General features: G+C 35.1%; 1 protein-coding gene across 2 annotated transcripts; it reads right to left on the reverse strand.

Moving 5' to 3' along the window:
- Window positions 1-16,015: 16,015 nt before the first annotated feature.
- On the reverse strand, window positions 16,016-115,245 carry CDH9 (cadherin 9). 2 transcript variants are annotated; one of them, XM_023920025.2, is made up of 12 exons: window positions 114,911-115,245; window positions 85,697-86,012; window positions 63,478-63,772; window positions 41,192-41,311; window positions 38,685-38,852; window positions 34,725-34,912; window positions 33,167-33,420; window positions 31,761-31,897; window positions 30,255-30,376; window positions 20,012-20,129; window positions 19,678-19,929; window positions 16,017-16,962 (listed from the first exon to the last, which is right to left on the reverse strand). In XM_023920025.2, the coding sequence occupies exons 2-12, from the start codon at window positions 85,925-85,927 to the stop codon at window positions 16,475-16,477; spliced, it is 2,373 nt and encodes a 790-aa protein (XP_023775793.2). In that variant the 5' UTR covers window positions 85,928-86,012; window positions 114,911-115,245; the 3' UTR covers window positions 16,017-16,474. The 2 variants fall into 2 exon arrangements, with proteins under 2 accessions (XP_086755014.1, XP_023775793.2); XM_086898888.1 differs by lacking the exon at window positions 114,911-115,245 and having other exon boundaries at window positions 16,016-16,962; window positions 85,697-85,978.
- Between the last annotated feature and the right edge of the window lie 28,934 nt (window positions 115,246-144,179).

Raw genomic sequence — 144,179 nt, forward strand, 5'->3', positions numbered from 1 at the left:
ACCCCATGTAGGAGCAGGTTTGCTGGCAAGACTTGTGAGCCTGTGGGGAATAATGTTGAAGAAATCTAATCCTGCAGGACTGCACCTTGGGTAAGGAACCCACACTGGAGCAGTTTGTGAAGAGCTGCAGCCCATGGGAAGGACTCACGTTGGAGAAGTTCACAGAGGACAGTCTCTTGTAGGAGGGGAGTAGGGGAAGAGTGTGAAGAGGAAGTAGGGTGGATCTGACACTTCTATTCCTATAAAGTTTTCAGTTGTGTTCTAAACTTCTGTCCAACCAGGTGTGTATATTGATTAACTGTGCAGAGCACGTATGGAGACTTCAACTAGCTTTGAACCAGACAAATGCAGTGTGAAGCCTTTCACAGCATTGGGATGCAGAGTTACAGGAAATATATTTTTGGGCGGTCTCAGCTTCCTCCACCTCTACTGGGAAGGTAGCCATCTGTTAAATGCTCTTTTACAGAACTGAATAGAGATCATAGTTGTCTTCTAAAAGACAGGTAATGGCAGCTTTTATGTATGTCTGTGCATATAAATACATACATAGACACAGACACATATATCTTTATATCTTTATAAATAAATAAACAAGCTCTACTAGGGAATTTTCCAGGCTTCAAGTCCAGGTCATGTTTCTACATGCTGAGAATTGGCATATCTATAGCTTCTATCTCTTGTTATAACCAAAAAAATATTTGCAAAGGGAGAGCGGACGTGAGATAGGTCGGACAGGGTAAATTAAATGGAAATGTTTCATTTGTATATTTGAAATTCTATCAGTACTAGTCAAAAGATAACCAACAAAAAACAAGCCAAAACTAAGATCCATGAAATGGAGAGGGTTATTTGAAGGGAGTACAGTTTAACAAGCCTATTTTTTTAGAGTACCTGTTTAAAAAAAAAAGCTCAGATTCTTCTCTCAGAACAATTTCTATATTTTTTTCAAATACTGTTTCAAGTAAGTCACAAAAAATCCTCAGATTGAGGATTTTTATTTTTTGCAAGGCCCTTGATTTCATACCCCCAAATGATTAAAACAGAATATTTAGTAACTTCATGTCACATCATATTAATTCACGGCAGAATCCTGCAGTAATGTGACTTCTTTTCTTGTATTTTTTAGTGCTTATGCAAACCTTCTTGGAGAGATGATTCCTACAGCTGAGGTATACTGCAATTAGTATGCTATAGATAGAGAAGTGCACAATATGCACAGTATATCATTTGTCAATGGTAACCGAAAGAATTGGTTCTTACCCTGTAAGAATTATTGAATAAAAGTATCTGGTATGTCAGATCCATCTCAGAGAATCAAGAGTGAGAAAATTTAAAATTCTGTGCTCAGTGCTTTATCTGCAGAGTATGCAGCAGATAATTTATGTAGAAAATACTAAGTAATAACAGTATAAGAAAATATGAAAAAAGTTCTTCTTTTATGAAGCTAGTTATGGTGTATATGAAATGGAAAGGTAGAGAGGGTCCTTTGGGATGATACTATATAAATAACAATTAAATCACTGTATTGTGATGAATATACACTAGGTGATACAATATAATTTCTACAGGCATTCTTAGTGGCATGAGTCTCCCTTTCTTCCAGACCAATAAGCAATTTTTGTAATCACAAAATGCTGATCATTTTGTTTTAATGATCAAAAGATCATCTTTAAGATCATCTTGTTTCAATCCCCCTGCCATGGGGTGGGAGACCTTCCACTGGACCAGGCTTCTCAGAGCACCATTCAAGCTGGCCTTGTACACTGTCAGAGATGGGGCACCCACAACTCCCCTGGGCAACCTGTTCCAATGCCTCATCACCCTCACAGTAAATATATAAATCTTATAGAGATATCTGAAATAATCTTCTTTTTTACATTAATTAATTTGCCTGTGTTTTATTAAAGAAGGTAGAAGAAACTGTTCCCAAGAAAATAACAGTAATCTCTGTTGCATTCCTATTAGCAGCAGTTGCAGTAAAAATTGTGCTGTTATTATTTTTATGTTTTATTTTTACTGTGCAATCTACAAGGCTAGTACAGATATTTTGATATTCTTTTTTTTCTTTAGAGTACCTTTGACAATAAATTTTAAATTCTTTTATTAAAAGAAAGAAATTCTGCATTTGCCAGTTGTAGACACAATGGGAAAGAGGACATTACTTTCTCAGAAACATGGTACTCATGGCTCTTGTTTAGCAAAATCATTAATTTGGTAAACATGAGCAACATATTTATGCCAGATTAATACTTTTAGATAAAACATAGGAGAATTTAATATACACAGGGGCATTCAAAACTGTGTATTTATTCTGAAAAAATGCTCCCAGATATTTATATGTTTCTAAAAACATTTGGATTTCAGGTTTGGTGAAATCTCAACTTACTGATGCTGTTCAGCATAATGGTAAAATATGCCTCAACAGAAATTTGAAAATATAAACAAAAGTGGTTTTCTATTTTCTTTTTTTTTTTATTCTTAGAGCAAACATGTTAAGTCAAGAAAAACACCTAAAAATAAAGTGTAACATTGATGTCATTATCTAGTTATACAGCTGTCAGCAATACTGGTCATAGTTGTATCAAAATATCAGAAAAGTTGCTGCCACTTAACTAGCCCAGAAAATTAGATCCTATTTTGCTGTGTATATTTATGTTAGTCATTTTTAATGTGCTACTTAACAGCAGAAGCAGCAACATAGTAAGTCTTTTATGCATGGTTTCAGAAGTGTAGCAGGTTTTCTTTCATCTTTCTCACAATTTTTTTTTCTTCTAGCAATAATAATATTAATGATAGTTAAAAAACCCTTAGTGTTGTGATTGATGTCAGTAAATGAAGACTGTACCCCTCAGCTGTAAGAAGTAATTGAAGTTTTCACAGTATCTGAGAACATTCCCATGGTGCTTTACCAATAAACCAGAATTTCCTGTATGCTACCCTCTCACTTAGTGCATGAAAGAACATGCTTGAGGGTGAGACCAAAGGCATTTTTTGACACATCAGTTCTAAAATTTCCTAGCCTTTTAAAAGTAAATACAAAACTATATAGAAAATATCTGTAAGTTCACTGTAATTATGAGATCAGGTCGCAATTGTTTTCCTTATTTAATGTTTCCTGCCTGTTATGTTTTGCATTGTGGTTCACAAATGGGTAATAAACAGTTAATATATTTAACTTCAATTTTATAGTATATGGCTTTTGTGACCTTAAGTTCTTCATATTGACATAAAACATCTGGCTTTGGAGAGTAATGCGAGATTTTTTTCCCAGAATCTCCCACCAGTATATCCTGTAAACTACAAAATCTAATTTACAAGTCTCTCAAAAAGACAAATTAAATAGCCTGTCTTCCTATGACTTATTTCTGACCCACCTTTCCTCCATAGCTACATCTCCCTGAAAAATACAAATAGCTTGCACCATTTTTCTCTCCAGCCCCTTTTTTTCTTATTTCTTTTTTTTCTTACTTTTTTTTTTTCTTAATTTATCTGTTAACAATATCGTGCTTATACTCTTGATTCTGGACATGACAAGAAAGGTCAAGAAGAAAGCAAAGCAACATGGGAGAAACTTCTTTATTATCCTCTCTCATTCTTTCTCATGGTGTTGTGTGTGTAATAGTAACATGAGATTCTCCCATCTTGAACTTCTGGGTATTTTAGGGTATGAAATCTTTTGTTGTTCATCACAGATCTTAGATGTATTTTCTTACCCTGGGGCAAATTATTTGTCCAAATTGAATAAGTGTACTGCTGTGGCTTCTACAGAAACCACTTTCCCTGAGTAGTTAATGTCCTCTATTCTCTGCTAATGAAGAGTGCTAACCTGATTTCAGTATTTGGCATTGTTGATAATCCCATCTTCCTTAATTATATCCATATCAATCCTAGTTACCCTACCATTTTTGTCCTACTTCTTTGTGTGGAAAAACCTGCTTATAACATAACAAAGTTAGACTTATGATCTCCCACTGTACATTCCAGCTATACAGACATCCTCCTATTTCCTTGTCTACACTTAAGCAAGTTCCCATTATTGTTTTACAATAAGAAATTCTGAGTGTTTTGTTACGTGTTTTAAGGACATGAGTACCAGGTTACAAGTTTAACTGTTGGCATTAGAATTATTGCTAAGACATGAGATCACAAAAAAATTGCCATCTTTTTGAGAGAATATTCAAATAATGTAAAAAGAGCTATATAAAAAGTTGTTACTTAATTTTTCAAAAACTTGAAAAAAGTCCCTATGATTTTATCATATCTGTATTTATACAATTATTGTGAACCAAGACACTGCTTTTTATTTTTGTCTAGGGGCACTGAGTTGCTGTGATAGGTTAAAATTAGTGGTCATATGGACTTCTAGAATAAATGTTCTGGCAGTTACATTTATTATAGCATAGGTTTAACAGTTTCTGACTCATAAAATTCTATCAGTATTACAAAATCAGCAGGACTCTGGAGGAATTCTTGCTGAACCAATAAGGACTAAGAGTTTTATTGTTTCATCCTTGAATCTACAGTCCTTTCCTGGTGTACTGGGAGATGTTATCTTTCTAAGTGGAGAATTAAATTTAACTTTCTCTAATAGGATAGTTTGTCAAAACCTATATTACATAAAGATTTGAAGGGCGTTGTCCACATGATGTGTATGCAGATGGACATGACTGATTTCTAAGGAGAATGCAGACACATTTTAGAGAAAAATCTAGGTGTAGCTTCACTTTACAAAAGCAGATTTAATAATTTATTTTTGTTTTGTTTAATTTTTTTAAATTTCAGAAGAGTCAACAAATTATGTAGCACAATTTAACAAAATCTCAACTACATTTTATATTATATTATTTATATCATATTATATTTATTTCATTCCATTAACACATGTCTCCTAATACTGGATTCCCTCTCTCATCATTAAGTCCAACTATGAGACTGAAGCGAACAAAATCTGTCCTGACCACCTGTGGAAAAGAGAAGTTTTATGCAAAAAAAATATAAAAACTAAAAATTATATATATAAAATATAAGTTTTATATATGAAATTTATATAGCAAATGAACAAATCAACACCCCATGTCTACAGAAAGAGATGTGTCTAGAGAAGCATAAAGACTGACTGCAGAGGAACTGTTTGGAATTTGAGAGTTCTGATTTCTGACCATGATGTAATCACACTCTGAATCTAAACATGTGGTCCTTTTGCCTAGGCTGCATGGTGCTATGTAGCAGACTCTTTGGCTAGTATCCTCATTTTCACACAAGCTGCTCCAGGTGGGCAGAACAGCCCTGCCAAGGGCAACTACATCCTTTTCCATGGAGCTGGGGAACTGGCAGAGTGGAATGTCAGACCCTGCCAAATGTCTCTGAGGAGCTCAGCAGGCACAGTGGGTTCTGCAGTGTATTTCTGAAGTTGTCTGCCTATCTAAATATTCATTCAACTGGAAAGCTGTATTGGGATACAATATCACAGATCTGAGTATGGATTCTGGTAAGAAGTATGTGTCAAAAAAAAAGATTTTTTTGATAATGCAGAAGGATAGGGGAAAGCAGGATTCTTGACTAGAGACTAGATTAAAAGAGAGAAACATATTCAAATAGCCTAAATACATAAAATTTAGCTTAAAGTTGGTGTATGAGGCCTTGCTTGTGTTTTTTTCTCCACTGTGATTTAACCCCAGCTGTCAAATGAGCCTCACACAAGTCACTGTCTACATCACCTCTCCCTCTGGATGGGAGGATAGGAATGGTAAAAGGTAGAAAACTCATGGGTTGAGAAGAAGACAATTTAACAGGGAAAGCAAAATATGTACACACTAACAAAGCAAAATTCATTGCTTCCCATGGGCAGGCAGGTGATCAGCTATTCCCAGGAGATCAGGATCCCATCATGTGTAACAGTTGCTTGGGAAGACAAACACCATCAATCCAAGTATCTCTCTCTTACTTCTTCTTCACCCAGCTTCGTACGCTGAGTATGATGTCATATGGCAGGTCAATTGATGGAATTGACAATGTCAAGTTTCTGAGCACTTGCTTTTCTTTAAACACAAGTTTTTCTAGAAATCAAATTCTTATTCAGTGATGTCCCGTGGCAGATAATTTTTCTAAAGTTTTTTTCCCTCAGTGGCTCAAGACTGTGACCATCACTTTGACCAACAACGCGATTGCAACAATCAACTCTTCTTCTTGGATGGTCAGATCTTTCCACTATTATCAGTCATCTCTTCCATATATATTTTCTTAAGTAATATCTTTATTTATCTATCTAAATATCCATATTTAGATAATAATAACCAAAATTGCTGCATACCTCCTTTGCATTGCAAACAAATTCTTCTAATATAAGCATATATATATATATGTATATGTATATTTATCAACACTGATCATTCAGTGTCATTTCACTCTAACCTGCCCTAAGAGGTGAATTAACAAGAACTTGAGACACCTTCACCTTCCAGAGAGGGTTACAACATCCCTCACAAAATAGGCTTCAAAGTCAAGGATTTGACCTCAAACATTTTCTTGCCAACATAAGCCAACAACAACAAAATTGTGAAATTTTTCTCCCAGCATTCAGCGTGGGAAGCTCCATGACGAACTAATCCATGTTCCTAAGTGTGTTTTTCAGGTTCTGCTTTATTTTCACTCTTTTCACCATCCTCCCCAGAGGCACAGACTGTGATTCAGGGCAGTGAGCCCTGGGTCTGTTTCTCTGAATGCAGAAGCCCACTCCTTCTCATTATTAGGGTTAACAGTTTTGTCTGTGAGTAATATTTTTGGTAGTCTTCTGGGTGGCAGAAGTGACATAGAAACAGAAGAAACCTATGCCCACTAGGTTTTTCCTACAGCAAACAATGAAACACTCTTCTTTTTTTTATTTCATGCTTTTGTTCTCTATATATCTCAGTATATATATATATATATATCTCAGTATAAAATGGCAGTACAGCAAATAATTTCAGTGCTTTATTATACAAAAAATGTGAAAGAATAAAGGAAAAGTCCACATGGGAATGATAATATTTATATATGAATGTTGTGTATAAAATGTGTTTATGCTACTGAGATTTAAATTTTCATATCTGACATATTGGTGATTTGTTTTTCTTTGATTACATCCCGAGAAGCAGCACGAGAAATGTATGCTGTTAACAGCTGATACATTGAATGTCATGTTTAATGTTTTTCAAACATAATCAAAATATTTAATATTTTCTTGTGGTTTCTTCTGTATAATGCTGAAATTAAAGCAAATGAAACATCATATTTTTTTTAATATTCCTTAGGAGTGCAAGAGAACCTATAAATGACACATACTGAGCTGATTCAAGCATATTGCTGTATTAGCATAGACATTTCTTTTTGAAAACATACGCATAAACATCGCAGCAGGGTTGTAAGTTTGACATTCCCATGCCCCAGAGGCTTTATGCTTATGTACCAGTGCTTAGAAATGGAGAACCTTTTCTTTCTTTTTTCTTTTAAAAAAGATAATGTTGACCAGTAAAGACAATTTAATTTGGATGTATAGAAGAGTTTGTCAGTGGAGAAGCTCTGCAGGAAGATCTGCATCTCAATACTATGAAATAAAAAATAAAAAGAATCTATGTACAATTATTTAATAATGCGGATGATACTCTGTAAAAGGGTAATATTTTCTTACTCTCTCAGTCTGTGTCCATTCCTTATGTCCTAGCACAATGGTTCTCTACTGAAATACTATTTGCCCTTTTCATAGTAAATTTAAATTGTGAGGAGGAAATGAACATCTATATTTTTCTTGGGGAGATAATACTATAAGGCAAGAAATATCTGTGCTTTGATATTGAATTTCCATATAGTCCATCTTATATCCCTAACCATAATATTGAATATCCTGTGTTTCTGAAGTGTCTTGTAGACCACGTCTGGTATTTATTTTTCCCTCTGCTCTTCTCAAATTTTAATTGTACAATTCTACCGTGGAAAATTGCTGGGGCGTAAGGACACTTCTGGTTTCACTTGTTTAAATTATTTTAATCATCCTATAGTTTGTAAGCAGGCCAAGTTATTTCTTAACCTATGTGATATCAGAAGAAACCTTTTGACAATTTTTTTTATACCCCAAAATCTTCTTCCTTCTGTTTCACTTTTCACTCTGAAGTTTTAATTGCAGAACTATGGGTGATGCATGAGCAAAAAGAGCACAGCTTGACTTCTGTGCTGCATTTGAGGCACAACTAAGAATGAAAACAGTATTTCTACTAGAATACTGAGTAAATATGATCTTGGACACACTGTGGGTTAATAAATTTTGAATCCCCATTTTTGTTGAACTGTTTACTAGGCTAGAACTGTATTGCCTGGTAGCAATCACAAAATATAAAACACTCTTAGAAGGAGAAATTGTACTTGAAATTATTACTACACAAAGTCCATAAGAAAATCCCAAGCTAGTTTAAAAATTAAGTCTTTTTTGAGAATTATTCATCTTTTGAATAAAAATAATGCATTTTTTATGATTGATGGTTGAAATGTTTGGAAGCAACCACTGTCGATGCAATGAGAAACAATACTAATTCACAAATTTAGCCTTTTCTAGTTTTGTGGTTCTCCCTATTACTAAAACCAAGAGCCTAATACAGACTTAAACAGATTTCTGGGTAGCCAGTTTGTATTCTTTACCACAGACCATATTTCTGACAGTCCACTCTTGGTCCCTTGATCAGTCTCTTTGCATTCTGTAGCTCTTGTTTTTAAAATATGCTCAAAATGTTTGATTTTGATTTTTGTTCCCTAATTTCCCTTATCTTTCATATTCCCACACATTTATCCTTTTTCATGCTATCATTTTGATACATATGTCTCTCTTTTATGACATATACTGATTGTTTCCCAGGTTGTAACTTGAAATCTGTGATCCACAGCAATTAGTAAAAAACTTGTATGTTAATAGTTGTTCTTTGTCCTGGTCCTTCTCCAAGCATGATTATTGTATTAAAGTAAAAAAAAAAAAAATAGATTCCAGGAAAAAAGATGGACAAAAAATGTGCAGTAAGCCCTAAAGACTGCAGAAATATGCCCCTATGAGAAGGGATTCATAAGTCTGAAAACATGTCTGGTTTTATTAAGGACTCTAATATAGTTAGCTAATATTATAGTTAATATAGTTAGGCAAAAGATACTGCCTCTTTCCTCAGGCTTTCACTCTATTGCAAAAGTGTAAATGTATGAATTAAATTGGATTACATCACTATTGGAAACATGTATGTATCAATGATGTAATGCAAATCTCTTTTTCATTTCATTTTGAAGGGCTTTTCATAAAATCAAGAGAAAGACCTTTAACAGCTGGGGTTTTTTCACCTCTAAAAAATTACAGTGTTTATAATACTTTGTAATGAGTTTAGTGTTAGTAAGTACAGCAGCACGCCACTGACTCGGGAAGAAAAATGCAGTGGGTGAAATCTGGCCCTTACTGCTATTGCTGTGCAAAAGCTGGCTGTAAAACAGTGCAGGGTTGGCTGAACATCAGTGACAACAAATATTCTGGCACTACTGTGCAGGATGGCTGAAGGCACTCATCCATGGCACAGAAGAAAACACACTGGCATTGCTTTGGAAAAGATCAAACTTCCCCTTTGGTCAGTAAGTTGCAGATGGCAGCATATGTGTTAGCAGGTGGGGAAGCTGTTTACTCTCTTTGGCTCTCACTCTGGTTCCCTTTGGATGTTGCTGTGTTGCCTGGTGCCCATTCTGTATCCTAATTTGAGCATTAGTTGAAACAAAGCCCTTCATTTACACAGTGGATGGGGTTGAAAAGCCTCTTCATGTCTTGTTTCTCTCTGCATCCCTGCCGAGTGCTGTTCAGGCTTGTTCCTAAAGACTTGTCATTAAATTACAAATCTGGAATTGCTGGAGAAAAATTATTTTTTTTTTCAGCAATCAAAAATAATGTCTCATCAAGAAATCAAATGAAAAGGCATGGAAGGAGTCCTTAGGAATAAAGCCCAATCAGTTCTGAAGGAGTGGAGACCAGCTGGTGTTGGGTACTACAAACCCATATTCTTCCACTGTCCCTGCCTGCTGTACCACTGTACTTCTGATTACCTATCTGTAATCTGCTTGAAGTGAGAAATTAAGAATAAAGCTACTTCCTTTTCAAATCTGAGCATATTCCTGCAGTCTTTAAGGATTACAGCACATTTCTTTATCTATCATTTTTCCTTTGTACCTGAAATTAAAAACCTCTTTCATTCACTTACCTGCACAAGGCAAGCCCAGGAAAGCAACTGAACTTGTCCTCTTGAAACTGTCTTGGGTTTGTCTCCAAAACACATACTTGTTCAAAGAACAACTTAGTCTGAGACTAATCTTTGATTCACAGTCACATGGAAGGTTTTCCTGTTTTAAGATGTCTGAAATTTGTGGAGCAGTGAATCTAATTAAAAAAAAAAAAAAAAGCTTCTTATTTTTATCAGTGAAAGTACATAAATTAATGTCTCCTAAATCGTTAGCTCCCCTCAAGGAAGTATGGCCTGTCGAGAGTAGAGCAGGTATTGCTTCTGTCTTCAATATTGTCCTGCTGGGTGTTTTGGGGAAACTGGTGCACAAATAAGAGCTTTTCCCACCTGTGAAACAGTGATAATGACACTGACCTTCTTTTTAAGAAAGCTTTAAAAACTAGGGATAAAAGCATTATATAAGGAGTAAGTATTATTATCGTTGCCCCTAGCAACTAGCTGCATGCTTCCTGACAGCTGAAAGAGCAAGTCTCAAGTGAAAATATCCCAGCCCTAAATTTCTTCTCACTGTTTTTACTCATGAAACTCTTTCCTTCGTTCTTCCACTGCTATGTTCCAGAAATCCACTTACATGATTAAGTGGCTGGGGTGGTCATTCTGCCTCCAGCTGCTGGAGAGAAGAGACGGCTGTAATGATCCTGGACAGGTTTTGGGATACTGTGTTCCTCCAGAGATATCCTTGCACTACTCGAGCAGATCATAAACTGTTTGTAATCTGGGCTAAGTGTCTACCTGTAACTTGAAAAGTAAAATGAAGGACAGAACTATAAGCAGTGAACAATGTTATCGTTTTACTCCCACCAAAATCAAGATCTGTGTTTGTGCAGGCATACTTTATACAGCCTGTCATCCTCCTGTGAGAAATGATGGAAGAAATGCTTGCCATGCTGACTCTAAAACCAAATGCTTTTAAAATTATAGAGTTCATTCCAAGCTTGATAAAGGTATATTAATATGTGTTATGACAGGAGATGTGTCAAATTCCATGAAAAAAATGAACAAATCAGGAATGTGCTCGTATTTTAAGTTGCAGGACTGTTATGAAAATGTATTTCCTGCTAAAACAGTGCACAAGAAAAAGACATTGGAGTTGTGACAAGACACTGTCACTTTTTCGGCTCTTACTGGTGATCTGAAATTTTTCTAAAAAGTGTTCTAATGAATTTTGCTGGAGTGGGAGAAAGGTGCTTTGCATTGAATGGAGATGATGTGGGGTGGGAAATAAAAGGAAAGAAGTACATGTTCCTGGATTTCCTGTGTTGCAGGGTGCCCTGTGACAGCCAGTGGGCTGATTGCAAGCAGAGACACTCACTTCCCCTGTAGAAATAACGTCAACATGATTTCTTTGGAACACAAGAACGTTGATATTCACAACAGTCTTTTCTGCATTTAGCTCCTGTGAGATTTTAATGAAGATGAAAAATCCCAAATTTGGAAGTGATTTTTAAGTAGAGTTCAGGCCAGATCTCTCCTCATTTGAATTATGATTCATGAACTGAAACTGAACCAAAGTGTAAAATATATACTTTCTAACAAAAGGATGCTAAGACAGAATAAAACAGTCTGTGAAATCAGAGTATTTTATATTCTCTGGTTTGCACTTAGTTGAATTCATCTTGTCTTCTGCCATAGATATTTTCTTTTTAGGTGAAAATCTCTGATGAGGTGTGGTACCTAAAGGCTGTTATTGGCAAACCTTTTAGATAACAAAGTGGGGATTTTTTTTTTTTAATATATGTACACATATACACTCATGCAGGCATATAGAACAAAATAAATCAGATGCCTATGAAATAATATCCATGCCTGTTCCTGAAAAATTCTTCATGAATTCCTCACTTCCCCATTCATCTTCCCATGAATGTGATATCCTCATTCTGTTTTTTTAGTTTTGTTTCTGAAACTTCTCGTTTGTCTACAAAATCAATTGTAAAACATAATATGTAACAATACTCCAATGTGCAATGACCCAGACACCTATATGCACTGTCTGCCTGCTCAGCACAAGTGAGAAATGCTTAGCACAAGTGAGAAATGAAATGTAAAATGTAAATGTAATTTTAAAATATTACTTTCACTATAAATTAGACCACTATCAGTTGAAATGCCTTTGGTAGAACCAAAGGTGTTAATGTCTCTTGTCATCAATGCTTAAGATGTTTCACATACCATTTTATTGGCCTGTGTGTGACTATTCTGTTCTAAAAACAGTTATTTAATGAAAGGACTAAAAATTTTAGGCATTTTCATGTATGATGGTGGTTTCATTTAGGCTGCTTAACCTGGCATAATGAGGAGCCTGTTTTGGCATTTCACTGAAAAATGTAGCCTTCTATGAGAGATCATCTCCAGCATCATTTTGTGCTAAGACTACTTATCAAAGTGTGTTTTTAAGTCTATGAGAATAGCACAAAAGTCAGCTTAAGTGAAAATAAGTAGAAAATACATGGATATTACAAAACAAGACCTCCATCAAGCTGGAATAGTTTTATGTTTGTCTTCTTTTTTTCCCCTTGGAACATTCACTTGACATTTTTCTGTGTTCATTTTTACTCCTTTTTCCCAGCTTATTTGTTCTTAACCCTGGAGAGAGCCCATTCAAAATCGATTTAAGTCTGTTCAGAATGATCACTAAATCTAACAGTATTTCCTTGGGAGTTACTAAATTTATCTTGGTCCTTAGCAATCACAAGTAGGTTTTCTGCTAGAGATTGAGTTAGGCTTGTAAATTTTAAGTTTTCCCAAATGCTTCTTCTCCTTTGCAGTGAACCACAACTGAGTGGTTCTGAGTGGCAGAGAAGAGATCCTTGGTGAGATTAACACCATAAAAATTACTCTTCTCCTTTCTCTTGAGCCTCTTCTATGGTACCAAGGCTTTGAACTCCCCAGTGAGAGATGTCTGACATATTAGTCAGTCCCATGGATACAGAACTTCGGTCAACAAGCCCAGTTGACTTCACAGAGGTTGAAGATATGCATAAATATGAAATACCCAGTGCTTTAGTGCCTCAGTTCTCTTACAGAGGGAGGAAAACCTGCAGAAGCAACACTGGAAGGAAATCTGACCTCTCATCTCTCTCTTTGCAGTTTGATGCTTAAACAGTATGGCATATCCCCCTGTCAGTCAGCACTTCTGCCCATTATTGTACCTATTTTTTTTGCCTATCCAGCTGAATCCTGGTCCCTAGTGGTTTATTTTCCTTGTTCATTCTGTAAATTGTATACATCAGTGTCACTCACCTTAAAATATCAAAGGAAGTTAACAATTTAATCAATATCATTTTGTATGGGACAACCCAAAGGCATTTTCTGTGCCAGTTAGCTCCTTCCACCACACTAGGATAGGAATATTCATGCTGCATCCAGCATGAATGGTCCAAATGTGGACCTTTAAAACCATCAATACCCATCAAACTCTAATAGGCCTCTCATAATTTTGTTTTCCTCCTCCCTGTCTTTGGGAATCCACTTTTTCAACTACTGTGGTTCATTGTAAGAATGCTTAAAATTCCCCATAATTTTGTGAAATTACTTGTTTTACTGTGTCAACTATATGAATTTCTGTGATTTGTAAATCCATGTAGGTTATTTTTTAAACACATATTGCTTTAAGAATTACAGGGTTCTTGACTATTAGTGAACTAACAGGAAAGCATGGGAAAATCGCATTCTCTTGCTGAAAACAAAGGCTCTTTCTCTTTAGTGTCTATGACTTGGGATGAGAAAACCTAGGGTGAGAGAAGGGAAGTACCTTTTCTTTGTCAGTTTTCTGCTTTTCTTTGTCAGTTTTCTGGACTTTATGCTCTTTCCAAATTACCACAGGGGTACTGTGACATGATGATACTGAGCAGATGTCTTTCTACCAGAGCATTCTGTGAGGTGACTTCTATTACACTTCTTTCTGTTTTCTGTCACTGAAGAAAAAAAAAAAAATCATCTCTTCTGTACAACTTCTATAAGTCAGAAAAGTTTGTCCTATATTTTCTTTCTGTTTCAGTTTTCATTGAGTTTCACTCTTCCCCTCTCCCCCAGTCATTTCTCTTCAGGCACATGGGTTTTTATTGTCCCTTTACTTTTTCTTCAATCCCGTCTTGAGGCAATGCCTTAAAGTTATGGAAATTGAATTCGAAGATTAATGGATTCCTGTGTACTTTCACTTTGCCAGCAACAGGTTGAGAACATACACTTCATAAGTCTTTTGTTTTCACCTCCAAAAGACACAAAACAGAAATATGCATTCTTATGCTGTCAAGTTATGCACTCATGCCCTGTAACTGCATCACATCCGTGCAAATACCCGTCACATATTTGCAGGTTATTTTAACATTTTTTTGACCCTAAAGTTGTTTTGTTTGCAGCATAGTGTCACAGACCTGATGTGCATCTCACAGCAAGCTATTCACGTGCTTGCTTGGAACCAAATCACACAGACATTCCTTCCCCCAAAAAAAGGAGTTCAGTGCGAGGAAACTTGAGATACATCCATGGGGCCAGCATAAGAGTATGGTAGAAGGACTAAATAAAAAACAATAAAGAAATATTTTTGATAAATAATCCGAAAGTCAACATGGTATGAAGATAATTAGTAGGCAGGAGTGTGTTCTTACGTCTGACTGAAGGGTCTCTGAGGCTGCAGCCTCATTACTATTTTTATGGTAAGAGATGAGTGCCTCAATAGTACACATAATATTGTCAATGTGTATCTTAAGTTTCTTTATGGAAAGATCTGAAAAATGGTTAATTAATATAGAGAAAACCTTGAAATATTTTGGACATCTGTAAGTGTTGGTTTTCCTTAAAGTCAATATTAAAAATGGAAGTGCTATGGATAATGTACTTCCTATAGTGAAAAACGTATCTTCTTTTCCATAAATTTGAGGTTTTATATTTTTCTTTTTTTAAACAAATGAGGATAAACCCTTCAACTCTGTAAGATCATGTGATCTACTTATATTCCTTTCATTCTGTGTTGTTAAAAAATTGTGTATTGCATAAAGGCATATCCAGCAAATATATTTTAAACAAAAATATATACTTGATAAATGTCATTAAGGCTTTAGGAAATATGCAAATGTACACACTTCTTTGAAGGACTAGAACAGTAACATCTTTAATAAAATACTATTTAGACCTTGTTTTTATTTCTTGGCTCCCTTTAATTTAAAAGAAACTATTAGTAATATGCCTGATTTTTCTAATTGTCTCAAAGCTCCAAAACAAGATTAGTATGTAATAACCTTCCTTTCTTTATTGATGTTAGCTTAATTATTCAATTTCTTTGAAGGTATATTACAAATTGTTTTCACATTTACCACAATTAACTTTAATAGCTCCTTAGATCCCCAGGCAACTATCTATTAAGTCCTCTCAGTGGTCATCTGTTCACTTAAGAAGGTATGTGTGACTGAGTTTCATCGCGAAACTGTATTATTGTGCCATATAGCAATACACATTGCAAACCTGAGTGCATTTATTTATAATCACCTTTTCATAATAGTTTCTTCTGTTTTCTACACTGCATTCCCATTGTAGAGCACTATCTCCATATCGTTCTTGCGCAGTACATTGCAACCACTAATCTGATATAGGAAGATGCATTCAAAAATGAAGTATTGCACAATACCAAGTTTCATTTGCTCAGAAAGATTGGGCAGTTCTTTATGATATACAAAGTACGTGAGTAGGTAGTGTTTTTATAAACTCTAATTTATTTAATAAAAATACAAAAATATAAATATACAGATATAAAAATATCAGGATGAATCCACACACAGACATTCTTTAACTCAATAAATATGGCAGTAATATTAATCTTTTTAAAGTATATTTTTGAGATTAAGTTACAATGCAGATGCACACTATCCAACATAGTAGGAAAGATAAAGCAAAGCAATTTAAAAATATGGAGTTTCCATGTCATTATTAAAGGCGCAAAAAGCCTTTTATTTTCTTTTCATTCCCTATAAAACCATTTCATTGGAGGTTTCTAGGCAGAGAGGGTGAGTTTGTTTTTAAATCTCAGTCGTTCATGTTCATTCACGTTGACTTATTGATTAAGCAAACCCTTACTAAGACAACACCTATTTTTTGTAAAGTTTTTATTCCCAAGTAAGAGAGTAGGCCACTTTATTTATCTAGGAACATAGACATGAATTCCACTAACACGGACCAGGTCACAGATTACTTTCTCAGTCTCGATCACTGTCCTCTCCACCATACATATCTGCTAGTTTTTTAAATCGAGGTCCCCAGTCACTGAGGTAATCATAGTCTTGGTTGCCTTCTGTGGTAAGTGATTCCAGGGAGCTGAGTGAATTTGCTATGGAATCATTTCCTTCGTAGGCATATGTTGCTAATGAATCATAAGGAGGGGCAGCTGGGTCTAAGTCATTTTCCTTTAACCTTCTATGAATAAAATCTTGGACATCAATGTTTTCCCAAAGAGGTGCAGTCCGCCTTATCTGAAATATTGTTTCTGGGATAACATCTCTTCTCATCTTACTTTCCTCCCTTGCTTCTGGATTTCTCAGTGTACCAATGTCAAAGGCCTGGGTGTCTTCCTCCCCGCCTCCTTCATCATTGTAGGTCACAATATTGTCCCGAACATCATCCTTTGAGATGATCAAGGGTTCCTTCTTCCTCTGTCTCTTGAGAGCCGTAAACAAAACAACTAATACTAAAAGGAAATAAAAAATTAATTAAGAAATGGATAGTTAAAAAATAAATAAATGAGCCAAAATTTTACATCGTCTTTTGACCTGGAAATGTTTTAAGGCTGGAATGGGATTTTTAGTAGGGATATAGTGATAAAATCTATATCCAGCTTGATCCCTTAATAAGGGAAAGTATTCATGATTTGATAACAGTCAAAAACTTACTATTTTTTTAAACCTATGGGAGAATTGATCAAAATATTTTATATTTTAAAGAAATTTACAACTAAGCTGAAGTTGAAAAGGAAACAATATCATAAAGTATTATCTTACTGAGGTTTGACTTTTTTTTAAATTTTGTAAGTACCATCTTTCTGGCAGTTGCAAAGGGTCCTTTGATCAAATGTAGTTGAATCTCCTCGGCAAAAGTTATTCACACTCTTGAAAGCTAGTGATTTATGTATTCACAAGTGTATTATTCACTTCTGAATATGGGATCTACAGGTCCCTCTGAAAAGAAGAATCTGAGGACCTTAAGCTACCAATATTATTGACAAAACTACTTTTGCTTCAATGACTGCAAAAATTGAAATCCAGTCTTTGTTACTAAATGCTGCTTTTGAAAAAAACATGACCCCCCCTTTAGTTTATGAAGTGCTAGTTGAAAAACTCTTCTGAAGAGGTAAGGACTTATACAAAAATGAAGCTCTATAAGGGGAGATAAAAGAATGAAGTTAGGATTTGTAAATACATTCTGGTGTCTAAATGCTTTAATTTCAGTAGCAATTCAATGCTTAAGTGCATTTAAAAACCTGACTCTCTCTCCAGTAGCTGCAGTAAATAAGAGAAGCCATCTGTCAATGAGACATAACAGTGGTTACTGAACCATAAATTACAACAGTGCTGAATAGTTTTTTTGAGTCTTAGGAGCTAAGATTTTGCTCTGAATCACCTGAGTACTGGTGAATAAAAGATAAGATAGGACATGCTGCAGGTAGGGAGAGGCGGACAGAGATCTTCCACATGCCATGATATTATCTTGTGCATATAATGGGTATTCCATTCTGGTTTATTTGGGTTTTCTTCCTTGTACCTGTACAGAGGCCCTTCTTTTCATAATGCTAGATGAGAAACTACACACTTTAGTAAGTTTAAGAACCCCACATAGGAGAAAAGGGCATATCACTGAAAGGTTATTATGAAGTGCCTTTCACAGCCTGGTACTTAATATGTCTCACCTATGGTGACTGGGCATGTTGACATCAGTCTACTATTATAACACACTATACCTTGTTGAAAAATTAAATAAGATGCTGAGTATCACACTAGCTGCAGACTAAAAATTCTCTTTAGAGTCTTCACAACAACCTGTTTCTTTGACTTCATGAATGTCAGTAGTGCTAAGTAGAGCAGGGACTACCTTGGGTCCTAGAGTGGTCATACTTGTTCTGCACACCAATGGTCCCTGATCCTCCTCTGAGTCTCATGTGCTATTGCTGTGGCCCTAAGGCACATTTTGAGTTTTGATAAGCTCAAAATTTAGTACAGACTTGTTCAATCTGTACTGAAGCACTGCAGCCAATCAGAGCAATGTTTTCATTGTGAATAAGTAAGGACATATGCTTCATGCTCCATTTTTTTCATGCTCTGTGTTGGGGTGTGCAGGGTGGCTTTAAAGAAGCAGAGCTTGTTGGCACAGTGTTAAGAACTATGCAAGGTGAAGATCCAGGTCTGGCAGTGTCTGAACCGTAATTTTCTCCTGAAAGTGGTGTCCTTCCAGTTCTGCCTCTCAGACTATGCCTGGGCAATATCCTGGGGAACCCAGGGGTGTTGATGCTCAGACCAGGCCAGCAACAACTGCCTGAACCTAATCAGTTTATCTATCAGTTTGTCAGATCTCAAGTATTCTCGCTCCCTTAAATCCAGTACAGATATACTTCGTAGGTACTGGTTTCTTCCAATACCCACAGGAAAGATTAGGAGGATCACAGAGTTATCCTGAATCCAGAGTAAAAGCTGCAAAAATAAAAAAATCCCCTTATAATTATATAAACTGATACCTGTAACTTCTCACTGACCCCTTGGCAAACTGTGTTTGCTACAACAGGTGGGAGAGGAAAGAGGTTTTCTGCAGAGTTTTATTGGAAAGTAACAGTGATGGCACTTGTCTTGTAATACATGCAAGTTGAAATTTTTTTGTTCTAAACACCAGATAATGAGCCAGCATTTATTCTACTTCTTTCGTATGTCACGACATCTTTCTAATGCTTCTATCTTCCAAACACTCATCTGACTTCAGTGCTCACGCTTATTTAATCAGCTGCTCTCACTATCACTTGCAAGAAATTGAATATTCTATCCTATGCTTTTGAAGTGTTTTTTGAACAGAAAAAAACCAAATCTTTCATCATTAAATAGTTAATATAATTCATAACATTTAATCATTGTAAAACTTAGCACTCAGCTTCAGAAACATGATTTTGAAGTTCTTGATCTAAATTAAGATCTGATTATGGCACGAACATTATTCAAATGAGCATGGTAACTAAAACTGACCCTGTATTTTCAATTGCATTTAATCTAACTAGCATAGTCTCACTCTTCTCACACAATCATCTAAAAAGTAATGATGATATTTTTCTGCAGGGTCATGTGAGTAATGGTTTTAAGATTATCAGGGCTCTCAAAGTGACTTGATCTTTGCTTGGCAAAGTAAACACCTCATCAGAGGTACTTACCTAGCAGGATAATGATGCAGAGGAGAATGGCCACCAGTGCCCCGGTGCTGAGGCCGGCAGGGAGGAGCAAGGCCTCGGCGCTGCAGGACTGCATGTTCCCCCGGCTGTCACAGGCACACACCCGGATGGTCAGCGTGCCCGTGCTGCTCTGGATCGGGTAGTCGTTGTCAAATATTACGATCGGCAGAAGGTAGGTACTCGTCTTACTACGGCTGTATCCGTTTCTTCTAGTCATAATTCCTGCAGTGTTATCTAGGATGGAAACACTGAATCAATAAATGTTTCTGAATTTTTATGTGATATTGGGGAGGGGGGTGTTAGGGTCAGCAGTTACCTTTGTTGTCTACGACAGAGAAGTTTGGGTGAACAGCAAATTCTGGCACCAACTCAAAGAAAAATTTGTGTCCTCGAGGAGGCTGATCTTTGTCAATTGCACTCACAGTCTGTATGAGCTATAAAGAAAAGAGTATTTCATGCTCTTTTAGAAATCTTATGTTTCAATTCTCTGCTTTTCATGTCCAGTAAAAACCCAATGAATCTCTATCTGAAGACAAAAACTGATGTCCTAAGCCAAATGTTTCCCACATACACACAGTAGAGGTTACAGTAAACAACTTGGTTTATGGTTTAAATACATAACAAAGGATGAAAAAGGGTCCAGTCCTCACTGTAGAACAGTCATGTGCTTTGATTTGTACTCAGTATCTTGCTGTGATGCAGAAACATTTGCCCTTCTGAATAAGCCATAAACCTCCCGTGGCTCCATGTAGCAATGATGGAGAGTACTGTGTAAACCGGTTGTTAAGTGGGTCTAATTCTCAGTCCACCTCATCTGCTCCTGGCGATAAATTGGAGTACTGCACTGGCAGGATTCTCGATTCTCCTGGGGTAATAAAAAGAGAAGCTCTGCTCCCTCCTAAATTGAAACTTCTGGCTGTGGAGCTTAATAGCTGCCCTAACAAGGCCACTCAAGCCCAGCTGGGAAGGAGTGATAATAGTGCCAGAATAGCATCAGAGGAGAGTGGACTGAAAAAAGAGAGGCTTCAGCAGTACCTCTGGATTCCACAAGCTTTCCTGTTGCATCAAAACGTGCAAATGTGTGTACTCAGGTTTACGTAGACACACATAAATGCTAACAAATTGACTCATTTTGTATCTATCTGCCGCTAGACTGACAGAGAGCAGTTACAAAACAGCTGCAGAACTGAGGAAGGAATAGTTACCTGGGATCATCTGTGATTTATGAATTGACATGCAATATTTAACACCATGCCTCACTGCATGAGTCATAGTAACTCCAGAAAGCTCTGTGAATGGCTGTTCTGTCCTTTGCCCTTCCTGGTGGATGTCACACTAGAGAGCAAACCACCGTCCACCTTGGCTTACAAGGACAGGTTTGCACTCAATCACAAGGTGACAAAACTGGTGGCATAAGAGTAGGAGTACATCTCAACTTGCTGCAACTCAGGATGATGTTATATCAGGTGGAGGATGGTATAAGTCAGTACAGGTGAATTTCTATGGCACCTAAACTTAAAGCCAGAATGTGTTCAGCAGTCAGACATTGTTATTTCAAAGCCAAGAGGGAGCCAATGAATGTTTTGAGTTTTCAGGTGTTTCCAGTGCTCAGGGTGTCTTGAAATTCCACAGATATCAAAGCTACTTGTTGTAAAAGACTTTCTTTTTCTCTTATTTCCAAACAAGGTGTGGCTTGATTTCTTCCAGAAATACAGTAATTGACAAGTAGCACTAATATGATCTGTAAACTTTGTGCCAATCAGATAAGGAATTCCTTTTTCTTATATACTGTCTCTGAACAGTATATGAGTATATGAGTATATTGAGTGGGACTTGAGGACACAGTTAAATTTTGGAAGGTATTTGGAAGGTATTCTCACAGAATGGATCACTGTATTAGGCAAAAAAAATTATAGGGCTGCAAAATATACTAAAGTGCTTTTTGTTGTATTGTTCCGAAAGAGGCTGCTGCTGCTACTGTACTGCATTGTGAATATTTGACCCATTTTTTCTAGTTAGCTTTGGGATACTTTGATTACAGTTAATGATATTGAATTATTTTAAAAAATGGAATTTAAAATTTAAAAAAAATATTAATTTTTTAAAAAGAATGGAATTTATCCATTTTAAAACCCTCAAACAACCCAAAACAAAAAAAAAAACAACAAACAAAACTTAAAACACAGCACAGATTCAGTTGAAGGGTCTGAGTTTAGCTCATTCACTTCCCAGCACCTCCTTCTAAAACAAGCACAAAATATTTTTTATAATTTCTTTTTATTTTTGAGTTATGTTTAGGAATTTGAAAGGTAATTTGTGAACATCAGCCTTGCACAAAGCAATGTGACTATCCTCAGAGCAGGATTATGGAGTTTTTCTAAGTGTAATTAGAATAATAACTACATGTATAAATCTCTTAACTTTTTAGGCATTTAATGATCATTGATCTTACAATTTTTAATTTTTTTAAAATTTTTAGCTGTTTCACAAGATTAGTCAAATCCTTGTTTATGGTGAAGTATCCCGTGTAGTATTAGTGTGTTTCTAAAACACAGTTTATGTCAATAACTTTCCAATGTTCAATTCTTTTTTCTTTCCTGTTATCTGCCTCTGGGAGTGTTAGTACAGAAAGCAAGACTGGGATTTGGTTTAATTTTAGTTTTCCACAGCTTAAAAATATTGCTAAAAAAACCCAAAACATTTTGAGTGGGGTAAGATACCAAATTTAAAAGAGAAAATTTGCCTATCATAGTAGCACAAGTTTGAAAAGATGGAAGAAATAGAAAAGTACCTGGGAGAAGAGAGAATTAATGTGACAACATTTGTGCAGTTTACAATTACTTGTTGAAGAACTCAAGGAAAAAATATCCTGCTGTAATAACTATCAGAAATTGTAGCTGAGTATCTCAGGTCTTTTTTGAGATGTAATCAGTGGGTGTTTGTAAGATTTGATTCACTTCATGTGCAAATCACACGGAGAAGTACAATTGCACCAGGCACAGAGAAACCTAATTGCAACAAATAATTATTGTTGAGGGTAAGGCTGAAGAAGAAAGAAACCCAGCCTTATTACCTGATCTAAATACTGGCAACATAAATTGAGAACCAGCTGTTTGCCTACTAGAAAAAATGGGAGATTAAAAGAACAATGAAAAACCATGATTGCAGGTGAATTGTTCCAAATGATGAGCAGGTGAAAGGAAATTAGAAATTTTATCTAATTAAGGATTTTTTTTTTCAGTTATACAGCTGTAAATAAAATACAATGATATCAGTAATAATCACCACGGAAATGAAAACGATCTGGCTATTTTTAAATATTTATATGAAAAAAGTTAGCACTCCTTTGTGTACATTTTATGATTTCATTTTGGAAATATAATCACCCATTTTGATGCACTTATGGACACTGAGTTATGGTCACTCTTCATCAGGGCTTCAGAGCAATATCTCTGATGCTGTAAGATTATGATGGAAGAGTTATTTCAAGAAAATTACTTTTACTCAAATACATTTCAAGCATATTAAGCTTAGAGAAGATAAAACCATTCTAATTGTTTTCTTTCTTTCATACTTTCCCACGTGAACGAGTAGAATTTAGAAAATACAGCAGTATTGTCATTATTTTGAGGACTGCAAATGCATGTGCCTAAGCAATTGTGTGTATTTTAAAAAACAGTGTCATACTCTAGAGTGGATCTTAACAGGTTAACTGAAGTTTTTAAGGGTCATTTTCCTTTGAGGGTTATGAAAATTTAAACATAAACACTGACATGAAGTTTTCTCTTGTATAATCAGGACAAGGTGCTTGTAGCAGTTTGACAATGTTAAATGAGTAGCAAGAAGAATTATTCCCAATGGAAACATTTCTTAATGATCTTGGGACTAATGCTCTTCAGCCATGCTCTTTGCCAGTGCTCTGACAATGACTGGTGTCTTGGGACATATGTTCTTTAATATCTTTATAAATGATGTAGGCAGCGAGATCAAGTGCACTCTCAGCAAGTTTGCAGATGACACAAGTCTGAGTGTGTAGTTGACAACAGAGGGAAGGGGTTCTGTCCAGAGAAACCTGGGAAATCTTGAGAAGTAGATTTATGAGAATCTCACAAAGTTCAACAAGTCCAAAGTGCTGTACCTGGGCCAGGACAATCCTAGACAAGAGCACGAAGTTGAAGAGGATGTCATTGAGAGCAGCCTTGCAGAGAAGAACCTGAGGGTTCTGGTGGATGAAAAGCAGGACATGAGCCTACAATGTGCACTTAGAGCCCAGAATGCCAACCATATCCTGGGTTACAACAAAAGTGGAGTGGCCAACAGGTCAAAGGAAGCAATTCTACCTCTCTGCTCTTCCTTTGTGAGATTCCACCTGGAGTACTGCATTCAGATCTGCATAATAGAGATGTGGGCCTATTGGACTGAGTCCAGAGTAGGGGAACAAAGATGGTTAGCGGTATGGAGCACCTGTCCTATAAAAATAGGCTGAGAGAGTTGGAGTTGTTCAGCATGGAGAAGAGAGGCTCTAGAGAGATCTTACTGTCTCATCCTCCAGTACTTTAAGAGGGCTTATAGAAGAGAGGAAGATTGACTTCTTACACAGGCAGATGGGGAATAGGACAAGGGGGAATGGTTTTTAACTAAAAGGGGAAAGATTTAGATTAGATGTTAGAAAGGATTTCTTCACTCAAAGGACAGTGAGGCACTAAAACAAGTTACCCACAGAGACACTGTAAATGATCCATCTCTGGAAATATTCCTAGCCAGGATGGAAGGAGCCCTGAGAAACCCAACCAGTCTAGTGGATCCTGTTCCTGGCCATGGCCAAGGGGTTTGGAACTAGTTGGTCTTTAAGGTCCTTTTCAAGCCAAATCTTTGTATGATTTCATGATTCTATTTATTTCTTTCATGATGAAGAGAGAGATTCTGCTAAAGGGTTTGGCCGTATTTCCCACTGAAATAATTTTTTTTCAAGCATGGAAACAGTTCAATTATAATCCTGTTTCATGTCGTTTGGGTTTTTTTGTCCTGGATGACAGCATCAGATTTTAGGGCCATGACTTGCACCAGTCAAAACTGTGATTGTAGTTTATGTTCAGGCTATTTTATAGTTATTTGTACTCATGTCTGAAAAAGTGGTTGGGGGTGAGCAGACTGCCTAGGAACAGATTCCTTATACGTATCTCATACATCCTTAGGCAAAGGCTGCTATTCAAGTTGTTTTAAAGACAGCAAGCAAGTAGAAGCCAGGAGGGGGAATTCTGAAATAGGAAGGGTCGCTGTGTACTTCAGAGCATGCTGTTAGTGTTCCTGAGGTTGCGTTTGTATGCACAGAGAGATGAACAAGTAGAAGGCTTTGGTTGTAAGGTCAGCCTTGGGACTGCCTTTAAAAGAAATATAGGAACCATTAAAGCAAATGCTAAGCTTTATCAGCACCATCTGGACACTTTTAAGATGGGCTTTTCAGTGTGTGCTGGCTTGGCATGTTAGGCAAAGAAATGGCTGTTGCACCTTGGCTCCAGGGTACACTCTTTAAAAACTACAGCCACATGCTTGGAAAGGTTTCCTTGGAGAAACATGGACAAGATGAGGTCCACGGGTGGGCACATACAATATATTTTCAGGTTAAACATTTCAAAGAGGCAAACAGAACGTTTGCAAAGAATTCTTCTGCTAGTTCTTTTCAGAACAGTAATATATTGGTGGTTGTTATTTTATTTTTAAATATTTTTCTTTTTCAAAATTCCTTCTTTCAAAATTCACTATAAATGGTGAAAAATAATGTCACTTTCACCAAAATTTAAAGATGGCCAGTACTGTATATTACCTGTCTGAAGTTTTAATACAACTCAATTATCATACAGCATAAAAATTATACTTCCAAAGACCACTGGAGAAAGATATTGTTAAGGTAGAGATACAGTAATAACTTCTGAATTTTGTTGTTTCTGTGTGTAACAGAAGAGAGGAACAGGCCTTTAATCCACTTAAATCATTTGGGTTTTCATTTTTGTTATATCATGCTTGTAATAACCAGTTAAACCTGGTTATTGTACAACGGAAAAATAAACTTTAAAAATATCACTAAGCATTTGAGAGAGGAATGTCTGGGAAATGTTAACATTTGTGCCTAATATTTTTTAGAAGAGATAAAAAAGTCTGGATCTCAAAGCACCGGCTTTCTTGAAAGTTTTGAACTTGTTTGGTGCTGCAAATGTTTCTCTAGGAATCTGGAAAGATCTCACCACTTTGTCTGCAATAAACTATGAGGAAAAAAATCCTGTGAAAGAAACTATTTTTGGCAATCATGAGAACAGTTATAACAGCAAATGTTATGGGGAAATGGTGGAAGAACAGCTTTGTTTCTCCTATCCTTTCTTCCTCTTGACCTTTTCCTCCCTGTGTGATCTGGTAGTGTCAATCACTAACTAACCCTGAATGCATTACTAAGAGCGAGTGTAAATATTTGTGGGACGAAGATTATGGAAAAGATGTGATGATATGGCCCAGAGGAGTGTTTCAAAATCAATCCAGCTCTCAGTGGATGTCCATTTTGTCATTATGTGGCTCGAGTCACAAGATCACACTTGTACAGACACAGTTCTAGGCTATACACCTGTAAGGTGCTAGCTGCAGAAAACAGCCTCCATCACACGTCTACAAGCTTGAATAGATGCCTGCCACTTAATGAAACTTCAGAAATGCAAAGCAGTTGGTTTGCAGACCTTGGCTTTGTTCCACAAATGTGTTGGCACTTTTAAGCAGGACTGAATGTTTATCAAAAGTTGGAAAACTGTCAGTTCCACTCTTACTTAAAAAACAGACTGCTACCGTGGGTCTCTCACTAAAATAGGCCAAAAGGTGTCTACCTAGTGAAGCAGTTACAATGTATAAAAAGTCATGACTGATAATTAGCAATGCACACTTGAGAAAAAGTGATGTCTCTCTGCTCTATTTTAAAAAGTGAGGGAGAGTAAGGAGAGTAATGAAAAGAAAAATCAGCCAGGTATCTGAAGGAGGAAACAAACTTTATGCATTCTGATATCTGAAAGCCTGTGAATGGCAGGAAAGAATATATCATCAGAGGGGAAAAATAGTGACTGAGGTTGTTTTCTTGATGGGTGTTGAAATTAGTTAAATTGTTGCCAACAGTAAGCTATGCAATAAACTGTGGAGCTAAATTTTTACCAAAAAATTTTCAGTTAAATCAGTCTCCTTCCCAAGTATATCCTCCTGGTTTCCATGGAGAATACTCATCCTCTAATCCAGCTAAAAAGACCCAGTTAGTTCCTGTGACAAGGCCATGAGAGAACTTGTACCAAATCCTGCCCCACAACAGTCCCTGGGGCATTGGGATTAGGGGTTTCTAAATTGCATGAGAGGAAGGCTGCTTCCTACTTTTCTTTAGCCTGTGTACTAGCTAATGGAATGAGATTCTTAGGGTGACAAATGTGTTTCAGCCTAATGAACACAGATTTTTATTAATCTTTTTGTGATAAGGTTTCTCTCCAGTCATACCATTGTTGTTTGGAGACAAAAGAGTAGGAGAAACTCTGTAGGATTTTCTTTCCTCTGACTCTCCTAAGGCTATCTGAAAAACACAATGAGTGAAGCCTCTAATATCTGTTGATGGTGAGAATGAGTAATGTTGCTTGGTGGCAGAGAACAATCTTTGATCATTCTGATGCTTTCTAATTCATCTGAGACTTAGAAAGCAATGTGACTAACAACTGGTCCTGTTAAAAAAAAAATAAATAAATTAACTATATATATTTATCTTCTCAGTCTGATTCTTTTGTTATGGTACCAGATGTAGAATCAGTGGTGTGATGTGTCAAGAAGCAATAATGTTTATAATAAAAAAGCTGGTTTAGGTGATGTCTAAAATAGGTTGGAGTAGTACTAAATGAACATGTTTCTGTTTTTCTTATATTTTTCAGGGACTGCTAGACATGAGCAATACAGGTTGTCTGGAACTTAGCATCCTTGGCCAAAACATTCAAGTTCGTATTTCTATATTAATTGCTATTTTTAAGCACTCTTCTGTGTTGAAGGCAGTCAATTATCTTCTGAAATACTAAGTAAATTATGTGTAAATGTCCAGATATGAATTCAGGTGCCTCTCCTGAGGACCCCAACTGTTAACAAATAGAAAACCAAATCTAATCTCTCATTTTTTCTGTAGCTACCCTTGGTGCACACTCCTTCTAGCATTTTTGGGGGTTGTTCCAATGAGGGAAAATAATTGCTGAAATTACATTGATAAATTAGATGTACGGGAGGTCTGAAAAACAACATGCCTATCTATCTATCATCTATCTATCTATCTATCTATCTAGTCTCTGTCATATCTGTTGTTAGGTAATCACAGAATTTATGAGAAAGGTAAGTGAAATTTCAGACATCCATGGATATTTCATCAAGTATTCTAGACGAGATGGAAATAGGATTAAGGAAATTGACAGCCAGCATGCCTGGATTGAACTTCTTCAAATATATGAGAAATCCTGTGTTTTCTGGTTGGAAAAATTGCATAAGATTAATTGCAATTAGAACTTAATTTCTAAGCGTTGTTTTTGTTGTGCAACTAAAATACATGACATACTTTTCTGCCAGTCATCACACTGAGATTTTAAGATTTATTTACCTCAATTTTGTCTTGTACAATGAGCCATTGTTACACTAACAGAATTTAGGTCCTATGGCAGGTGTTTGAACTTAATGGCTAGAATAATCTGAATTAATTCAATATGAAAAAAGCAGCTTATAAGTCATAAACTAAAACTGTATGGGTCTAATAGCCAAAAGCTTGGATAATTTTTGCTCCTTCTGAAAGGCTTGAGCTGTATTCTTAAGTGGCAATTTATGTCACTGGATGATGTGATCATAAACCTTAGTTGTTGTGAAAAAAACTCTATTTCATTTTTCTGATATGATAATTCCTTCCACTGTTTTAATTTAATTCATCAGTGCCTTTGATGTGCATATTCATCTATTTATATAGTGTACATGAAAAATAGTAAAACTTTCCTTAAAAAATAATGAAAAAATTGTCAAATACCACTTCAAAGGGAAGTGATTTTTTTTAATCAAAGTATTCTCTGCCATTCTAACCCATTTTGTTTGAATTCTGATATTTTGTGTAATGAATGAAAAATAGAATTGGAAAAAGTCTCCCAACAATCTATTGTATCCTCTTTTTCTCCCTTTTTTTTTTTTCTTTTTCTGTTAAACAATTCATAAAACATTACTTGAATTTCAGCTAATATACTACATGTTCTTGCTCTGCATAGAGTTCTGCTGTACCTGAAAACCTAAACTCATCTCAGGTGCCATCCATGATACATTCGGTGAAGCCTCTGTGATTTAAACATTGGGCAGAAAATCAAGTAAAACATGATCATGGTTCCTGATGCATATCCATATGACCCATCTTTGTAAAATCTTTGAATATCACATCGTCACTGTACTCCAAAGAAAAAGAAAATATTATGCATTCTGATCCTTTCCACATATTTTTGGTGAAGACAGCCAGATTTGTCTGGATGATGACAGCCTAAAGCTAGTGGGACATGAGAATAGATTAAGCTGTTCTTAGGACTTCATCCTGGCTTCTCTCTCCTATACTAGGAACCCACTCATGTTTCTGCTAGTGAAAATAATGTTCTCAAGATTTTTCTTCCAGTCAAAAATGAATCCATCTAGAGAAGAGGCTCATGCATGGCCTCAAGTGTATTTTGGAGAGATATTCTTTAAGTACCATATCTTCTACTAAATCCAGTTATTTTGTAAATACTTTCAGAATTAAAAATCTTTTTTCACAGGATTTAAAATTGAGAGACTGACTGAGATTGCTAGCATAAATAGATGTATAATAAATAGATGATATATAATGGCAGCAATATTAAGACACTTCTGTAATATGCTGGCTCTGAGCTCTGTTGGTTCATCTACTTACTCAAATCCAGATCATCACTTTGTTTTATCTTCAATTTTTCTTTCTCTTCTTTTTGATTTTTACAGAATTGCTGAGGTAGTTTAGAAAGAGATATACATGACCTTTGACCATACTCAACGCAATACCAAACTGAGTTTTAACTTACAATAGAAATGGTCGCATTGCCCTTTTTTTTTGAAAAAGTTTGGTTTTTACATTTTCTTTACTGAAACATAGTAAAGATTTTCCTGGTTCATGTACTTGAAGGTGTGGCTACATTAACCAAGCCAATGATAAAAATCCAGAAATAAATGGAATTAATGAACAGTGTAAAGCGTTTTGTAACATTACGCAAACCTCTTTCTGAAAAATATTTTCTGATATTAGAAATGGAAAAACACCTTAAAGTATCATTTTTTATTATATACTACAATATAGTACTAGGATATTATCCTTCTACTTTTATGTCTTTTTTTTGAATAAACTTGTATTTTCTGTAGAAGATAAGAGATTAAGAGAATGGGTTAGTCTGCTGCTGTTCAACCTAAGATATTGTGAAGTCTTCATGATGGTGCTGCAGGATAGTTTCCTTACAAGTTCTTTGGAAATATAAGTATTGGTTTACCTGTCCTGCTTTTGCATTTTCACAAACAAATGTTTCATAGTAGTTGGCAAACTCTGGTGCATGATCATTTATGTCTAAAATCCGTATGAAGACAGGTATCTGGCTACTTTGTTTAGGATTATCTGAAAAAGAAATATATTTATAATACAAGACAATGTGATATATATATATATGAAGATAATCCAGTACATTTTTTCTGATAGATTAAAAATGTTCAATTTTTATAATTATACTAACAATGAATAATTATATTTAATTATATGATTACGTACATTACATATACATAAAATTCCTATTTATAATTGAAAAAATTTTCTATTTTATATATATATATGCATGTATAAATAATATGAAGTATGCTTAAATTGATTTGCATTAAAAAGAGATCACTGGGTTGTTATGGCGTTGTATTCTATGTATCAGTTCAGCAAAGGATTTCCTGCAAAACTTGTTCCATGAGCTGGAGCTGTTAAGAACATTTATCTTTTTAAATCAATAAAGCAGTAAAACAGTGTCAGTCTAAAACACCACCACCAAAACCACATACAAACACAAACCCACGAAAAACCCAAACCAAAAGTTGTTCTTTCTCCCCCAACTGTAAAAAACAAAACAATAAAATGACATATGCAGGATATGATCATCAACTACTCTTCACAAACCTCCAAACTCAAGGTATTGCCAGAGAGAATTCTCACACTTTCCATATTAAAGATGTAGAACAAGTTTGACCAAAAAACGACAATCATTTAAGAGGAAAAGATAAAAGATATAAATCTTTCTGAAAATGGCGGTATGATTCATCTCTCCATATTACCCAACTCCCAGATTCTTAAGCACAATGACTCCAGGGGAATCTATAGGAGAATAAAGGAAGGGAGAAAAGTTTTTCCCTAAAATCAGTGTCTGTTTCCCCCTTTGATGACTGTCACCTCAGAACAAAGAGACACCCATACCTAAAAGTATCTAACAGAATAATAAAGAATCCAGGTGAAAGATTTAGGGACAGGGTTTACTTCAGACATGGAGGGCAAAGAATTTCCCTAGCCTTGGCTTTAAACAAAGCCATTATCTGAAATAGGTTAAATCAGTTGAGGTAAAGAGTAATTTGTTCCCAATTATAGAGGTTATTGTGACAACATATTTGTATGTCAGGGACTTTTTTTGCCATTTTCCCCAAGGATATTCCTGAAGACTTAGCTTGGGATAGAGCCAATGAATCACACCTGCACCAAATTATCTGATGTGAATTCTCAGGGAATCATTTAACTTGTCTAATGTATACTGTACATAGTTTTGATGAACCTGAGAGTTCCTAAATATCTTTTTAAAATGGGCAAAATGTATATAAAAAATTGGAGTTTTATATGTGTGTTTAAAGATGTCTATCAATAATATAAGGATAAGAGCAAAACTTATGAGACAAGATAAGTCATAGAAACTGTAGAATTTAGTTCTTTTCTTAGTTCAAATATTCTTTTGAGATAAGTCTTATCTTCAACTTACTGATTTCAGTTGCTATGACAGTGATGTTGTGCCAGGGAGTTTCTTCTCGGTCAAGTGGCTTTGAGAGGAATAAGGATCCATTTCCTGAATAGATGTTGAATATTCTGTCAAGGTCAGTGTGTCGATCTACAGAGTATCTGTCAAGATACAGTAAAACTGAGCATCACTATCTTGTGTTGCAGCCTCCAGCTCACAGCCACCTCTAAAAATTTTCTAATTTTAACTGTACTTAATCAATAATGTTTTCTTTATGATTAACCTAAGCTTTCCCACAGCTACCTACCTGCATGCTACTAATACTTAGAAACAATTTTAAGACTGTGAGGAGGATGAAGAGCAAATTATTATGTGGGCGGTTTTCAGATTGATAATTGAAATTTCATTTTAGCTCATAAAGTGAATCCTAGAACACTACATAAAAGTGAACTTTTTTAGGTAAGATTTTTTGCAAATTAATTATTTCTTAGAGAACTGTGTCACCAAAAGGCACATATTGCAGACACAAGGAAGTACCAATTTTTAAAATTTATTTTTGAGGTGTGACACAAACCACAAAACTCAACAGAAAAATCTTTCAATTAGTTGTTCTCTAAGATGAATGTCCTAAAATCTTGTTTTATGATAATTGCTTTTGGTTTGTTCTTATGCAACAAGGAAAAAACTTATTTTACAGCTGTTTTTTAATCAGCCTAGTAGTTGGCAGTCATTATCAGCTTAAATGGAAATTTTATACATATTTTACTTAAAAAGATTTTATTTTCTTCCTCCTCTCACACCTCCTACCTCAAAGCATACTGCTGCAGGACATAGAAGGCTTGTTCAGAAATGCAGAGATCAATTTTCATAATCACTTGCATGGTAAATACACAAATTTAACTGCTGTGTTTGTCACTGCAGATAATAATAGCAGATTGGTAACAATTACAGCAATTTCACAGCACTGAACTCTTACTTCTAATTGTTATGACTTTCTTGCAATCATTTCTTATTCAATACACTGTGATCATTAAATAGTTAGGCTATGGAACGTGGATGTTATGTACAGAACTCTGACTGTTATCAAGCATCAGGGAGCACAGAAATACACCATTTTGAGTGTTTTACATGGTATAAAAGAATAATTTTATGAACAGCTTGGTGGAACTACTAGAGCATGCTGACAATTAAATGCTGACATCTTTCTTTTTACCTGGTGCCTATAGACTGTTCTTCAAAAGCATTGTCTGCATCGCTCATCGAGTTAATTGTATTTGACTTCACAAGCTCACAATTTCTCTTTGACACTTTTCAACAACCTCCATGTGCTTAATTACCCAAACAGCTTCTAAATACCTTGCACTCTCATCACTTTCTGTGCATGAGACTTGACCCATATCTAAAGAATTTTATATTGTGCAATGGCTTACTTTATTGCATTCTTTGCTACATCTGGATCTTGGGCAACAACCTGCCCAATAATGCTTCCTTCCTTGGCATCTTCATCAACCTCTATTAAATACCAGGGTCTGCTGAACACTGGAGGTTCATCAATGTCTTCAACAGAAATTTTGACTAAAGCTGTGTCTTTGAATGGCCCCAGCTGAAGAAAACGAGGATCAGGATGAGCGTTGGTTGCTTCTACTCTTAGGGTATATAACACCTTGTTTTCAAAATCCAGATGCTGAGGAGCAAATAATAAAGAAAATCACATTACTTTACAAAAAAAATGCAAGTATTACAATGCCAAGTGAGAAGGTGAAACATCTTTAGGAGCAAAAGCTCTAAGTTTGAATCCATCTTGGGCAAGATGGAGTATATTAGGTCTTATTCTGGGCATTAAAAAAACAAGGATTAAAGGATTATTACAGGATAGCAAGGCAGTTATGATCCCTCTGTCTACTAATTGTTCAGGATCCTGAAAAAAAAGACAAACCAGGAGGCTTTGGCCTATATAAAAATAGAAAGAAAGAAACAGGGAAATTATACTCAGTCCACAAAAAGGAGTTATGTAAAGTCTTATTTGTCTCATCTCACTGGCAGTAAAAAGAGCAATTATTCCAGTTCTTAAATGCTTTCTGTCCTATTTATCTTCTTTTTACTTTCTTTTACCCATTACCATCTTTCCTTTTTGGCACTAGGAGCAATGCAGACTTGTCCCTGGTCTCCGTGCTCCTCAGTAAAAAGAAAATCTGTGAAGCTTGATTTTCAATCTGTGTGACATTTACATCATGCATATCCATATATGCCTATGTAGGTGGACGTTCATACATACATATACATAAACAAGTATATGTGTTTCCAAATATGTCTAGAGATCAGGATTTTATTTATAGGTAGTTATCAATTAATGTTACTGATATATTTAATAACACTAGAATCAAAAAGAGTTGTTTAACAGGCTGAATTCTGAGAAGCAACCAATAAATCTGTCAGACATGGTATTTTGAATTAAATTTCTGCAAATGTCTTTGCTCTTTGGAGTTCTGCTGACATCATATGTAACAACTGAAGTATCACCAAGACTGGACTTAAACCAAGACAGATTTTAGGTACTGGAGATCACTGGCTGCTGAATAGATTAGAGAGGGAGAGTTTAGCCTTGGACGTGCAAATTCATCAAACTCCAGGTAAGCCTCCCACTCTTGTTAGTCTTACCACAGCAATCAGCTGATAAACCCCACTGTGAACTGAGCCCCTCCAAGTTTTCACAGCCCTAATTTGAAAGTATTGTGTGTGAGACTCTATATTGAACAGACAGCAGCCACTGAAATATTGCTTTATGTGAAGTGACATGCCAGTAAATTTCCCTTGAGACTTGAAAATAACAGATACCTGCTGAAGAAAGAGAAGAACAAAACTAATACAACAGCTCCTTGGCAGCCTGACCCCTTGTGAGATCTACCCTCCCTTCCCTTGGAAAAAGAAAAATAACTGTAACACCTGAAGAGCTAAGTACATATAAAAGAGAGAGAGAAAAAAATAAACCTTTTTGACAGTTATAATCCCTTCCTGTGTGTCCTTGTCAGTGATGATATCAAACATGTCTGATCCATCCCCATTGGAGATGCTATATTCAATCTCTGCATTTTCTCCCACATCGGGGTCATTGGCTTTAATTCTGCCAAGCGGAGTCCCAGGGGGAGCAGATTCAGGAGAGCTGAACTGGTAGGAGCCTGGAAGAGCAAAATCAAGCATTTATTGTTCTGAGAATTTTTTAATTTTTTTTAATTTTTTTTAATTCTGAACAAAAAATCACCTTCAATTTCATGTAGATTTTTTAAGTAGCTTGAAGTTCAAAACACTGTAAGAAAAATGCTGCTAGTATCACACTAAACTTTAAAATAGGATTCAAAACTGATTGACAAACTGTCACAAATATTCAAGTTATTCTTCAAAGTCATCTAATATTGTGCCTTTTTTTCTTTTTTTTTTCTTCAGTTTTAAGGGACAATGGTGATAAACAATAAGATAGTAGTTCTTACCCCAATTATTAGCGCTATATATATGTTTTTTCCTCTAGAATCATTCCTAGATATATTTATAAATTGGAAAGTATTTTGTTTTGTTCTCTGAAAGTACAAGAATTGTAGAAATCAGTGAGGACTTTAGAAAAAGACTAAAATAGAATAACTTTTTTTTTAAATTATTTTGAAATAAATTCAAATAAGTGTTGTGTTTGAAAACATTTAATCTGTTATTGATATTACATACTAAAGTGTCATGGTAAAGAGCATTCGGATGCATGTTCATGTTTATTGCTTTGTTGTTTTTAAAATCAGAGTCTTCTAGAAAGCAATCTGATTACGTAGACACTCTTGTTTGTGTGTATGAAAAGCGAATTCATATGTTTTTTCTGACAACATTTGTAATAAAAAAAAATCTAATTTTAAAGACATGTTGTAGCAGAAAAACTATTGATCAGATGATTTCTTGACCAGTAAGAAGCAGACATTGAAGATGTTTCATTACTAGTAAGACAAAAAAAAAAAAAAAAATCTAATTCAGTATTTTCTATTATTTACTGCAAAGAAAATGTAAAAAAAAATAATCTGAAGGGTTCGTATTTTGCACGTAACATGCCAGAATCTGATGTTTCTTTTGATCTGTTTTTTCATGTAAATTCATATTACTTTACTGAGTGAAGTTGTAGCATTGGACAAATACCTTAAGAATCTGACAAAATTAGCACCTAATATAATGTACAACCTTTATTCAAAGGATCCAATAAGAGCACATATAAATTGTATTGATTTGTAATAAAGAACATTCAACTCTCTTTGTCAAAACAACTCTATTTCCTGTATTTACACGTCCTTTGCCTTTTAAGACACCTAAAGGATCCTGAATGTTCCGTTTAATACAAGGTATAAATCAAAATTCAGAGTTCAGAATGAGTTTCGGACCCCAGTTGTAAAGACTAAGTACAAAAGAATGTTACTGAAAATAACTTATATTTATATAGATGTGTAGCAAAATGAAAGCTAATGCTTGATGCTAAATTGTGATTGCTGTTATAAATTCAAGGCTGTAAGTGAAAACTCAGCAGTAGCCTGTTTGACTGTGATCCACACAGACTAAAATGCATATTGTTGCCTCAAACCAGTCTGCAAATGGATGAAAGGTAGGATTCCTGGCAGCTGAACCATGAGTTTCAAGCCTTGAACCCTTGACAAATTCAAGGGCTTGGCAGCTGAGCCAGACCTGCCATAAGAACAGATTCAATCATGGTACTTATTACTCCTTCCAGGTAAATACCTCCCTTCAGTGCTTTTCTGTTTGAAAGCATTCCAATTTTTATGGTGTTGTGTGAATGCTACACATTTTCAGCATGTGAGATGGGTATTTGGTTTTAGAGTACAATAGAATTCAAAATGTGTAAGGCTTTTATTGTAGTACCATTTAAATTCCATTTAGGCCTATGTCTTCTAATTTTCCATGACTACTTTCAGGAAACAAAAACCAGAAAATGCTTCTTCTTGATGCAGTCTGAACAACCACTACTTCACAGTGCCATTTTTACTTTCTCCAGTCCCTCTAAGAAATTAATTTTTGGCTCTTAAATACCTTGATATTAACTGGCATTGCTTGCAACTGCTATTCACCCTCTACTTTCGGCAACAATTTTACTTATTTAAAAATAATTTACAATTTTACAAATTTACTTATGTTGCCTCACATAAGAGAAAATAGAAAACAAATATGTTTGTAAAAAGCATACTTCTAGAACAGATCATTTTTTTAAGGTGTGCCCCTCTTAATAACTACTTAAGAAGAAATCAAATCTACCTGATATTTCTCTTTCTTTGATTTCCTAGAAAGTATTAAAACCAGCCTGCAGGAGAGAAAGAAAATTAGAGGGAAGGGTGACCTTCCTTCAGCAAAACTGAAATTGCAGCACTGGAAGATCCCACAGCAGGCCTTCTGTAGGCCACACAATGTGTTTCAGTGATGTTCAAAGTAGAGCACCACAGAGAATATTGTATGAGGCATCAAATTTTGTAAATTTCTCTAAAAAGTACCCATCCCAAAGTTTATTGAAATAATCAGAAAAAATTCCATAGACTTGAGGCTTCAGTTAATTTTGAAAGAACATTATGAGGAACACAGGCTAAGGGAACTGGAAAACTTAAATTAATTGTAGTTGTATACATTCTTCATCCTTAATTTTATCTTTTTTTCTTTATTTTATTCAACAGTGAGGCTTACCATGCAATGTGCCACCATAAATTAGAGTTTAGGTTTTCCAGATTTCCTATTTGCCAAAATATAATGTTGCATCATGCTGTACATGTTTAAAAAGTATCCCCTCATCAAGTTGAACAGGAAGTTCAGTTAAAAATTGCTGTTTGAATTTATTGCACAAAGGTGACTCTCATCAAGTGAACTCAGAAAGTGAACCAAAATTATCTTTTCTTTATGAAGGTTGCAGTACTTCCCCTCCCCTCTCTTCTTTCAAAGCAGTGTGTTATCAGAGATTGAGATTAAAACAGCAATTTATAATTCCAAGGATCCATTCTTCCATGCTGCCAGTTTTCCCATATTTTTTTTTTTAAAAATCTGCATTAGGTTGAACAGTTTGTACTATTCTGGGTGTACTTATTGCCATGGTACTGAAGTGCTTTTCAAGTCCAGGAAAGCATTTTATAAATCAGCTCTCTTTGTTCAGTCCTTAGTGGATCTGTAAAGAGAGCCAGGTCTCTCATCAGTGTGAACAAGCAATTCAAATTTTATTATGTGGACACTTTTCTGGCAGGCACTGAACTGAGGCTGTAAATTTCTCCTCTCTGCAGCCTATCAAACAGTTATCAGACACTGACTGTAACAATGTGAGATTGGATTTAAACACTGGCCTAGGATATAAAGATCTGTAATGTGTTACTCTGAAGCTTTCTGTGCTGTGTAGCTTTCTGCTATTTGCCCTTTTTTTCTTCTACAAAGGTATTGTTAAAAAACTTATTTTATTGTGTCAAACTGGCCGAGATTATCAAAATAATTCAAGAATTGAACGTAGATTTCAGGTACCTAAACCAAATGCTTAGACTGCCAGCAGAACACATTACCTGATCAACTCTGCCTGTGCAAGTCAGAACATTAGAAACCTGCAACATATTTGCTTGCCTTGACACATGGAACTAAAAGTGTTTTCAAGAACAGATCCTTATATTTTGTAGTTGAATTCCTCTAAAGTCCCTGCAATTGGCCTAAATTATTGTTACAATTTATATTTCTGTAAGCAGAGTAAGAATGAGAAGTTTATCATTCCAACAAATAATTTGATATTAAAAAATATTCCCATTTGCCTTAATAATGCTGCAAAATAAACATACACAGCAGTGGGTAAGTACTACAAAAGCAGTGATAAAAAAGAAACTTCCAGATGGCCAAAGCAAACCAGCTGATTTTTGGGAGGATCTTTGGAAAACAGAACTATGAGGTGCTCCATACTCTGGGGGAAGCGAGGCGGATTGTCATTGACATCAGTCAACGTGATGTTCACGGTGGTGGTCCCTGATAGGCCTCCCATCTGTCCTCCCATGTCTTTAGCCTGGATGACCACTTGGTACTGCTCCCTGTTTTCTCTGCTCATGTCTGGTAAAGCAGTCTTGATTATGCCTTGAAGGAATAAAAAAAAAAAAAAAAAAAAAAAAGTGGTGAAGGAGAAGCACCATCCAGCATTATCCCAGAGCTCTTAGATGGATTTACGTCAGATACACCGTGCAGATGATAATCCATAGCAATCACAACGAGGTGTACTGCAATAAACCTTTCAATCTATGGATGCTTCAATGTGATTTTAAGAAAAAAGATTAAAAAATGTAACAGACACATTATTCATTGTTTTTGTTCTGCTAAATCAATTTGATTATTCTTTTAATGACAAAAATATCAATAAGTTCATTGAATTAATGACATTTTTCAGTTTCTATCCCCAGTTATTACTAAATTGTGAAATCTCCAGCCCTGGTGACATTTTGATATTATAGCACCAGGCTGAACTCTAATATGCCCAGGATTCGTTATTCTGGGCTGTGATAGATCATTGATTGTGATGCTCAGTGATGTCCACTATAAGTCAGCTGGGGCTACAGCTTGTAAGATAATTGGACAAGACTCTAAAATTAGTTTTGAAAAACCTTTTTTGAGGTGTCTAATTTGAAGAATTTCATAACTGTAATTTAAATGTCTCAGATACCTTTGCAGTACACAAAAATAATAGGAGTCTCAGGTGAGAAAACCAAAAGTGATGCTGTATGCCACTTTTCATTAAAGTTTCTTTTAGAAAACCAAGCATAGCCTTTTTATTATTTTTATTATTTTTATTATTTTTATTATTTTTATTATTTTTATTATTTTTATTATTTTTATTATTTTATTTTTATTATTTTTATTATTTTTATTATTTTTATTTTGAGGGGTGGTGGCTTTTCAAACCTGGAGTGATGAGAGTTTTCTCTTGTGAAGTGGGAAAATTTAAGTATAGCTTCCTTTTCTGCTGGGAGGATTCACACCCCTGCCCTTTCTTTCTCAGAAGAAGGCTCTCATTATAGGCTTGGTTCAATATTAGACAGAAAAAAAGGCAATTCTGGAAAATATATACTTCTAGCAAGTGAGTGAAATAAAGAAAAAAAACCTTTACAGCTTAGTGGTTATGACATTTGTGTCTGATCCAGGATTACCAGGTTCTGATTATCATACCTAGGCTTGTTAATACATGTAACATGAAACAACAAATTGGATTAAATTGAAAATTAATCCCTGAACCAAAGATGAGAGTCCAGGTCTTTCCCTTACTTTCTGCCTGCCTAAACACCTGCTGCCATCATTTACTGCCTGTGTGGTACTTGTCCTGTTTCCCTGCTCATGCCTGGTAATGATGTTTGACTAGGGCACTGGAGAAAAGAGAAAAAAAGAGAGATGGAAAAGAGGGGGAAAACCAAACACTTTTATTCAAAGCAAAATTGTTATCCTCCCTTTTAAAATTATAGCTTTTTGATTAATTATCTTTTGCATATTATTCCTTTGCTGTGTTTAGAAAAAAGAAAATTGTTTCAAAAGAAAGCCATCATCTGAGCACTCTCAATGGATTAAGAACTTCAGGGATTCTGGGCAGAGTTGCACTTAAATTCTCAATTAGCAAACCAGAATAATTTTGATAACATGCAAGAAAAGCTAATGCAACGCCTACTGAGTCTTGAGTATGTTAGCATCAAATATCTGGAAGAGGGGAGTTTCTGGTTGTGTCTTTCTTTTCTGAACCCTAATTTTGAGTTATGGATATTCAAAATTTACACTTTTTTTTTTTTTTTTTTTTTTAGATTGTGTTTGCCTCTTATCGAGTTTCTTGCATAACTGTGAAAAAGGTTTCAATTCATTATTTTCAGCTGGAAAGCATTCATGATACTTGCTTCAGTTCTCATAACTCTTGGAAATATAATGACGCTTCAAAAAAAAAAAGTTAAAAATTTTCAGTGGTCAAGAATCTATTCCAAACTTTTAGAAACATTTAGTTACCTGTGAGATATTTTTACCTTGTAGTATGAAAATGTCCAACTCCCACTTATGTTTTTTAAAGGCAAATAGATGTAATTCCCAGAAACTGGTGTAAAATAGGCTTGTGACGAATTTTTATGTTTCTTTGGACCCTTTACAGTATTTTCCACCTTTTTTTTTTAAACTTTTTGTCTTTACAGTTAACAATTATTTTGGAAACAATAATTAACAATACTTTTGGAATTCTTAGTTATACCAAGTAAAGCAATTTTTCTACAATAACATTATTTTAACAGAAAAAGCATACTTTTATTTTGATTCTGCTTTTCATTCAGTGAAAAGGTATCAGCTTTGTGTCAAGTCATATGTCTGTTCCAGCATTGAAATGGAAGTGAAATGTGTCTTGACCCTTGCATCCTGTCTCTGTTACTGCAAAAAGTGAGACTGAATGGACTGCTAACCTGTTTCTGGATCCACTGAGAAATATGGCTGTCCCTGGAGGATGCTGTACACCACTTTGGCACTGTTCCCATAGTTGGCATCATCAGCATCTGTGGCTGTCACCTGAATAACAGATGTACCTAAATGGGTACCAAGCAGAGAATCAGCAAGTTTTAGGAAGGCATCTGCTTGTAGACCACATACAGTTGTTGCAGTATTGAATTCAGTATGAAATCAAACATCATCCACTGGACCAGTCCAGAGACCTGGATCTACCCAAGAGACAGTAAAATAAAATCCCAACTTCCCAATGACTGGACCTAAAATCATTATCACTCAAGATTCATGCATTAGTTTAACAAGATTAACAGGAACTGACACATCTTTGAAACTCAACACAGCATAAGGTTTTTTGGTGAACAAACAACTTTGAAGATTTTTCTCTGGCAATAACACAAGCTCAGCTGAAGTTGTTCACTTAAAAGTTTGGCTTAATTAATAAATAAACTTAAAGCAAATTTCCCCATACTCATTTTCTGCTTAGATGACAAATTTCAAGTGTCTGAATTCTGGCTCAATAAAACACTTTGTCTCATCCTAAACTGATTTTTGAGGTTCAGTTTAAAAATAGATTGTTTTTGCAATAAGAAATTCTATTTGTGGGGGGTTTGTTTGTTTTTTTTTCTCTTGGTCAAAGTTATCTACCCATTTGGCAAATATGATACTGACATTTTTCAGGATTCACTTATTTTGCGTGACAATATTTTATCTTTGTCCTGTGATCATAAAGAAGACAATATAGCTTATACAGGATTATGAGTACTGTGAGCCAATACTTTTGGTGTAGTTTATGGGTTAGAAGCGAATGAAAACTTCCATAAAGCCTTTCTTATAAGATATAAAAGCACAAAAGTGTCCTTCACAAGCTTTTTTTTTTTCTTAGCACCTTTCAAGATGTCAGGATGCATTTTGCTCACACAATCTAGAGCTGACAAATGTCTAGATAGATGCAGGCAGTCCAGTAGTTAGAGGTATAAAGATGCTTGACTTCTTACCAGGGGAAGAAAGCTGACTGAGAAGAAGCTCTTTACCCTATTTTTGTCCAAGTTGTTTTGGGTTTTTTTCTGTATCTCACTTTCTTTGAAATAAAAATTTCTGGTAAGCACTGTCCACTTAATTGATATCATTCCCTGTTTCCCTTTTTTTATACCTCACTCTCTCTAGGTTGAAATTCCCCCAGATAACTTGCCAGCAAGTGTCTGTCTTGACTATAAGTTTAGAAGACACTCATTTACCTGTGACTAATGGCATTGAAGTGAGTCACTTCTATTGCTGCTTTTTAGCATATTCCAGGGTTGGGAAAAGTAGAAATACAGAGTAATCAAAACAGATTTGTGAGATTTGTTAGAAGCAACTATTTTTTTCATAGTACACAATACAGCTTTACAAATAATAGTTTTACCTACACAACAATTCCCAATATTTCAGGTTATCTGAAGAGCATGTCAAGAGAGGGCAAATACATCTTTCTCTGCATCAAACCATCAGAAAAAATTTGTGAAAATGCTTTGTCACAAATCATCAGACTCTTAAGAAGATTTTTGCTATCAGGTATACGGATTATTTTTTGCCTGATTAAACAGCCAGAGGTCATCTGTGTGCCAAGCTGAGCTGTAAAGATGATCCCAAAGAAGTGAATATTTAAGGACATTTTAATCACTAACAGTACCCAGCAGAACTGCTCATCTGGACAAAAAAATCAAGACAGTTCTTTGACAATGGTAAAGTTCCATTAGTCCATTAGTCCAGCAGTCCCATCTGTTTTCAGAAAAACAAGTAAGTTAAATACCCTGCCTCCTCAAGACAAATGGGGAAAGAAGAGTCAATATCCCTTGATAGCCTATAAAAACCATAATCAGTAGTATCATATACTGTGTGACATTGTAGCATCTTGATGTTAAGAATAGAGAGCAATTTAGCCCATCCCAAAAAACCCAGCCCAAAATACCTTAATCAGAAAAGGTTTTTACTGTGGCCTCCTAATCTAGACATTGTCATGGGGCTGACACAAAAGTTTGAGTAGGGTTATAGCAACTTAATGCAAATTAATGTTCTTCCTTTCTTTTCCTAGTGTACTGTTTTGCTGAAGAGAAAAAATGCTGAATTTGTTTTGAGTTCCTCTTTTTTTTTTTCTTTTTTAAGACAGTTATTACAGAGCTTAAGGCAGTATTTGGGAGACTTCTGTGTTTGTCTCATTGGAATGTCTGTTCTTTGTTTCCTGAGGCTCAAGTGCCATATAATTATAGTTGCTGAGCAGAGTACAGAAAATATAACCCTACAGAAACTTTTCACGTGGTGAAAAGATAGTATTACAAATCTTCTTTTTTTTAAACTAATAGTACAACTGTGAAAAACTATTAAGCACAGTATAGCCTCAAAAAATTCAATGTCAGCAAGTGGTTCACTCTCTTTGTCAACAGTCTGCTGTGTCATAAAGAAGGATGCTCAGAAATGATAGACAGTACTCGTGCAACTTTCTTTCATGAGATAAGAAACCTCTTAGCTTTTTGGGTCAGAAATGGCAGTGAAATAAAGACAGTGAAATAAAGGCAATGAAATAAAGGAACTCAATATTAATTATGGAGTAATTGGTAAAGAGGCAAAATATTTTAATCAAAGCAAAGTAGGCCTTATCTTTACCCCACCTGAATGGTAGCCACAGTATGATCTGTTTATTTATTTGTTTATTTATAGTCTAGATTACCTCGCAAGCAGCCTCTTACTACAGTTGTCAGAGGAAATCAGCTTGATTTAAAATACAAATGGGCTGTCTGGATGAATACAGCAGTAGTGAAGGAAGGAAGGAAGTACAGTCTGGGAAGAACTGGGGGTGGGAGAGGACATTTTAGCATTTATCACTATTCAACTCTGTTTTTAATATACAATAAATTAAATTATTTTTTCATGTGAAGTTTGTTTTCACCCTTATGGTAATTCATAAGTAATCACTCAATCAACAAAATCACTCATCATCAAAAGCATGAGCTTTTCCACTTTCTTTTTTCTCTCAGTTTTGTTGAGGAGGGGGAGAGAGAGAACAGTTGGGTGGGCTTATGGCAGACAGCCATGATCAAACATGCCACAGAGAAAATTGGTGTGAAGGATGACACATAAAATGTGAAAATAACTACAATAGCAGTCTAAGTAGTGATAACATCACTCTCCTGCAAATCCAAGTCCACTTCAACCCAATCCAACCCAGCCAGTCTATTCCATTTTAGGATGATAACAAAATCACAGAGTTCTCAAGAGGTATGTCTTTTCCTTTTATCTTTTTTCTTTATTTCCTTTTTTCCTTTTTTCTTTTTTCCTTTATTACTTCCCATTTTTTTTTTGTTTTTTCTTTTTCTTTTTCTTGAGTATGGAAACTTAAGCACTTTGATAACATATCTATTGTGTGATGTATGGGGTCCTAATATATGGACAGCAAAATGCAGAAGTTAAATTTTGAAAGTAACCTGAGAGAAGACAAATCTATACTTAATCTATATTAAGTAGTGCTGCTGTGTGTTTGTATGTGCATAAAAATTCATGTAAAAATGTAGAACTCAAAAAGGAAAGCTATTAGAGAGAGCATCACTTCATATCTAGGAAGTGCCAGAATTAAGTGTCACTAACACAGATTACTAAAACTCATGGAGAGTGTGACATAAATTTGAAAAAACCCCACAACATTTGAAATTAGAATGCTTTTATGAGTTATGTTTAAAATGCTTTCTGTTCATTTGTGCTATTTAGTCTTTGAAAGAGTCCCTCTGGTATAATTAGGTCTTCCCAGCATGATACCAGAGTCCATTGCAAAACTGAAGTAAATAGCTTGAAGAGGATTTTTGCAGTGCAAAAGAGGTCTTCCACTAGATGAGACAGGCACATATTTTGCTACCTTTTAATGTGAAGTCATGCTGTTCAGCATGCAACGCTTGCTCCTACTTGGCTCTTTTGGCTGACATGAATTACAACAGCTTCTGCCAGTCAGGAGGATATATCTGCATCTACTGGAAAATTTTAGTTTTACTGATAACTTGTTCTGTAACCTTCATTCTAAACAGTGTTCTCCATATTGGGAGAAGAAAATGAGCAGATTATGTTGTTAGCAATGTGTGCTTCAAGATTCTAACATGAATGTTGGATAAAAAAATGACAGTGATTTAAATATCATTCAGAACCATGCCTTTTTTTTTTTTTTTGAGAGGGAAATCTCTAACTTCAAAATGCATTTTGATTCTGACATTTTTATAAAACTAGTATTTCAGAACAATTCAAACTTCTGATTTTAAGAAAAAAAAAGAAGGCTTAGGCTTTGGCTGGCCAGTATAAAGTATTCAAAAAGTAGTTTGGAAATGCTGAAACAGGATGTTATTTACATTATGAGACAGTTTCATTTGTTTTTGTTTTTTTTTTTTTCAAATTGACTTCTGTCAAAATTGGCAATTATTGGAAAGTTATGACTTTTACAGAGGAGTTTTGTCTGTGTATGTGCAGAAAGTCTGTTTCATTTTCAGAAATAGAAGACCAGCTGGGGTAAGTGGAGAGGCAAGAAGGACTTTATCTCCCCAAAGGAGAAGCTCTTATGCTTGCTTCCTGTTTTCAAGCACAATGCCAATCTGCTGTTCATCAAGTTTATTTACAGTGGGAAGATTTTAGAAGAGGATTACTTTCACAGGAGAGAAAGATTTGGGTAAGCTCTGGAAAACCTCTGGAGGCAAAACTGGGAATTTTGTATGTCTGGAAGCCTAAAGAAAATGAATGGACACGTAGTTTGGTCAGACAGCATCATTCCAAGGATTATGAAGACGTAGTCTGGAGATGCTTCTGCTGAAAACATAAGTGAAATTTTAAGTGAACTACAGAAATTTTGAGGGGTTTTAAGAGACACTTTTGTTTTTGAGAGCAGGTTGTTGTCTCTAGATAGTAGTCTGCGCTTGAGCAATGAACTGGAAGAATGATGAATTAGGAGCTATGTGGCACTACCCAAGCCTAAAACGTTTAGGGAGGGATTGGGCTCACCACCAAGTATCTCACTACCACATCAGCTGGATGACATCACTTCTGACTACTTTGTACGTAAAGGACAGGACTAAATAAGGTTGAGATACAACTCTTATATTTTGATTGGAAGACAAATCTTCCCAGGAAGCTGAAAGAATAGTGAACTGCAAAGTGAACTGTGCTCTTTTGTACATGACCACAATTTAGTGGGGCTTTCACTAGACTGATCTTCCTTTTATTAGAAGGGGCCAGAAGGTTGATAGCATGAAAGATTTTGTAGAACAAAAGAAAAGGACAAATAAAAGGAGAAAATGCGTAAGTTTCAACAGATAGATACATGATCCAAGGCAGAAGAGGAGTAAATGGCTATGACCAAGGGAAAAAAAAAAAAAATAAAGCCAACTTAGAACAAGCAAGCAACTTAAGAAACTAGACTCAAAAGAGCAATAGCATTAAAATGAAAAAGTGAAAAGGACTTTAAAATGTAGTTCAGCCATATATATTGAGAAGAAATTTCATAAAAAAACAAAAGAGAGGAGGTAAAAAGATGGCATAAAAGAGGACATGTAATAAATAATTCATGAATTATGTTTTTCCAAGTTAAACTATTGTAATAATCTATTGCACAGTTATGAGGTGAAGCTTAATTTCACTTGAAAACCTACTGTCTTATTTTTGTGTATCTTGTCTCACAGAATTTTTGACTGAGAAATCAGCTGATGTACCAGCTACTTTACATAGTTACTGTGCCCTTGTTTTTGATATCCACTGACCTTCGGCCCAGGAATCACAAACTTTGCACCACTATGGTGTAGTTAAAGGGTCACTGCAATCCCTGCTAATGTGACTAAAAGTAATTTGTGAGAAACTTAAGAAAACTTAGCTATTCTGCCTACTGTAGCCTTACTTTCCCCAGAGCTACATTTTCCTCTCCATATCAGTAAAAACAGATGGACCAAGACACCCATTTCACAAATATGAGATGCTATTTTTGCACAGCTTTACTTCAGAAACAATACTTTGTTTCTTATATTTTGTAAACAAAATGAGGAAACAATGCTCATAATTTCTCGTGTGTGTTGCATTTGGGTGGTTTGGGGCTCTGTTTACTGCATCCTTTCCTATGAAAAAAGAAACCCCATTTTAGATTGTGTTATGAGAACTTGCATTAGAGAAGAAACCCTAATGATTGTCTCGCCACACCAAGAGATGTAATGTGACTAAACTGCTCTGTCCATAACCTGCCTGCATTTGCCAGTGAATACAATACACACACTGTTGTAACATAATGTCAGAAACTGAACTAGGAAAGAATGGTTAAAGCTGAACAAAGCCTGCAGCCCTCACCCTCCCGCTGTTCAGTACCTTGATGCAGTAACTTTAGTTTTCCTTTGGCGGTAATTGTAACTGAAGTGCATCAGATGCCCTGCATGAGAATTTCAAAAGCATTATGGATGCAATAACAAGTGGGAAACAGCAAAAAAGAATAAGGAATAATTTGAAGGACTGGTGAGTGAAGAACTCTGTGCAAGTTTATTCTTTTCAGTGAAGCTCCTTTTTCCCCTTCTCACCATAAAGTCACTTCTGAAACAGTAATACTGGTGCAATCAAATGGCAGAGATGAAAAAGAGGAAAGAGCAGTCAGACTCTTTCAAGTGTTAGAGTAGATTAGCTTTCACATTTTATTTTCTAATGACTGGAGATATACAATATAAAATGACCTGCCATCCTTAATGAATGAACTGCAGCTTTAACGTCTTGATTTTGTTCAATATGCTGTACACTTTTACAACTAGAAAACACTTTTTCATAAGGTAGAACAAATGTCTACATTTAAAAATACACTAAATTCCAATTAAAATACTTAATCACAGAATTATCCTCAAAATTTCAATCCAAAATAATGGTGAAATTCACCAGTCGTTTGTTTCTGGGTGTCAAGCATGTACAGAGAGTTGATTAAACTAGAAATAGTTGCTAATGTGACATGTTGAAGGAACCACAAGTGATGCTGAAATATGGCCATAAATTACCCTGGTTACTCCTAATCTGCCCACAGAGGATGTGGAAATAGGCCACTTGTATGAACTGGCAGCTGCCCTCCATGACAGGTCAATCACAACAACTCCACCACTTGTTTCCTTTTTAAAGATGAGAGCAGTAATTTTCACTCTATGCCCCATCTTAATTTCTGGAATATTCCAAAAGAGAGAAACAACGTTCAGCTGCTCTTATGATTAAACACAGGAAGAGTTTACCCTGTTGACCCTGATGCGAGAAAGAGTAGTTCATAAAGGCTGCATCATGATAATCTCTTGGTTAAAAATCTCTGCTCCTAGACAACAGTTTCAAAGAAGTGTTTGGCTTTATTTATACTTTTGTTAATTTATAGAATAATGACTTAATCATAGAAATATTATTTCTTTGCTACTCTTAGCCCCCTTCATTTAGTACAGTTCTAAAGTATTTTCTGTTTTTCCCTTTTCTTAAAAGTAGTCATGGTCCTCCAAACAATTTCTAAAGTTCTCACTTAAAAGAAAAAAAAGCAAGCTTAAAATAAACAGTTTTCAAAGTTTTGTGTTTTTAAAGTTTTGGTTCTGATGTACATTCCTGTACTGTTGTGTATTTTGAAATGCAACAACAAAAGTTATATTTTTTGTGGAGAAGGAACAACTTTCTGCACTTATTTTTCATTTGCACCTATTTTTGAGCTCAGTTTATGTATCCTTTATGAGTCTTTGAATTTCTGTCTATGAAGGAGACCTAGAATCTCACTCTCATCTGCATCTTCAAAATTAGTCTATAATAAAAATTAATGGAAACGTTTACAGAGATTCTTTTTTTTTTGTCAGCTCTGCAAACTGTTGCATTTTAAAGCAACACATGTGAATCTCTACTATGAACATGAGAAAGTACATAATATTTACAATGACAGGCTGGCCTCATCTTTATGTTACTTGGGATCATTTTAATCATCTGTTGGAACTCCTTTTTGGTAGTGATAAAGTTTGTTTCTTTAAACATTAATACAGCTGTGGAAAACAGCAATTGCCATAAAAATGTAGTCAGTGAAGTAATTATGGCAGCCCCAAATTTATAACTAGCCCCAAATTTAACTAGTGAGTTTATAATATGTGACTCATGAAAATCTCTTGCTTCTGTCATGTTTAGTTACTCTGGATGTCATCTGGCAAAATAACAATAAAGACCTAAAATTTTGAGGATAAATGGAGTCTAAACCAAAGTGTATTAATCAAATTCCAAGATTATCTCAATTATTTGCCTTTTTAAAGTTACATTAATTAGAGTACCATTTTCACGCAAAAGCAGAACATTTCTAAAGCATGCATGTCTATACATAAGAAAATACAGATGTAAGTATAAATATATGTGTGGGTGTATTGGTGTAGGTACATCTTTAGAATATTAAGTAGGGTAAATCAAGAGGCTTTTCTATTATTGTTTCTAGGCATTTCATTTATCTTCAAAAGTGTTCAAATGCCTTAAGTATAATGTGTCAAATGATTCAAGGGCAAAAGTGTTCTGCTAAAGACTGTTGAATTTTCACTATGTCTGCAAATCAACTAGAAGTTCATTGGCTATTTAGTGCAAGACTCTGCTCACAGTAAATGATAATGGGGATGATCTCATTTGCATATATCTCACAGATGGGTATGCTTCTGGATGAAAAAATGTAAAGGTGTTGACTACAAATAACTTGCTTGGGCAATATTCTTAAAAATGCCTGAGCCAATTTGAAAATGCTTAGACGCTGTGCTCATTACGACTCAGTGAAAATTAATTTGGCATATTCATTTAAACATTTTGTTTATTTTCTTCAGGTAGACACACCTTCCTGATAGCCAAGGTGTCTTTTCAAATTGTAGTCATGAAGTCATTAAATATCAGTCTTCTGGACCATGAAATACAAGATTAATTTTTAACCTTCCTCTCTCTTAAACCACCTCTATGAACTAAAGGGGTGGCTATCCCTTGAGTGTGCGGTAGTTTTTTTTCACGACTGTCACATATTTTGACTTTATGAGGAAATAAAGCTTTCATTTTTTTTACTGTGTACATAGCCTTATTTATCACAGGTTATTTATCATTTGTCTTGGAGCAGAATGAACTAACTGTTATTGAGCTGGCTTTCTGTCAGGAAGCTTTGATGAGAATTTGGGGTTTATTGGCAGTTAAATGCAAGACATTCACACATGTACATACTTCAGGGCACATCAAGTTAGATTGTATTGTTTGGCTTTTGGGGAGGGGTTTGTTTTTAATCTCCAGTTAGGTGTGAGAAATGCATTTTGATTATGAAGATTCAAACAACTTTTATAAGGAATAAAACTGATGCTTGTACAAATCTTAATCCTGCTTGATCTTAATCTTACAGTGTCACACATCTGTGAAGTTGTAGGAAAAAGCTATTCTGGAAAGTGTTCTGAGGCATCTGGCAAGATAGCACAATATTAAGTAAATGTGAGCATCAGGATTGCTGTCATTAGGGAAACTTGCAGATGTATGTACATTTTGCAAGATATTGAGAAAAATACATGAGAAATGCTCTAACCTATTTGTCCTCGTGCTTACTAAAAGATGAGTAACAGCAGGAATAATATCAGGCACTTTTCAAATAAGCAGAAGTCATACAAGAGAGCCCAGGGTAAGGCCTTCCTTACCTTCATTTTCCCAGCTCTCTGAAGGCTGTGCATGATAGAGAAAATTTCCAAAATGTCTGTATGATTGGCAAGAAGGAAAAATGCTGTTTTATAATAGAATTCAAGCTGAGGTATTAATTGAACAAAGAAAACCACACATGTAACTGCCATTCCTATAATTCATCTTCTGTGTTGCTAAAAACTTGCAATCAATTATCATACCTATTGTAATGATTTAATTGAAAAACCCATCATAATTATGTAATGCATAAAAACATATGTGTCTCATGTGTGTGTATGTAAATATCTATATCTAGGTACATTTTAAGTGAGAAATTTTCTTTTTTAAAATGTTTTTATTTGACAACATCCATTATGGACAGGTATTGTATCATATCTATTAAGTTGAATAATGGACTTCTTGGGGGTGGGTAGTGTTCTTTTCCTGTGTTTTCTACTCTTAGGCTGCTGGAATTCTGCAGCTAAATAATTTTTAATTGAAGTGGTTCTAATCATTCAGATTTACATGAGATAAAGCTTTAACTTCATAGTAACCCTAATAAAATTGAGGATTAGGGTGGAGTGAGATAATTCACAAAAAGAGGTATACAAGATGAATGAAGGTTTTGGAATCTAGACCTTTGTTTTGTGAGAGATTGATTTTGTGAGAGATTTGATGAGCACTATATCACTTTTGAAGACTGAAAATTATGTCAGAGCACCATTATGTGTGTTCTCTCTGGGTGATGATTAGTTAATTTATATTATATTGAAAAACATGTGCTTTATCATGAATCCAAATATGATCTGTTGTATTTTATTTATATATTTTAGAGATTCTTAGAAGTTATGCAGAAATCTGGCAGGGAAAATCAAACAAAGCAAACCAAACCAACTGAAACAATCCTGTCTTTGGGTTTTAGTTTCAAAATAGATGCACGCAGGTGTTAGCACAATTATTAAAAGAAAATCCTCAACTTTACACTCAGCTGCATAAAATTAGCAACTAAGGTGTAAACCCAGGCATTCAGAAAGCTGTCTTTATTTAATAAAGACCTGAAAATATTCTGCATTCAATAGATTAGACTGAAGAATCCATTGAAGCCCATCCCAGATGGGCTTCAATTTAACAAATAACAATAATAATAATTTTAAAAAATTATATTTCTCAATGTAATTTGAAAAATCTCTTTTATGGCTACATAAAAAAAAAAACTCAGGCAGATTTACCTTTTATCTAGTTAATTGCAATTCCTGACTTAGATCTGTGTAGCCAGAACAACTACAGAAACAAAATTCTCAGCCAACTACAGAAACAACACTTTAGAAATCCCATTCTCAAAATTCTTTGAAATTAAGAGAAGGTTTTTTTTCAGACACCTAAAAGTGCACAAGGAGCATAATTACATGGTTTCATAAAAGAACTCTGTGCATTAGGTTGATATAAACAGTGACACTAATGTTAGCACTTTTAATGCATAATCTGTCCTTAGACAATCTCTCTAATACTAAGCTGTTTAACTTAATGTCTGGCATATTTTAGTTGTAATGAAGTCTGTAACAAACATATGCCTCTGTTTGACATGTTCCTTCTGAAAAAGACACAGGGGTTCCTAATATTAGTACTGTTAATTAGTGCCAGTTACTCCAGTCCTTAGATGCAGTTCAATTGCTGCAGGCTTCATTATGGTCCCATAAATGTGAGAAGGGTTTCACTGCAAGCCTTATTCTGTAGCATGTCTTAAAAGAAGGAAAATTATTTGGTGGTTGGTAGCTTCAAAGGCTCATAAGGGAATAAATCAGGTGCCTATAAACTGGTATCACGCTAGGAATTCTATTTACTGTGGCTCTGGAAACAGGTTGCACATGGTTGTGAATAGCAACAAGTTTATATCAAAGGATGTATAGAAGGCTGTATGTTCATATCAAGAGTTTTACACACTGGGTGAAGCAACATGCTGTTTCAGAATGTAAGTGATATTTTTGTTTTTCAGATGTGGAGCCATGAAAGATGAAAGGATTTAACATCTCGTCAGAGGGACAGCATACTTAATCAGGCAGACCATACCCCGTTGTATTGCCCTGCAGTGTAAGCAAAAGTACTGATGTAAAGAATATGGGAACATTATGTTTCTGTTCACAGACTGTGGTGTTAGAGCTGAAAATCTAATGAAATAAAAGTTAGGAAAATTAATGCATCAAAAATATTTAGTGTAGGTATGAGAGAGGAACTAATGCTAGTTTCAATCTCTAATTTAGAGATGCACAGATCTCTGTTTTGGGGAAGGGAGCTGTTAAGTGTTTTGGAGATTTTTGTCTTTTTTTTTTATATTGTTTTATTTTCAATGTATACAGATAATGGGAAATAATAAATTGGTTGGAATAATGCAGCCAGGCAAACAGATTTGCAATGAGTCATTTCAAAGAGATAGAAGGGAGTGAGACACATTTAGAACAACCCAGGTCTGAGCATTCCAGTTGGCAAGATGACTGTCATTCCAAGTCTATCATTTCAATGTCCATTGCTGCAGTAGCTGAACTTATTATGACATAGCTATGGAGTAAAACTGTTCTAGCCTTCTATGATGTAGTAGGAAACTGAGTTTAAATGAGTTTGTAGTCATATTAAAACTGCATGTCCAAAGTTTAGACCAATTAGTTGACAAACCCTAAAGTCCTATATATTGCTATACAAGTCACCTATCCTGCTTACTAATTGCTGTATTTGAGCTTCTGGCACCTTATTTCTCCCTGTGAAAAATATTTTAAACCAAAACACTGTGAAAGGTCAGCAGGTGGAGGTCTAAGGGAACTCAGAGGAGGTCATGGACTGACAGTGAGTTGACAGTGGCTCAGTTCTCACAGGACAGGAATAGAAAAAATTATATCTTCCTGTGCTAGCAACAAACACTAGTTACTTTTACTTGCTGCTACTTGCTGCTACAAAACCCCAATTTCTTGTAGCACCAGGAGTCAGCTGTTACTCATTGCGGGTGACTAAATGGTTCTGGTTTTCCCATTGTGTTGCCTCAGACTTGTGGTGTCTTAATAAGAAACCAAACTTGTCTCCATCTCAAAAGAAAGGAAAATATGAGAAAGTGGAGAATCCTGTTTAGGTTAAAAGGATTTTGTAGCTGAAGAAAAACGGATGTGTCAAGTGATTCTTTAGCTAAGGTAAGACACTGCTGTATGAAAGAGGCTCACCTACTTTTACCGGTTACATTTTGGGTATTCCTGACACTTCTCTAACACTAGCTCTGGCATCTAAACTCATGTGATCTGAACCAGGGAACAGAAGTAGTAGTAAAGGAATATTGACCTTGAACAATCCATCTTTATAATGATTTAGCTCCTTAAACTTTCTTCGTCTGGATTCAAAGGACAGTGGGAAAAACATAAGAGAGCACACCTGGGAGGGAACAGAGAGACGGAAAGGAGAAAGAACGCCACTCCTTTTTCTGTAGCTTGAGATCTTATTAGCAATATTAAAATGTTCTGTAAAATTTGAATTTGTGAATGATTTGAAATCTTCATAAAGATGTCACAGATGTTTTCTATCTGGGCTTCTCTACAGCCTTTGACATGGTGCCCCACAACATTCTTTCTCTAAATTGGAGAGACAGGGATTTGATACGTGGACTGTTAGGTGCATAATGAATTGGTTGGACAGTCACATCCAGTGTGTAATCATCAGTGCCTCAGTGTTCCAGTGGACATCTAAAGACAAGTGGTGTCCCTCTGGAGTTTGTACTGGGACCAGTGTCATTTAATATTGTAATTAATGACACAAACAAGGGGATCAAGTGTAGCTTCAGCAAGCTTGCAGATGACCCCAAGCGAATAATGTGTTTGATACATCTGAAAGACAGGATGCCATCCAGAGGGATCTGGACAGGCTTGAGAACTGGGCCCATGGGAATCTCATAAGGATTAATGAAACAAAGTGCAAGGTCCTGCACCTGGATTGGGGCAACGCCCCATATCAACACAGGCTGAGGCATGAACTGATTGAGAGCAGCCCTGCTGAGAAGGACTTGAGGATGCTGGTGGATGAGATGCTGGAAATGACCCAGTCATGTGCACTCACAGAGAGCCCAGAAAACCAAATGTGTTCTGGTCTGCATCAAAAGCATCTTGGCCAGCAGGGTGAGAGACTGCCTGGAATGATGCATACAGCTCTAGGGTCCCCAGAACAGGAACAACATCGACCAGTTGGAGCAATACCAGAGCAGAACATGAAAATTAGAGGGATGGAGCACATCTCCTGTGGGGGAAGGCTGAGAGAATTGGAATTTTTCAGCCTGGAGAAGACAAGGCTTCAGGGCTACCTGATTACAGCCTTCCAGTATCTGGAAGGACCAAATTACAAAGAGGGAGAGAGACTATTCACCAGGGCCTGTAGTGACAGAAGGAGAGGGAATCATTTTAATCTGAAAAAGGGTAGGTTTAGATTACATGTTAAGAAGAAATGTATTATGTATTATTAGTTTGAAGGTGGTGAGGAACTGAAACATAGAACAAGAAGTGAATCATAGAACCAGAGAGGTTGCCCCATTCTTGGGAGCATCCAAGGCTGGGTCGGATGAAGGTCTGAGCAACTCGAGCTGGTGGAAAGTGTTCCTGCCCATGGCAGGGACATAGATATCTGTAAGGTCTCTTCCAACCCAAACTGTCCCATGATTCCATGATATACACAATACATAAAAAATAGTTTTAGAAGTGATTACTTATATTTTAGGTGCTTATTTTATCTTCAATCTGTTACAAAAGGCAATAGTAGTTTTGAATGGATATTTAAATTTTACAGAAATTGTACACATTCATTGTGGAATGAACACCATGGTGTTCTGTAACATCAAGCTTGAAATCAGCAGAGCTGTACAAACTCAAAATAACCTGCTAATGGTACCAGAGCTGAGTAAATTCTTTTTACTACTTTTTCATACTTTTTCATACTTTTTGCTAGGAAAATACTGTCCATATTATATACATAGATAAATGTGTAGACAAATCATAGAATAATTTAAGGTAAAAATAATCACGATTTAAATAAGGTCCTTTTGGTGTTCTAGTGGTTTTCTTTTGAACATTAGAAATATGGCATCTTAAAGCATCCATTTATCCTACTCTTCAAGAGTTCTGCCTCATGCCAAATGCAAAATACTTATAAATATTTCTATATTTTCCTAATAAAAATAGTATGCATATCCTTAACAGACTTCATGCCCAAAAGTGAAAGAAAAAACCCAAATATTCCAAAATTATTTGAAAATATGCTGGAAAGATTTATTATTTTGACTACTTAATAAAAAGAGGGTTTTGACTTTTTTAACTTGATGGCTTAAGAAAATGTTACTAGGCATTGAACTCTTATTTTATATATTTTTATTTTCTCCCAACAGACTTGCATGAAAATAAGAAAGAAATTAGGACAAATATTCTTTTAAAAATTCATTTAAAAATTCATTTAAAAAAGAATCTGACATTAAAGAAGGTTTTGAAATTCTTTAGTTATAGTGGCAAATGCAAAAAGAAATATTGAAAGTACTCTAGTTACAGAATTTCTGCCATCATGCTTAGTTTGACTAAAAGGAATTCTAATTCTCTCTTGTAAAATATGAACTCGTGGATAAAATATTTATTTGAAATGTATCTTTCTCTTAAAGCTAGCTCAATAATTCATTTTAAAATAGAGTGCACATTAACAATTAGAATTCTGAAGTTTTGCAAGTTAGCAAACTAGTTTTCTTAAACTCGTGTCAAAGTCAAGACAGTCATTCATAGCTTCTTTTTATAAACATCTGAAACCAGGGAAAATATGCAAAGGAGAAAATATAAATATTTCCTGCTGAAACATGAAAGATGAGAGCTGCCTCCCTTTAGTTGTTTATACACATCTGTAGATTAATGGTTACTGACATAAGCAAATTCAAAAATAGAAGATGTGATGGTTACTGCATTTGGTTCATTTTCTTCTTTCCTCTATTTTTTTTTTCTTTTTTTTTTTTTTTTCCCCAACCATAAGGCCTTCTTCAGCTTCCTATACAAAATAACGAACTATTCTTGCAAAATGTACTTGGGATTATGTGATGCTGAAAACACGGTGTAACTAAAAATACTATCAGAATGGAGTGCAATCTTACTTAAATGAAGTAGTAGTAATGATGATTATAGATTCCCAAGAGATACCATAGAAATATTGAACAATGATAATGGAACTTCTAAGAGAATTCATTGTATAATTGGTGTTTCAGGATATACTACTGCACTCAAAGACAACAGCACAGTAATAAAAATGGTAATGTTAATGTACATTACTCAGTGTGTTTTACTGCAATCTCATCATGCTTTTTTTACACATCCATGTGTATGTCTTTTGCATATATATTTTATTTATATCTTATATTTAGAAGAGCTGTTCAATACATGTTTAGTCTTGATATAATCCTCTACCTCTCAGTTGAAAATGGTCATATTTATATTTCATCTATAACATTCTTCTATCAAATTCCACTGATCAGCTAAAGAAAATCTCTTTTATTCTGATTATTTTCAATAAAAAGTGATATAATAGAAAATTGTGTGCTCTAAATATAACCATTTAAAATATGATCCTCCATATTTAGATGAATCCTGCTGTGTAGAAACCCTGAAATATGTTAGGTGTCCTTGGTTAGATCTATAAATTTAGAAAGTAGCAGTTTGAGGAAATGACTGGTAAACTAAATTAGGCATCATCCCTTTTCTTAATAGAATCAATGCAAAGATTAAAAATTTGTTGTGTAATGCTCATCAGCTGCATGCTGAAGAAGCTTAATGGGATAAAACTGGTAAGCCTTACTCATTAAAATTAGCAAAGCAGGTACAGAGGGATGTAATAATATTGACCTGGGTGCCAAAAGGGATTAACTACACAGGACATCTCATTGCTAACTTCCCTTTCCAAAAAGTTCTTAATAACTTTATTTATAGCCTGAGAAAAGTAGTTTACTCAGTGAGGTGAGGTGATAGTTTTGATTTGATTTTATTTAGGTTTTTTTTTTTAGGAATGTTTCACTTCAAAAGAATACGTGCACTGATCTTACAGTCATATAAACTTGAAGATGAAATGAGTAGATTTTAAGTGTGGTTAAGGTTGTGGTTGTCATTCTACATGAAGAAGAAATCAAAAAAATGTTCATGATGCATAATATGTATTTAACGTCTCTGAAGTTTTGGGGGGTTTGGATAAGTAGTTCAGACTAGGACATGCTTTAAATCCACCAATTCTTCATTGAAACAAAGACTGTACCTTAAAACTTTGGCCTTCCATCAGTTTAAAACATCTTTTGTAAATTTGCTTCTTTTATTATGTTTTGATCAAACTTATGGGTCTTCCTAGCCTCTTTTTCTCATTTTTTTAAATTATATTTTATTTAATCAATTTACTGAATATGACATGATTGTCAGCTGTAGTATTGTTCAAAAATATTGCTACAGCAGTTATTATATTTTAGCACTTCAGTACAGTAGGTGATTTTAATGAGAAATTCCAGGTTATTGAGTTTCAGATTGTTTTAAACTAAAACATTCAACTTTTTAAGTCAATATCAGTTTAACATGATCATTTCCATAAAATTTATCTGAAATGACTTTGCAGTCAGCTCACTTCAGTGGTTTTGATTAATCCCAGTACTAACTTTGCTACACAGCATTTTAGGTTTACCCATAACACTGTTGGATTGGATCCTATTTAGGCATAGCAGGGCTAATTTATATATAACTTGATGGCTGCACAAACAAGTGCACAAATAAGCATTCCTATTTCCCCCGGGCTTGGATAGGTTGTGCTGAAAATCCACGTTATGCTTTCACTCTTCTTACAATCAAACTAGTTAAACACAACGGAGGTTTGCTTATTGGTACTGAAAATCACACATTCTGGCAGAGGTGTTGACTTACCATTTTCCCTTGTGTGCTCTAGACACAGTTATTCCAAGAAACAGTCAGTAACACACTGAGAAGTACATAGTGTGATTGCAATTTGAATAACAGGTATACACACAGCTGGAAACATTGCTAGTGATGATTCCTCTTCAATTTTTCAAACTTAGTCACATTTTCCTGGGTTTTCATAAATATATGCTCTCATATTTGCCGGACTTGGCAAACATCATAAATATAATATTTAAGAAAAAAAAAAATTGGTTTGAGACAGAAATTTGTGAAGAGATAAAAAATTGAAAGAAACAGGGATGTTCCTGCAGATTTTTCACCTGCTTATCATAAGTGTATCTATTTCTTATAGTGTGTATAGTGTAACCATGTGGTGATTTCTAGTCAGAAAACTTCTTTTATTAGGGATGCAAGAATCTCTATGTACAGTCAGAAAATGTCCCTCATAATCTCAAGTGTTTATGTAGGTAATGCAGGAATACTTTGACTTTTTCATTTCAGGTAGTTTTAATAAAGATGATCAACTTCTTCCACAGATTCTTGATTTCATTATATTATTCTTATTTTTATCCATTCTTATAGAGGAAAATATATAATTAAAAGGCACCTAATTTTTTATTCTGGAATCTTCTGGCTTTTTGAAATACTATTTTATCCTTCCTTCCTTCCTTCCTTCCTTCCTTCCTTCCTTCCTTCCTTCCTTCCTTCCTTCCTTCCTTCCTTCCTTCCTTCCTTCCTTCCTTCCTTCCTTCCTTCCTTCCTTCCTTCCTTCCTTCCTTCCTTCCTTCCTTCCTTCCTTCCTTCCTTCCTTCCTTCCTTCCTTCCTGCCTGCCTTCCTGCCTTCCTGCCTGCCTTCCTGCCTGCCTTCCTGCCTTCCTGCCTTCCTGCCTTCCTGCCTTCCTGCCTTCCTGCCTGCCTTCCTGCCTTCCTTCCTGTTTTCCTGCCTTCCTGCCTTCCTTCCTGCCTTCCTGCCTTCCTGCCTGCCTGCCTGCCTCCCTTTTCACTTAATTTATTCTCACTTTTTTTCATAGGAGCAATAGTCCTAATATGTATTGCTCTATCAGTAATTTTTCTTTTTGTTCTTATTACATGACATGGCAGCCAGGAGGGCCAACCCTGTCCTGGGGGGCATCAGGCACAGCATGGCCAGCCAGGCAAGGGAGGGGATTGTCCTGCTCTGCTCTGAGCTGGTGCAGCCCCACCTTGAAAATTGTGTGCACTTCTGTGTGACAGGGAAGGTGCGGGAAGGTGCGGGAAGGGAAGGTGCGGGAAGGTGCGGGAAGGTGCGGGAAGGGAAGGTGCGGGAAGGGAAGGTGCGGAAAGGTGCGGGAAGGTGCGGGAAGGTGCGGGAAGGGAAGGTGCGGGAAGGTGCGGGAAGGTGCGGGAAGGTGCGGGAAGGTGCGGGAAGGTGCGGGAAGGTGCGGGAAGGGAAGGGAAGGGAAGGGAAGGGAAGGGAAGGGAAGGGAAGGGAAGGGAAGGGAAGGGAAGGGAAAGGAAAAGTGAGAGAGAGAGAGAAAGAAAAAAAGAGAAGAGAAAAAGGGAGAAAGGGAGGGAGGCAGGAAGGCAGGAAGGCAGGCAGGCAGGCAGGCAGGCAGGAAGGAAGGAAGGCAGGAAGGCAGGAAGGCAGGCAAGAAGGCAGGAAGGCAGGAAGACAGGCAGGAAGGCAGGCAGGAAGGCAGGCAGGAAGGCAGGCAGGAAGGCAGGAAGGCAGGCAGGAAGGCAGGAAGGCAGGAAGGCAGGAAGGCAGGCAGGAAGGAAGGCAGGAAGGAAGGCAGGAAGGCAGGAAGGCAGGCAGGAAGGCAGGCAGGAAGGAAGGCAGGAAGGCAGGAAGGAAGGAAGGAAGGAAGGAAGGAAGGAAGGAAGGAAGGAAGGAAGGAAGGAAGGAAGGAAGGAAGGAAGGAAGGAAGGAAGGAAGGAAGGAAGGAAGGAAGGAAGGAAGGAAGGAAGGAAGGAAGGAAGGAAGGAAGGAAGGAAGGAAGGAAGGAAGGAAGGAAGGAAGGAAGGAAGGAAGGAAGGAAGGAAAAAAAAATAAAGGAGGAGGGCAACCAAGATGGAAAAGTGTTTGAGGGAAAGCTGCCTGAGGAATGGCTGGAGCCACTTGTTCTATTCAGCCTGGACAAGGTGAGACCTAGGGGAGATCCCATTGCAGTTACAATTTTCTCATGAGGAGAAGAGGAAGGGCAGACACTGATACCGTCTCTGTGGTGACTGGTGACTCGAGGGAACGGTGTGATGTTCTGTCAGGGGAGATTTAGGTTGGATATTAGTAAAAGGTTCTTCACCCAGAGGGAGTTTGGGCACTGGATCTGTGTCCTCAGGGAAGCTGTCACAGCACCACGTCCGACGGAGTTCAAGAAGAATTTGGACAATGCTTTTAGGCATACGGTGTTCTTGGGGTGTCCTGTTCAGGGCCAGGAGTTGAACTTCAATGATGCATGTCTCCCAGTTCAGTTTATGATTCTGTGGTTCTATGACTTGTTTTACACAGCACTCTAACCTCAAATTTCCTTTTAAATTCTACAGGACAGAACCAGCTAGAAGTTTTTAGTGTACTGCTTTAATAGCTTTAAATTTTGAGCATCTATTTAAGTTGTTTTTTTTTCCAGTTAGGGCACCCAATTCCTTAGCTGGAGGAATGGTACAAAAGGACTACAAGAAGAAATATATATATATTTGTATAGAAATATATATATATATATATGTACATAATCTTATTTACATCTGTATGTACACCTTGACTTTTGAATTAGAATTCTTATGACTGTTTTTGGATATAGACAATATCTCTTTCTAGAATGGACTGCCTGGATTTGGGCTCTTGTTCTATACCACTTAAAAAAATTACGAAACTACTTTTATTTGTTCTAATGCAAATGCTAGAAATTCTTATTCCAGTAGTTTTTATATTCCTGAAGGCCAAGTAAATGTCAACTAAACAGAGGAAAGAGTAACTCAGATCCTTTCTTTTGTCTTCATATTAGAACCCAAAAGACATTTTTTGCTGTTTATATCCTTTTTCTCCAGGAAAAGTACACAAACTCTTCTTCAAAGTAAAACTCAGCTTTACTTGTGTCTTTTATGGAGAGTTCCCTAGCTTAAAGTACATTATGGTACTTATGCTGTCATCCTCCTCATCAAATATAAACATTTCATAGACTTAGTATTTCTCAGGCAGTGTCAAAGCACTGGATCATATTCACTTCTCTTTTATTCATGCCTCTCCATTGACTGTAATGAAGTTGGACTAAGTGATAATGTTAAACACAGACATATTTTTTCTTATCTGTTCCAATAGAGTTCCTTCCTTACAAGTATATTTCAAATTAAATATGACAGGTGCACTGCCAACATTTTTTGTTCAGTGATTATCAGCAAAGTAAATTCTGAATGAAGCGGATTTCTCTAGTTTTCATATATTTTTACAAGAGGCATGGTTGGGCATCTCACATAACACATGGTAGTATATTTGTTCCTTTCTCATGCTTACTAAATATTATTTTATTATTCTAAAATATTTTGTAAGTACATTATAAAATATTTTATAAAATAAGTAAAGTAATATGTATATCATAATCTTTATAAAGTAAATTCTTATTCTGTTATACTTCTTCTACTGCTCTCAGAAATATTAGTTTCTGGGAATTATTTTGTGAAGATGTACATTAATCACAAGATTCAGTGTGTATTTTATTGTCTCTCTTAACAATGTCATCATCCAGGGTTGATTTTGTAAGCCATTACAGTAAATCATGAGATGTAAATAACTCGAGAATTTTTGTTAGTTGTGTCCCACAGCATATGGGTTTTATGCTTACTTATCTTATGAGAGAAACTGTCTCTGCTGTAAAAAAGTAGCGCACTTAGGTAATCACGATAACTCTGATGAATGTGAATATTATCTATCACTTTATATATTTGAACAAAGCACAGAGAATTATTTTCCTGGTATGCTGTATTTCTTACATCTACTGTAACTCCACATTTTTACTTTTCATTGCAGCTGTTATAGTTGTAAGTTTTTACCCATAAAGGCAAATATTTTTGAAACAAAACTAGTTAATTATTTAGAAACAGTGTTCATACATTTGGTATGAAAAAAATCACAATTAAATAAATAAATCCATATTAAAACAAACAAGCAAACAAACAAACAGCCCACCAACAAGAACTATAAATACTGATAACAGAAAGAAAAAAACAAACCAATAAACATTTGTAAAAACACCATTTGCATCATTTTGATATATTAATTGATTTACATGCTTATACACTTAAAGTTGTTTCTGTCTAAAGGTACAAAAAATTTTTGGTAAATTAGATCTTAAAATATAAAGATGAAACTCTTTAATAAGTGAAGAAGTCAGCAATGACAAAATTGTGTGGTAACTGATGAGACAGCCATACATGCTGCATTTCTTGATGGTTCTGGTGGGCTTGAAAGAGTAAAGAGTAGCTTATGGCATGGATAAAGGATTAAAAAGTGGATAAAGATGAAACCAATGAATAAAAGTGGAAACCAAGTATTTATGGTACATTGCCTGCAACAGAAATTGTTCCATGGATACTCAGAGCAGCTAGTTGCAAGTGTCTCAAATACATTTCTTATAAGTTCCCAACCAGCTCAAACTGTTTTTGATTTTACATAAGGAATTTTTACCTACCAACTCTAGACATCTCCGGAATACTGGCCGTGTACATGTCCTTGGTGAATTTTGGTTCATTGTCATTGATATCGTGGATTTTAATGATAAATTCAGACTCTGGCTCCACTTGTCTTCCAGTTTTTCTGTCTATAGCCTTGGCACGTAGCACATACAGGGACTTTTCTTCTCTGTCCAATTTCTTTGCAGCATGAATATCTCCTGTATTTTCATCTATAATGAACAGACTGCCAGCCCCATCTCCCGTTAATATGTATTTTAAATTTCCATCTCCTTTATCTTGGTCAGTGTGTAGCTTCAGAGAGGTAGAAAAGAAGAATTTTATAAATATATATATTGTTATTACAGACCAAATAATTCAGCATATATGAATAAGTCTGTACAATCTTGACTATAATTGGGGTGAGTAGTGGTTATCTTCTGTCAGCCTGCTGGAAAAATTGAAAATTTTAGACTCAGTCATACACAAAAAATAGCTGCAAACAAACTCATAAGGACAGAGAAGGATGTAGAGAATATTGAAATAGCACTTAAAATAACAAATCTATAACAAAAAATTCTATTTCTTTGAACAGTCTGTCCAGAAATTACCAGAATTCTCCATCTGGAAGATGAAAGTAACGGTAAAACTCCCAAATTTCCATTTGTAAAATAACTCTTGCCTTGTATTTACTGGTTGTTGAGAAGTCAACCCGGTACCTTGAAACATAATAGAACAAATGAGTTTTAAGTATTAGAGATTGTGAACGTCCCCAAATCACCTATAAATGTTCTGATTTAAGTAATTGATGTTTCTCGTTGTATTGTTCTCTCTTTTTTTTTTCGAGGCACATCTTACCTCCGTTGATTAATTCCTTCTTTCTAGTCCTCTCCACACAGAAGAAATAATTTTCAAGAACACTAGGAGGTAAATGTTCAAAGCATAGAGAGGGCTTTAACAATCCTTTTCCTACTCAACCTCTTCTTAAGAGTTCAAAACTCTGTCCCTGTGAACTTGCAGGCACTGGTTAATTTGCCGTACAACACCCTTATGAAAAAGTGTCTAAAACCAAAATCAAATCAAGCCATTGAAGTTGACTCAGGCACTAGAAATTTTTATTTAATGCACTTCTTCAGGCATCTATTCCTCTTATTTCATTTACATGGACTTATAGTTCATTTTTATGAGCTTCTGCAGTATATTTTCCTTATACAGATCCTTACAGTCACATCTGACCACAACTGGTGACTGAGTGCTTCTCAAGCATGGAAAGAGAGAATCTTAGCATGGTTTTTACTTCTCTGAGTAGAAAATTATAGTATATCAACAACCTGAGAAAATCTTCTACAGTATCAATAATGGTATTTTTTTAGAGAGTCACTAAAATAAGGGTTTTTTTGACATGTCTTGCCTTGTTCCTATATTCCTGTCAGTGTTACCTCCACGTTTCATAGCTGAGAAATTGCAAATTTTTATTATTTTACCTGTATGAAGGATAATTACAGGATTGAAGGACTACAATAGATTTTTACTGAATTACTCACTTTAATTTTTCCTCTATTTTAACACTGTATCATAACACTTTTTACCTTTTTACTATTTACCATCTATTATCTATTATCTATCTATCTATCTATCTATCTATTACTATTATAGTAGTATTTACACTTTTTACCTTTTTTACTACCTGATTACTGTTTTGGTCTTCGGAGATGAGACTGAATGAGATAATACTATCCAAGGTACGTCATCTCATAGTAAGTTCTAGTGCCTACTGTGTTCAGTGTGTATCTGTGATAGATACCTGTGAGAATTATTAAGGATTGCATGGTCATCTGTTAAAAAGAGGTTCTATACACTAAAAGGTGCAGATGAACAGCAAGCTATAAACATAAATACAAGCTTGCCAATCTCATTTTGTCTGCTTGTATGATCAACTCTGCTGTTAATCCAGGGTACACAACCTTTTGAAGGGGTCAACAATGTGCAAGTAGTGGCAGCAGCGATATTTTCTATGTTAACAAGTGGTTCTGATAAAAAATTATATCTGTCTATTGTCATTTCTTTACCCATCTTCCTAACAATATGCAGAGATTAAGTTAATTTATCTTATCCTTCTAACTATCTACTTAGTTTAAAATATCTACAAAGATGTCAGGTAACTCAAACTTTGATAGGTATTTTGAGCTTCCTACTTGTCTCATGTTTCTAACAAATGATAAACAGAATTTTCAAGCGTGATAGAATTGTGACTAGAATGTGATTTCCTAGCAATGAAGAGTGCCACCACCTATTGCCAATTTACTATTAGGAAGTACTAAAAGGACATTTGTAAGCTACCATTTATCCTAAATACGAGAATTTCTAATTCCCATGTATGTTTTGTTTTGCTCTTCACATTAGAATGACCTCCATTTATCTGTGAAGCAATTTTGCAAAATCATAGCTTGTGAAAAGCTTCTTATTATTTAGAATTATATAACTACAAAATGCACTTTCAACTTATGAGACAGAGTAACTTCAAATAATATTGTGAAGGTTTATGCAAAATTAGTATACTGATATATATACTTGTAAAGAGACACTGCAATGTAATTTTGACCAATCTATGCTGTGTTTCTTGATGACTGGTAATCTTCTGTGAACTGCTTAAATATTTTGAATTTATAATATAAAATACAATTCTAGCTTTTCAAATGTTAATTGTTCTACATAAAGTCTACAGAAAATTGCCTTGCTGTAAGTCACATGCAAAAATGTGGTGTGTTATAATAATCATGCCCTTTAATTGACTAAAACCGAGGAACAAGAACAGAAACATTTTCTAATTCATATTTCCAGTTACAGTAAATCATTTAACATACAACATGCTTTTTGGAATTTTTATCATTAGTAAACTGTTTAGGTGTGTGAAAGAGGCTCAGATTTTCAAACTGGAAAAATAGTATTAATACATGTGATCTGAAGTAATCCTTGACTGCTGTCATTTCCCTCCACCTTTTACAGACTCAGCAGGTCTGGGAATGCCCACCATTTGCAGAAAGCAAAGCATCATTCCTGTTGTTTATTCTAGATGATTATTTCTCTAAGTGGATTGGAGTAGATTAGAAAGCAAAAACTTCACATGGGTGGAAAACGGACTCTTCAAACATTTCCTTTTTCATATCACAGATTGTTCATTCTGCAAGTCAGATAACCATGAAACAATTTGATAAATTAAAAATAAGACCTACAACTGACACCCCCCCAAATCAAACCTACAAAGAAAAATCTAAACAAATACCCCCAGAAACCCCAAACAAAAGCAGATAATACATTATATTTCTCAATATATATGTATAATACATAGTGACCACTGAAAACAAATGTTATTCCCATTAATTTGTTTGAAACATGTTGGAATGAAGACATAACCCAGATGTACTGCTGAGTATCTGGATTTCTTAATACTCCTTTGCACACAAATCTCTCTTTGTAGTCTTCTGTGTGATTGGCTAAACAGTTGTCAACACAAATTTTCCTGTGGACAAAGATATTGGTAATGATTAGGGGAATGATAATCACCTATTTTTTTAACAATGTATGTCTTATAAATATGGGCATACTTATAAATTCTCTCACAATCTTTTTTTTTTCCTTTTTTTTATAGATGAAGTGTACTTCTCAAATCAGCCTGTCTATCCAGTTTTGTGAACTCAATTTTTATATGATGTGATAATTGAAATCTTGATGTTCTCAAAAATCTTGACATAAATTTACGTGGATCACTGTTACTCTATTTTTCAATAAATAAATGAATAAGTAAGCAGTGATTATCTCAAAGTTCTGTAGCATAATTCTACTTTCCATAAATGAAGTACCTTGTTCCTCTAGTTTACCCTTCACCTTTATTTAGTACTCAATATTTATCAAAAAAGGTGTATATGGCACATAACTTCTTGGTTTCAGGCAGTATTGTATTTGACTAGGCATTCTTAGTATGTGTAACTCATGACTTCTCTCAGAAGTGCTGTTATTATGCACAGTAGACAAGAAATCAGTATTCTTTGAAGTGAAAATACATCTCAAATTATTAAGTTCAGGAATTGGTATGGAATGTCAAACAAAATATAGAGTAAAAAAAACTATATTACCTTAGAAATGAGTTCCTTAAAGGTCCATGTTTCTTATTAATTCAGTTTTAATTTACTAAATTTCCAGTAAATTGCAGGGGATCTCATTCTTAACTCTTTCTAATAGACAGTAACTCTTTTCAAGTTAGCCAGACATATAATCAATGGAAGAGGAGGGAATCAATGAACACAGTAAACAAATTATATAGTGATATGAATACATTTTCTGCATTTAGAAAAAAGAAATTGACAGACCTCATTTAGATTTTATTTTATTTGCAGTTTACTTCCATACAACTATTGTTGCAGAAGAAAAGGAGAAAAAAGAGCAATAAGAGCTACTTATTACTCGTGATGGTTATGAATAAACACAGTGAAAACGTTTATTTGGTTGCCTAAATTCAGAAAAGTGGTATAATGCACTTTGTGGAGAGGGGAGAGCAGAAATTAAAGACAAAGACACATTGGGAGAGGAGAGACCCATGTTTATGTTGCAGTAAGCTACCTGCTAATGCTTACAAATTAGGAGGTTTACAATGTGCCTCTATATCTTGGTATAGAAAAAGGTCTATTACTACAGATCTCTTACCTCCACTGCCTCCACACATACAGTTGTCTCTGGCAGACAAATCTTTATGTCCTGTGGTCTATTTGCCTGTAAATACTTTTTAGTAGGTGAGAGCAATTTTCTTTCCTCACCTTTAAAGTGAAGAAAATACATTGAGGGGTATGGTCAAAAGAACTCTTTAGTGGCACTAAATTGGTATATCTGCATATGTTAGTGGGAGATGAAGGCCAGGCTAATTTCCACATTATTTCTGGAATAATTCTGGTTAATTTCTGGTAGTAGAAACTATTACCAGAACACAAGTGAACCTCTTAAAAGGTATGTTGATGAATCAGGATTGCATGGAGCTGCAGTTCAAGTTAGAATACAGATGCACATGGGAGAGCAAAAAAGGTGCAAATGCAGAGTTTTAAAGTCAGAAATATTGTAAAGGGGGGAGGAAGTGTTCAGATATTTCATAAAATTATCAGGTGGGTAGGTAGGTAGGCAGGTAGGTGTTTTGAATCTGATCTGAAGGACAAATGAATTTGTGGTCATGTCTAGTCCCAGACCCAACTACCTGAAACTCCAAACACACTAACACCCTGGTAACAAGGGATTGAGCAGAGGTTCCTATTTGTCTCAGCTATTTTTACTTCCTCTCCTCAAACCATGACAGGGAGGAAGACTCAAAACAGTCTTTCCTTGGCGTGGGGAAGCAATTCTGGGTACCACAGGGTGGATAGAGCTATGTTGTGTTATCTTTGTTCCTGCATTCACTGTCAAGCACATTGCCTTGTATATCGTGTATTGTGAAATATTGTGTTTGGTGTTCATCTTTATTTGCTATTTAGTGTTGTGTAGAAGTAGAATTAAAAAGTCATTTCAATAAAAGTCTTAAAAATTACATTAGACAATATAAAAGTCCTCACAATATTTATTAGGTCCATCCTGTGGGCTTGTAAAGGTATTGTCATAATTTCTGTAATTTTGTTGTGATAATCTTAAAGGGATAATCCCCCTTTTGCATTATATTTCTGTGATGGAATTCCTAAGAAATCTGGTCTACAGCAGTAAATTTACATTGTATTTGTATTTGTACAAATCACTGAAAATGTTAATGGTAAGTTTTTGAATACCTGTACATGTATTTCAGATGTTCAGAGTAGCCTACTGCATGTTTGTTAATTTTGTCTGGACTAGTGTTTTCTTTTTATGTGTGTAATTCAAAGGTTTTTCTTAAAAGAGTTTCTTAGGGTTTACTACCTGGGTTTTTTTCTCCCAATTGCTGGAGGTATAAGAATAAAATATGAAGAGTAAATGGTGCTAGTTATTTCTGTTTGAGATTATCACGACGCAGCAGGAGAAAACTGGAAGCTACAAAAGACAAAGATTTTTAGCCCTGTGAAAATGAAAACTTATTTATGTTATTATACCAAATGCATTTCTATTTAAAGTTTTGATGAGCCATGATGCAGCAGTATGAATACATCTCTCTTTTTTTTTTTTAATTATATTTTTTGTAATTTATTCTTCAGATGCAAAATTTTTCTTCTTCCCTACCAAACCACTCAAAATCCAGTCTCTTAGTCCCTGGTACAACTATGATGTTTCTACATAGAATCACAGAATGTTTTGGATTGAAAGGGACATTAAAGATCACGTAGTTTCATCCCACCTGGATTAGGCAGGGACATCTTCCACATGCAAGTCGTAATTCACCTTTCATACAAAGTCTTTTTCTTGAGTTTACCTTTCATAACGTTGCTTTCTTTATTGCTTAAAGTGAAACTTCATGTGTAACTTCAAATTGAAAATATTTTTCATAAAATTAGAATAATGAAGCATTTATTATTAGCCCTATAGATAGAAAATGTTGAGGTTTGGTTGTAATGTACACAGACGTCCTGGCTCTGGGAAATGTATAGAGAAAGAATAATAGACTGTGCATGGCGTAGACTATCAATCTGAAAAATGTCATGGCTGTCAGATTTAGTATGATTCTTTGAAATATCCTTGTATCTTTTTAAATTTTAAACCATTGAGTATTACAGTATTCTCTTATGGGAAGGGACATACAGTGGGGACATAAGGTTCCCATGAATGTGAAGCATAAGCTATTTAGATGTCTCCAAAGTGACCCTTTCTGAAACTAGAGGAAAATAAAGTTTCTCTATTTGTAAGATTCTTCAAACATCTTTTAATCACAGTTTTTAGCTAAAGCTCCTGGCTTGAGGCAAGAAACATGCTAGCTAAAGGAAAATGTGTGCATGTTTCTTCTACAAAGCCATGTGTCTATTTACATCAAATTTCTATTCATATATGGTGATTATATGATGCAATTTATTCCTAAACGGTGAAACAGAAAGAAATTGAGCTTTCCAAGTTATCCTGGTATGTATCAAAGCATAAATTGATTTGAGACTGGGAATTTGACTGTAATTATCTTATTCTTAGGTTGCTCCAGTTAAAGAAGGTTGTTTATACATAGGTGGGAAAGAAGACATTATTTATGAAAGAAGGTAAGTATTACCTGAAACAAAATAATTTAATTCTAATCAAAAAATGAAAGTGGTGTGCTTGAAATAAGGTCTGGTATCATCTCAGCCAAACATAAAATCTCACACACAATGTGTTGAGTGCTAGTGACAGGCAGGATATCAACTAGTGCCCCTTCTGTATGATTTCAGACCTTTGTGAGATCCACAGCAGTTAGGATACAGCATCAACAGCAGCTCAGACAATATTCTCCTTCATTAGCATTTTAAGTAATTAAAAACTCTAAAGATACCTTAATAGCTGCTGCAGTTCTTCAGTGTGGATTGGAGTAGCAGTATATGCATAGCTTTAATTTTCTATTTATGTGTGTTTAATCAAAAGTTTTATGTATGTGCTAAATGGCAATGTATTTACCTGACTTGAATATGTGACATCAGCACAAACTTCTTAATTAAACAACCAGACTCTATGTGTTATGGTAACCTAAGTGACTGTATATTAAACAAGGCAAATGACATTTACTTTCCTTATCTTCTGCTTTCCAGCATCTGGTTCTTGTGCTCAGCTGTCTATTGTTAGAAATTCTCTGGAGAAGGATATTGTGAAAAACACTGCTGACATCAGCTGCAGGTGCTGATTTTTACTTAGTGCTTAAGGGTAAATCTTGTTTCCATTCAGGAAGAATTCAGCAGAATTCTTAGCAGTTTTTTCGTTCAAATCATACAAACACAACATGGGGAAATTCCATATATATCTTCATATCTACCTGCATATGTAGGAAGGGGTCCTGGAAACCAGAGCTGTATTCTCATGTGCCTCCTTACCCTCTTACCTTCTATAGCTCCTGTACCCTTTATGATAAGTTGTAGTTAAACCTGCAAAAGTAGTTGCATACTTACTTCTGCACAAAGAACTGGACTTCAGAGCACATAATTTGTTAATTTTGTCTGGAATAGTGTTTTATATTGATGTGTGTAATTCAAAGGTCTTTCTATTCTCCAAATCAACAGCTTAGTTATAGGTTTTCAGCCTGATGAAAAGAGCCAACTTTTTTTATTATTATTTATGGTTTGCCATACACAGTCATTTTTCTGTTCCATAACATGAGATACAGATTTATGGGAATTGACTCCAGTCATTAATTGTGTGCACAGGTCGGAAATTATGGCATCATCACACCAAGCACTGTCACTTTAATCAGTCCCTGGAACAGGTGTTAAATCCATCATTATTTTAAAGGCTTCACAATTACAGAGGATTCCTTTCTCATGGATTTTTCTTTCCCCAGAAACTCCTGAGTGAAATATGTCTCTGTGTATGACTTTTCTTGTTATTTTAGAGGCACTCAAAATGTCCTTTGGTTCCAAAAGATGTGCATAGAGATAGGCAGGAATTAAAGCTATGGCCTGGAAGCAATGTGAATTTGTCATATGGATAGATTATCCCCTACCCTCTGCAGAACTAATTGTTCTGAGCTGAGCTCTATACTAATAAGCTTATAAGAAATACTCTAATAGGGGAGACCAATGGTTTTTTTTAGCCAAGTACTTTATCTCAGAGGCAACAGGAGGTGCTAGTTTGAGAGAGTATTCATTCTGACCACTCTACTTCTTGATTAGCTTAGCATCCCTGCTTCCCTGGCCCCAGAATTTAGAACTTTTAGATTATAACAGATCTATATTTGGTTTTGTGATATGTTCTTTTTTATTTTCTTTTATGACTCTGATGTCCTTGAAGTTGTCTGGTTATCCATTGCCCTAACTTTGGACAAGGGCTGTATTGACTGAATACACTGAATGTATAAGTGTTTCCAGGAATGGGTCATCCCCATTCACCAATGTCAAAAATATATCAAAAACAGAAATATTTGAGTATTTTTTCACTTCTGATCATAATTTCATGCATATATATGTATATGTATACTTATAGATGTGCACTGATCAAGACTGCATTGTTTTTAGGAAGTCATATGGTATAACAGAATAGTAAGATATTGATATGTAAGCCAATAAGATCAGTCTTTTTAGGCCTTAAATATGTAAACAGACTTCCAGGTTTTCAGCCCCAAGCAAAAAAAAAAAACTAGACTATAGACTTCCTCACTGAAATTCTTTTAAGCTGCTGGATATGTATTTTCCAGAAATATTCAAAATTGGTTATTTACTCTCCTTAAAACATACTGGTGTTTACAAGAATGCATTTCAAACCAAAAAGTTATTATGCTGAGTTTCGTGCTTATTGATTCGCAGTGATCTCTGCCACAAAGATTCATTTTTAAATTATGTATTTTTCCTAAGATCTTGCTTTGCAAACTGGTAAATTACACTGTACACACCTCACAAGAAGAAATTAATTCATTCCAGAATACTAATTTCAGAATTCCATTGTTATGTGGTAGCACTTTATATATCTAAAATGTTTATCTAAAACCAAATTTTCAAATAAACAGTAGTGGAAAGAAGGTAAGATAATTGTTTAAATTATCACTAAAATCCTTGCTGCTGCTTATTTATTGACAATGTTGACCAAGGCAAAAAAATAGAAAGGAAAAAGAAAAACACAGACTGAAGTTATTTTTAAGTATCATACTACCTCTCTGTGTCAGTGAAAGTATTCTGTAGAGTTTTCCATGTAATTTTTCATCAGTGTGAGTGCAGTTCCCCTGCCCCATCTCTGCTCCAAGACAGGCATGTGCCCAACTCCTGGTAAAATCTGGGAAGCAGATTCTCAAAGTAGGTATATCAAAGAAAAAGGTTTTAATCAGGACAAGACATAATAAGCGCCAAGCCTTGAATCTGTGTTATAATATGGTAACTTCCTAAGTGAAGCTAATTTTTCAAGAAGAGTGTCATGAAAACCAGTAGTTAGGAAAAAAAAATGTTTAGTGTATTTTCTTCCTTTTCTTATTTGCCACTCATTTTGTGTTCATTGAAATTTGCATTACTTGCTCATACAGTTCTTTTAAATCTTGTTTCCAAATACGATCTTTGGAAGGTCACAGCTGTAATGAGGGCAAAGACAAGGCAGGGGCTGGAATAGATATCAACACTTCTTAATGACTTCCATGGTGCAACAGAAACTGGTAAGTTTAACTCCATTTCTAGGGTGCCTGATATGGATTTTGGGCTCTGCATAAACCACAGGCTGATTGTACCTGTCTGATTAACATGAAGATTGTGGCTTAGAAGGGAACCAGGACAAGGCTCTCTGAGGCCTCAAATGAGAAAACTCCATGAAAGAGAAGTAGTGCCTAGAAAAATCAAAGCATAAGGCCCAAACCAAGCATAAAGCCCTGCAGACCAGCAGTGTTGCTTCATGTTTAATTTAATAGCTGAATCTGCAAGCTGGTCAGATGAAGTGAGATTAAGGAGACAGTGCAGGAGTTATTTAAAAAGGACTTTAAAAAAATATTAATGCAAATATTAATGAAAAAATAAACTGCATGAGGTGCATAAAGGGAATAGTTAAACTATTATTAGTTCAACAACAAGGATATAAAAGCATTTGAATGTTGTTAAGGCAGATAAAATTCTAAATGCATTGATGTTAATTTTCTAATAACTTTATGAAAAAATTTTGGTGGGGGGAGAATTGGAGAAATCAATGATGACTGTCTCCATTCTTTTCTGGAATCCATTTTTGTCTAAGAAAGTTCTCTGTGCTTTGGAGAAGGACACAGCATACATAATAAAACTGGTGGTTTTGCTAATTATCCTACAGCTTCAGCTGGAGTCAAATGTTGACCATGATCTAGTTAATTACTTGAAAATAGATTTTAAAATAGAACTTGAGATTTCAATATTATTTAAAATACGGAAACAGGAAAAAAAAAATTTGCTTTCTTTTCCCAAATTGTTTCCATTCTTGATGAGTGTTCTCATTCCTGTCTTGACCTCTCTAAATAGATAAGCTTTGCCATTATGTGAATTTGTCCCTATCCAGTAGCTATTCCATTCTGCACCAAAATGTTGTCATTGACTTGTTCTGTGACCTTAAATCACTGTTTCAGCAACTTTGTTGTAGTTTTCTCCTCAGAAGAAGGGATGTTTTGCCAGTGCCTGTCTCACCATAGGCAATGTTCTTTGCATATAAAATACTTTGATATTTCACTTAATGATACTTGTGGAAGTGGAAATTATTAATCCTAGAATCATGGTTTTAACATTTGACTTATCCTTTTTTCTTTTATTCTCATCAAAGAGATCAGTGTAAATCCTTTCTTTATCCTGAAGATAAACCAGTGTTTTACATGGATATACACACACATACATTTTCAGAATTTTTAGGACAATAAAAGGATTTTAAACTATGGGAGGGGAGGGGTTTCTGATTTTTTTTTTTTTTCTTTTAGACAATTTGAATTTAGACCAGATTTATTGACCTGAAATACAAAGAAAATTAATTGCAGTATTTAGTGAGATGAAATCAGAATTGGTGATTCCTGTTTCCCTCCATATTTTAAGGGACTGAATAATTTCTTCTGCTACAGATTTATATTTTTCCCTTCACTTCATGCCTTTCAATGTGCTATTCTAAATTTTTCATATGGAGTGTGTGGGAATCAAACCGTGACCTCTTCCATTTCATAATTACTAGTCTTTATAGATTAATGTATTTGCATGTTCTGTGAAATTTAGAGTTAAAAAAAAACCAACACACTTAAGTGATTTATTTTGCTTTCTTGCAACAATCCTTCTTCCATGTGCTTCAGTGACAATGGATACAGAAATAATTGTTCCTATGCCAAATTCCTCTTTAAATTAATTTTATTATCCACACCACTTGTTTATATCTAATTAATGTAGGTTTAACATTAAATGGCAAATGTTTATTTCTTTTAGTCACTTGTTTCACACAGCATATACAGTCTTTTTGCCTTTTTTTTTTTTTTCAAATTATAAATTAAATTAGAAGAAACACGCACACAAATTTTACAGGGATTTTAATCTCACCCTTTTAAATGCAAACATTTTAATAGTAGAGAGAAAGTGAAAGGAAATACTTTCAATATTTTATTTTTCATTTCTTAATTTGTTCTTATCAGTCAGCTACCTGTTGTATATGAACATTTAATGCTCTGTTACCTCCTGGTATTTGACAGGGTTTATTCATCAGAAATGCTTATTAAAAAGAAAAATATGTTTACTTTCACAATCCCTGTAAGACCGAACTATCAGAAGAGCACCATTTTTAAAGGTTGCATCAGTACTTGCAACGTTTTTATCAGTGTGATATATTAGTGTTTAATTCCAGTTTAACTGCATAGAAGTTGTAAACCAGAACTTTTTTATAATAACCAGATTTATTCTCAATATTTGGAAATCTAGTTTAATTCAGCTCTTAATCAGAAATATGTATTAGTAGTTAAAAGTTCAAATGGAAAAAATGGCTAAATGATGGTGACAAGTACCAATCTGAAGTTAGGTAGATTAATTTTATGAATGCTTGAGTAGAAATATAACAATATCCCATTTACTATCTCTGTCTTGGTCATTGTTATGCATTAGAGAAAGTTAAAGCAATTGGTTATGTCACAAATTCAAGCATTCAGGCACTGTTTCCCAAATAGGTAGATAGTAAATATCTGGTTCTGTATATTTCTCCATTTCATAGTATACACTAATATACTATTCAGCTCAATACTTCATGGCAATTATTGAATTCCAGAGCTTTTTTTGTAATATTGTATGGGAACAACTCATACACAGACATGTTCTGAGGAAAAGCTTCATTAGAGAGACATTGACAATTACAGTTTACAAATGGAAAAAAATAAAGTAAAATTTATATAAACCAGAAAATTTAGTCAACATTCCAACATTAATAATTATTTTTATGGCAGGATATGGGCTAAAAATTCCTTCTGGTAGTTGAATCAATCATTCTAAAGATCTTTGAGATTCTGGAAAGAGTTTTACAACTAAAGTGAGGGAAAAGTGGTGCCATTTCTCCTCAGGTTTCTCCTATGGAAATGAAGAATTAGAAGCAAAAATTTCTCTTCAGTTAAGTAACTCAATATCATCACCCTGGCTGTCATTTCCTTGCACTCAAAATTTGGAGAAACCTGTGTTAGTGGTGTCCATCTGAAATGGGCATACTTGTGTCTGAAATGTGAAGAAAACCAGAGGAATTTGTGACTTCTGAAATGTTCATGGAGGCTGTAATTCTTTCTTATTAATTTTACTATATTCTGCCGTGTAAAAACAGAAAAGAGGAATTTCATCAGGGTTTCTGCACCATGTAAGAGGGAACAGAAGTTTGCCTGTGTGTTTGTGCTGCTACAGCAATATATACAACAATGATCAGACCATGGTTATGTGTTTCCAAAAGTGATAAGAGTACGCAGCTTCCTCTTTTGATTGATACCCAGCATAGTGTTAAATTGGTCAATTACATGGAATAGACGAACATTTTTTTTCAGCTTCCAGAAGACTGAAATGTGTGATGGCTCTTGCAATACACAAGATTTGATATATCAGACACATATAGGAAGAAAGCACTTGCTGTTCTAGGCAGTTGCCTGTTGACAGCTTTGCTATTTGTTGTTGAGATGACTATTCATAACCCTCTCCCTGACAGACCAGACATTCCAAAACACCATCCTCTGATGCTGTCAAACCAACCTTTTTAGGTAGTCACACACTCTTTTGCTCTGATGGCTTTTGCACTCCATCACTGGGCTGGCAGGTACCAATCAACCACAATATAGCCAAAGCACTTACCCTCTCCAGAATCATTCCCATAATGTAATCAAGGGAATAAATAAACAACATAATGAAAAATATCTCGTGAAATGCGTTTCCCTCAACCTCCCACCTTTTCATGCACAATAAATGATTGCCTGATTATAGATAATGATAGGTCTGCAGCTTGCCACTAGTCTAATCTTCTTTTTCCAGGATTAATGCTGCAAGGTTTAGAAATACTAGCCAAGGAAGTTTTAATGAGATAAAGCTATTCTACGAATAACAATTACCTACTGTGCCAAGTTCCTGAGCCAGACAGATCTTCAAGCCAGACCTTCTTAGGTCTTTCCACATATGGAGCTTGATAAGAACAAGAGACATTTAAGCTCAGAAAAGCCATTTTTATTAAAATGAAAATTATGTTTTAACTGGCAGCTGGAAATTACCACTGCAGACAGAAGAGGACTCCATCCTCCACGGCTTATGTGTCTTTAAAACAAATAGTTTTACTTCAAGTCCTGTTTTTTTTATTAGCTGGTCAACAATTGCTCAATCCCAGTGAACTCCACAGGGGAGGCCTCTACTGTGCAGGCTCCCAACCTTCATTCCTGCTGTTTGGTCCCATCCCCTTGGTGCTCTGAGCACACCCAGGACATCCCCAGGGAAGGTAGCTGTGAATAAGCCAAGAGCAAGCATTGAGGTGAACTATAGACTCCATGCCATTGCTGCTAGGTTCGGTATTAGGTGAGCACAACTTTTTCCACACCTGAGAGAAGCATGGAGGGAGAGAGGGAAAAGGGACAAGAATTGGAGAAATATTGCTGCTTTTGCCTGTATCGAATTGTCTTGTATTGACTTTAGCTTTAAAAATAGCTTAGTTATTTTTTAGATGACTGCATTTTTGCTATGGATGAAGTTTTCAGTTAGTGTTGCTAAATTTTGAAAAATTTCATTGAAAATTCCCTTTTTCCATTATGTATCTATAAAGGCACATATTTGGTAGCTTCCTGTTTAATTCCTTTTTAATTGAAAATCTTTGCATGGATGTTCTGTCCCCTAAGAGGAGAGGGAAGGGACAAGGAAATGGAAAAAAAACAACAGAAAGGGTAAAGAGGAAATCTGCAATAAAAGGTATGAGGATTTCCTCCTTTATGTTTCTGGGTTTATTTTGGTTCAGTTTTTTTGTTTGTTTTATTTAATTTTTTCCCCTCAAAACAAGTTTAGCTGATTTAGCAGATGAGCATGAAAAGCACACAGAATCCTTAAGAACAGAACAGACAGGGCCCTAAAGAGATATACCTAGAGCCTTCAGGTAGGATCAATGTCACCTTTCCGGCAAGTGGTTCTTTTTTGGTTTGTCATGAAAGCACCCAGTATCAATACAGTCCTGTCTCACTGATAGTTCTTTACCTAGTATTTAACTGTATTGACTGTATTTACCATTAAAAACTTTTTCCTGATGATGACTGTAAATCAACCCTATGGCAATATGAACCCAACTTCTTGCCCTGAACATGACAAGAACTTCAGATTGTTTTTTTAACAGCCTTTTATGTAGCTGAAGAAACAGAAACTGTCAGATCTCGTGACAGCTGCTCTGTCTGTACCAAACAATGCCAACTCACTCGTGCTATTCATGTCTTTGAAGTCTCTGATCATTGCAGTTGTTTTCAAAAATAATTCTTTATTTTATATGAAATGTGATGTTCAAATTTGACAGCAAAATTCTAGCTCAGGCCCATTATTGCAATGTAACATTAGAGATATTTCGTGTTTAAACTGATTATACTTGGGTTATGCATGGTGTGATTAGATCTTGCCACAATTTTTGAAACTTCAATCAAAAATGTTGTCAGAAGTTACTGTTGTCCTTTCTAGAAAAAGAAGAGTACCATTGTTTTTGGAGGATGTAACATTTGTCTTTTCATCATTTTCTTCCCTGGCCTTCCAGCCTTCTTTTTAAAATAGCAAAATGTATTGGAGGCTTTGGGTTTTTTTTATTATTTTTTGACAAAAAATACATTTTACTTCCACAAATTTTTCAATAAGTTTTATGTTGGAAGACTTCAGAAAATAAATTGTTTTTAAACAAGTAAAGCTATGGCTCCTTATTGGTATTTGCAATTAAGTAATGAATGTGTCTAAGGCAGGGACTTGTTGTGACATTTTTAAAATTTTTTCCTCCTCTGTTTTTCTGTTTCAATTTTAGCTTTATTTTGGTGATTCATCTGCATAGGATATGGCTGTTTGAAACGAGATCAAATGTGTATTGGAAAAAATGTGCTAACTGAAGAATGCAGGGTAAGTGGAGATGATTTATTAATTTACAAATCAAAGAAGTCTTCTCTTTTGTGTTTTTTTGGTCAGACTGTTTTTCTTATTTTTTTGATATTTACTGTCTTTATTTTTTTCCCCTCTTCTTTGATGCACCATTATTTCCTTGTAATTATTCAAATACAAGGAAAAATTTGAGGTCTGAGAAAGTAAAGACAAAAGGAGATCCCACTAATTTTTCATCTTTTATTTAAACTTAAAATATTGGTTTTACTTTAGGAACAGTGATTCTAATGAAAATATATTATTAGATCTTCTTCAAAAGCTGTGATTTATGAGATGGCTTTGGGATACAGTGCATACTAGATGGAATATATTAAGAATGTGATGAAATCTTCCCCCAGTTGAATTATATTTTTAAATGATAGAAGCATATGATTTGTTTATGCTTCTGTTGGGTTTTGTTTTTGGTTTGTTGGTTTTTTTTTTTCAATTTACCATAGTGCTAAGTTAAAAGATATCAAAAACCATTCTGTTTCTAGCCTCATTTAGTTGCTCTCCTGATTGCAACAATTTTAGAGGGGGTACAAATGGAATGTAATAATAACAAGGTAGAGGACACGCTTGAAACTCTGAAAGGATAGTGCACCTGCATAGTCTCTCATCTTTATAGGTCACTCTTAAACTGAATGTAGAGGGAAAATAGCAAACACTGTAAAGAAATCTCTATGGAAAAATTGCATAAATTGCTTCAGGTCACACATAAAAAGGTAAGTTCTCTCTCACACTACAAATGCAAGATAAAAATTCAGTACACAAAGAAAATATTAGGGAATTAATAAAAATTACTGTGGAAGAGAACATTATGCTGTAGGATGGAGCAACTAAGGTTACTGCTGGTTTGGGCACTGCAGTGTTGCCAACAGCCAGCTTGTTTGGGTCACCCCTGTGGGCTGTAAGCTTCTTTCTCCCAGACTGCTCAGAGGGGAGACCGAGTATGGCCAGGGCCTCAGAAACATGTTCTGAGGACATGAATGAGTGAGGATATGACTAATGAAAAAATTGCTTTAGTGCTCCCAGGTTTCCATCTTCTCTGCTGCTTTGTGTATTAAGAGGGAGCCTACTCTGGACTGGTAGGTATGGCAAAGGTGGGCAGCCGAGTAATGTGAAATAATATTTTCAGCCATTAGTACATTACAGTCTACATTTACAAGAAAATACTATCCAATTCCATTGAATAATTAAAAAAAAATACCTCAAAACCGTTCAGTACAAAGGTGCAAATTTGAGTGAATTATTTTTAAATAACCAGATCTGGTGAGGCTGGCAATTCAGTGATGCTTCTTTTATTGTTTTTAAGTTAAATAGTTACTAAGCTAATAATTATTTATGAAGTTGAATTAAGTCTTAAGACAGACTGTGAGAGCATACAACCTTACTTGTAGATGTCTGAATATTTATAAATGCAGATTACAAGAAAAAATAGCTGATTTTAAATATATATTTATATAAAAATATATTTTAAATATATATTATATATATATTTTACCCCGCCCTTCCAAAAACCAAACCAAACTCTTCCCCCACCCCCCCAAAAAAAAACCCTCTTGCTATTTTTCTTTTCACTTTATACTTCTTGTTAAGACACACAAACAAATGTCACGAAAGAAATTTCTTGTTAACTGGTGGTAGAAGAGATATTTCTTCAGTTTGCATCCAATTTAAATGCTGCTTATGACATGCAGATCCTAGTTAATTTATTTTTATGGACGTTATTACGCATGAGGTTATTCATGAGCTGCTAATTTTGAGCAGTGACATTTATTTATTTATTTTTTTATTTTGTATTTCCCCCCTTATTATGAGAAAGTTTGTGGTGGTGTGACAAAAATGGTTTTATTCTTGTCTGTTTCTTCTTTTTAAAATTCTGGGATATGGCAGGTGTTTGGTTATAATGTTCATGACAGGGTGTGACATATATTGCATGGTACTGCACCCATTATCTGGCCATCAAGTTTAGCAGCTTTTTATTATCAAAGTGCCTCTTTGGTATAGGGAGAGGAGAGCTTCTATGTAAAATATGCAACTGAGTAACTTAAAGAAGGGAAAATCTCATCTTTTGAAATCACTTCAATATACAGCTGCAAGGACCATGTTTTCCAAAATGGCTAATGATTTTTATCTGGTCTATTTCTTCTTGTCTAGGGATGTTTCATAAGGGCTGTAGTTAAAGATACTTTGCATTTTGTGGAAATGATGTCCATTCAGTGGGTATCAGATATGTCATTTAGAAATGGAGACACATAAAATCAATATTATCTTTGGAAAGCAAAACTACTTTTTCCTTGAGGGCTATTTAGTTAGAGCCTTCTTGCAAGTTTTTTTCTGTGACTAATAAACATCATCCTCATCAGCATTTTAATACTTCTTGAATCTCTTGTCCATTTTTGTTTTTTTAGATTATTATCTCTTTGAATCGTTTGTTAGGAAGTAAGTATATTTGGTACACTTTTCCCACAGAAGGTCAGTGTTTTCACTTTAATTTCTCAGGTTCTGCAAGGCTATTAAAGTTAATAGCAGCAAAGAGGCTGAATCTGTGGCCCCTCCCTTGCAAAAGAAAAAGAGATCCCAGATATGACACACAGGCATTTATTTTCTCAACACCTTCTTATTTCATAAAGGTTGTTCTTCTCCCTTTAAGAAGAAATTAAACTCATAAATTTAACTATTAATGCTATATTGTAATCTACTTTTTCCGTGAATTCTTAGTAGGCAGAATCAGGTTTTACTGTTCTTTTCACTACATCCTCTAAAAAGTCCTCACATTGATAATATGATTGAGATATACATCTCACTAGGCAACAGGCATTTTGAAAGAATGTAGACATTTTTATATTTTAGAATTTATTTTTTCTTCTTTTCTGATTTTTTAAACAGGGCTCTGTTACTGCTTACCTTACATATGTCTGACTGAATATTTCATTTGTAAACTCTCCAGAGCAATGTTTATCTCCCTATGCATTTTAGAAACAACATGTAGCAAGATGCATCCACTGGTTGGCCTAAGTATTTCCTGAATATCATTTAAAAGGAAAAGAAATCAAAGGATACCATAAGCAGTACATGTATGAGTACTAAAACCCAACAAACTTAAGGACTTCCTATCCACTTATCTTTTATGCATTCACCTGTATTTGAGACATGAATCCTCTGAGTTTGCAGAAGGAAAGAAAGTTGTGAGGTGGACATGGTGTAAGTTGTCTGAATTTACATTGACTCCCATCACAGTCACAAGACAATTGATCTGCATTTATCCCCTGTCTTTAAATGGTGGCTGCCAACTATCCAACTATAAAAACTACTATTTAAAATATCATTTCAGATATGAGGGAGAAACTCCACTTCAGGGACCTGTGCAACTTAGTGAAGCCTGGGTACAAGGAGTCCTCTCATAGGGGCCAGGCTGCCAGCCAGGATTTGGGCAGTCCAGTGGCCGAAGTGTCCAGTTGTTCTCTGCTGGTCTGAAAAGGGCTGGGGTCTGAGTAGCAAGAATGAGAGGTGTGGGGATGTCGCAGAATTTCTCTCCATCCTGCGTACCCATCCTTCTTAATAAGCAGTTTTTATCTCATTATGTCCTACTGAGTGATCCTTCCCCACTGCCAGTAACAGAATGAACTCATAGCAAACTAAAACATCAATAAAGTAACATTAGTAGCAAAACATAATGACCAGACAGATAAAAATTTTATGAGACTAGAAACAGGGTGGGAAAGCTAATTTTTTACTATTATGGCTATGATCCCCTAGAAGTTTATTTTCTGGTAAAGTTTCTTAATTCAGTTTATTTAAATTTTAGTACTACATTTGTTATTCTACCCCAGTAGCCCATCTGCCTGTGCATATCCATGTTAAAGAGGGGATAGATAAGAATGCTTGCTATGAACTAGTCCCCATGGGTTGGAATAAAAGTGCTCTTACTTCACACATGCTAGTTTGCTAATTACCATCACTTTGAAGAGGAGAATACTAAACCTGAGATTTAAGCCTTTCTCAGAATAATGTTGTTCGATGAAGTTGTTGGGGTGCTTTTTCTTTCTTTAAAAAAATTCCTTCTTTGACTTATTGTAGCAGCTCCCTCTGGGTGCTGTATGTCACATGTACCTGGGTTAATTTGAACTAATTCAAAATGTATTTACCGTGGTTTTATGCCACTGAGGACAGAACTGTGATAATTTCATCATGGTATAAACTGCTATAAAATTAGTGAAAACACATGGAGTTCATCATTTCAATGCAACTCCTCTTTGGAACACAGGATAATTGGGGTGATTTCTATCTGTTTAGAGAATCAGAGATGCTGACCTCTCTCAGGGGTCTTGCTGTAATATTTTGCAGCAAAGTGTAAAAATCTCAACATGTTATTTGAGTTATAGGAAGTGCAACATCTCAGACCCAACTGCTCTACAGATTTCTGGCTTTTCTTCCTGGACTTAAGTCTATGGTAGTAAAGTCTAATAGTTTTTAGTTAATTTGGAACAAGTAAGAGGTAATCTTACCTTACTGTGGTAAGTTTGCATCTGTTGCAATATAACATGTAAGCATTCCTTGTGTGAAACAGGGATGGTGGTGATGGTCTTGACGTAAGCTTAATTTATTTGAGTGTTAAAATGGTTTTAAGCCTTTCATCTATATTCAGTGGGATTGAAATTGGAAGCAGCTCTAAAGTTTGACATTTACTTCTCCTCTATGACAGATTTCTATTAAAAAAAAAATAAGTCTATTTCTGTCAGTTTAGAGCTAACTCTACAGCTATGGAGTTTGAATTATTGTGAACCTTTTTGTATGTTCTCTTGAAACATGCACTCAATATTAAATAATACTTGCAAACACATTGTTGTCTTTAGAAATATTTCTATGCAATTAGTTTATCCTATATTGAAAACCCTTTTGCCTATAACAAACCTTCCTATTTTACACACTGATAAAAAGACCTAGCAATATTATTATTTGCCTTTGTCTTATTTCTCCTACTTCATGTCAGAATTTATTTTGTGGAAAACAGAATTGTACAGGTGTTGGTATGAACAAGGTAAGAATCAAGCTCATAGTTGTCAGGGTTGACTTCTTTGACATTTGTTTCTTAATATTGGGAGATGACTTGCATGTTTTCCATATGATCATGTGACCAGAGATATTAGCTAATGTTCAAAAGGATTTTGGAGCTTTTATCTACGAAAGTCAAAATCAGTTTAGTAGCTAGGCACCTGAAAATGAGAGAATTACCTGAATAAGAGCTAGTGACAGCATTGTGGATGAAAGATAGAAACTGAATTGGACATTTATTAATTTAAACCATTAAGATAAACATTTCCTTAATTGTAAGTCACTCTGGGTGTATTCTAGATCTCTGATATTCTAGATCTTAATAAAGATATCTTGGTTATACTAGACCATAAGTCAGATCTGTGGATGGTGAGACAGCAGAGGGCTAAATATCCAGAAATTTTTGAGTTTCATGTTATCAGGAAAGGTAGGACTGGAGACAACTGAAATTCAGAGGTTCCATTTTTGACAACATCTGACGTAGATAGATCGCCTAGAATGTAAAGCCCTTCAAGTAATTAAGTAAAATTTTCAGTTTATTTCAGAAATCACAAAAAAACAGGTTTCTTTTCCCCCTCAAACACTATAGCCCTACTTGGAATCATGGAGAGACAGCAATTTTATTGTTAATAGAATTGTATATTTCACTTCAGAAAGTATACAGCCCAGTACAACAGCAAATGCCACAAAGGTAGATGAATGAAATAATAACTTTTCTATTCTCTTATCTAATATTCATGTTTAACAGTTGAAAAAGTGATAAAACTTGCATGGGCATATGTAATAGGAAATTGGAACATTTTAGTCTGAACAGTTTCCTTTTTTTTTTTCACTGAACTTCGTTTCTCTCACACCTTTAAACAAACATGGAACCACAGGTGGCCTGTGGTGCACTTTGACATAACGAGAAATTGAGACCACTGCTGTACAAAAAGCACAACAGCTGTGGAGAAGGAGTGGAAATACCAAGGGTGTTAGATGCATCACCTTTAAAGAATCCTTTAAACACAAAGCTTACCTTGCCCACGTATTGAGTATCTGGACCTGTGTACTCCTCCAGCAAGAAAAATTGATTCCACATCCAACCACGCTTGGTGCGGTGCAGTGTTTTTCCATCACTCTCTGACAATCCTGTTATCCTTTCACTGTGTGAGTGCTTGTTAGTCCTTTTTTGGGATGGCGTCATATGAACCACATAAAACACAGAGCTCCAAAGCAAAACTGTCAGAAAGGAGTGAGTCCTCATCATTTCCAGAGATACTGTTAGCCTCCACTCCTCTAATAATTCACCAGAACAAATTTTTCAAATGTTATATTCCTCTTGTAAGAAAAACCTAGGGGACAGAGAAAAGTGTTTGTGTAAGTTGAAATAACTTTTTTTCCCTAAGGAAACAGGAACACAGTCAAGTGATCACAACAATAAGCCACGGGAATGACAAATAACCATGAAAATTACTCAGAGAGTTTTAAGTCAAGTTCTTTAATGTCTTTTTTCATCTTATACTAGTTCACTCACATGGCATATAGATGTTAATTCAAAACACAAGCTGAGTAAAATACTCCATCTGAAAGCTTTAGCTACCAGCAGCATCCTGACACAAGGAAAGAGCCCAAATAAGAAATCTTCCAACCTAATCTCTTCCAGCTCAGCCTGATGCTATCCTCCCTTAGCATCTGTTTACAACTGTCTGCAAACCCGAATTTTCTTTTAATTTGTGATTAATACATCCCCTTCTTCCCCTTTGCTAGCCCCCAATTGTCCAGAGGTTCTTCTTCTATTTCTGCAGAAAGGAAGTAATAAAATGAAATTTGTAGAATATTATTGACGCCTTCTACAGATTCTTTAAACAAGAACAAAAAGTACTTGTTAGACAACTGTGGGTTCATAAGAATCCTGCTAAGTTAGCAAAACGCTGTGTTTGGAAAAGAATTCTCCATTTGGAATGTATTTCATTTTACCCTGAATCATGGCTGAATGAATGGGAATTTTCATGATATAGAACATTACTGTAATTAACATTTTTCTGAAAATTACTCTGATGTTTTCTGGGGAAGTTTGTAAGCAATACTTATTCATACCAAATCAATCTCATACTCTTTATCTGGCAGTACAACTGAAGTGCCTGATGTCACAGTTCTTTCCATAAACTTTTCCACTTTAAGTCTGTTTTTGCTTTAGGATATCTTTAGTTGAGCTGTCATTTTATATTACAAAAAATAATAGGAAAACAATTCAGTAGCAAAAGTACATTTTCTTTTACTATCCTGATCCATTAGCAGTGATAGTACTGTGAGGCCAGAACCCTCAGAGATTTTGAAATTAAAACAACCCATACAAAATTATCCCCCTTTCTTCTGCAACCCGACATTACCAAAAGATTTTCACTCTGTTGTTTATTTGTTTGGGATTTTTATAGAAGATGGGAAGGGAGTCTTTTCTGCACAAAAGTTCATTTTGGAAATAAGATTGTTTTTTGTGAAAATTATTAGTCAGTTGAGAACCAGGACTGTTTAATGGAAAACATTTAGTAAATTGTACTCTAAAGGCCTTAATGATTAAATTACTGGAAATTTGCCCTTGTGTGAAATTGTCTTAAAATGATGATGTTCTGTATGGATTCAATGTCCTAACTAGAAATCCTGAAGGAGGATCAAAGTCTAACCATTTTAGTAACTTCAAAAAGAGTTTTAGCTGAGCAAGAAGTGAAGGCTTGGAATATTTATCACTTTCTAAGATCATATTGAAAAACACAAAGAAAACAACTTATTAGGTGTCATATTTATGTGGAAGATCATATATATCATGCAGGAAAACTTGTTTTCTTTTGCTTTTTATTTTAATTGAAGAATCAAAGCACTAAGTAAATTAACTTAATTTGCATAAAATCATGAAGGTACATAGATCTTAGCATACATTCATGAATTTGTTTTCTTTGAATTCTGTTTTTCTCCGTTGTAATGCTCAGTATGTTCCTGTTGCAGGCACAGGGGCAAAGTGCAACTCTCCTGTGGTTAATTTAATATCAGCAAATTTTGACATTAACTGGAGAACATGTTTAGTACATGATGATCGTGCCTTGTGATTGAAATTTACTGGATACAGATCAAAGGAAAAAAACCCAAAAACTAAAATCAGCCAATCTGACATCCATGTTTAAGTCTGATGAGTTGAATTCCTTGTATAATATTAGACTGAAATAACCTGCTTGGTTTTATCACTGAATAAAGTTATTTATTAATGTAAAGCATAAGATATTACTGTTTGTATTTCAGTTCCATTCCACTGCATCATCTGAGGCAGATTGAAGGGCTTCTTCATGCTTTGTAAATTAGATCCTGCTTAAAGTATTGCAGAATGAAGGTAGGCAGGAACAGGAACCTTTGGAAATACTGTATTGAAAAGTCAGACAATCAGCTTTGTCCAGTGACTCTTATCAAGTCTCTTATCTCTTCTGGAGATATTCTTGCATGATGTGTCCTCAAATAGTGCTCTATCATGGCTGCACTGGGACTGCAGTTTAAGAATTCTCTTCTGTACACTCTGAATGATAATATTCAAATGTTCATATTAATCAAGTTTTGGGTTTGATTACTTTTGCCTAATATGAATTAGTGTTGTTATGTAACTATTCTGATAAATATTGTGGTTTTATATATTTATTTATATATCTTTACTGTCATGAATTATTTATTTCTCTAATTTCTTGGACCCTACTGTGTTTTCTGCAGTAAAACATAACAAACCATAAACAAAGTGAAAATTCCTAAAATTAACATGGATATTTGGCAAAATGTTAATGCATTGTGATTCTATAAAACTGCTAAAAATCATTAAAATATTTCTTCTCTAATATCTAAAACCTCTAGGCCTTGAAAGACTGCTGTGAAAAAGAAGTTACTAAAAAATGCCAACTAGTTAAAATTTTCACTTCCAAGTGTCCTTATTTCAAAACCTAGACAAATCTAACACTCAGATGATGTATTCTGCTTTGATTTTACTCTTTTTTTTGACAGAGAAGAGTGGGTGACATCAATATATTTTCTTTTGACCTTTTAGAGATGTATGATTGCATGTTCAGTTTGGTGATGATTTAAAATGTAAATAAAATTTCTTTAAAAAGTGCTTCATTTTTACTATTTCAAACTGCACATTTTTAAATTCTTGAAATTGCCCTCATTCCTTTCTGTCCAAACACTATTTGCCATAATAGTCTAAATGCAAAAGAGGTTTATGCTACTCTTTCTTCGTACTCAGAGAAATACTTCAAGGTGGTCATTGACTTATTAATCTTGTCTCATAGTCAGCTGTTCAAGCAGGTTAGGAGCTGCACTCTGTAGACTCAGAAGGTGGAGTTTAATACTGAAACAAAGGGTTCTGGTATGGTCTGGAAAAGTAAGACTAACTTTTCTGATTCAAAGGAACTCAGTGCACTGTGCACAAATGTTCTGACCCTGCTAGAAGAACTTATCTCTGTGCAAACACCAATTTTTCATAGAGGTCTTTTTCTCAAAGGAATCTAGTTTCCCACATTTTGTCTCAGCCAGGGCAGAAGTTAAACAGATTGCTTTAAGCATGTGGTTTTCTGTGCAGCGCTGCCCTCTACTGATTACCTTGATAATTAGTAAGACTGTACTACCTAGTTGAAAGGTAGCATCCTTAATGTCAAGAAGAATGAAGCAAAAAGAAAAACAAAAAATGAAGCTACGGCTCATTTTTTCCTGCTTTTTGTTTTTATGATAACTGGAACTTTTAGGTGTAAAGAAAGACTTATTATTCTGGGTCAGTGTGTCTGCTGAACATTATGATAAACATCTAATTTGATTTTTCTTCTAAGAGGAGCAAAGATCTTTAGAGAATAATTTATTTTTTCCGAGCAACCGATAAATATTCTATATGCAATCTCTTTTCAATCCATTTCTGCTCCCATCATTTAATCTGTAAAATGCCAACTTCTTGTTCTTGTCAAACAATAGAAAATGGTTTTCTTTCTAGTTATCTTGGAAGCTTCTCCTAAGATGGGGAATTCATGTGCTAAACATACTAATGTCAAACATTTCTGAGAACCTGCTTTTTTTCAAATTTTTCAAATCCCATTTTTCAAATCAGTGGATCTGAGTGGAGGTAATAAGTATTTTTTCATTTGTATGGTTTGAGGGATATGTGGTGGTAGCATAGAACCAATGCAGTCTCTCCTTGCAGTAAGGAATTTGATATCAGAATCCTACAACAGTTCCAGGTAAATGAATAATTTCTGTATGAAAAACATTATTCTCTCGAGCACAATAACAACTGGAAAAAATTTATCTCTTGAAGTCCTTTTGAATGCAAAATATTCTATTTAGATTCTTCAGGTGTAGTGTGAAATAAGCCTTGCTGGGATCAATAGCACGGATTTGTTACTGATGATGCCAATTTAAATGTTTCTATAGCAATTGCCATGGCAATGTTTTTAATTAGTGCAGCACAGTCACTCATAAGCATGACATGAAGAAAAGCTAACCTTCAGCAACTTGATAACGTACACCACATTAGTCTGTTTCATTTGTTAACAGTGAGGCAAAATTTGTGTTCTAAAAGAAGATCTGGTGCTAAATAGCTAAAAATAGCAGTTAACTGCAGGAGCAGTGCTTCATATTACACTCTGATCTCTAAATGAGAAAGGTGTTCAGGATGATCCAAACAATCTGTATAACTATGTATTTTAACAGGATATAGCAAATATAAATCTTGTGTAGCCTGCATGCATGGAATAAGTCTCATTGGCTTTGTCAGCCTTTTTTTGAGAACAAAATATCTGAATGCAACTTTAATCTACCTAGACTGAGCACTAAGAATGGTGAAGCTGTAGCAACAAAAGGCTGTGCTATAAACAGCACACTGCCACCCATAACACCAAGATTTAGGAAGAGGCTGGATCTGCGCCACTGTAGGTTCAGTTTTATCACTTCCCCAACTAATTAAAGGTATCCCAGGATGCGTACACATGCTTCCCTCTGGCTGAAGCACTCAAATATTCTCTGAGTGCAGTCATACTGCAGACATGAATATAGTCTCTGGATGTACGACTTCCTAAAAACAGCATTCATTTTTAGCATTCTTCTGCCCAAAAGCATTTTTTTTTTTTTCCCTGTTCCCTACTCATGGGGTTTGGGCTAAGGATGCAAAGATTAGAAGTAAACAACCAATATGCATATGGACTAAACCTGGGGTAATCAAATTATTTCTCGGAGAAATTATTTCTAGGAGAGCTCAAGAAATTCTTGAGGGATCCTCAAAGCTTAAGGGACAGGTTTTTTGACTGATGAACACCCATTCTTCGAGTTCAAGTACTCAGAACTTCTTCAGGCACAGAAACATGGACTACACTAAAGAAACACTTTCCCACTCAGCAGCTCCCACTGCAAACCTTTCAGAATAGATATTCAGAACTGGTTTGTGCCTATTGGGTTGCTTATCTATTCAGCACTGCATACAGTGACGATAAGCTCATTTGAAAATTTTTGCCAGGAAACAGCTGAAGGCAATTCTTTATTTCTGGGACACCAGTGCAGGTTCCCTTAGTTACATAACTCCAGGAGTCATGCTAATAAAAATAATAGGGAATTTGAACTAATAGTCATGTGTACTGGAATGTCTGTTGAATTAATGTCTTTAGGCAAACAAATCTATGGTTTGTAGGTGCATTAGGAAAAACATTTCTCTTGCTGTGACAAGAGAGAGTTAGCATTTATTTTAGAGTTTTTCCAGACTCTTGGGTATCTACATTGGAGATATAGGTCCAAATTCACCTCGTCACAGCCTGAGTCACCCTCTCAATAGCACTTACAGTAAGCAACTCAAACCCTTGGGTGGGTGGATCTGGCAAGAGAATGTGTTGATTCATATTTGGACAATCCCCACTGGAAGAATTGTGCAGAGCCAGAGCTGTAGTTTAAAGCAGTGAAAATACCATCTTCCCTTCTCTGGAGCATGTATCTTCTGAGGAGCAAATGAAACAGTTTCTAGACTATTTGTCCTCCAACCATCCTTCTATCAGCTAGTGAATGAAGCCTGCAGCACTCCCGAACCATCATGAAAAAGGGTATTTCAATTCTTAGCAATGTATCAAATTAAGTTAAAAGATACTTTTAAAATATCTTCTTCTGAGACAGCAGAAGGATTACACATGTGAAATGTGCATTTTCTCATTGGGAGAGAGAAAAAAAAAAAATCAACCAACTTTTTTCTCCAATAATGAATATTTTTACAGGATCTCCTTTTCATCAGCATGAGGGGTACAAGGAAATACAGCACTTGTAAACCCTTAAAGCAGGGACTTTTGAAGATATTTCTTTGATCTTTAGTACTGATTTTTCTCCACAGGGAACACATTTCACTCTTATCATATAATGAAGCTGCATTATAAGTTTTTATGCCACACCTTATTTACAACTGCAACACATTCATCACATTCATGGTTTTAAAGAATAGCCTTTAGAAACATGAGGAAAAATAAGTGCTATCATCAAAGCATAATTTTTATCTTTTCCTTCTCTTTAAGACTGTTTTGTCACTCATAGTCTGATCATCTGTATTTTGACATTGATACTCTGCAGGTGCCAAAATTAAGGCACTTATTTTTGTTGGGTTTTTGGGGGTTGGGTTTTTTTTTGGTTTGCTTGTTTGTTTGGTTGTTTTTTTCTCATAAACAGTATAGCTTTCTATCTGCCAGATAACAAGCCCAAACCACATCTGGAGTTATAGGTCCCTGTTTTCCAGACATATTGATTTTCATTATTCTCTCTGCAAGAAACAGATGAGATTCACCTATGGCAGCACTGTTAATGACAGGATTACCAGTTCTGATAACTGGAACTACACACTTTCTCTAAATGTCTTTTTCTTGCTGCTACATTATGTATCAGTCTACTCTGGTCACACATCAAGCTTCTAACAAAGCGTTCTGAGATTCTACATCTGGTGCCTCCCATCTCTGCATGTCTCCTGAGCATGGCGTATACCACAATGAGAGCTTGCTAAACTTTCTGACTCTACAGCTTGTATAATGGCCAAAGAGATTGTTACAAGCCAGAATCTCTCAGAATAAGGACATCTTCAAGCTAATATCTCAAGGTCTTTTTAAAAACTTAAATCTCTGCCATCCTTTTTTTTTTGCTCATGTACATCTGACTCATAAGAAATCTTGTTCCTACAGAGAAGTACTTAATTACTGCCTACAAGGGATTATACATTCACTTCTCTGGACTGGAAAAACTGAGTTGCTGACCAATTAAAGGTGGTTAGCAAATTCAGAATGTAATTGTAGCCCATTGTCACTGCTTCCTTCCTCATGGAACTGAACAGCTGCTGAATGCTGTCATTCATTAGAGATCAACCTCCTTTATGTCCTTCTGCTGTTTCCAATGGGATCACAAAATCCAGAAAAGTTTTATTCTCAGAGTTGAGCAGGAGTATTGAAAGCATAGGAATTTGTAAACAGAAATAATGTATAACCTTAACATAATTTTTTTGCTATTAATTTTTCTCAAGTAATCTGAAGTCTTATGCAGCTGAAGTTTCATCCTATATTTCCATAATAAATGCTTTAAAAACCTAAAAATTGTAATTCTCTCACTTGAAAGATTAAGATAGATCTCAGAAATATAAATTTTGATTACTTTCCTTTTTCTTATTTCTAGGTCTAAATCTATTTTTAAAAATTAAAAACATTCCCCCAAAAAAGAAGCAAAAAATTTTTTACCCTAATGTCATTTTAATGAAAGACAAACATGAATAATTTCAAAATGAAACAAGAATAAATTAAAAATAAAGTAGTGCTTGTTTTGTCAGTAACCTGACAGTATAAATAATGGTATCTTCAACAAGCAGACATGCATGATAACCTTTAAATGTGGAGAAGCATATAATAGTTTTTCTTCTGCATGTTTTCTTAGTCTACATAAGATAGCAGTCCCCCATAGATTGTCTTTGCCATGACTTTCTCAAGATTTTCTTTGAAAACATGTGTCTCAGAGAAACAATATTCTGCAAGGAGACTCATATTTACCAATTTTGTGAAAAGAGCAAACCCTTTTTGTTTGTTTTTGAACATTGTGAGTGACATCTTCATTAGACAACAAATACAGACACTGGAAGTCACAAAAAACAGTTATTCCCTCTCCACTCTTTTTGCCACTGACGAATGTATGGACTTAAATCAATTTCTCCCTCAGCTTAAGATGGAAAGCTCTGGGACTGCCTGCTTAAACATTTCTTGTATGGAAGCTGTGCCAGACTTTTTATCGCATCTGTAGCCCTCCTCTGAATCTCTTCTACTTACTTTTTTTTTTTTATATATCTCCTGAGTTTGGCAATCATAATTTGTTGCTTCATGCATTTATAAACAGCAGCTTAATTGCTTTCTCTGCTTAATTTCATCATGATATATGGCGTAGCATATTTTTATTGACCGCACAGCCCTGGGCTAAAGTTTTCCTGTATAATCTCTTGTCACATTATGGTGTTATTCCCCAACAGCAGTAGTATGAATTTATTATTTTAAGTGTATAGTCTGGGTTTTTTCATGTGCATGATTTCACATAGTTTGATAAGAATTTCATCATATATCATTTGGCTGTCCACTCACTGTATCGCGTAGACTTCAAATGTAGGTATGGCTAACTACTGTAGCTATTAGACCACAGTAGAGATTGGTTGGCACAGCAAGGCTCAAATCACTATGGATAAACTTTCTTCTGTCACCTGCCTCAGTCCAAAATGGGTCTACCATGTCCATGCCATTTATGAGATTTCATGATGGGAATTTTCTGGGGGAGTTACAGTTGGTACAAGCTAAAATAATGCTAGGGTCTGTAATTACAGTGAAAAGTTATGGGCGAAGTACATCACAAATTTTCAGAGTTGAAGTATGTTAGTATTACCATAGTCATAAGATTCCTCTGCACACCCACTTGGCTTTATTATTCTGTGTCATGGTGGTTTATCCCCAGGAGGAAACCAAGCCTCACACAGCCACTCATTCACTATATGATAGAGCAGGGGAGAGATCCAGAAGTGCAAAAGTGGGAAAACTCGTGGCTTGAGATAAAAACAGTTGAATAGGTAAAACAAAACTACACACAAAATCAAAGAAAAACAAGGAATCCATTTGCTGTTTCCCATGGGCAGGCAGGTGCTCAGTCATCTCTAGGAGAGCAATCTCCATCTCATCACATTTAATGGTTACTTGGGAAGACAAACTACTTTACACTGCAGATACCTTTTTTTTTCTTTTTCTCTACCCAGGTTTGTATCCTGAGCATGATGCCATAGGATCTGGAATATCCCTTGGGTCAGTTGAGGTCAGCTGTTCCAGCTGTGACCCTTCCCAGCTTCTTGCACACCTCCCGCCTGCTCACTGGTGGGGTGCTGTGAGAAACAGAAAAGGCCTTGGCCCTGTATAAGCCCTGCTCAGCAGTAATGAAAACATTTCTGCATTATCAATGCTGTTTCCACCACAAATCCAAAACACAGCCACATACTAGCGACTATGAAGAAAATTAACTTTATCCCAGCACATGCTGAATGTCACTTGCAACGTTTTTCACCATTATATTCAAACCTGTTTTCAGTTTATTTATGGGTACCTGCAGTACTGGCTCTAGTACAGATCCCTGTGGAACACTGAAACAGACATTTCAATGTCAAAACTCATTATTTACTTCTCCCTGATAGTTTCTGTCATTTAATCAATTAAATTAATTCTTTATTTTATTATTCTTCTATTATTTGTTAAATTTAAATAACGTTAATTAAAATTATTGTTATATTTTATAAAAATTACTGATCTATCATATCATTATATATATATATATATAATTGATATAATTATATATCAATTACTGATATATTCAGGGACCTTCAGCTCTAGCTCATGGGTGCTTAAGATCATATGGTGAGTTGCCCTGTCAAAAGCCTTCTGGAAGCAGAACTATATAATATCAAAGAGATCAAAACTACTTTCAGAGAACTTGAATAGGTCTGTGTGGCAGCACTTCCCTATTGAAGAGCTACCCTGACTTTTCCCCAGTACCCCATGTGTCTAACTATTGTGTTCTGTATAAGTATTGTTAACAGTTTCATCATTTGTGCCTCAGTTTCAGTTTGGGTTTCAGTTTTACCAGGAACAAGTTGCAGGAGCAGTTTTTTAAAACTTAGTATTGCTTTTGATACCTTGAAACCCTCAAGCAACAAGGAAATTCAATTGAAAAGTTAGAGAAAATAATGAATATTTCAGCTGTTTCAACACTGAGATATTTAGGATTCTTGGTAGTATATGTGAAGTGGCTTGAAATCCCACTGTACTGAAATAAGATCCTCTGCTGAGTCCCTGGTCAAATAAATAAATAAACAAATAAACAACCTGATGTGGCATTGATTCCTTTAGGGTTTATAACTCCTTCTCTTTTTTTCCTGGAAACTGTGACCAATGAATCACAGAGCACTGTGTAGCCACAAGCACAGCACTGACGGTGAAGTGTTGCATGGAACTTCCCAAAGAAGTTTTTGGTCATAGCAGTTTCTTTAAATGTTTCCCCATTCTCTGATGAAATGACAGAAAGGATATCACAGTGATCCATAGCTCTGACCATTAGGTATATATGTTTTTTTTAGTGTAGCCCTGTTCTGCAATTTGCTCCATAAGGGTTTAATATCCATACTCTCTCCCAAGGGCTAACAGCTTGGATGTGGCCCTCTGGTGTTTGAAAGTCCTGCAGAGAAGCCCACTAAGAACAATGAGCGGTAGCTCAGAGTTTGGTTTTAATGTCCAATTTCATAACGAAAATTTGATTATAGTTTTCCCCAATGAGGTTTTAAGATCTCCTGGAATATTTCCTGATTTTGCCTTCCTCAATTTTATACAATTAGTGAAGATTTCATGTGTTTATAAGCATATTTTTTTCTTAGTCCCATGGCAGGAAATTTCAAACCCACCTGAAACTGCATCTAAATGTAGAGAAATATGTCACCTGCTATGTCTTTAATAATTTAATTTTACTCTGATGACAGTGTAGTTGTTTCTGCTTATACCCACTATTTTAGGAACTGTTTTGCTATTTCCTTCTTTTGTTTCTGGCTCCTAGAGAAGGAAATAACTAGTTTATGTCTCTAACAATACAAGTCAGCTTTAAAATGGCATGTGACATATTTTCTTTAGTAATGCCTGAACCAGAATTGAGAGCTTAATAATCTATATCTCAGCAAGAATTCCCAGAATATTCAGGTTTTCATGTGATTTATTTGTATTAATTCAAAACACACAGAGAACTTCTCAGACAGCATTTCAGAATTGCTTCCTGTATTTTCCTTGTCCTTTAGACTTAAAGTGAGTAAAACGCAAAATTATAACTGCATGAAACTATGTATATGGTTCCAGTTTCAGACTGAAAAATGAGTAGAAATATGATTGAAAAAAGTTGATATAGCAAAGCATTTGCTTTATGGTTTCTGGTCTAGTACTTTTGATCTAACTTTTAAATGGTAGTGCATAGTCTGGCTTTAAAACACTTTTTCATAAGCTGAAATGCCTATGATTGTCTCCCTTGCTCCTTGCATTCCTAAACAATCAAGGCAAAATGATATATGAAGAGATACATCTTTGTTTGAGCTTCATGTAGCTAAGACAAGTCATAAATTTGTGACTTCAAAGAAAATAAATTAACTCAAGCATATAACAAGAAAAATGGTGCATAGGTAATCTATACATAAGGATGTGACACGCTCTGGGCTTTAATCTTTTCTTGGTTTAAATAGAAATAGATATGTCATGTGAAACAAACTTATGCCTTGTGCAAGTGAACTTCTTCTTTCTTTTTACCTTTTTGGTTCTTCAGTCTTTATTACAGCCAAATTTTGCTGTCTTGTTTTAGTAGTATGTCTGGGAGTACGCAGCATCACTTAGTGTAACAGCCTAATTTCTACTTTCAATAAGGCCTGTTAAATTGCCTTGTTTTTCCTAACTCTGAAACACTGCCATTATATGCACTATCCACAGGCAGTTCTTCATGGGAAAGATGTACCTTCATCTAAATCTCATTACTGCAGTGTTGGTTATAAAATAAACATTTTATAGTAACTGTTACTAATAAATAGAATGAATAATAATGACCCAGCATATCAAATGCAATTGTCCTATTGCAGTTCTGGGTGCTCAGAAAAGAAAACACACTGCAATGGTATAATAAAAATGAACATCAAGACATAATAATTTTAAGTTAGTTGATGATATAAATCCAGCTAATTTTATAATTGTATAGCTCAACATCTTAATGAATGTTAAGGAATGGCTATTTTTAGCGATAGAAAGTGCTAAACAAAACCTGTAAATCCATTCATTTATATGTGCCTGCCTAACATCAATAATTTTTATAAAGGCAATAAGAAAGCGAGAGGAAGGAGTTTTGAGTGAAATAAACTGCCTTCTAGCTGGCTCTGCTGAAGTTATTGAATAGTGCTACTGAATTTTGCAAAGGAAATTTTTTTCAAAAAATTTATTTCCAGTTGTCTCAGAGCTGCCTACAGGGATACATGAAGACAATTAAACCTGTTATGGAATTATGACTAAATACTAACGTAGACGAACTATGGTTTGCTTCCAGTACTTGGGAAAACAAAATCCAAATCCAGAATTAAATGCAACAATATCTATAAAGCCAACAAGCATTACTAATCTTACACTAGAGAAAGATCTTAAAACACAGAAGTGTAACTTCTGTCAGGAGTCACTATTTTGTATTTGATGCATTTCAAGTTTTACTCTTTCCTACACTTCCCACTTTATAAAAAAATATTTTGCAGGATTCTTTTTTAATTCTAATCATGTTACATTTCTTTTTCTTCTTCAATGGTATGTTCAAAAATATCCCAAAACCAATGCATATGGATTTTTAACTAGGTTGCATTTATAATGGAAATTCTAAAAGAAGAACCCAAGTGACCATTCATTTCATTTTTCACTCACAGTTATAAATTAAGTAATAATAGTGTAAGAGTAAAATTTGTTCCTTTCTGCTCAGTTTTTCAGAGGGCAAGTTAGATTAAGTGCTTTCATCAATCATCTCTTTATTGTTCTCTATTTTGTATTAACAACACTGCTAAAATAAGGAGCAATCCATCAGAGTTTCATGTTCCAGTTTTTTAGGTACTTGATAGACTAATGTTTAACATATTTCAAAAATATTCTAACTACAGGGTTATCTTGGAAATGCATGTATATTTTATAAAATGGACATCCACCATAAATTTGCATTTTGCAATAAGCTTATAAAAGCTTGTTTTCATTGACTTCGTTAATCATTTCTAAGCAAGATCTGGAGGAAAAATAGTGCTCTGTGGAGATTTTTTTGGTGTTAAGGACATGATAAGTTTTCTTAATATTGAATACTAGATATCTGTTATCCAAAAGAGGGAGCCATAACATTATACTATACCTTTGCACTTTTTGAGACAGTGAAGCTGCATAAATTCCTTTATTCCTTTTTCTTAAGGATTATGCTTGCTCTGAGGTTTCTGTTGTTTGTTTGTTTACTATTAGTAAGTATAATCCAGAACTAGATAATACACATTAATCTTATCGGATCTGAGTGAAATGGTTACACTAAAGACAAATACACTTGAGCAAATATCCTGTCATGAGAAAAAATAGTTGGAAAAAGTTTTCTTGCTCCTAATTTCACCTACATGCACTTTTATCAATTTTGAGAAAAAAGTGTAGTGTCTTTTTATTTAATTCACATCTTTTGAAATGGAAAATATATATAAATATAAAATGAAAGTGCCTAAGGTATTTTCTAAACATACTTTGATTGCATGTCTCTGTAAAAACTGAGACTAATGCAAAACACCACTTTTAATAACTGATGAGACTTCCACTTATTAAACACTTGCTTAGAGGAACACAGCACTTATAAAGGCATTGCTGATATTTTGGAAAACATGGACTAGATTTCCTTCATATCTGAAAGGTCAGTGGACAAGAATATATCTGAAAGAGTAGAATGGAAAAGCACAGGGTGATCAATAACGTGTTTTATTTTCACAACTTCTTCACAGCATTTTCATTTCATAAGTTCCACGTGCCACATTGGAATTCCAGCACAGCCTTGTAACCCTTTGTGAGGAAAGACTTTTGGCATTCTCAGCATCAGAGAAGTACTGATAGTTGTTTCATCCCTTTGCAATATTTTTTAACTAAAGTATAAGTTTGATTTACCATGAGAAAAGACATGCCAGGTTAAATCATGCCATCTTCATCAGGAGATGGAAGTCCAGGTACAAATTGAAAAAGCACATATACAAAAATATGTTATCCCTTGTAAGGAATGTGATTTTTTCTACTATTTTTCTCCTTTTTCCTAAGTAAAATTAAACACCATAGAATAATATGTTATGTAATTTAAACCACTATGTCCCTTAGCTCCTTTTTTGTTTGTTTGTTGGTTTTTAGTCTTTCATGAAATGAATGCTGAATAAAAGAAGAAGGTGAGTACTGGGAAGGGAAAGAGCAAGCGAGAAGATGAGGAAAGCACTGAGAAGATAAGGAAAAAAGACATGATACAAACACTTGAGAACAAAGGTGCAGGATAGAATAAGTGTTCTTCAGAGAAGCATATAGAGTTAAACATTCCATTCATAGTATCTATTTGCCAGATGAAGCATGGCTGTCTGTTAGAAACACTTTCCAATTACCCAGCTCAAGAAACCTGGATCTGATGTTTTCAGAGCTGCAAACTATCAGCAGGTCCACAAACTAAACTAGTTTTATAGATGCTCAGCAATTCCGAAAACAGTCTGTTTTACACTGGATCTATTGTTTCATTTATTACAAGATTTTTCTTAGTGGAAATATTTATAATAGCAGTACTTTCTCCATGCATTTTAATAGCCTCTGCTACTTTCTGTGAAGCTTTAAAGATAGCATTTGTCTGGAAATAAGCATCATTCACGCAAACTTGTATTTACCACAGGGGTATCTGATGTCACTTAACAATTTCTCCCGCAATAAAATATATGGATAAGTTTTCGGAAAACTTCTATGTTATTGAGCTTATGATAAGCTCTAAAAGTGACTTCACTGCAAAGCAGACAAGTAGGACTGCACACTTTCTCAAGAAAAGCAAATGACTAGATAAAGCATGATGGAATAAACATTCCACCTAAAAATAACTTAGCTGAACAAATCATCTAGGCAGTTTCTTCTCCATTCTGAAATTCATTAGACAGTTTCCACTTATATCTTCTTATGACAAAAAGTCAATCCAGCCTATGATGCACCTTGATGTAACAGTTTGTGACTTGACCTCCAGGTAATTTGCTCCAGCAACATACATGAACTCAAAACTTACAAAAATGAGAATTTATTCATCTTCATCAAGTTATTATTTTTTAAGGAGTGTTCACCATAATTTACTCTCATTACCTGTATTTTTTTCAAATTTCCTAGGAAAGAAAAATTCTTTAGTTGGTATATTTTAAAATCTCAGTAAATCTTTTCAGTTCTACTATTGAAATTTTATGAGCTTTTATTATATTGCTTCACAATATGAAAACAGCTTTCCACTTTTTCATGTATATTGTGACATGAAATGTTCTAGTAATTAGTATGAAATAATAAAATCACTTCAATTATTGAATACATTGTATCTAATACAAATTTAAATACTTCATTTTAATTTCCATGTTGAACCCCCCTCCCACTTGTATTATAATGAAAGTCAGTAATCTTGCAGAGCAGCTAATTTCATACCATAAAAAAATATATTATTAGCTGCCATTAAGTCATCATAAAAGAAATTATGAATTTGAGGTTAAACATATTTCATGTCTTGAGACTTCCCTTTTTGTCTTGAATACATATGAAAATACTTTTGTTAAAACCAGCTTGCATGTACTGAAATTATAAAAGACAACACATTGGAAAATATATTTTGCGTGAAATTTTCCTCATTTGGATGTGATCACTGCAAGTGTAATTAAAATAAAAATGCTAACTCTAGACATATTTTTGCTTTTTGTTTTCCCTGTTGGCATTTGAAAATATGTTAATGTTTACTCCAATTATGTTCAACCAAGTTCTTTTATGTATCATCAGACCTACTTTTAATATTTCATAACCAAGTCAATAACATTCATACTTTCAATTTATTGTCTTGTTTTAATTACACAAGTCCTCTGTCATACAATGAACTGAGATTGCTTAACTATTATCTGATTCTATTGCAGGTTTTATCTACACCTACGCTAAAAGTGGACTTAATAGGAATTGAGGTAGTGACTTGATAATTGAAATTCCCAATTTATAATGATTTTTCTATGATGCATAAAATTATAATTTTACATTCTCTTTCCTAAAGACAATTCTGTATTTTTTTAACATATTTATTTCAGTATGTCTCTATTTTGGTATGCATTTAAAGTTTAAGTGTGGTCAAATGTTCTTTATTTCCATTCTTTGTTGCTTCATCACTTACAGAAGACACTATTTCAATAACCAATTAATCTTTGTAAGGCTGTTTTGGTTTTACTCTCTTACCTACATGTACTGCATTTGCTCTGCCCATGTGCCTTAATATTGTTCATATTTTTCTCTCATTTAGTATTTGCAGGACATTTCAGAACTTTCTTCCAAGATAAGCCAGTAAAAGCATTCTGTCAACTACAGTGGCTTGCAGTTAGGTTTCTGTTGCATTTCTATAGTTTTTCCACTTTGCCTCAGCCTCTATCTTTTAATGAATTTTTTTTCAGTAATATATACATTCTAATACCTTTTAAAGTCATGGCTTCTTCAACACATTACTAGTGTATACATTTGAATTTGAATTTTTAAACCAAAGATTTTAGCCATGTGTCTAATTTGTGTTTGTCTATTGTTCTTGTTATGTGGTACTCATGTATAGCAATTTTTTCAATCTATTGTTCTATTTTAATAAAGGAATTTACTACTTCTATAACCACCATGTTCACAATATTATACTGATCTCATTTTAAGTTATACTAAAATTATATTTCAATCTCATTTGGTAGCTGAACAAGATAATTTCCCTTTCCCTCCCAGCCTATGGAGAAAAAAATCTCTTTATACTATCTGTATTTTCATCTAACATTATCCTCTGCTGTATCAGAAATCACTATCTGTTGGCATTTTGCAATCCTGTTTTGTCTGACATTTACCTTGAAAGTAACATGGATTTGATTCCACTTGTTTGCTTGAATACCGATTACTTCTGCGCAAAAGAGAATACATTTAAAAAAAAAAATAGATCCAAATAGTTTTGTTCACATAATATATTCTAATTGGCTTTGTCATTTACTGTCGTCTATCAATTCACATTTTATAACATGGACATTATACAAATAGTGTGGATTCTGTGCACACACCAATCCCTATGCAGGGGGAAGGATGTGAAGAGACTGGAAAGGAAAAAATTTTAATAGCTTAACATTAGTCCTGATTGTGCAACAGTTGAGCATGTCCATCCTATGACTATTGCCCAGCTTGTGGAGCCTGGTGAGGGTCAGGAACCTCAGGCACTCTGAACAAGCTGGTGCTCAGCTGTGCAGTGCATTCTGCCCTTTCTATCCCTTTGCAGCTCTCAAGTCCTCTGCTTGGCCTTTTAATGACTGTGACAATATTTCCTCTCTTTATAAAGATTGGATCTAAATGTTACTGATGTCCATGGGAATATTCAGCTAGACCATGATGAGCTTTCCATCAGAACTGTGTGCACTTCTGTTGTTTACCTGAAGCTTATACTTGATTGCTGTCATAGAACACTTTGAAATACTTTGTTGTAATTACTGACTGGTAATTGGCAATTTCTGAGGGGCACCACAGGAATACTAATTTGTCTGGTCTCTAATAAACCAACTGTATTGTTTCAGATCCATGAGAAAGAACTATACTGTTACAATGAATGTTATGTCCTCATAATTATTTTTATAATTTTCTCATGTTCTAGTGTTTCTTGCTTCAAGATTTACATTCAGTATGTAGTCTGAGCTCAATCAAAAAATGTGTTGTTCAAGCCAGTGCATATTTTTTTCTGAGCAATAAGCTATGACTATTTACATTCTCCCTGTATATTGTACATTGCACCTGTAAGTTAACAGGACTTCAAATTCAAAAATAAAATTATTTGGTTACTCTTATCAAAGATGGAGTCAAAGGCAAAACTTGAACTTAAAAAATGCAGGATCATATCCATGCAAATTTTTGAACTTGTTAGTAGATAATATTAATAACAGTAGGGTTCAAATGCCCTTTAAAACTACAATGTCTCTGCCTTCCTGATTATCCTTTTGTCCTTTGGATTTCTTAGTGATATCAATATCCCAACAAAGTATGAATAAAAATTCTCCACTACCTGTTCTTTTATAATCTCATCCTTTTTTTGCAGTCTATGATCTCACCAAAACAAGGTTACTAGGCCACATATTTTTTTTTTTTTATAAACCTCTAATCTGTTGAAAATGCAGTAGACACATATGGTTCTAAATTGTTCCTTTATACAATTACTACAGATTACAGATACTATAAATATTGTCCATGAGGAAAGTGCAATTCTGTATGACAAATTTCAAACTGTTTGTAATTGAACTACAGATTTTTGTGCAGTTTTCTTAGAAACAGGCTCCTGAGAAGTTTGCAGAACTTACAGGGTAAGAACCACCCACTTAAACCAGCGAATCCAGAGACATCTAGGTAGTGCTGTGTTGTTCTATTAGAGCTGGGTTCAGTGTCTAATATGCGAATAATAATTGACTTTAAGTAATAGGTACTATTTTCCATGTCGGGGAATGCAGAAATATTAACAATATTTCTAGTAGTTGTTAGTTATAATTTTTGCCAAGTAGTCAGTATCATTGGGAATGAATGTGATAGAGGAGGATATAACTTGCCTTATTAATGACTGCTCCAATAGGACAGAAAGATATGGATATCCAGTGACATGGGTGCATGTACCTAGGCCAGGTGGGATCCTATGCTTAGCCCAATCCTCCTCTTTCTCTGGAGTTCTCCTACTGATGGAGTACAGACGTTAGTAATTACCCTCACCCTTCTCACTCTTTCCCATTATTCAATATCAATAAAGTGTTAAGACAAACATGATGGTGACATTAATTTTTTTGGACAACAGGTCAGGGAGACTTGGAGTAGGGGAAGCATCTCTTCTTGTACCTGATAAACCAGTTTGGTCTCCAGAACATGGGGAAAGGAATTTTTTGCTGATCATCTTTTAGTGGAGGGTTCCACCCTCTTTTTCCTCACTTCCATCAGAAGTTGAGAATCAACTCAGAAACCTCTGAACCCTTTACTCTCCTCTCCTCAAATCAAAAAGTCCCTCTGGCCACAAAAACCCAGTAGTCCCCCAGCTCAAACCACAGCAGAAACACAGGGAGACCGGTTGCTGCTTGTACAAGTGGGCAGTAAAGCTACACCCTAGGGAGGGGTACACAAACTGAAAAGAAATAAATGTCAGAAATGTTATAATTTTGCTGCCATTCTGGCAGGTAATCATTTTCGTAACTGACTTCACACATGTTTTCTACTGGGATCTTGTGGTACTCCTGCTCACTACCAGATGAACTCAATGAAATTATAATGTACATGACTCTCACAAGTAAGAGCTTCAACTTCTTAATTGCACTTATTTATGACCACAGGTACATATGTATATATATACACACACACATATAAGGAAAGCATAGCTATGTTTCTGCATTTAAATGCTGAGGTTTTTTATAGTGATTGTGTCAGAATATCTTTTGCATGCAATTTCAGAGGGCTGTAGACAGTAAAACAAATGAAAAATACTTTCAAAATTTTCAGTGAGGTAACCTAGAAGTTTTAACATCCAGTCCTACCATTAATGAATATAATTGGTGAAGTATTAAGATTTGTTAAGATAAATCAATTTCCAGTCTCAACTGTTTAACATAACATATGGCATCATTCCAGTTTTTGAGGAAAAATGTTACAAAATGTGCTGTCTTCAAAGATGAACACCTTTATATTTCAGGGCAAATAACAATTTTTTTTTTTTTCTGAGTGGGATTGGTGGTGCTGTTTGTCAACCACACATGGGAAAACAATTGCTTGCATATGAAGATGGTGACTTTGTCCTATGACTACTGTATATTTAAACCATAACATCTTCCATTGTCTTTTTTATAAACAGAAAAAGAAATCTTGGATGCCTTGTGGCAATGCTGGAACCCTCATGTTTCCTTCAGTGTGCCTTAGAATTAACTACTACAGACGACCTGCAAAAAAAAAAAACAAAAAACATGTCTCTTTTCCTTGTCCTTCCTGTTCTTTAGATACTTGATAGTGGTCACTGGGATGGAAATTTCTGTTTAAAGGGAGCATGCTCACATCATTCAACTTTTCAATTATCAGGATAAAACTGAACTTCAGGACCAATTAAGCAAAGTGGGCATAAGTCAACTTTTATTTGCATTGTATACGGACATTTAAATTAAAGTTAACAGAGGTATTGTTTACCTTGGCGCTGATCATTTAGATGACCATACAGTAAGGATGAAGAATTCCAAAACCTCCATTGTAGCAAAAAGATTTCAGGTTTCCTAAACCTTTGCTCCTTGAGGTGAGAAACAGAAAGGGAAGCTTAGGCCTTCATGTTGAAGTAATTGCTTAAATTTTCTGAGGGTGCGAATGTTGTCAGTGCTTGTAGTGAGGTACAAAGTGCACGGGTGATTCACTGAAAGTTGCCAATTAGTCATACTAAGTAATTGTATTAATGTGACTTAGTCAAAAGTTCCTCTTTCATGGAATTTTTGCCTCAAAACAAATTTGTTGAATGAAGTGGAATTCTTTTGCAGAAACCTTGAAAGCATAAATTGGTGCTGATTTGCTGGAGGACCCTGGGAACTGCCAGCCAGTCAGTTTCCTCTCTGTACCTGGTACAGTTATGAAACACATCACCCTGCAAGACGTATTACAGCATATGGAAGACAAGGAGGTGATTAAGGACAGCAAACATGTCTTTCCCAAAGGCAAATTCTGACTGATCTCATAGCCTTCAGTGATGGACTGACTGCATCAGTGGACAAGGTACCTTCCGATACCATGTACCTGGACTTCTGTAAGGCCTTTGATATGATCCCCCCACAGCAGTCATGCTGCTAAATTGGAGGCATACAGGTTTGGTGGTTAGACTGTTACACTGATATGGCCTCATTCAAAGATTTACTGTCAATGTCTGTGTCCAAGTGGAAACCAGTAAGAGTGATGTCCCTCAAGGTTTTCTGCTGGGGCCAGTGCTATTTAATGCCTTTTTAAACTACACAGACAGTGAGAAAGACTGCACACTTAGCAAGTTTGCAGATGACACCAAGCTTTGTGGTGCAGCTAATACACCTGAGTGAAGAGACACCATCCAAAGAGACCTTGACAGACTTAAGGAACATGCCTATGCAAATCTCATGAAGTTCAACAAGGCCAAGTCCAAGGTCCTGCACCTGGGCTGGGTAAATCCTCAGCATCACTGAAGATTCTGGGATTAAGAGATTGAGAACAGCTGTGCTGATAAGGACATGATGGAACTGGCAGATGAAAAACTCAATATGAGCTAATGATTTTCAACTGAAAGAGAAGGTTTAGGTTGCACACGAGGAAGAAATATTTTACAGCAAACCGTTGAGACACAGGAACAGATTGCCCAGAGAATTTGTGGATATTCCATCATTGGAAAAGTTCAAGGCCAGGTTGGAAGGGGCTTTGAGCAACCTGATCTAGAGGAAAGTGCTCCTGTCCATGGCAGGGAGATCAAACTTTGAAGTTCTTTTCTAGCCCAAACAATTCTGATTCTAGAATGACAGCATAGACAGAGCAGATGTTTTTCTGTGTTTTTCTCCGGTATTTACCACTCTAGGTCTGATGTTATAGAATAAAAACTCAAAATTACCTGCAAAAGCCTCCTCAACTCAGAGCACATAAGAATATTACTTTAGCTATTAGTAAATATAACATATAGCTCTGGAGAACTTACAATGCAAGTATATGCATGACTTTTATAACAGAGATGCTGTGCACTTAAATAACAAAAAGCAAACAAAAAAAATCTCTATTAGTCATTACACATTATAGATTTAAATATACCTATGTAGGTATATATGTAGATATATAAAGAGATATAAGTATACCTAGATTCCTAAATCTTTGAATCTAACCTCTGTGTCTAAAATTATATCAAAATAATAATAAAACTATATCGACACAGATACAGATACATATATATACACAAATGTAAGTTTTCACTACAGGCAATGGAATTTCATGACTTTTAAAATTTTCTACTAAACTCACAGGCTGACTAGCATGAAGTTTAATTAGTGCCAATTAACTAGAGGTGAAGGAAGCAGAAAATTAACGTGACTCTTTTCTTTCTCCATTCTACCACACCGTCCCCTCATTTATGTTCCTCTAAAGAGTATTTTCTTTCATATTTCAGCTTTCAGTCTGTAAAAAATATTGATTCTGATGCTATTTGTGAAGAAAGGAGATAAACGACAACATTGATTTTGGTCCTATTTTTATTGTAGCTACCCACAGTATTGCATTTTAAATGGTCTCAAAATAAGCAATCCAGAAATGTTTATGCTGCTTCAGCTTTGTGAATCCACTCTTCTTGGAGAGGAAGCCTTCCTTTTTTCCTTCCTTACCTCTTTCTTTCCTTCCTTCCTTAGACCAATGTCTGTATATAGCAGCGCAGTTCTCTATTTAATCGTATAACTGCTTTGCAAATATAAAGTAGGTAAAAAACTATTCAGCCTGTAGGCTTTTGGTTTGGGGAGTGCTCTGAACTATGGTCTCAACACATGGGACACAGAAAAAAAACATAGAGGGCCTTTTTGTATTTGGGAAGTTTATTTTAATTTTTCTGTATCCTATATTTTCTAAATTCTTTGGAACTATATTGTAGGGACATGTGAAGAAAATTTGCTCTGAAATGTAAATGTGAATTTCCTGAGCATAAATTCAAATGGGAAATAAATTTTTAGAGTGAGTATCATTGTCAGAAGTGCTAAATCTTTCATTCTAGTAGTGCTCACATTTATGTTTCTGAATGTGCAGCACTAGGCATGTTCCTAAATCATTATCTCTTAGATTCAACCTATCAATAGGGATGAGCATATTTTAATATAATTTTTGGGGCTTTTTTTTGATTTTTTTTGGCTAAAGACTTCAGTCTGTGGTGCAGTCTAGCAACTTCCTATTTCACCCCCCATTTTGAGCTAAATAGTTATTTTTTTTCCCTTTCCTGAATGAAAGCTTCAGGGAAAGACTCTCAACCATTAGATTTTTTTGGCTGATGGTAGCTGAGAGCAGCTATACTAACTTTTTTGAGATTTTCCTCTCTTTAATTGCCTATAAAAGGATTATAGGTACATTAAACAAAACTTTTTTTTTTATTATTTGAAAGTCTTTTTGCTTACTTCAGGGATGTTTTGGTACCATAAGTAGATTTTTCAAGAAGACACTAACTGGAAGAGCAGGCAGTACCAGAAGCTAGAATTTTATCAAAATGTGACAAATGTAATTACAATATCACAAAATCAGTACTTCAAGTAATGTGTGAGTTTTCAGCTTTATTATTACTGCTTCTATTCCTACTACTAAGCAAAGAACAATTACCTTTAGTGTCATTCAAATTCCATGAAGGAACTTGAAGAGATCAATTAATTTTATTTAGAATACAAGGAATTTTACTTATTATCTTACTTTAGAATATATGTAAATCCAGCCAGATAGCTGGTCTTGAGTAGAAAAGGAGTCATACATAACACAAATTTAAAACCATTAAAAGCAAGATCAAGCTCAATTGCTCATAATCCATGGATTTCAGAAAACAGGAAGGAATGAAGAGACTACATTATTTTTTAGATAGAAATCCATTTTTCCTACAAGTCTGAATTCCCATTAGCAATGAAATTACCTTTTATATTTGGGAAGCAAATGTAAGGATTATTGCAAATCTTCCAGGAAATGGGAAAATATTTTTTGTAATTCAATATTTTTATGTTTACTCTGAGGAAAATAGAATTTTTTTATCAGATAGCTTCATTATAAGAATACAGATTCAGCACTCATTTTTACTTGGGGTAAGGGAAATGCACAAAAGTAATTTCACTGGCTTCAGTGGGACCAGTCTTATTGCAAAATATTACTTGTTCTGAATACAGGTTCTGGAATGCAACACAAGCACAAACAGCTCTCCTGACGAATAGTTTAAACAACTACAAGAATTTCCTTTTGAAATAAGTATGTTTTTCTGATTTTTTTCACTTTACACAGGAAAAGTTATTTCCATGAGATTACCTACAACCAGCATCTATGACTTAAAAATAAGAAGGATGAACAATAATTTCCCACTACAAACTTGATTTTTAAATCCACTAGTATGGAAAATAGTGACAAAGAATAATGCAAACCATGTAAAAATATTGCAATAAACAACAAAGTAGGCAGAAAAATTCAGCCATAATACAGCACTATAAATTTCAGCAAACCCATTGTAATATATTGCTTTGTACAAATATTTAATTATTTTTGTCTAGAATTTGCATGAGTTATGCTTGGGTTTATGTCTCTAGATGCGTGTATATGTGCATGAAGATAAATATATATATATATATATATGTATGTATCTACGTATATAACAGTTCTGTTTATAAACTGGGTCTATTTTTATCTGTTAAAATCAAATGTGAGTAGTTTACTGAAACTTTCAAATCATACAGAACTTATAACTGCTGGATTTTAAAATGCTAAATTTCATTTGTTCTGTGCCTATTTTTTCTTTCAAAACAGAAGCAATGGGATTAACTTCACCCTTATACCCAACTCAGACCTGTTTTCCTTTGCCTCTTCATCTCAATAGGAGCTAATATTGAATGATCGAGTACAGAGGAAATAAAATCCAATTATTTTAGTAAGATCTTAAGCTGAGTTTTTTAGATCATTATATTTTTAAATTTTCTTTATTGAACACTTTTTATACAACTTGGTATTTTATTGAATTCTTTTTTACAACGTGCCAAAGTATAAATGTTAAATTCTGCACCACTGATTATCAATATAATAGATCATATTTTTTTGAAAGTAATGGCTAAATCTGTCTGTATATGTTGCCAGAAGGCTTGTATACATCATTAATTGACTTCAATTATTATTGAAAAATACTTAAATTCAGATAATCTCCTTCTGAGAGCTGTTGTGTAATTTGTTTAAAATGATGAAAAGGCCTAATGTTTCCATCCCCAAACAAGAATGCATTATCCACCATTTTCTCTATTTCATAGAAAATCTTCTTAGGTGCAATTTATGAAGATCCTGCTTTGAGTCTGGATAAGTGCTTTAGGATCTCTTTCTCAACATACTTATGTACAATGGCAAGATATAGTCAGTGTTTTTTAGAAAGTGGAATCCTTGAATACCAACGTGCATGGCCCAAAACTGCAGTATCAATATAGGCAGAATTTCCATGAATGTGGTCATTCTTTCTCTCAAATACAGCCTCTGAGGACCAAGCAACCTGAACATCATCTAACATACAGAAAACCTGTACTTACCTATACCTCCTTGACATTTGCAAATAAGGAGATAACATAAAAACTATTTTTTTTCTGAGATTAGGAAACAGAATCCAAAGTGATGTTGTCTTGATGCTGCTATTACTTTTACTACTAAAAATTATGAAATTTAATTATAGAAGTTCGAATTTCACTAGCAAAGAAATACACTGGCCATCACTTGAAGCACTCCATTTTGCAGTTGCAGAAATACACTTTCTGAGAAATATTTGTGTTTATTGATGGTGTTATTTAAGTATTCAAGATTAACATATTTTTATGAACATTGATATAATCATACAGAGAAATTGGAGAACTGGGAAAGTGGAGGGCCCATTAGATCCCTGGCTCTGACACAGAGCTACTCTGTAACTGAGACCAAGTCTCTGTGTGGCGCTGTATGGGATGACAACAACGCCACACACGTCATTTTGTAATCTTCCCAAGATTGCAGAGATTATAAATACCATGCCTCACTTCCTGATATTTCCATAATAAAATTACATACGGTGTATTAAAAAATATTCTTTTTCTAAAACATTTTGGGTTTTCTTCTGGGCTGCAGTATACATCCAGCATTTTTTCCTTTTTCCTGAAGCTAGCAACTTTTTTCCAAAAGTAGGATTTTGCGCTGCAGACACATAGGATGATTAGATCAAGATACTCCTCTCCTGTTCAGTCATGCTCAACAAGTAGTCCTCGATGCCACTGGGGTATTTTTTATCATGACGAGTCACTGAAAGCCAGGAAAATAACTTGTCTTTTAATATTCAGCAATTTCTTATACGGTTAAAAGGTAAGGAGAGAAATTACCCTGACTGTTTTTGCAAAAATACTTTTTGTTCATTTACCCTTGCTTTATTTTCCTTCTCCTCTTACCACTTTTAGCAAAATTTTGGATTTATTCTTATATATGATTTTTATAAATTCCCTCACTCATATACAGAATGCAGTTAGCTTTTTCTTGGGCATCTCTATTCATGTTCAAATATTAGTGCTTCTGCAGATATTTACATGTAACACCTGCTGCAAGCCTTAGAAATTCAGAAGGCATTCTGATATGAGTGGGAGACACATTTTTCTCTTTTGCTTCAGTTACCTTCTGAAGTTAAATAGTTCTGACTGCATGGAAGAAACACATTTATTTATTTATCTAAATTGTTTTATAATCTAGCCTATGTACCCCAGTTTTCTTATATGATATCTCCTGAACAAACTCATCCTCAGAGAAAATTGACAGTCCTGTTACTATCTGGCTTTACTTCTCAAACGCTTCTGCAAGTAGATTCCCTGCAACCCACGTTGTGCAGATTCAGAAACCGTGTGCTGATGCCAGAGATAAGCGAATGTCAGAATTAAGTTGTACAGTCCTTTCAGCAGCATTATGGGTGGTGACATTTAAACTGGTGGGCTTCAGTTATTACATTTTGTTTGGTGGATAGGTCAGGGAATGAAATCATCGTCATTGGCTGATCCCATGATGAGAGGGCGTCTCTGCCAGTACCATGCTGGGATCAGCATCCTTGTGGAGCAACAGGCAGGTGAGAGGAGAGCACAAGTCCTGTACATGGGATGCTGTCTGGAGACGAGGACAGCCTTTACAGAATTTTCACTTCCGCAGACAAGTGTGAAAATTCTGAAAGCTTCAAGCAGTTTTACCATGGATCTGTACAAAGTACATGGCAAAGATGTTTCTCCCCACATTTTCTCTACAAACTGCATCACCAAACTTCTTTTTGTGTTTAGGTGAGATGTACTGGTTACACACACAGCATAATATTCTACAATAATGGGTACAAGACAATCTCTTAAATTAAAAACTCTACTTAGTTCACACAATAAGCATATAAAAAAACTTTGATTGCTGAACTCACTCCATCAAGTTAAAAAAGACTTGGCAACTGTTTTAGGTACAAGTATTAATAGTACTGATACAATTACATTTCTCCATTTAAAATCAATCTTGTTTACCTAACGTAAAAAAGCCCAAACCAAGAATTATTTATTTCACAGACATTTGACTGTATAATGTTCAAATATTTGTTAATAGAAAATTAAATTACATTAGACGTAAACATATTTAATTCTCTCTTGAATTTACATTACTACACAAAGAAATGCAAATGACAGGACAATATATTTTATCTGTCAGATTGATATATAAATAGCAATATACCTTTTTCAACAACTAACATAATTCACTAATAAATTTCTTAATATTCATAGACAAATTATAACACAAGATTTCTGAATATTTAATTAGTTCACTCAATTTTTGGAATAAAATTATCATTTCAGATATGGAGAAAGATTTGGAGCCTGATTTTTAAAGATCTGTCATTAGAAATTCTTATCACTATGACCAATATAATTTATTAAAGAAATCTTTTGATCTCATCTCCAAAACTATTGCAAGTATTACACTTCCCTTTTTATCCATATTTATCTTTAGCATGAGTAGCTAGTGTAATACTGAGCAAAGAAGCATAATCCTGCTGTGGTTTCACTAAAATATTAGTTTTATCACTTTTATCCCTTAAATCAGAGCAAGACTCACACATTGGTTGTAAATCTGTCTACTGAAAATGGAAAGTGTTTTAAGAAAATACCATTCCATTTTCTGAACTATGACTTAAATCTGTGACAAGGTGAGTTGCTGCTGTATGCACATTGCCTTACAACAGCAAGGGATACCAATTTCCTTTTAGTTCATATACATCATTCTTTCTATGAAGCTCATACAGTGAAATTAAACAGATGTGACAGCATGTTACTTGCATGTGAAAAGGCAAAATGTCATTCAGTTGTTTTCTGCTGGTTATTTCAGAATCAAGTGGTCAGTTTGATCTTTTATGCTTTCTGCCTTGCATTCCGTGGGACTCTCTGATTACATATATTAGACTGACAAGGTAGTTTGGAAGCACTTCTGGAAAGCATCCTTACACTTTAAGCCTGTTGACTTGTCTTACTGCTACAGATATCCAAAGGGACATTTTCCTCAGCTCTCAATCTTTCTGAACCCTAAGCTGCACTTCCCCCTGTAACATATATAAAAAAATCCCACTAATTTTGCTACATTCACTAAAGAAAATTTAAAAATAGTGTTAGTACTTCCTTCTTAGCCGTAACAAGGACCTCCTATTTTTTCATCCTTCTTAACCAGGGTTGTTTTTATTAGATGTATTGACAAACACATATGTGAAGAAAAAAAAAAAAAGGGGGATAGCTTCTATCTGGAGAGGTGAAAAAGCATCCTGCATGAAAGTTAGGCTATATTGTAACTCCTACATGGCAAGGAAAGCTGAATAATATCTAACAGTATTGCCAAGGAGCATATGCATTGCTATTTTTTTTAATATGCACAAGTAGTTGTCATATATAGTGTATCAGAAGTTTAAATTTCAGCAAGTTAGTGGGTTGTGGGCTTTTTGAACTCATCAAGAAAAATATCCCCAAAGTGCTCTGCTGACACTGCCCCTCCACTCCCCCTTCCCTAAAAAGTATCTTTAAGACATTTTCAGCATTTTAGACACTCCTGAAGAAAACATCAGCTCTTTCTCTGTGTGCAGTTCTCATGCTACAGAAAGTTGATCTACTCACCCAGGCTGGCTGTGTGAGCCCGGTCCCGTCCGTTCCGCGCTGCTTCTCTACCTGCTCGCTGCCCTCCGCATGTTACCGCGCCTCCAGCGCCGAACGCACTCGCTAGGGCTCCCTCTCTGCCGGCATCACTTTTAAGTCAGGCAGGCAGCGAGCAGAAGCCAAAGGGGCTCTCTGTCTGATTGGTTTCCATTCAGTGCCGCTGATGAATAAAATAGGTCCCTGACAAGGAGAGGTGCTGCTGCCCCTCACAGAGATGCTGCTGCTGCTAGAGCCGCAGTGCTCAGCGTGAGAAGGTTTGGGGCTGGGGGGGACAGCACGGCGGCTTTGCCAGCCAAACACTGATTTGCAACTGAATGCGGTGGGAGGGTTCAGAGAGGAGGGCTTTGTTAAGGACCCTCTTATTAACTGAAGCTTAAATACAGAGGTTCATGTTACCAGCTCAGTTTGGTCTGTTTTAAGATCAGGTGTAAAGGTATACCCCTAACTTGTGAATTATAAGGAGAAAAAAAAAAAAATTACTGTAAATATCTATACTAGCAACACATTGGTGTGCAATACACATTGGAGAATGCAAAATTATCCCTCAATGCTACTATGTTGACAAATGATTTTAAGATGAAAGAAAGCAAGGTATGTGAGATTTTCTGTGTGCTCAATAGGTTTACATCTCTAGTGTCACTTACAGCTATTGTTAATGATGGGCTTGTCATTGTACCTGAAAGTGAACATAATACAAAGTTGCGAGGGACGTTTTGGGAATTGTGACTAATAATGTTCAAGTCATTCACAGAAATAAACAGTTTTGCTAGCAACAACAATGAATTTCCTGGTTTCTGGTGCAGCCTGTTTGGGTACAAGTAATAACTGCTCACTACTATGACTCCAGATGTTCAATGTTACAGAATATTGTGGTTTTCTTGAACTATCATTTTCAATTAAGGCATGACGTCATTTACTAAAATAAGAAAACTGGAGTATCCTAAATTCTGGGTTTTGCTGTTTGTGCCTTTTTTGTGGGCTCTGGGGTGCTAAAGAGTGTTTGAGTCAACAACACAAGATTAAAATTTGCAATGGAACTTCTAGAAACTGATTGCCATTACTTTCTGTAATGACAAATCCTGATGACAGCTGTTGTGGGCATCAACAGAATAGGAGAAAATGCTGCAAAGTGTAGTTGTATAGTCTTGTAGCATAATTAATTTGGTACCAACACTTTCTCTTAGGAAAATGAATCATGAGGCTGATTTGTAGTTATGAAATTTTATTAGGGCTGTGCTTTCATTAGCTGGATTGAAAAAAGACATGGGTTTAATCTGGTGGTGAAACTGTATTATAACTAAAGGAAGATTTGCACCAAATAACCAAGTGAGAAATCTAAGGGGTTATTTTTAGGCTCTTCTTATTGCCTTAGTACTATCATTGATGAGCTCAACAGACTCATATTCACAGTGCACTGTAACCAGTGAGAACTAATTCGCCATTAGATCCCATCTGAAATTATTAAAGGATTGATGTAATTCGCAGACACCAGTCAGAGCCTTTATATTGAATTAAGTGGCAGTCAAATGTACTAGGTCTTCTCCGAACTCTACACGTCCATGAAAGCAATATTTGCATACATGTCACAGAGTGCACACTTGGGTCTAATATGGGAATATCAGAAAGCTAAATCCAGACCCAGGACAAAATTGATTAATGTAGTTCAGGGAAAACACAGAAGCAAAGTTGTAATTAGTATTTTCATTCCACAGGAATGGAATGGAATGGAATGGAATGGAATGGAATGGAATGGGTCCACTTCAGCAATGGAACTACTAGAAAAAAATATTTAGTATCATTTTTGTCCCAGTAATTATATGGGAGAACAAAAAGAAAAGCTACTGACAAGTGTATATCTCTGATGTCCTAAGGTCCCGGTGCAGATTTAAATCTTGTAGATCCTAAAAGGTATTTTCTTAATAGGAAGATGTCTGGATGATAAAAAGGCATGAGTAATGGCTCTACTTTTTTTCATTGTGCTGGCTTTTTTTCACCCTTTTGGCTTCTGTTCGGGAACATTGTGGCTACTCTGATCAATATTAGGAGACCATCCAGGTACGAAGGAATCCCTGAAACTGCAAAGATGAGCAAAGTATCTTTTTAAATATTTTCTTGAACTTATTCAATGGCATCTGGGGAACTGGCCCCTGTTTAAAGGTAGCCATAGATCTGCTCAATAGCAGTCGTAGGACACTCAGATAAATGGAAATGGCTCCATTTGATGTTGATGCCATCTACAAGTTTGTAATAAAACAAGCAACTTTATTTATATTAGACAGCATAAGGTCTGCTCTCTCATTTCTATTTCTCATGGTGTTTTAAATACAGCACAATAACTGCTATAGAGAGAAAATATTGAAATTATGTGCTATACATTGACAGAAAAAAAGGAGCATTTCTAATGCAAATAATGTTGCATGATGGGGATAAAAAGTTTTGCAGTATTCCCTCTAAGTAGAATATACATGAAAAGTAGGCCAAAAAGGAAAAAGCGTAGGTGTGACAGCAAATAGGGAGAGATGGGTGGAAATCTAAGGCTGTGCTCTAACATGCAGAGGGCTACTCCATATAGGGGAGGAATACAAAATTCTCCTTCTGAAAAAGAGTGGGCAGTGGAAAGAGATATGGAAAAGCAGAAAGTGCGCCAAAAGGATAAGGCAGGAATGCCTGTATTGCAAGACAGTCTACACTTCAGTTTTATATTTTATGAAGTCTCTTGGAATCAGGTCTCTTTTCACCCATATTCATCTTTCTTTCTTTCTTTACCTTCACAAAGATTTGTCTGCTAGCATCCATGGGAAATAGGAAGCAGTGATTACATACCAAATCTTCATTGAAATTCTGAACATTTCCTTGTTTCACAGAGGCTAAGGTCACTCTGAAGTGATCTAGTAACGGAGTTAGGCTGCTTGCCATGTTAAATCATTCTGAGTTCAATCACTGTTTCCCATCAGTTTTTCTTTTCCTGACATATTTACACTTGTTTAAACAGAACTAAGTGCAAATAGAACTTCAGAAAGGGAAAGTAATGATCCATTTTTATCCCTAGGTTTTTCCATCTATATGCAGTCAGAATATGATGTCTAGGTTTGCTAGTGGGACTCATTTAATCTCTTCCGATACTTCTGATAAGGCGAGGCAGACCCAAATTTTCACAAATGTCCTAGGGTCTGTAAGGAAAACTTGGCCTGGGTTTGGTAGTAACAACTTCCCTTAATTAAGCCACTTCAATATGAGTTTTTTGCATTGTCAGAAATCTTAAATATGTATTTAATCTTTCTCAAATAGGAGACTGTGTGATGTCAAAAAAGAACAGTGCTGAACAGGATAGAACAATGAAGAAATATATAAGTAAGTAAAGGCTTCCAGAGATTCACAAGACCAATGCCAGCAGTTCTGTACTTCAACTCTGCTAATTTTCACCAGACATTTTAAGATTATGAAACATAAAGAAACTGAATCCACCAATTTCAATCACTAGTTGAAAAATCTAATCTTAAAAACATCTGTATTTTCACTTAGTGAATCAATTCAGAAGAATGCTTTTTAGTTTCTTTTTCAGCTTTTCTCACAGCTTTTTTTTCTGTGAAAGACTTTAAATGATCCATTTGTTAAAAATATGATCAAGTGTATGACTTAGAAAGATTTTTGGAATGTTACTGTGTGAGTCAACACAGGCAGGCAGCTGGAACAACCACAAAATCACAGCTGAAATGCAGAGAGTAATTTTGTCTCTTTACTCCAACTGGAGGACCCTGAATCACCTGGATGGAGACATCCAAGTGGGAACACAGGCACCTTCAGGTTCAGTTGATCCTAGTGAACAGTGGGCCTGTTTGCACTCATTTATTTAAGGGCCTGTGCTTGTGCAGCTTACCACCAGGCTGAGGTGTCCTCGGCTTTGATCTCTCTCCCAAGACCGGGAGCTCAAGCACGTCTGTGAGAGTGTCATTGAGTCTCTCAAAACACCTACATCACCTCCACACAGAGAGTCTTCTCAAAACAGACAGAGGACAAACAGCAGTAGGCGTAATATGTGAGGTTTCCCACACTGTTATTCTCCAGGCCTTGGCATTCCCAGTTGCAAGGTCACTTGAGCGAATGCACCCTCCTCCTCACCATTCCCCTGCTTTTAACATTTGCTCCCAAATATTGCTAAACCAGAACTGACAAACATGAGATTTTGGCTGCCCCCAGCCTACGTATATACTATCCAGAGGATAGGACATAGAGAGAATAAGGAATCTTCTATTTCTTTCCCATAACTGAGCCTCCTCCTTTGATAAAATTATGCAAGGAACAGCCACTCTGTCTTGTTTTATTTCTGTGTATGACTCTAAGTTCCCAAAAAAGACATGAGAGGAGGGAAGGCAAGTATGTGGGAAGGAACCCATATCAAGACCAAAACATGATAAGAACAATTAGACATTGTTAAAGTCTGAGCTTTTTATTTTTTAAAAACAATTAAGTTAAAACATATGCATAAAGAAATCTGGTGCCACACAGATCACTGGATTAGTTAAGATATTTCCAGGGTTACTTTTGTTTCTGATTTGGGAAATACAGTAGTAAAAGCTTTAGTTAAGAATAAGTGCAATAATCAGTTTCATAGCCTAATAAGCCCTCTTTACAGAATTTTAAGATAAATTAAATCACAAAAATCAATTTTTCCAGCTTTTTAAAAACCCAATAATTTATTTAGATAGTTGGCACAAAGTGATTTGGTTTATTTGCCATGCAGATGCATATTTACATACATCCACCCCTTCTCTACTTATTTCCATAACAAAATTTATTTCTCAGCAAGTCAAGATTGTAGACTAATATCATAGTTAACTTGATTTTGTGGGTTAAAAATTTAAAAGAAATTCTTAAAAAGCTCTAGTAGTTTCAAATTTATTATTAATTTTTTTGTTGTTTTTTTTTTAAATAGAAAACGATTGTATTTATCATTCCTTCCTTGCTTTTTATCCTCAGTCTGCAGATACGCTGTTTTGAAATACTAAAACTAGATAAATCTGGTTTAAGTTCTGCTGAACTGAAGTTTTTAAACATCAGGCCAGGTTTTATAGCAGAAAAGCCTCCATGTTTTCCAAGCATTTAATCAGTTTAAAGCTGGTGAAGATTTTGAAACTATATAAACCCGATCTAACTATGTATAAAAATTGAACTGTTCAGATTTTCTATCAATTTACCAAAATGGCCATAGAAGAATAATTTATTACATACACAAAAGGTAAAATGCAGTAGACTGAAGTAAAATTGACAAATATTAGATGGAAGGTACAAATACATGAAAAGAAACGTACACTAAAGTGTGAGTGTCGAACTGAGTTTCCAGTCACAGTTCTCTTATAAACTGACTTCATTATAACTTTATTTTTCATTTATAAATACTTTTTAGTACTTATATTTGTATATTAGTATTTATTATATTATATTAGTATTTATTATTAATACTTAGTCCTGGTCACAATCTTTAATACAGATATTTATTTTTTCCTGGAAATACTGGTTCACTGAAAGTATGTACAAATCTTGGTTGATTTTTGTTTATTTTCTTTATCCATGCTTTGGGGGCAAAACTGTGACCATATGATTCCTGCACAAAATGAAATCTTTCAAAATTATTTAAATTGTTTTAGTTGACCTGATCCAACCAGATATCTTTTGTGTCTTATTCTGCAAATATTTTGAAACTGTTATACTTGGGGATAAGACTTCTCATTTCCCAGAAACTTGAAAAATCACATTGAATGGAAAATTTCTTGGCTTTTCTACAGTAAATATCCATTTAATTGTAACAACAATGCACTTTTTCAAAGTGTTCTTGTTAAACAAATTAGCTAAATCTGCAGAGGTGAAATAAAGAAGTTATATATTCTTTTGGTACAAGAAATATAATTAAGGAGATAATTTGATTTGGATAACCAGAGTCCAATTTCCACTAAAAAAATAAAATAAAATCCTCCTTATCTCCAAATATTAAAAAGATAAGGCTTCCTAAATGTTGATAAGAATATGGACTTTATTGGCCAGTACAAAGGAGCATACATTCCAGCACAGAGTGACCCTCCATGTGCACTACTTACAGAACACCAAATCTGCAACAATGTTTAAGTACCTTCTACAGAAAATAAGTGTATAAACAGAGCATGTAATGCGTTTTAGAAACTGCCATTTACATGGGCAAACATAAACCACTCTGCTTTTCAAGTTATAGAAACATGTCTCGAATGGGCCACAGCAAAGCCCTCATCCTAGATCAGACACATTGATCTGAAACTGCTCCCAGCCTCATTCAGGTGTGCACACACACACACACACACACCTTACCAACCTAATTGTTTCAGGGCAACAATAGGAATGCTTGTGGTTCAGAAGAGACATAAGTAAAGTGCTCTGCAGTGTAAATGTCACCTGCAAACTCCAGACATGGTGAAAATTTCTGAAAATAAAAATAAATACTGCGATACTGCAACTTGCTAACTTTAGAAAGCACTTCAGCTCCACATGAAATTTCCATCCTTGATTCCATAGCTAGAGTCTTTCAGAGCTTTGTACGTGCATTCAAAAATTGATCAAGACAAACTGCTAACTATTTAACTGTCATTTCTTCATAAGCTTGATGCCTAAATTCTTTACTCAGAGTGTGTGACATATGACAGTTGTGAAGAGCTACTGAAAATCGTGGGAGGAGAGTTGTTTTCTCCTAACATTGAAGAAGAAGCTGGTTTCAAACACAGTAAAAAGCACTAGCAGTACCTTTTTTTAAAATGAAACAAAGCTCTGTCAGATGATGTTTTGCCCCTTGATACAACAAGGTAAAGGATGAAACAAAAACAGAATAAATTGACTTTTATTCCTTTTAAATTGGGATAAATGTGCATTTATAAATAAGTCTATTTACAATGATCTTAGTCTGTGGGTGCAGAATATTCCCAGATCTCTTCCATATTGTTCTCTCTTTATGGATGCAAAGCAATGCAAAAATGCATAAACTTCTCAGCACATGCCATTGTACTTCAGTTTGGGAAATATATATTCTTTTTACTTAAAAAGATGAACTAGGTGAACTTTTTCACCTTCTATGTGGCAATATTAAAGTTTCCTTCCACTATAGTCCTTGGAGCACAACCAGAACTCTGATTATGCTGTAATTGGATCTTGAGATGGAATTAATTCCACCTCTTTTACTGGTCCAGAAGTTAGAGAGCCACTTCAAGTTTTTTCATGGATAATCAGTGGAAGGAGAAGGAGGTCTCCAGAGGAAAATTCATCCCATTTTAAGATAGCTATTTGAAGAAAATTCAAGTTGCTAAGCAACCTCATCTGGATTTTTTTTCTTTCTCTCGCTGACTATGGAGGGAACCCTGCTGAGAAGCTCAACTGTTTGCCTAACTTCCAACTGCTTATGGTAGGTGAGATAAATCTTGTCCTCTAGACCCCAGAGTTCTGAAAAGACCATGATCCATGATGCCAATTATTCAAGGTAGATAATTTCCCCAGACTTGTTACTTATGTTTTTAGCCACTATGATAGGGAAGAAAGAATGAAAGTTCAGCCATAAAAAAGAAGATAAGAAAGAAGATTTTAGCATGTTGTTATTTGCTAAAACACACAATGGTCAGTTTTATCTCAGAGCTTGGCTTTGCCATACTGATGAATTACAAGAAGATTGCTATCTAAATAATAGATATGTGGCATCACTGAGAAATAAACAGTGCTATTAAATAGTTTATTAAACTGGTCAAAACAGTTAGTTCCAGTGAATACACAGATAGATTTTACTAGACATGTAAGAGGTATGCAGATGATTGAGATTTTTCTAGTTAAAAATATTTCAGTGTAGAAATACAAGCAAAACATTGAAACAACAATAGCATGTTTATTCCTTTTTTTTCTTTTTATTAGCTTTTTTTGCCACTAATTTTGGTTTCATTTTTTTTTTAAAGCCACTCTCAACTCCTTGAAAAATTCTCTTTCAGTCAACTCGAATAGCATTGCTCTCTGATGGGAGAAGAGAAGAAAGAGAATTAATAATGTGCTCTCATGTTTGCATTTCTTTTATTATGAAAACCCTATGCCCTCTTTTGTGGGACTATAAACTTCAGAGTGCTTGGTTTCCTGGATATTATTTTCATAAAGCTTTGATTGATTTAACATGATTTATTTTAACTAGAAAAACTATGTGGCTTCAAGTTCCGTGGAATCATTTTTCTTTAATATACGTGCATTTTTGGCAAATATTACTCTAAACAGAGGAGTACAATTTTTAAAGGAGATCCCATTGTGGGAGGCTCTATGTAAGTTAAAGTATTCTTTACAAATATCGTAGTCAATGCTGGCTGAATTATACTGAACTTCTGGATATTACATGAGGTTAATTGAAACCTCATTACCAAATTCTGTATGTGTGCACACAGCAAGAGGTGAACTTATAAAGATTAACATAAAAGTGCTATATATTTTTGTTTATATATTGTCTTTACATGACATGAATTCAGTACATTTTCTGCTGTGTTCCAATCACCTTAAGTCAGGCATGAAGATGGAAAAAAAAACCCCAACAAAAACAAACAGGAGGGAGAATAGATCAAAATAAGAATAAAAAGAAGAGGCAAATGAGAGGAAAATACATTAGAAAAATGTATCCAAATGCGCAGCCTGATCATCTGGTTATCTTGTCTAATAAAGCATCCAAAATTTATTCAAATTCAGAATTTATTCAAAATCCAAAAGATATTAACATCTTAGTGAAAAACAATATACAGTGCTCAAAGAATGCATTATTTTAAGAGGTACAGAAAAACTCAAGCTTTAAAATATCTTCCTGGATTGCATAGACATTTTCTTCGGATGGAGGCCAAATGGAGTATCAGAGTACTTTGTTTCTGAGTCTCCCCAAAAAGCAAAATATTCAAATTGCTTTAGCAGACATACAACATGTAATTTAGATGCAGCTGATTTTTTAAACTTATGTTTGAATGAATCTCCAATACTGTGTTGTTACAATCAGCCTTTACTACTACTTGTTTCTATCTTTTTGGTGAATAGTGGGCTTTTGTAGAACTTGGCAACATATTATGCTAGGTGTTTTGAAACTATGTTGTAAGATGCTGTTTAACATTACTGGGTGTAGGTTTAGGTTGGATATTTGGAAAAACTTTACATTGAAAGAGTTGTCAAGCACAGGAACAGGCTGCCCCAGGAAGCAGATTACTCACCATCCCTGTAGGTATTTAATCTATATAGATGTGCTGCTTAGGGACATGGTTTAGTGGTGGATTTGGCAGTGCTGGGTTAATGGTGGGACTTGATGATCTCAGATGTCTTTTCCAAACGAAGCTATTCTATGATTCCCTTCTATAGTTTAAATAGCCATGGATCTCTTAGTGTGAGTGTAAGGAATGGGAAAGAACAGCACACATGAAACTGCTGAAATTACTTGTCTCATTCATATAAGAGCTTGGGGAACTTCCCTTTGTGTGCTGTGTCTTCCCTAGATGATCATGTGGATTTCAGACCACTTTGCAGGAATCAGTTCAAAGCTTAATTGTTGCCACATTGCCCTGGTTAGTGAGAAGGGAATGTGCCTTCTGCTCTTTGAAACAACAGCAGAACTTTAATACACTGCTTACCAGTTGAGCAGAAAGAGTTTTCTCTATGGATATATTTGGTACCTTTATAAATGATTGTGGGTTTTTTTTGGTGGGAGGAAGTGTTGTTTAGGGATTTTTTTTATTCTTTTTTTTTGTGGTAGTGGGGTTTTTGGGTTTTTGCTATTTTTGTTGGTTTGTTTGTTTTTGTTGTTGCTGCTTTTTCCAGTAAAATTACAAGTACCATCTGTGCCTAAAGGAATGATTTTTCCTCACATAATCATACATCGTAAGACCACCATCTGCGAAAATGGAGCATACCTTTAACAAGGTTGAGCTGCCTTCCATCTTGTCAGGAGGCATTCAGTGTTTCCCAGCTCTTATCACTGCATTCAAGTCTAATGACTATTACACACATTGGTCAGGAATGTAAAGTAATGATAAAAAAGTTCCATTGATTTACACGTTTTGTCAAGTTGCAAATCACAGCACTCACATGAATATATTCAAATTCGACCAATTTCCCATTTCTTTCTCTATGGGGCCCTGCTGTCTTCAGGAAATATTTATTACTTAATTAAAAGAGTGTCCAGAAGCATGCACCCACCCGAAGAGCAAAACTCATGAAGTTACTGGAATTAAAATAAAACACATTCAAAGTTGTTAGTCTGAAAAGATGAGCCAGAAAAACTAACTGGTAATATTTCTGACCTTGCTTGTTGTGCACATCCCTTCTAAAACTTTGTTTTTGAAAAAATAAAGAAGAAAATTTAAAATTAAGGCTACATCAGCTGTAGCAGTATGGAAAATAGAATAAATAAATTTAAAAACCCAAAACAAAGAAAACCGCATTTCTTGAAAGGAAAAGGTTAAAGCAAGGGAATAGGCAATACAAGCTCCAAAGAATGTGTTGCAATAATTGAGCTGACAGGAACATTTTTCCTTGATTTTGTTAGCAAATAATTTCTATTTCTTACAAATAACAGTATAACATTTTCTAATAGCTTCCATTATTTCTGAAGACTCACTCTGTAATTTTGATTGTAGATATTGTGGTCAATTAATATTAAAGACTTAAGAATTATTAAGAATTATTATTGCTCAAATTTCAGTACAAATTTTAAAGCATCATTTTTGTCCAGTTGTTACCAAGATCATCCATCATATGTGTAAAAGTTACAGCATTGCCTTGGGGATGAACTGGTGTACTTAGTGTATACATTGCTAATATGTTGATTCTCTTCTCTCAAGTCAAGCAGAGAACTGAGGGCACTGTAATAAGGAAATCTGCAGGTTAGAGGCACTTTTAGTGGATCAAATAGATAACAAAGCATTTTTTATATAGTGGTGTCATTTTACTGCTTTAACATAGGGTTTTCTGGCTTTTCTATTGCAAATGAAATTTTCCAAACTTAGCCAGTTGTTTATGAAAATGACTGAGCAAAACTTAAGAGTGTGAGTACTCAAAAGAATAAAAGAAATGCCTGTGCTTTAATCTCAGTGCATTCAATGTAACAGGTTTTTTGTTATAAAATATGCAGATTCAGTCACTGACTTGATCTTACTGTACTGCCTGTCAAAACTCCTCTCCTCACATGCTGACCTTGAGATTAGCTCAGTTACTCTAAGGCTGCTCAGTTGGAACATGGTGCTAAGAACACCAGGGTCATGGGTGTCATCCCTGTATGGGCCATTCTCTTATGGTCCCTTCCAACTCAAAAAATTCTATACTGTGATTAAGAAAGGAACAGCCACCCTTTTGTTGGCCCCTTCAAACCAGATCCATGGCATGAGCCTGCCTCAACACTTGCTTTCCTCTTGCAGCTCTGCTCTTTTACTATTTCCTCTTAGAAGGTATGAGGGGAATTTTACTCTCTTCTCCAGTGTCTAAACCCTAAGAACCACTCTGCTTCTCTTTAGCTCGCAAATGGATGTTTTATAGCACACAGAAACAGTTGTAGGGCTGTTAAAAAGGGGACTAAATTAAAAGAATTTAATTTGCATGAGTCTGAAGAGCTTGCATTACAAAATAATTCTCTCCTGCTAAGCTGCAACAGTCGTGCATCCACAGGGTCCTTCATACCAGGAAAAATGCAATGATTGTTTATCCTTTAGATCTGTGGACAGAATGAGTGTGGGGACTACCATGCCAGTGTTTGCTCTATTTCCCCTAGTATAAGTTGCATCCTTTTAAAACTACCCTATGGGATTTCTTTCAGCTTCTCTTTTATAAATTCTCAATTATTTTTTCTAGTTGTTTTTCAGTTTATATACCTTCTGCCAAGCTTCTTAAAAGATTAAATTGAATTTGTTCCTCTTAAAGTTAAGAATGCAGAGTGACAAAAGAATTTCTTTCGAAAGTATTCTACATGTGACTATTAGCTTTAAAATATGTATTAACACCACAGTTTTAACCATAGTGCCATTCATAATCTTAAAGGATTTTTTTTTCTTTTTTTTTAATTCCACCTATGTGCAATTTATCCCAAGGACAAATACCCTTGTTGGCATTAAGGAGAATTTAAATCCTAGGGAAATTAGACCACTGATGAAACTCAGTCTGTGTCAAGCTGCCTAAAACTGTTTGTGGTACTGTGAAGTAAAACAAGGTCTCCTGGGAAATTTCTCAGTGTGTCAGAAAAAGCATGTGGTCTGTGGGAACTACTGTCCTGGAGACATTAAAGACCTCCAAGATAAATTAATGCAGCCCAGACTCTATGCCAGCCCCTCTCTGATAATTCTGACACATTTCCTTTACCCCAAAGGAGAACCACACTCATTTAGTCAAATGTAATTTCTCCTCTGACTGATAGTTGTTGCATTTAGAGATTAAAAATATCCCAAACCTATAACACTTCAGTTGTTGACATCTTAGCACAAGCAGCAGGCAGCCATAAAGCCTCAGATTAATAGGGCTTGAGGGCAGATTTGCTTTATTCTGACAGTTTCTGTTTCATTCTGTTATGTTCCTCTGTTGCCATAAGGTTTGAGTTCACTAATTCATTTTTAATAAACAATAAGATTTTAATGCACAAAATGTGAGTAATAAACACAGGGTAAACAGGAAAAGAACTGCCAACAGTTTTCCATATTTTTGTAGAAAATAACATAGTTTTGTTTCTCTTAAACATTCTTAAGGAACTGTTGTTTAGGATTTACTATTAGCATGATTATAATGTTCAGTAATACTGAATATATAGGATTGCTTCTCCCATCTTTCTCAGAATGAATGTATTTTTTCAGAATTGCAAATCAAAAGATATGAGTTTGGTTTCAAAAAAAAGTAGAGCAACATCAGATTTTTAATAATTAGACAAGAATTTAATAATATTCAATGTTTATTTTTTTTGTGTGTATGTGACATTTCTTAAGTGGAATAATTGTCTTAAAGCACATACCCAGATGCAGAATTCTCATCTTCTTACTGGTGAGAAATCAATTTTCTATGACTCTGTAGATTTGGTGATCTAGTAAACAGAGCTGACTCTAATAGTGATAATATTTCTTAATTTAGGATGAGTTCTTTTTGTTATCAAAAATATTAATTAAAAGCCAGTGAATGATGAGAATGAAAATTAACAAAGTAAAAAAGAATTTCAAAACAACCAGTCATTAGTGTGGGCTTTTGTTGTTGTTGTTGGCCATGCAAGATACATGCCTATACAATATGTGAAATTAAACTGTGTATGAACTGAAGGATTAGTTGGCTCTTACTGTTTTATTTTAGGAGTTTTGAGTTTTCTGGACTCATTTTAAATGGGAAAATTTTGATATGTCAAAAATTCTCAAAGGACAGTAAATTGGTTCCTGACAGCTGTACTGATATGATCAAGTTTGTATAGCTTCAGGCTATAAATTAAGTTATCCTCTCAATTCTTTGAAACTGATGTATGATATTATAAAATATTTTTCAAAGCAGCATGGAAAAATAAGTATATTAATACTAAATTAATATGATATATTAAGTCTATATTTAAAATTGAACACAAACTTCACATGATGATAGTGCTATTATTTAAGTGTACTGGGCAAGGCATTAAAATAACAGGTTTGTGTTTGACACTGAAAGATTAGCTCATTCTCCTTTTTATACATACTAGTGTTGTCAGTGTGACATTATCATTCCTTCCCATCTAATTGCTTGTTTCAAGATAATAAAACTCTCTTCTCACATACAAATATGTTATTAATTATTGCCTTTTTACACACAAAGCAGTCTTTTAACTCAGCATGAGTTTCAAAAGAGGAAATAATGGATGCTAGTGAAGATAGACTGAGCAATGTTCTGTGTGGTGAGCAAGCATGTAATGCTTTCAGATCTGTGAGAAAATTCAGAGCCTTTGCAATGTGTGTGTGAGGGGCTTGTTTGTTTTCCTGTGGTGTTTTTTCAGCATTCCAGTACTTCAGCAAATCAGGTGGCATGATTTTAAACAGAATCCAGGGAGACATATGAAGATATGTGGTGATGCATCCTACAAGATTCAGCTATTTGGCTTCCAGGAGAACACCTCTCAAGATGCAAACCTTTACAAAAACAAGGAGGGGAAACAAATAACTCATCAAGATCACAATGTGAATGCAGCACAGTGAGCTGCCAGAAGAGGACAATTTTCACACTGGGCAAAGAAAGCAGTCAGTACACTTCAAGAAGTATTATTTTATTTATGAATTAGTGAAAACTTGATGCTTAGACATCAAACTTTAAAGAAGTCACTTGACACCCAGTTCTTCCCTGAATACTCACTGGTTAATGCTTTATTGCCTAAGCACATTAGCACTTTAGCATTGCCATGGAATATAAGGTGATAAAAGAAATTAATTCCACAGCATAAAAGTTGGAAACTTTCTCTAATCTTTTGGTGTGTGCTGTGACTGCATCAAGTAGAGCAATTGCAGATTACTTAAAATATCAGTGTTGCTCTCCTCTTGTTCCCACTTGTGACCACATTTTTGTATTAAATCCTTCTTCAAACCACCCCATCTTTTTACCCAGCACTGGAGCACTTTATCTAAAATGTTCCTTACATCATGAATGTAAGTCCTGATAAACCACAATGATAGCTACTGAAATGTCAGTAACTAATAGAGTGTGATTTTTGTGATGATGGGAGACTCAGTGCCTCTCTGTGGAAGAGAAACACAAATCTGTTTCTTTTATTTCACTTTGCTTGTTTTTTCTTTCTGAAAAAAATGAAGCTGATGCATGTTGTCTTTTTTTATGGCTACATTTGCATACAATTGCATGCAGAACAAGAGTGCATCAAGGTTTTTGTCTGTGTGAGGCAGAAAATACACAAAATTCAAGAGGTTTAATCCCTTGTCCATGGTTTCTTGGCATCCTGATGCCGATTGGGGTAGTCACGTCTGCTACAGCTTGGCTGGGTGCTTCGGTGTTATTCTTCACAAGTGGATCAGCAGTGCTGTATGTTTATACCAGTTCCAAGGCTTCCCAGACACAGCCAAACTGCTGTAGTATGGTGAATGGCACGTCTGACTGTGGAAGGTGTGTGTCATATTTATCAGCTCCTCCGAGTGCACAAGAGCTGTGCATACAGCACCCGTGCCGGCACGGTTTCCTAAACACAAGCAAAAATGTGGGAGGCTAATTTGTTTAGGAAGGAGAACTTACACTATGCTATTCTACCAAAAAGACCCCCAAATGAGTACTTTTTGACCATCAAAAATTAATCTAAAATTTGCTTTTATTGATGGAAAGTTTAAATGATGAGCCAAACTTTTTCCTTTTAAATTCAAATTTGAATGTGATTTAACAAAGTAACCCTGATTCTTTTTAAAGCTACTTTTCATTTCCTAAATCTTTTTAAATTAAATTTAAACCAAAATAAAAATCCAGAAGGCAGAAACTTTCTAAGGAAATTACTTTTGATTTTAAGAAAAGTTTTTATGTCAGGAAAAGCTAACAGAAAAAAAAATCAGTTGTTCACAGCAGGGAGTCTAAACCAACCTAGACTATTTTAAAGATCCTGAATATATTGTATTTACCCTCACAATATTGAAAAGTTTTGGTTGTGCAACTTATCAATAGCTAACCTCCCCAAATAAATAAATACCTTGTTTATAAAGATGTCAAATTCCCAAACATCATTAAATGGCATGATGCCTTTGCACTGATGCTGCTGCTCCCTCTGGTGTGACATCCCCATGGGCCACTGTTTATCAGTGTCTTTGACAAATGAATGAAGAGATAGGAATATGGGACTCTGCTGGCAGTAGAGCTCTGATTAATCCACTAGATGCATGTATGTTTGCATCTCACTAGCAAACTATTTTTACTCCTTTGCTCCTCTCAGCATCCTTCAGCAGCCATTTCAGTAGCCCAGCTATCTTATAACCAATTGGGAAATCAGCTGATGCTTTTTTCCATGAAAAAGTAAAATTGTGTGTAACTGGGATGGCATTGCTGAACAAACAGAACTGGATGTGTCTGCAGGAGAACATCTCTTTGTCTAAACTGCATATAACATCCCAAATAACTGGGGTAGCTGTTCCCCTACTATGTGGTTACAATGCAAATCACCTTATAAAAGCAATAATGTGAAATCCATATTGTTTGAAGAATTTGAACACCTTGTATTTCTAGTGCAGTATAATGGAATGTTCAGCCTTGAACTAACAGATACACTTGAAAATCTAAATCAGATGTAGCAGCTTCTCAATTTGGTCAGTGGGCTTTAATTTTTTTCCCTTCATTCTGACTTAAACGAAAGACCCAAATAATACAAATTAACCAAAAGCAGCAGGGTTTTTTAATGTTCAGTTTAGCTTGAAGTTTCATAGTACGAATCCTTAAATTGTGATAAATATTTTATAACAACATATTCTTCCAGAATAACTTTGATTTGATTTTCTCTATGATTAAAATATTTTCTTGGGAAGTTGTCAAAGAAATTTAGAAAGGTCAGAAGTGCATATTTATGCTTTCAAAGAAGAAATTATTGTAGTGATATAATTGTCGAAAGATCAAACAGTACATTTTCAGAAAACATAGTGCTGAAATTCATATTAAAAGAAATAAGAACTGGTGTTGAAGTACTTAAGTTGCCTCTAAACTAGCAAAACTCTAGTGAGACTAGGGAGGAAAAATTGTATTGAGTGTCTCATGAGAAGGTCTGAAAAGCATTTACATTTTAATGTAGTAATGCATTTTTTTTTTAAGATTGCTTTTAATTTTGAAAATCTTCTGAAGGACTTTTAAACTTTCTGACTGAAATTCAAATTTCACCAGAGCCAAGAACAAATAATATGACTGATATGAGGCCAAGTTTTCATGGCTCTCTGCTGTATTAACCTCCAATTTCTAAGGGTGTTTTGGGGTTTCATTCACTTGAATCCCAATTTACTAATTTTTACACTCTCTGAACATGTGGATTATATGTTGACACAGGACAGGTTCTGTGGATTTAGGAATATATTAAATATAAACTCCTTTTTTCTGAGATGATTTTCCCACAGTTTTGGTTTTTTTTTTCATTCCTTCTGTTTTTTTCTCTGAGTAAAATGTGTAGCCAATGGGTTTTAAATGGAAGAAGTTTCAGCTTCTGCAAAAGCTCCTCCAAAAATATTTTTTGGATTTGAAAATTACCTTACATATAAGTAAAATTTTTAATCTCAAATGTTATGCTTCTAAGCTGTTCCTTTGACATTGCGAGATGACTCAATTGTACAAAGTTATATGTAACCTTCATAAACTGATATGTTTGAAGACATTTTCTCTGCCTTATATTTCAAATTCTTAAATAAGATCCATTCATTCAAGCAAGAATTTCGTGGGAAAAGTTAGCATCTTTACATATGGGTAACCAGTCCAAATTCTAAATATAAAGGGAAGTTTCAATTATTGTAACTGAGTTGTGTTGTTGAGAAATATTGTAATATTTTCTGTATTTCTCGCCTACATTATTTCCAGCTTCAAACAATTGTTGCATATATCATAAACTCTGGTCTTCATATTTTCTACAATTTTGACCACTCCAGTGGCATCAAGATTTTCATGTGAGCATTTTTGCTCAGCAGAGACAATCCCTGTAGGCAGTGTGTGATTTTTTTCATACAAATTGTGACTCTGAAAAATAAAATTACTTTGGGAAAAAATTTGCATACCAGGTAGATGAATTTGATGCAAGTTTATATAGCTTCTGTGTTATTCTGATTATTAAGGATTGTGCAAGTTGACAGCTTTCTTTGCCCCTCCTTCCCCATTGAAAGTTAAATCCTGTTTTTTGTTGTGTTTTCTTTTAGTCTGGGATACCTTAAACACCTGCCTCAGTATTTTGAATGAAATTCACAATATGTTTCTTTCAGACACATTAGAAATGCACTGAACAGAACATATCTGTTATATTGTAAAAGGGAATTTAAAATGTCAGTTTACTCAGTCAGGTGAAAGTAATCCTATTCAGGGAAGCAATTAGAAGGGTTTACAGCTATTAGCTGTCTCAGGTCAGGATGATTAAAGAAAGAATCCTATTTATTTAAATAAGTAGAGGGCATTATTATTATCTGTACTGCCAAGGTTTAAGACAGTTTATTGTCACTTAGCAAAACGGCTTTAGAAATTACCCCTCTATGCCAAATTATTTTAAATATAGTAGAAAAAAAAAAAAAATCCTTGCTTACATAGCAGTTACTTTGCCCTGTGTAATCCCAGACTTCCTTGTACTTGTTCCTATCTTAACCTACTTTTCTCTCATCCTTCTCATTTCTTTTTCTGCTTGAGTTCTCTTCAAATTCAAATGTGGCTATGGGACAAAGTTGACAGCCTGCCTTTTGTACAGCGCCATCTCATAACTGAATGTGTTTCACAGTAGCATTTTCAGCTCATTTCAGCTGCTATTTAGGCAAAGCTGTAATGCTCAACTTGTGGTTGTTTGGATGACAGTAAATGACACCAATCTTTTTTGAGAGAAAGAGATAAATACAGGTTGGAAGTATAATAAAAGTCAAGAAATAGGTGAACAGGAATATTTCTCTTTAATACAGTGCTGAACCTCTTACCTCAGAATAATTCTGGTTTTCACATAACTAAAATACAAAGTTTTGTATTTCTTTTCTAGTTCAAAGGAATCAAGATACAAAAAAAAAAAAAAGTCAGTGAAAGCAAAGGTTCTTGTTGCTTTTATCTGAATTACTAGTGGAAGTTAAAGTCTTGAAGGAGAAAAGAGTTTTCGTTGACATGTTTACTCAGGTGAAAATTACAAGCTACCTTGTCTTGTCCTCACATTACTTGAACCCTGCAGTGAAGCCACATAGTGCTTGCTGCAAGGCAAGCAGGGAGAAAGTAAGGACACAACAATTCATCATATTATATTTTATTCTGTAAGATATGGAAATAATGATGCAGACAATAGAAAGCCTGATGGAGGGAAATGAGGAATTTTTTAGGTTTGGCATTTTGAGATGCCTATGCATGTGCAATTATGTTCAATTCATCCTACAGAATCTGGCTTTCCCCATATTTAATAGCTTGGTGATTTTTTTTCTATTTTTGAGCTAAAAGAAGTGATTCTAAGAAACTGTCTAGCTGTTTTTCCAGCTGATTTTCTTCTAATATCTGTGTCTTGCAAGGAAAATCAAGTATTATGTGCTTGTACAGTTAAAGAATCAGCAAGAAACTTCAGTTTAAATAGCTTATCTTGATGGTTTCTTACAATCCACATATGAATTGCTTTTGACCACAGATATCTTCAGTATTCATATTTGTTTATAAATCAAATCCCATTAATGTTATTAGAAGCCCAGAAGCCCTTTCCACCTGAAAAAAAAAAAAAAAAAGCCATAAAGAAATACTAATTACAAGATAGCATTTTGTACAATTCTTTATCACCATGGCTTGGAGGAAAGGAACAGTCCAAGTATACCTACAAAAATGGCAAATTTTCTGACCACCAGTTCTGACATTGCCAAGAAACTGTTCATTTTTTTTTATTAACACCACATTATTGAAAGGGTTTCTCTCATTTATATTCAATTATTAATAGAGCCAGTTGTTTCAGGAAATAGTAAATGGCAGAGAATAGAGGAATTTTCATTTTCCTAAACTCAGCAAAGAGGGCAGAGAGGTCACACATGCCTAGTTCTTCCCATGCAGGGAAAGTGCTCCAACTTCCTAGCAGTCAATAGATGAAATATTTGCTGAAGAGAGAGAAATATAAAGGGGAGAGGGAAACATTTTTTTAAAATTACATTTAAGTGTCATTTTCCTCAAGACTCTTCTAAATTGTTTTTCTTATGATTTTTCTAGTCTAGTGAAAAACAAGAAAAAAAAAACCGACAAAGCAGAGGAAACAAAAATTATTATTTTGCACTTTATATCTTTACATTATAAAATCTATGAAAATAAGTTGAAACCTTAATATAAGCTTAAAAGAAAAATAATTATTTTGTCCCCTCTATTAAAGGAAGGGGAGGACAAAGGAATCTCATGGAATCTTCATCTTGTTGTGCATTTTTGATCCAATTCCTCTGTAATCAGTAGCAGTCTTCTCTTGACTTCAGTGAAAGCTGAAGTATGCCTTGGCCAGAAAGATAATTAAAGTCCCATTGTAACTGGACTTTGCCCTCCAGCATTTTCTCTTTACTTCTTTTCAGTAGCAATGCCACTTGATTAAAATGATCTTAAAAGTAAGAGTTTGGTCAGCTACGAAGATGGAGTCATAAAAGAAGTTGTTTTTCTGCTCAAAGTGATTTAATGGGCAGCATTGCCCATCACACAGTTTCAAAGATTACCAGCCAGAAAATTTTGGAAGACTTCAAAACTGAATACGTGTATATTTGCATAGAATTAATTATAAAGTGTTTTGGGAAAGACTTTCATTTGAGAAATGCTAATTCATCTGTTGAGTCACTGTTTTACATGGTTCATGAGGTTTTTTTCTCTTGGTTAGTTTGGTTTTTTGGGCCTTTTTTGCATTTATCTCTTGCTGCGATTATCACACCTGATTTATCCAACCATTTCTAATCATCTTACTTCCCTCTAAAGCATTTATTTTCTTCTTCTGTCTCAAGTGCTTTCTTCCACTGACCTTAATGACAATTCTGTTTTGCTCTTTTTATAACCATCGCACGTCTGTTTACTCTTCCTCCATTAAAATCAGTGGATGCATCATATTTTTGCAGTTTCTCTTCCCACTTCTTCATTTGAAAGCTTGTCCTGAACTGTTATCTACCCAGTGTATTCTTATTTTCTGTTGACACCATTATCCTGAATGACATTCAATTCCATCTGTATATAATTAATAATTCATAAAATTACTAATCTTTCCATTCTTTCTGTATAATACCTCTGAAACAACTCCTTTGATGGCTGCCTACATAGCTGAACTCCTGTCTAAGTACTCAAGTACCATACCACTTACACCTGATAATATTTCTTTTCCCCTGGGATTTATATAAAATCCTATAAATCCTATTGCAAAGTTTATTTATATGCCTTGTTTTCATCTTCTGTCTCGGATTTACCTTTCTATAACTTGCTTAAAAAGTCATTACTTGTAAGGGGATCAATCACAATTTCTCACTCTATTTATCATTTTTTATTCTCTACCAAAAACTACCTGGAACATATGACAAAACATTAACTCACATTGTTTTCTGGCTAAACATTGAGATAAACAGCTTCAGTACTATTTAAGTACAAGTCCATGTGTTGCATTGTTATTTGTCAAAAACAAATTATTCTCAATTTCTTTTGTTTTCATTTGTCAAAAATTTCTCCAGGAAATTTGACATTATTTAGATGGTTAATGTTTCAAAATTTTTGACTGCCAGGGCAGCATGTTCCCTTAATTTCTATCTTATTATTCTCATAACTCTTGTTTAAAAACTGGAACGCAAGCTCTGTGGTACACAAGTTTTTCATTCTTTTCCACCAGTGCAGCTCTGTAATTTGTGATGCTGTTTCAGAGCTGTGACATTAAAGTACTAGAATCAATTATAAAGAGTCAACAGAAATGAAAGATTTATTTTTCCTGGAAAAAAAACCCCCAGCATTATACTCACCAATAGATTTGATGACTTTCATGATAGCCAACCTTTTGGGAAGTGAAAATGCAGGGGTTTTAGTACCTAGAATAAGAGCCAAAGAACAGCCCTAATGTATGAGACCATCCTGCACAAATCCTATCACTCTGCTGCAGTATGCATTTCTTTTAATCAGTGGGAATTTTTCCCACACTCCAGCTTTTTACTGCTTCACAGTTTTATCTTCTGAATTCCACATGACAGTGAGGATTACTTGCAGGCCCTTTCCCAGCTATCTTCAGAAGGACTAGTTTTCTCTGAAACCCATAACACCTACTGGCAGGCGACACCTTCTGATATAGTCCCTTCAGCCCAGGTAACCTCCTTTTCCTTGTTTTTGTTATAATGAAAATGTCTTCTTTCACATGGGAAGACTTTCAAATATCATTCTAAAAGCCTGGTGCTGATAAATATAGTTGTTTAATCTGTACTTGTCATTTGAACAAGCATTATTTCCCTGTCATGTGGTATCAACAAGATCTCTGAATAATGGAAAGCAAATTGTGTATGGAATTTCAGTTATTATTTTATTAATCAAACTATATATTTTCATATATTTTCAGCTCAAATTGCTGCTTCATATCTGAAAGTGTTAAATATACATTTTGAGAAAATTGTCTTCTATGGAACATCTTTCAGCTATGGCCCTAGGTAGACATGGTGAGTCAATGAATTGCCAAAACCTGTGCAAATCACATCAAAGAGCAGCCAAGTAAATCAAAAATTAAAACTGAGGAAAACCTAGTCTGGGGACAAATATATATAATTTATTTGAATATTGAGTTTACAGAGTAATAAAGTAGCTTTCATTTAGGTTGAAAAGCTATTCCATTGGTTTGAAAGACAGACAAGATTACCCTGTAACTTCTGTTCACATTGCTGAAGCAAATGTATGGTGTCTTACAAAATTTCATTGATCTGAAAATATATTGGAGGGCTCTATCACTTTTATGGAATCAATAGCCTTGGAAAACATTCAGAAAGTGTTTTGACTGTTCTGTGAGTTTTTTTAATGTTGTTTTGAAAGCGCTATAATTTGATCTATCATTAAATTTCAGTCTTGTCACTGTGGTCAGGGGTGTGGAACTTCGGAAAGAACTTGAAACCCAAATCAAGATTAAGAATTAGATGGAAAATTGTTCTTATTTGACTTCAGTTCTACCTAATAGCTAGATCTCATGTCAATACATAACATAAGGCTTATTTTCTCCACCAGTGGAGAGCTTATGACTTTCATTACTTTCACGACATTTCAAACCTCTAAAGTTAAGAACACTTATAAATATATATGTCCTCATGAGACTCTCTTTCCAAGCTAGAAAATAAATATTTCTCATTTCCAATTCAAATGACCATAAAACTATAAAACATCTCTGTGTCAAGTCTAGTCTTATCTTCGAATGTTAATTCCATTCTCCAGAAGTTTGAAAGAAGTTCATAATAAAGATTTAGCTATATTGACTTGTTTTCTATACTTGAAGTACTTTAAAAATGCCTACAAGATATTGAATTGCAATTCCTATTTTCAGGAAATGATATGGTACTTGGGAAATCAAGAGTACAATTTTTCTGACTATATAGGTGACTACAAATGATACACAGATACCTCTGGAAACAAAAATATTCTCTAAGGCTATGAAAAAAAATACCATATTTGAAAAATAAGAAATATTCAGAATTATTCAGATCAAGTCAAGCTAACTGCATCATGAAAATATTTGTGCATGGAATTATAACATCTTCTGTTTTGCATATGCATCTTATTTTACAGAAACAGAACTTGTTCGGTCACAGAGTGTGAGGGATTGATCCCATCTAGAAACTAAGCACTCACCAGACAATTGTTCCCTCCCCACTCCCAGGATGATGGGGAAGAGAATTAAAAGGGCAAATGCAAGAAAAAAATCATGGATTAAGATAGAGGCAGTTTAATAAGTGAATAAAAAAACACACCCAAAATCCAAAAGGTGATGCAAATGCGAACCACGTCTCGCCAGCAGACTGATGGCAACCTGTCTCTGAATAATGGGTACTCTGGAAAAACTCAGCTTCCCTCCCAAGTTTTTATAAGTGAGCATGATGTTATGTGGTATGGTATATCCCTCTGGTATGTTTGGATTCATTGTTGCAGCTCCTTCTCCTCCTAAGCTCTGGCTGATACACAACCTACTCCCTGGGGTGGGGTGCACAGTGGGAAACAGAGGCCTTGATGCTGTGAAAGCAATGTTCAGCAATAATTAAAGCAGGTATGCTATCAATCCTCTTTTATTAACAAATCCAAAATGCAGGACTGTCGAGGTGCTGAAGAAAGATACTTCCATCCCAACCGGACCCAGTACACAGACCCCTCAAAACAAAAACAGCCCCCCCAAATAAATAAAAAAATTAATTGTTAAGAGATAAGATTCTTTTGTTTGTTTGCTTCTGCTTCTAAGATAATGCTGTTCTTATTGTCATTAATTCAAATTAGGAGGAAAGAAACTATAAACATTTAGGAAACCTTAAAGTATTTCCTAAATAAATGTCACAGTACTCTCAAAATATCCTCACGCTAATACACTCTTACAGACATTTCTCCAGAACTAAGAGTTGCCCTAAAAGGGAGATTTGTCTTTCAGGTAAATGTTGCCAGTGTAGTCACTTAGATTTTACTGTAAAAATAGTACAGAAAAGAATGCAGTTCTGAAACAAAATTGACCCCTCCTGCCTTAACCATTTGACAAATAGTCTGGCCTTCTGGTGATCAGCTGTCTATGGCTTCTGGATCACTCTTTAGGAGGTGGAAGAATAATATCCTGTGGAGAACCACAACCAACTCTTTTGCAAGACATGTCTGTTCTCCTTAGAACCTGCGTCCTGGTATTTGTCTGCTGAGACGTAGGCTGTCTGTGATGCCAGGAAAATTATATTTCCTGTGACTGAATGCAGCACCATTAAAAAAAAATGAATGAAAATTATTGTCTTAGAAGAGTACAGAGAAAATTGAAATACAAGCACTGTTCTGGGAATGGAAGCACTGGTGCAGGAGCACAGGTTGGGGACTGCCTGACTGGCAGCAGCTCTGCAGGGAGGGATCTGGGGGCCTTGGCAAACACAAACTGAGCCTAAGCCAGCTGCATGCCCTGGCAGACTGGAAATATTCACACAGGCACAGGCAGGGCACCAAAAGGAGAAATTTTTGCCCTCTACTTGGCACTTTTTAGATCTCATCTGAATACTCTGTCTAGTCTAAGCCATCTAGAAAAGCAGAATACGGAAGTGATGTATTCTACATCCAATATTCAATATTTGTCTTTTGGGCCATTAAACTTCTAATTGTCTATTTGAGAATTTTTGTATCTGATGATTTCCTTCCCAACCTTTAAGGAGGCCTCTGAAAGATTTTGGGCATGCTAGCAAATTAAGATCTATAGATCTTTACCTAAAGTTTAATGAAACAATATATTTTTTCTTAGCATGGAAAAATTGCTCATGGTCATCAATGAAGAGAGATCTAGGATCCTTTCATTCACCACAAATCATAAAAATATGAACAAAAATTCCATTTGTAGTGAACCAGTAGCCTGACATTTTGATCATTTTTGCAGTACAAGTAGAGCTAAGAGTCTTTTTGTCATCTCATTAAAAAAGAGTTGTGTTCAGATGTGTTTGCTGTAGGCAGCCAAAGCAGTTTTACTGAAGAGGAATGTGTCATTCATTTATATGTGCCAAATTATAGAGGTATTTGGAACACAGATATCTTCATAAAACCCTCCCATATTCTGCAGCTCAATGTCTGTGAATATTTTATACAAGCAGACAATAAACCTGCTATTTTCTATTGCCGAACTTCTAAACCACACCCACTGGTGCTGTGGAATACATTCTGTCAGTACCTGAACACGTGGGAGAAAAGTCAGTCTGGGTAATTTGGATTCATCCAGGGTCCATGATTGTGAAAGTTCTTGCAGAGGATAATTGGTTAATTTTGTCTCACCTAATTTCTTTCTCCCTTTTTTGTTTCCATGGTAAGGTCAGGCAGGCTAGATATCCCTATTAGGACTACTTGCCTGTTGCTTATCGATATCAGTGTGCATCTATTCTGTCTCCTGCTTCCACCCCAACCATGTCTTCCTTCCAACAGACTAAAATTCCTTTTCTTTGTGGTCTGTATTTACAGAAGGAAGAATGAGAACAATTTCCACTGTTTGTCTCATTATAATTTCACTTGTGTCTGGATAAGTAACAGACTGGGCAACCTTCAATCCTCCTTTCTTGATTCAGTCAGAGATGTCTTTTGAGATAGGTTTATATGAAGATATCAACTGGTTGATAATTTTTTTTTAAGATAAAGAGTGTTTCATTAAAAAATGTCATTTTTGAAACTATTCTCTCTGCAGAACAAAAACCTTTGAAATTTAAAGGACAAACCAAAACATTCTCTTGAATACTTCAAGGCTCCAGGGAGTAGCCTGGGGTATTTCATAACCCAGAGAAACTTTTCTGTTATTATATTTGCAGACTCACAATTTTCTTCCAAGGCTCATTTCATCACCTTGCAGAACTGTTATGCATGCCTTTGTTATCTAAGTAACACTGTAGTGAAACTTATATGTAAAATATCTCAACATTAATTGAGTTCTGAATTTTGATAATCTTCAGTACAGCACTAAACTTGATATGTCTGGCTTTGTGCCAGATGTTCTAAAAATGGTACTAAAGTAGATTTTTAAGGACTAGACATTTAAAACAAGAGAGTGCAGGTGTCCGGTATTTTTTTTTTTAATCTTTTTACACACTTGTAAAGCTATTTATTCTCTTCTGCAATGAGGAAGGTAGTTTCATTCATTGTTCTCCCAAAGAAAGCCTCTGAATTCATTAGTGCCATGTTCATATTTTTTAAACTTTCTGTTGGAAAATTAATTACTTTTTATATGTATAAATCTGTATAATTTCTGTCTTATCACCCAATTAATAACTCAACTCAAGCAAATGGCATCTCATAATTATTTCATTTCACATTAATAATTGCCTTATTTTTGTGGGGGCTTTTATTTTATTCCAAAAAATGTCAGAATTTCAAGAGACTTCCTTTATAACATACTCTTAATATCTTCTCATTATAGAGCTATTTAAATTTATTTAAAATACAATTGCTGACAGTTGTTTCTTAACAGCTGTGACAAACCTTCTTTGGCTAACCAAAAAAATTTTAAATAAACCCAACACTCATCATCCACCAATTCATGTATTAACTCTAAAACAGAGTAGATGATAAATAGCATATTTTAGTGATGAGAAAAATGGAGAACTGGTTACTTGTGGTCATTTAAAGTCTTACAACTCTTTTTAGGTAAATGAGAGTGTTAAGTAGATTAAAATTGGAAAATTCCAATTTCACTTGTAGACTCCAAGCCACATTTTGTTTTCCTTGGTACTTTAGTGTACAAAATGGAAGTTATTGCTTTTCACTTTATGCTTTCAGACTCAATACTTTGTTCAACACATTGGAGTGGTGAATGGCACCCAAAAATAGAAAGACAAGGTGTAGCCAGCCTGTGTGTGCTTCACTCGGCAAGTAATTAACTTGGAAAAGTCTTCTTTCCTAGAAAGAAATTTACCTTTCTAGGAAGGAAGAGGGACTGTAAAAAATTCAAAACTTCTTCAGGGTGGAAGTAGTGTAGCTAACAGCTGTTCAGAAATCTTTAGCTGAGATTGTGACCCAAATTACCATCACTGCTTCCTGTGGTTTTGTAATATATCTTTTTGATTTTAGTTAGTTAATATGACTTCATGATTTCCTAATGATCCAGCTGTGGCTCATAATAATATTTAGTCCCTACATTTCAATCTTTAAAAGGTACATACAATTAAAATTTCTCGATTTTCAGTTACTCAGAGAATTAGACTTCGTTGTTATTTCTTGAAGCCAGTCTGGTTTTATTGTTATAAATTTCTCTCTCTATTCTGTCTAGCCAGAATTTGTGATTATTTTTTTTTTCCATTTTTTTTTCTTTTGCCTTAAGCTTCTTCTATATCCCACAGCAGAGCTAAAAAGGGAGGAGAAATTATGTACAGGTTTGTCATACCAAAGAACAGCTGGAGTTGTTTTGAATTTTAGACTTTATGTTTTCCCTTAGACCATCTGACCCTATATAAATTACCTGCAACAGTGATAGGAATAGATTGGGTTTAACTTTTGGTATAAAGTGCAAATGGAGAACAGAGAGTAACAGATATCCATAGAGTAACATAAAGAATATATTTACTTTTTTACTAGTATTTACTAGTATATCTTCCCATTTTATTTATTAACACCACTTTATATAGTTTCTTGCTGCTTACTCTTTGGATTCCTTTTGACCCAAGCATTAATCTCTGTAATAACATGAGTTATTTACAATAATCTCTATCATAGCCTAGGGTATATTTAGAATTTCTTACTGTAATGAAATAATATCTTTCTGCTGCTATTTGAACCACTAAAAAACAGTCCTACAAAGAGCTGATCATCCTCTTACCTCATTTCAATTAACAAAGTCATAAATGGTGCCTTCCTGACTTTGAAATCTGACATGTAAACCTGGAGAAGTGTAACTGTTTCCACACATCCCTCAGATGCCCAATCTCACCTCCTGATAGCAATATCCTTTGCCAATTTTTATAGTGCAGTTTCAGTAGTATTACATTCAGCAGCATTTGAAAATTCATTTTTGGGATGTTAAAATGGAAATGCATACCAAAATTAAATAAAAATGTACTTTGAGACCATTTGTTGATTTTCATACACAGTTCAACAAAACTCTTCAGTTCATCCTTCATCTCAAGTGACCAGTATATGCAGAGGGCAGTAGTGAAATACTTAACAAGGACCTTGGGGGCTGAACAAGATTTAGGCTTTTCGTCATTATTTCACGCCTGTTGTACAGAGGTATCAAAGAGGTTTCTTCCATAATGAGATTGGTTTAGGAAGAAAATATCGGTAATATGTATAATGACATGCTTAAAAAACTCTAGCACATATGTCCATATAGTCATGTTCATGTAGATGTGACAGACTTCTTTAAAAATGTTTCCATGTGTTTTTCAATTTTTTTTTTTACTGAGAGTTAAGATATATAACATATAATTTGCTTGCAGTATTGAGTTCTTATGGGAAAGTCCTGGATTGCTTTTGTTAAAAATATCTAAAACCTCACTGAATAGTTGCTGTTACAAAACTCCTTTGATTTTACACTTTTCCTTTCACAGTGTGTGGCTCTGTACTCTATTTCACAGGGCAATGCTCTGTTGAAAGCTGTCACTCCAAGAAGCAGTGTGATAGTTGCCAGTGATATCCAAAGAAGACTGAATTATATATACATATCTTTTTTTTTTTCTTAGAGTGTGTCCTTAACACATCGACTTTCCTGGCTGTGGGAGCTCAGTAAAAAGAGAATCAGCATAAGGTGAGGCATATCTCCTGCTGGGTGGCAAGACTGCATGAAATCTCATGCTTCATTAATGGTGCTTCTCTTACCAGCTGGTCAATGGATCATGAAAATGAATCTGAAGTATAATGGGGACTTTTTTCCAGTTGCAGCAGTCATAAACAATTATGAACTCCTGGCTCC

This window comes from Cyanistes caeruleus, chromosome 1 (genome assembly GCF_971803275.1).
Source record: "Cyanistes caeruleus chromosome 1, bCyaCae1.hap1.1, whole genome shotgun sequence".
NCBI lineage: Eukaryota > Metazoa > Chordata > Aves > Passeriformes > Paridae > Cyanistes > Cyanistes caeruleus.

Excerpts from the sequence above, each read along its gene's own strand:
- CDH9 (XM_086898888.1), bottom strand. The coding sequence starts at position 85,927 with ATGATGAGGACTCACTCCTTTCTGACAGTTTTGCTTTGGAGCTCTGTG. Across the intron at positions 63,773-85,696 it reads ATACTCAATACGTGGGCAAG|CTACACACTGACCAAGATAA; the intron begins GTAAGCTTTGTG and ends ACCTCTCTGAAG. Across the intron at positions 31,898-33,166 it reads GTAGCAAAGAATGCAATAAA|ATACTCTGTAGATCGACACA; the intron begins GTAAGCCATTGC and ends GTATCTTGACAG.